The sequence below is a fragment of the Leptonotus elevatus genome, chromosome 16, assembly GCF_054856555.1.
Source record: "Leptonotus elevatus isolate MCC_2025b chromosome 16, RoL_Lele_1.0, whole genome shotgun sequence".
Lineage (NCBI taxonomy): Eukaryota > Metazoa > Chordata > Actinopteri > Syngnathiformes > Syngnathidae > Leptonotus > Leptonotus elevatus.
The window spans coordinates 7,055,683-7,177,578 of NC_141254.1; the positions used below are offsets into that span (position 1 = coordinate 7,055,683).

General features: G+C 39.7%; 11 protein-coding genes, 1 long non-coding RNA gene and 1 other non-coding gene across 23 annotated transcripts; 7 read left to right on the forward strand and 6 right to left on the reverse strand.

The window, feature by feature from the left end:
• Positions 1 to 7,097: 7,097 nt before the first annotated feature.
• On the reverse strand, positions 7,098 to 19,583 carry LOC147160519 (protein sprouty homolog 3). Its single transcript, XM_086097819.1, has 2 exons — positions 19,037 to 19,583; positions 7,098 to 11,763 (listed from the first exon to the last, which is right to left on the reverse strand). The coding sequence occupies exon 2, from the start codon at positions 11,696 to 11,698 to the stop codon at positions 10,790 to 10,792; it is 909 nt and encodes a 302-aa protein (XP_085953945.1). The 5' UTR covers positions 11,699 to 11,763; positions 19,037 to 19,583; the 3' UTR covers positions 7,098 to 10,789.
• Positions 19,584 to 20,191: 608 nt separating this feature from the next.
• LOC147160520 (homeodomain-interacting protein kinase 2-like) lies at positions 20,192 to 25,275 on the reverse strand. 3 transcript variants are annotated; one of them, XM_086098800.1, is made up of 9 exons: positions 24,931 to 25,275; positions 24,631 to 24,822; positions 23,414 to 23,595; positions 23,225 to 23,348; positions 22,896 to 23,009; positions 22,491 to 22,577; positions 22,233 to 22,429; positions 22,017 to 22,156; positions 20,192 to 21,878 (listed from the first exon to the last, which is right to left on the reverse strand). In XM_086098800.1, exons 1-9 carry the CDS (start codon positions 25,135 to 25,137, stop codon positions 21,853 to 21,855), a joined length of 1,269 nt encoding a protein of 422 aa, XP_085954926.1. In that variant the 5' UTR covers positions 25,138 to 25,275; the 3' UTR covers positions 20,192 to 21,852. The 3 variants fall into 3 exon arrangements, with proteins under 3 accessions (XP_085954926.1, XP_085954925.1, XP_085954923.1); XM_086098799.1 differs by having other exon boundaries at positions 21,999 to 22,156; XM_086098797.1 differs by having other exon boundaries at positions 21,950 to 22,156.
• Positions 25,276 to 29,381: 4,106 nt separating this feature from the next.
• pof1b (POF1B actin binding protein) lies at positions 29,382 to 48,599 on the reverse strand. 2 transcript variants are annotated; one of them, XM_086098089.1, is made up of 13 exons: positions 47,986 to 48,599; positions 44,290 to 44,385; positions 35,082 to 35,311; positions 34,163 to 34,187; positions 34,009 to 34,083; positions 33,839 to 33,931; positions 33,662 to 33,775; positions 32,034 to 32,186; positions 31,833 to 31,949; positions 30,952 to 31,089; positions 30,546 to 30,619; positions 30,330 to 30,445; positions 29,382 to 30,027 (listed from the first exon to the last, which is right to left on the reverse strand). In XM_086098089.1, the coding sequence occupies exons 1-12, from the start codon at positions 48,412 to 48,414 to the stop codon at positions 30,334 to 30,336; spliced, it is 1,656 nt and encodes a 551-aa protein (XP_085954215.1). In that variant the 5' UTR covers positions 48,415 to 48,599; the 3' UTR covers positions 29,382 to 30,027; positions 30,330 to 30,333. The 2 variants fall into 2 exon arrangements, with proteins under 2 accessions (XP_085954215.1, XP_085954216.1); XM_086098090.1 differs by lacking the exon at positions 44,290 to 44,385 and having other exon boundaries at positions 47,986 to 48,594.
• Positions 48,600 to 49,358: 759 nt separating this feature from the next.
• Positions 49,359 to 56,361, forward strand: LOC147160522 (putative monooxygenase p33MONOX). Of its 3 annotated transcripts, none has more exons than XM_086098094.1 (9): positions 49,359 to 49,526; positions 49,966 to 50,149; positions 50,258 to 50,319; positions 50,462 to 50,637; positions 51,340 to 51,454; positions 51,943 to 52,070; positions 53,547 to 53,650; positions 53,726 to 53,898; positions 54,670 to 56,361. In XM_086098094.1, exons 3-9 carry the CDS (start codon positions 50,295 to 50,297, stop codon positions 54,888 to 54,890), a joined length of 942 nt encoding a protein of 313 aa, XP_085954220.1. In that variant the 5' UTR covers positions 49,359 to 49,526; positions 49,966 to 50,149; positions 50,258 to 50,294; the 3' UTR covers positions 54,891 to 56,361. The 3 variants fall into 3 exon arrangements, with proteins under 3 accessions (XP_085954220.1, XP_085954221.1, XP_085954222.1); XM_086098095.1 differs by having other exon boundaries at positions 54,673 to 56,361; XM_086098096.1 differs by having other exon boundaries at positions 53,729 to 53,898.
• Positions 56,362 to 56,825: 464 nt separating this feature from the next.
• LOC147160523 (rho GTPase-activating protein 24-like) lies at positions 56,826 to 61,448 on the reverse strand. 2 transcript variants are annotated; one of them, XM_086098098.1, is made up of 10 exons: positions 61,275 to 61,448; positions 60,815 to 60,928; positions 59,994 to 60,201; positions 59,768 to 59,900; positions 59,619 to 59,692; positions 59,278 to 59,399; positions 58,995 to 59,204; positions 58,150 to 58,458; positions 57,336 to 57,930; positions 56,826 to 57,169 (listed from the first exon to the last, which is right to left on the reverse strand). In XM_086098098.1, the coding sequence occupies exons 1-10, from the start codon at positions 61,324 to 61,326 to the stop codon at positions 56,908 to 56,910; spliced, it is 2,079 nt and encodes a 692-aa protein (XP_085954224.1). In that variant the 5' UTR covers positions 61,327 to 61,448; the 3' UTR covers positions 56,826 to 56,907. The 2 variants fall into 2 exon arrangements, with proteins under 2 accessions (XP_085954224.1, XP_085954223.1); XM_086098097.1 differs by having other exon boundaries at positions 58,150 to 58,430; positions 58,988 to 59,204.
• Positions 57,030 to 74,143, forward strand: LOC147160524 (dual specificity protein kinase CLK4-like). 2 transcript variants are annotated; one of them, XM_086098091.1, is made up of 15 exons: positions 57,030 to 57,939; positions 58,162 to 58,445; positions 67,538 to 67,688; positions 70,147 to 70,232; positions 70,316 to 70,407; positions 70,613 to 70,736; positions 70,812 to 70,878; positions 71,014 to 71,127; positions 72,028 to 72,194; positions 72,420 to 72,514; positions 72,587 to 72,716; positions 72,933 to 73,015; positions 73,180 to 73,259; positions 73,371 to 73,461; positions 73,535 to 74,143. In XM_086098091.1, exons 4-15 carry the CDS (start codon positions 70,196 to 70,198, stop codon positions 73,685 to 73,687), a joined length of 1,233 nt encoding a protein of 410 aa, XP_085954217.1. In that variant the 5' UTR covers positions 57,030 to 57,939; positions 58,162 to 58,445; positions 67,538 to 67,688; positions 70,147 to 70,195; the 3' UTR covers positions 73,688 to 74,143. The 2 variants fall into 2 exon arrangements, with proteins under 2 accessions (XP_085954217.1, XP_085954219.1); XM_086098093.1 differs by lacking the exons at positions 57,030 to 57,939; positions 58,162 to 58,445; positions 67,538 to 67,688 and having other exon boundaries at positions 69,934 to 70,232.
• Positions 74,144 to 74,744: 601 nt separating this feature from the next.
• gpr119 (G protein-coupled receptor 119) lies at positions 74,745 to 79,408 on the reverse strand. Its single transcript, XM_086057583.1, has 3 exons — positions 79,198 to 79,408; positions 76,449 to 77,072; positions 74,745 to 75,304 (listed from the first exon to the last, which is right to left on the reverse strand). Exons 2-3 carry the CDS (start codon positions 76,927 to 76,929, stop codon positions 74,745 to 74,747), a joined length of 1,041 nt encoding a protein of 346 aa, XP_085913709.1. The 5' UTR covers positions 76,930 to 77,072; positions 79,198 to 79,408.
• Positions 79,409 to 80,399: 991 nt separating this feature from the next.
• Positions 80,400 to 86,070, forward strand: slc25a14 (solute carrier family 25 member 14). Of its 3 annotated transcripts, XM_086057814.1 has the most exons (9): positions 80,400 to 80,573; positions 81,237 to 81,411; positions 82,241 to 82,379; positions 82,679 to 82,773; positions 82,880 to 82,965; positions 83,064 to 83,159; positions 83,235 to 83,359; positions 83,438 to 83,651; positions 85,001 to 86,070. In XM_086057814.1, the coding sequence occupies exons 2-9, from the start codon at positions 81,348 to 81,350 to the stop codon at positions 85,040 to 85,042; spliced, it is 861 nt and encodes a 286-aa protein (XP_085913940.1). In that variant the 5' UTR covers positions 80,400 to 80,573; positions 81,237 to 81,347; the 3' UTR covers positions 85,043 to 86,070. The 3 variants fall into 3 exon arrangements, with proteins under 3 accessions (XP_085913940.1, XP_085913938.1, XP_085913939.1); XM_086057813.1 differs by lacking the exon at positions 80,400 to 80,573 and having other exon boundaries at positions 80,823 to 81,411; XM_086057812.1 differs by lacking the exon at positions 80,400 to 80,573 and having other exon boundaries at positions 80,794 to 81,411; positions 83,064 to 83,359.
• A 2,100-nt stretch (positions 86,071 to 88,170) lies between these two features.
• Positions 88,171 to 91,301, forward strand: btg4 (B-cell translocation gene 4). Its single transcript, XM_086098864.1, has 4 exons — positions 88,171 to 88,582; positions 89,590 to 89,727; positions 89,871 to 90,120; positions 90,540 to 91,301. The coding sequence occupies exons 1-4, from the start codon at positions 88,410 to 88,412 to the stop codon at positions 90,753 to 90,755; spliced, it is 777 nt and encodes a 258-aa protein (XP_085954990.1). The 5' UTR covers positions 88,171 to 88,409; the 3' UTR covers positions 90,756 to 91,301.
• Positions 91,302 to 92,059: 758 nt separating this feature from the next.
• LOC147160528 (heterogeneous nuclear ribonucleoprotein A/B-like) lies at positions 92,060 to 97,463 on the forward strand. The gene is made up of 9 exons (XM_086099095.1): positions 92,060 to 92,164; positions 93,529 to 93,711; positions 94,870 to 95,038; positions 95,108 to 95,266; positions 95,822 to 95,953; positions 96,032 to 96,164; positions 96,314 to 96,481; positions 96,959 to 97,043; positions 97,119 to 97,463. Exons 2-8 carry the CDS (start codon positions 93,554 to 93,556, stop codon positions 97,024 to 97,026), a joined length of 987 nt encoding a protein of 328 aa, XP_085955221.1. The 5' UTR covers positions 92,060 to 92,164; positions 93,529 to 93,553; the 3' UTR covers positions 97,027 to 97,043; positions 97,119 to 97,463.
• Positions 97,464 to 97,894: 431 nt separating this feature from the next.
• On the forward strand, positions 97,895 to 97,967 carry trnav-cac (transfer RNA valine (anticodon CAC)). The gene has a single exon. It is a non-coding gene; the product is annotated as a tRNA-Val (tRNA).
• Positions 97,968 to 98,970: 1,003 nt separating this feature from the next.
• Positions 98,971 to 99,456, reverse strand: LOC147160530 (uncharacterized). Its single transcript, XR_015097431.1, has 2 exons — positions 99,397 to 99,456; positions 98,971 to 99,317 (listed from the first exon to the last, which is right to left on the reverse strand). It is a non-coding gene; the product is annotated as an uncharacterized LOC147160530 (long non-coding RNA).
• A 1,941-nt stretch (positions 99,457 to 101,397) lies between these two features.
• LOC147160531 (cornifelin homolog B-like) lies at positions 101,398 to 107,932 on the forward strand. 2 transcript variants are annotated; one of them, XM_086098761.1, is made up of 4 exons: positions 101,398 to 101,668; positions 105,501 to 105,614; positions 106,126 to 106,286; positions 106,889 to 107,932. In XM_086098761.1, exons 2-4 carry the CDS (start codon positions 105,509 to 105,511, stop codon positions 107,018 to 107,020), a joined length of 399 nt encoding a protein of 132 aa, XP_085954887.1. In that variant the 5' UTR covers positions 101,398 to 101,668; positions 105,501 to 105,508; the 3' UTR covers positions 107,021 to 107,932. The 2 variants fall into 2 exon arrangements, with proteins under 2 accessions (XP_085954887.1, XP_085954885.1); XM_086098759.1 differs by lacking the exon at positions 101,398 to 101,668 and adding an exon at positions 104,516 to 104,666.
• Positions 107,933 to 121,896: the final 13,964 nt, after the last annotated feature.

Sequence of the window (121,896 nt, forward strand, 5' to 3'; positions counted from 1 at the left end):
TTGGTCTCCTCTTGAATATAATGTGCTCCGTTACTACATGGCATGAAGTAACACACAACGTAAAAATACAAAAGAAAATGTGAGTAAAATGCCTCACATCTGGAAGCTGCCGGATTATACGTCACACTTTCCTGCTAAAAAAGCTTCCTTGGCGGAGGTAACAGCCGCCAAGTAAGTAAGTCAGTGAAGGTATCACAGGCCTTAGAGACTCTCTGCTGACACAGATGAGTGACAGCTAACCTCCCTCAGCGCTCTTTATTGATCGTGTGTGTGTGCGTGTGCGTGTGCGTGTGCGTGTGCGTTTGTGTGTGTGTGTGTGTGTGTGTGTCACTTGTGGTTCAGAGGTTATTAATACAGTATCCAATGACCCTTGTATGAACTTCCTGTTGTGTGCTCTGCAGGTGTTGAGTGCCCTGTGTCAATTTTATATCAGTGCCTTTCCTCAAATAATACCCCCCCCCCCCCACACACACACACACACACACCATAATGGATGCCCTGTCTGCTTCAGACAGTTAAATGCCTCCCTCAAATAGACACCTCCCACCATCAGGAATTATTAGTGTTATCTAAAATGGCTAATTGGACAAATGTGGACATCTTGTCTGAAGGGTGTAGTCGCTTTTGTTGCCTGCGGTTTAAAACAAATTCTCACTTCTTCAGTATTATCCCATAAAAACATACAATAAAATATTTACTTTTATATTTATTTATGAGACTATACATCCTGTGGACGGTGGTGAAAAGTGACAAAGTACAAATACTTTGTGACGGCACTGGATTTTTCAGGTATTTGTACTTGTGTATTTTCGGACTACTTTTTTTATGCCACCCTTGTCTATTTTTGATCATGTCTGCCAGTCACAAACAGTGAGCAGATGCTGACACCGTTTGGCTAACTGTTGTACTGCATGCCAACTACCTTTACAATGAAAATGTTTAGCAATAAATACAACAGAGAAAAACGAAAAAGGTCCAACTTTAATTCTTATTTATATGAATAAATGATAGATAAATAAATAAATAAACGAATGAATTAAATTAATAATAATAATAATTAATATAATCTTAAAGTTTTCAAAAAGTTCAAAATTAAGTATAAACACATTTTTCAAAACTAAATTAAACGTTTTAATAAATTAGATAATAAATGAAAGTCCAAATCACAAATATAATTTTTATAGTAAATACAATTCAAAATGTTACAGTTAAAAGGCAATTTGAAAGCAAATGTGAATACTGTACTGTTTTTTAGATAAACGTCATTTAAACAATGCAATGAGTAAATATTTTTAAATTGTTGTTAAAATGTTAAATAAATCATAAACTCCTTATATAATACAATTATATATTTAAATAAAAAATAAAAATAATGAAATTATATTAAAATATAAATAAAATATATTTTAAATAAATGTTCCAATGTTTTTTTAAATAAAAATGGAAAAACTCTTAAAATGTGATTATAAATACAAATATTAAATAAAATGACTGACATTCTTGCACATACTGAACTGAATTTCAATCTTTTTCTGAGAAGCAGTTGTCTGCTACATGTGGTACACATGTCTTTCTCTACTAGACCAGGAGAGGGAGCCATAACACAAACAGGAACCTTTAAAAAAACAAAACAAAAAACCCCGATAAAGACTGCCTGTGTTATGAACCACGTGTGACAGGATTCCACTAATAATGCAGTTGATAAAATATATAGTTTTGGACTAATGCGTGCAACTATGGCTCCTTGTCCTGTTGTCCACCCCCTACCCCCCTCGGCCCTCAGGCCGTAGTCATGACCCCGACTTGTTGAGGGCCATCCATCTGCTGGTTCATGTCCACTCTGGCCGAGTGTGGGAAAAAGTTGCCTCACTAACCTTTCACAAGCCACTTCCTGTTTCCTGGAGAGAACCGCTAAATTTAAATCCCACTTTGCCCCCCCCCCCCTCCCTGGTCACACACAGCACCAGAATTCCCCAATTTTATATATTAGGTGTTTTTTTACTGTGTTTTCTTTTTATATGAAACATACATAATCTTGAATATAGTTGTTGCTGTATACAAAATGTGGCTTGGGGTGAAACAAAAAAAATCATCTTGTATAACCCTAATTTACAAAAAAAAATATTTTTACTAATTAATACGCACATTTCTGCCCAAGATGGCTAAAACTACTATTACTACTGATGATGATGATGATGATGATGATAATAATAATAATAATAATAATAATAATAATAATAATAATAATAGGCGGCACGGTGGAGGACTGGTTAGCACATCCGCCTCTCAGTGCAGAGGATATCGAATCCGGGCTTCATCCTTCCAAAATGGAGTTTGCATGTTCTCCCCGTGCCTGTGTAGATTTTTTTCCGTGTTCTCCGTTTTTTTTCCGTGTTCAAAAGATATGCATGGCAGGTTAATTGAACACTCTAAATTGTGAGGAATAAGCGAAAATGGATGGATAATAATGATAATAATAATAATAATAATAAAGTTTATGGAGGGACTTTTGCTCACTTGAATGACCCAAAATGGTTCCTTGCAGCCTAAAAACCGAATTTCAGCGTTCATGGCCGGTAATGTAGGTCAAGCTTGCGCGAGAGAGCAAGTCAGGGATTTCCATTGTGCATCCTGTGTGAGAGGATGCAGCGAGAGGAAGCCATTGAATAATTCAACGTATTTCCTGAGCCCGTAATGGCTCGCTGCCGCTGATGGCACTGCCGCGAGGTTAAGTGCTGCGTCTTCGTGCATCCGTCCGTTCGTCTTTAGGGGTTCGACCACAAATGACCCAAGAGTGGCTTGAATTATCAATGCTATTTGATGTATAGTAGCCAACAATGAATGCAGAAATGATGAAAGTGAACTCCCAATTCACGTGAGGGTATGTACCAAGACACACTTGCAGCAAGTGACATTGTAAGACCATCAACAACAACAAATATTTATATATGCTTTAAAAGTTATAACACATTTTTTGTATTCTTTGTGGCAAACCATAGAATTTAGTTTAACAAACGTTTGCTAGCTTAATGCTAACACTAATGCTAGCAAATCTACTTCTACTTCTACTACTACACCCAGTTTAAAACTTTTTTTTTTTTTTTTACCCGACCGTCCGCATCTTCCCAGTTTGTCCAGAAAACTTTTAGCGAGATACGTATTGAATTGTCTTTTACTATAAGGGAGCGTCAATTATTCGCTGATTTTGATACACACAGAGAACCAAGAGCAGCAACTCATACAAACCAATCATATAATATTAGTCCCAGGCTCATATACTGCCTCTTCGCCCAAATGAGCCCCAATCAGGAGGAGGTGGTTGGTACTAAATTGCCACGCTTTTTCGCCTTCTAATGTGTTTGGAGCATTGCTCAACATTTGGTGATCATTTTAAGGATTCACCATGAAAAAAGATTCACAAATGTCCGTTTTTGTTCTCTTTTCAAATCTGTTCTTTTCCACATCACATTCGCATCTGTTTCCCTTGTACAAGAAACGCAAAGCTCAAGAGTCTCGACTGAGCCCTCAAAGAGGGTGGGAACATGCTGCGAGCAGATGCTTTATCGCTGTCCTTGAACGTAGCAGCTGCATGCTTGAACACAAGCCAACAACTCGGACGGACGTTCCATGTTTGACTTAAATTTTCAGTCTGAAAGGATCGTCTTTTGAGAGAAAAAAAAAAGGAGGAACGGTCAGGAGGGGATGTGTTTGAATTCCAGAGGGGAGTTGTTGTTGTTGTCATACCAGCGGCAGGAACAGGAAGCGAGTTGAAACTTCTCGCCTGACCGCGTGACCCCCGCAGATAACATTCCCATCCTACCCCCCAAACACCCCCCACCCCCCATCTCCCACCCTCCATCAATGCATCCTCCTCCCTGTGGAACGTCCTCTTCTTCCTCCTACTGATTTAGAAGTTTTTGATTTTGTGCCTTGCTGTGCCCACATGCAATCTTCAAAAGTTAAAATAAATGCATACAAATTAGCATCACCCATCTTTCTGGAAATGGCCGATATGTCAGCTTCAGACCAAAATAGCAGAATTTCTGTGTATTTTTCAGCATAGCTTCTTGAGACTTTTTGGGGGGCCTACTTTCAAAGGACATGTCTACCAAATGTCATAATATAAGAAATATAAAAATATAATATAAGAAACTTGCTCCAGAATTTTCCCAAAAAGTCCAGGGGTACGACGCCTACCTGGAAAGGAAATGACCCAAAAATGGTCACTCAAAACCAAATAGCAGACTTCCTGTGAAGTTTTGGGTATGGCTTCTTGAGACTTTTTTGTGGGCCTACTTAGGATGGACATGTCTACCAAATGTCATACTTGTATAAGAAACATGTCCTGGCAGGGGTCGACGGCTCCCCTCTTTGGTGGAGATTTTCATGCATGCCAGATCCACCACACCAGCATCTATCGAAACTCAGACACAATCTGCTTCCTCCTCAGGTCATTGAATCGGTGGAGGCTGGTGTCTGTGGATCTCACTCTGCTTCGTCTGTCCTTCCTTCCTTTCCTCAGTCTCCTTCGGTCTCTTGAGGTCTCCCTGATTTTTAATTTTTTGGATTTGTTGGAATTTAGATGTTTCTGGGGTTGGGGAAGAATTCTGGTGGGTGGCCCGGTGGGTGGTGTCTGGTCGTTGCTGGATTTCACTTTCCTTTGTTTTCTTTGGTCCCCTCAGGTCTCCTGACGGCGGTGTTCGGTTTAGGTGAACGGTATGGGATTTTTTTTCTAATAGGTTTTTGGTGAGCTAACAAATACACGCACGCACATACACATACTCACCCACATACAAATATATATATATATATATATTTAAAAAGAAAAAGAAAAAAATGAGCAATGATGATGACATTACCGAATGAACAATACTGAGCTCTTTAAAAAAAAAAAGAAAAAAAAAACTTGCTCCAGAATTTTCCCAAAAAGTCCAGGGGTACGACGCCTACCTGGAAAGGAAATGGCCCGAGAATGGTCACTCAAAACCAAATAGCAGACTTCCTGTGAAGTTATGGCTTCTTGAGACTTTTTTTGTGGGTCTACTCATAATAGACCTGACTTCTAAATTTCACGTTGCTGTGTGAAACTGGCTTCAGGGGTTGACTTTTTCATAAAATTCATGAGTACATGACTGAGCTGAAAATGGCCAATATCTCAGCTTCAAACCAAATTAGCAGAATTGCTGTGTATTTTCCAGCATGGCTTATTGAGACTTTTTTGCAGGCCTGCTTCTGATGGACATTTCTACCAAATGTCATGCTTCTATGTGAAACTGGCTTCAGGGGCTGAATTTTCCAAGAAAGTCCAGGGATATCATACCAACTTTGAAATTGCCAAAATGACCCTCATTGGTCGCTTCAAACCAAATGGCTGACATCTTGAGTCTTTTTTAACACGACATTTGAGACTTTCTTGCGGTTCTACTTGAGTTCTTCAGTCAAACTGTCTGAAAAAACGTCTGAGTAAATTTCCCATTTTCCCGCCTCCCGGGATGCTGACGTGTCGCCCGCCCTGAACTCTGACCCCTAGTTCATTTGGACGACTCTCTGTTGACAGCTGTAAACAACAAAAAATTGGAGTAAACATTCCGGGGTAACTCTGTGATTGATTGACAGCTCAATGCGCATTTGATGGACAGCTGGTTTTGTCTCGGGGAGGGGGACTCCCAAGGGCGACAAGAGGATGGCTGGAGGGGGGAGTCGCTTGCTTTGACAGTGGGGTCAAAGGCTGGTTGTCTGTTCACATGGAGAGCAGGAAGAGTCTCTTCGGGGGCCCTCAACACATTCTTCAATGATCACTCCGTAAACAAGATGAACACTCACAACTTCAAGTGTTGATCCAGTGGAACATGGTTGCTCACCAAAACAGCAGCACCTACTGAGACCTGTCATTGGACAGAAGTGTGGAGTCTCCCTCCTGCGTTTCCTGGTTTTACGTTAAGTTAGCAACGATTCGCGCAGGAAAAATGCGATAGTAGAATTGTTCTCAGCTTTTTCATTACATTCATTCGGCTTGGCTTTCTTTCTTAATGCAGGGGGGGGGGAGTCATACCATAAGTACTTTTTTCACACCTTTTTTTCATATAGTAACAATACAACTTTATCCTCGAAACATTCCAACTTTTTTTCAATATCATTAGGACATTGTTTTCTTAACATTACAACACTTTATCATATTACCATGATCATATTTACCAATACTACTAATAATAATTATCATATTTACTCTTGAAACATCACAACTTCTTAAAATAGGACTGCTTTGACTTTATTCTGTTACCGTTGAAAATGTTTTATCTTAATATTACAACTTTAGTTCCCTAATTAGTTATTACAACTTTGTTCTTACAACATTAACAAATATTTATAATATTACGACTTTACTCTTGTGAGATCGCATTATTGTTTCTTAACTCTTATAACATTTCAACATTTTTCACATACTGTAACTACTTTTTTCATATGGTAACATACAACTTTTTTTTCAGCACAATATTGCTCCTTTTTCCGTAACATTACAACTGGTTTGTGCAACTTTTTTTTAAACTGTAACATTACAATTTTTGAACATTATTGCTTTTTTTAGCATTACAACTTTGCAACTCTTTCCTCGTAACTAAACTACTTTTTTAATCTTTCACTATCATATCGCACAACTTTTTTTGTGACACATAAAGTAACATGGAAGGTTTATCAAATCTGATATAATCATGAAAAGCAATTTAAGAATTTTTTTTTTAGGTAGGAATTCCAATGAGACTACTTTTTTTGTTTGCTTTATCATTATTATTATTATTTTATTGTTACTGCCTATGGATGACTATTCTAGAAATATGAAGCACTTTGTGAGTCCTCTCTTTGAAAAGTACAGTAAAAACCAAATGTACTAACTTACCAACGACCTTTTGGTGAATAGCCCTTCATCATTTATTTTCAACAAACTCAAATGTTTTTGTCGTAAGATATTACCCCTTTCCCCCGTAATATTAAAACACTATTCTCCTCACTTTAGGACTCCATCCTTGTGATTTCACATATATTATATATATATTTTTTTTTTTGTTCACCCATTAAAAGAAACATAGACAGATGCTCAATGATGTTTGGAAAGCTCCTTTTTATTGGATGTTTGTCAGCAGCCACACCAACAAAAATACAAACGACAAGCACACGCATAATCTTATACTGTACTCCATGGTGGCCATTAACCTGTAAATAAATTACGAAATACACCACATCGGCAAAGAAATGTTTACTGTTCATATATCATAATAATAATCTTCATAATAATATTCAACTTTTAGATAGACTTCTGTATATATTTGCTCCATATACTCTCCTTAAATTTCTCTACAACAAACAAACAAGATGCCAATTGTGTACCAAAAGCATGTGTAGTGGTTATACTGTGTGAAGTGGGGGGTGGACAACCTAAGGTGAATGAGCAATATGTATCCCCCCACTGAGAGCGTTTGATTCGACCCACCATGCAAAAAACATCAAAATAAAATAAAATAATCAAATAAACTGTTTCAACACAAAATGTAATAATTCATAATAAAAGACTACTTTATTTATTATTAATTCACTAATTTAGCCCTTAGAGGACTGAAATGGCCCCTGATTGGAAAAAGGTTGCCCACCCCCGCTGTAGCTAACATGTTAGCCCCAAACCAAAAATAAACAAAATTTGAAAAAGCCCCCGTTACGTAATAGTATGAACTCCATACAATGGGAAAGAAATAAATATAAAATAAAACGTAACACGTACCTCTACGCGCACATCCAAGAAGAAATTCAAGTTTTCTGTTTTATTCAAATAAAAGGATCTTCTCCAACATGAGCCCATGACAGTTGAAAATGTTCTCCGTGACAACTTTGCATAATTTTTCACCCCCATGGTCTATTCTCACAAGAATTTAGTAGGATTTGAAAATATATTACGGCCACAGCCAATATATATATATATATATGTATATATATATATATATATATATATATATAATGTGAAGTAATTACTTAAAATTGTATAATTACCAGAAAATTTGTAAAAAGATGACAAGAGAAATTATGTTACCGTTATAAGAATGAAGTCAAAATATTACGAGAATAAATGGTAAGGTTACGATACGTCGGAATATTACAATGATGAACACGAGCAAGGAAGCCTTTTTCTCGTAACATAACATTTGTCAGGTAAATTTATGACATTATTCACAGAATTTTACACATTTAATTCTCATAGAATAAAAATGTTTTGGTAACTTTGTCATTGTTTTTCTTCGTAACATTGCAGCGTTTTAATCGTGATTATACAACTTTATTCTCTGAACAACTTTTATCATTGATTGCAAAATTGCCACTTTATTATGCACATTTTTTAAAATTTGAATATTACAACGTTGTTGTCATAACACTACAACTTTGTATTAACTTTTTTAATTATTCCTCACCGGTTTATTTGTTTGTTTTTAGCCACCAAATGTGACATTTTTGTCTATCTATGCGGAAAGATGTTTTGTACATTATCCTACTAAATCCTTGTGCGTCCTCTTTTGATTGTTTTGTCGATGTCCCTGGCCCCAAAGGTTCCTGAATTGACAACCGTTGTCATGGAAGCGCAATAAAAAAAAAAGAAAAATTCAACGGCGCTAGCTCTCGTATCTGCATATAAAAATATACCGGTAATCGCAAAGGAAGGTTTTAACGCGTCGGGTGTTGTTTTCATGCATCCCGCAAACACACACGCACGTTCACTTGAAAACATGCACACACACGTCAGGAAACCCGAGCCTCGTTCCTTTTTTCCGCTCCATCCCGCCTTCTTCTCCGTCCGCCAAAACACCACAACTCCTTCCTGCGTTCTCGTCTGGCCCATTAAGAGCAATCACAGAGATAATTGCACGTCTGATCAACTCTCAACGGGAGGCTTTTAGCCCAGCGGCCAGCGAAAGAGGAGAGGCAGGCGCGGCCGGAGGGATGGGAGGATAAACTGGTGTAAAAGGGATGGTAGGCGATGTGAGGGGGACTAGGGTTTGGGCGGCGGCCCTACCAGGGAGCTTGGCGACAGACTGAGAAACCTGACCGGACCGGCGCAAAGATGTAGCAGCGCGGCTAAAAATAAGACGATAACAAAAACAACTCCTTCTTCTTCACACATACACACTGAGACACACACACACAGACGCGATGGACAAAATATCCACCCGGCCCACCCTGTTGTTGAATAACACACTGTTGAAAACGTTGTACAGTACTGCGCAAAAGTCTGAGACCACCAGAAGATTGTGATTTCATAAAAGAAATTCCAATTCCGTTTCTATGAGATTTTCTGGAGTGGTGTTGCATACTACCCGTTGCTGTTAAAAGTGTGCAGAATCCACCATCTGATCCTCCAGGAAACAGGAAGTCACCCGTGAGCTAACCCAAATACAATTTACTGTATCTCGGCAGTCCACAAGTTTTGCACAAAAAGTCTGAGGCCACCATCAAAGTTACAAGGCATTTCTATGAGATTTTCTAGAAGGGTGGCGCAAAGAACCCATGGTTTTGGATGGAGATGCACAGTCCCAGAATCCACTGTAAGGTCCTCCAAGAACCAGGAAGTTGCCAGAGACTTTTGAGCAGTTTGCATCCATCTCGTACAAATGTAATGGCATTGAGATTTCATTCAAACAACGAGCGGTCAATGTGACTTCATAAAAAAAAACACATTCCAAGCATAAGTGAGGGTAGAGTCCCAGAATCCAATGTCTGATCCTTCAAGAACCAGGAAGTCAACCTAAATACAATTTCCCTTAGTGGCCCACAATTTTTGCGCAGTACCGTTCTTTTTTCAGTTGTGAAAGTGTGCCACAGTCTAAGGCGACCACCAATGACTTGGGATGAGGACAGATTCAGTTCGAAGGCATTTCTATGAGATTTTCTCAAAGGGTGGCAGATAGAAACCAGGTATCGGTGCCAGAATCCAGCGTCCAGCTCTGTGATTTGCCTTGGCGGCCCTCAAATTCTGCGCAGCACCGTGCGTCTACTTCATACAAATGAGCTTTATAGCACTGAGATTCCATTCAGACAGTGTGTGGTCCCTTTTTTCAGGGGCGTTAAAGTGTTCCAGGTGTGCTGCAAATGCACTGCGCAAAAGTCTGAAGCCACCATAGGTGACTTCTCTTAAGGACAGCTTGGGTTAGAAGCCAAGTCTATGATATTTTTTTGAGGTGTGGCATGTAGAACCCTTTGATTTTGGCGGCGGATCTAGTTAAAAGTTCCCAAAAAGTTGCCTACGAACTAACCCAAATACAATTTGCCTCGGTGGCCTACCACTTTTGCGCAGGTGTGTCCACCTCGTACAAATGAGCTTAATGGCATTGAGATTCCGTTCAGACAGTGTGTGGTCCTTTTTTTCGGGTGTGTCAAAGTGTTGCACATTTGTTGCAATGTCCGCATGTTTACATCATTGCTTCCTTGGCCTTCAAATCTTCATTGGAAGTATCTACATTCTGTTATCCGTTATCTGAATTGTGACTTCCTGATCCAGTCCGTGGTATGGGTGTCGACCACAAAGCGTTGGTAGACAGTCCGTTAATAAATATATGCATGTCAGACATCCCGATTAGGCAGAAGAAGGAAGGCAAGTTCAGTTCAGTTCTTCTTCAGGTTCAGCTTTTAGTTTCCAAGGCGAACAGGCACAGTAAAGCTTTTGGTCCCTCTCGAGCTGGAGAACAGGTGGATGCATACAAGGTAGGTGAGCACATGACATGGTTGCTGTCTTGTTGCCACCAATCCAGGCCTGTCATAGTGACTTCTCCACAGCCTTGCTCATGGAGGAATGACTCGGGTTGGGGTTTGAAGCGGAGATCTTGCGGCACACAGTGTTGGTGTTGCTACACCGGCAGCCGGGTCGCGTGGCCCGGTCGTGGGCGCAACGGCACAGGGCGAGGCACAGCCGGGCAGGGGGGTAGCAGCAGAGGCAGGGCAGGCAGAGAGCCAGGAGGCTCATGGTGCCCCAGCGGGCCAGGGCGTGGGCTGGGCCGCAGGAGCAGGGACGGTCAGCGCAGTTGTCGTCATCGTCCTGCGCTGAGCAGTGGTAGAAGAGGCCCTTGACACAACACAGGCAGGTGCCGTACTCCATCGCACTCTCAGCTGAACACAGGCAGCGCTGCCCGCAGGCCCAGCAGGAGGGCAGGCGTCGCGGAGCACAGCACTCGTGGCACTTGCAGCGAGCGCAGCGCTCGCAGATGAACTGGTGACGGCCCAGGTCGTCTTCGGCTAGGATTTTGCTCAGGGAAGTGTCATGCTTGAGCTCCCCTTTCGGTTGACTGCGCACAACCGAGGCCAGGCCGGAGTGCGAGGGCGTCAAGCCCGCCAGCAGCCTCTGGTCCGAGCCGGCGCTGGTTCGGGACATGGAGGAGCTCACGGTGCTGGAGCGGCTGATGCGGGACATGTGGGTGTGCTGCTGACTTTGGCTACGGGGCAGGGCGGCGTGGCGGGGCGGCTGAGGGTGCTGCGAGTATATTCCATGTGGGTGTCGATCGTCATGGGTGTAGAAAAATCCAGACTGGGACGCCAGTTCCAGCGCCACCGGCCGGTCCACGTAGTCGTTATGGGTCCGGATGGCACGGATCTGGTCGAGCGACAGCACCGGGACCTGCTGGAGATCCAGCCCGTCCAGCTCCATCCTAAAGGAATGAGCGGGATCCATGTCAGAGACCCACGGATACCAGGGTGGGTGGCACCAGGCCGACGCTCACGGGACATCAGATAAACCTGACAACACAGGAATCACACAAGAAATAGTGTTGGTTAGTTGATTAGTTGCTGCTAATGCTACCTAGCCATAGTAAAAAAAAAATGCAGGCAAAAGTTTTTCATAAACCTGCTAACTCACTATCTAGAGCTCTAGCAAACTAACAAACCATGTGAGAAACAGTTTGATGTATTTCAGTATTCTGATCATTATTTAACGAACAAAAAATAAACCAGCAAGCAAGCTAATTAACTATGCAGTCAAATCTTTTTTTTACATAATTCTGTTGACTAATTGTAGAGTCAAATATTTCATTTTCACATGCTTCTATTAACTAATGTTCTAGTTAACAAGCTAACAAACGTCAAACTAACAAATAAGATGGCTAAAAAGCATGCTAGCTATAGCGCCCAGGCCAAATTACAGTACAGTTGGATATTTTTGCTTCCTGTTATCTAAATACCGACAAGCCAACAACCTAACTAACTAAAATATTAACTAACTAGCCAACAAGCTCAATAATATAGTCACGTCATAATTATGCTTAGTAATTATATTACCAACAAACTTAACACTACGAAATGAAGAGAATAAGCTGTTGGAAATAAATTAATACAATTTACTGACAGAAATATTAGAATATAAATTCTACAATAAATCGAGGTCAGTGCTTCTGGTAGTGTTTCGGCTTGCAGAGAGGGCCTTGTGTCCCTGCATAAATTAGCTGTGAAGATGTCAGATAGACGCTCGGGAAAGGAAAATAAAGACAACAAGTGCAGGAAATGCACGGGCAGCAAAGTAGACTCAATTGAATAAAAGCTCCAGATGAATGGATAAGCAGATAAGGGAATAGGCAGAAGTCTCGCATTAAAGACGATGCTCGCCTCAGAGGACCTTTTGGGGGTACGCCCAAAAAATACATAGAGCATACATAAAACAAGACCAAAGATTTGCAGTGTCTGTAGACTTTTGGCTCAGTGCAGGGATACAGAAGAACCTGACATGAATCTGAGGCCTCTCTGAGCTTTATTACATTTGCAAACTCCAGTTAAAGGGTTGGAGCAGGGTAAAAGTCAGGGTTCGGGTTTCAAGGTTTTCGGTTACAGTTAGTGTTTCAAGTTATGGTTATAACTTCAAGTCAGAGGTTCATTGTTAAGATTAGGGCTTCAGGTTAGGGTTCCAATATAGGGTTGATAATAGCCTACTAGTAGGACTAGTAGGACTACATATTACTCGTGAGGCAAAAGTTGTCTTTTTTGTCCTACGAGCAACATAAAATTCTACGAATTAACATCTAGCACACGCTAACTAATTAACAAGCTAACTAGCAAGCAAGCTAAATAAGTGTATAGACAGATGTTTTTTTTCCATAATTGTGCTATATAGCTAACTAGCGAACTAGCTAAATAATTGTACAGTCAGATGTTTGTACATAATTCCGCTAACTATCTAGCTAACAAACTAACTAGCGGGCAGGCTAAATAACTACGTAGATGTTTTGAGATAATTCTGCTAACTAACTATACAGTCAGACAGGTTTAAATATGTTAAAGGTACATTGTGCCGTTTAAAAAGGTCATATTAATGCTTTTTTCTACATCATGCATGCTCCACCAATGCCCAGAGTACAAAGAGCCCTGACTGTTTTACTGCGACTGCACCTATCAGCTTTTATCTTTGGACCCTCACACTGAGTTTCCTTGGGGAGGGGCAGAGTTTTTCTCACCTCATTTGAAGTCATGTCTTCGTTTGTCAACTGTGACTGTCACTTTGAAATTGTGAAATTGTGCACATTAGCGAGCCTGACACAGATGCTGCAGTTATGCTTTGGGCCAGAGGTGGCAGTCGCGAGTCAAAAAGTGACAAACTGCACAAAGATCCTTTAACTACTAGTGGGTAGCCGTAAACTCCTACAGTTTTGCTTCACTAATAGTATGTAGTTATCCTACTAACATGTCAACGTTGTCCTACTAGTTTTCATAAATGCCATACATTAGTGTCATTTTACTAGTGAGGACAAAGAGCGTACTAGTCCATCAACCTGAAGCTGGATATCAAGTATATTGAGCTCAAACAGCTTTCCATATGAGCCTCCCTTCTCATATTACAAGATGAGCCAACAACGTGTCACATGATCGTTAATGTGCACCAGGGAGCATTAATGACGATGATGCAACAGATTCAGAAAAGCAAGATATTCCCCACCCATGGGCCATGGGTTTATTTAAGAGAATTGCTAGATGTTGTTGACACCAACAACGATTCAGTTGCACAACATCAGTTTGATGCTAATACACCCGAAAAAGAGATGGGTCAAAAATAAATAAATAAATAACCCAATTTTTGGTCAAAAGGGACGAACCCAACATTTTGGTTGATCTAAAACAAAAAGTTGGGTCAAATGAATAACCCACAAAACAACTCATTTTTGAGGGACCGACCCAACATTTTAGGTTATTCATTTGAACCAAAATGTTGGGTCAAATGAATAACCCAAACCCCAATACTTTAGTTTTTTTGGGTTTTCAAGCTATTCCTTTTGACAACCCAAAAAAATAATTAAATAAAAATACAACCCAAATTTTAGAGTTGTTTTGAGTGTTATTCATTTCACCCAACTTTTTGGTTTAATAAATAACCCAAAACGTTGGGTCGGTACCCTTTTGACCTTTTTTTTTTTTTATCCAACTGTTTTTAGAGTGTATGAAAAATTTAGTCAAATTCAACTAGTCACTAATGAAAGCTTGTGTCACATGATGATATTTCCGGAAAAAAAAATCCTCTCACTTGGTGTGCATGCCACTGTTAAGAGCCAGGTTAACGCTTGCACAACCAAACAGAAACCTGTCCTCGTTGTGGGCCCACCAAAGCACTGGGTTCTACATGGTGAATATATATATATATATATGTTTTTGAATAATCATCAATCACTTCTGAAAGTGCGGATCGAAAAGTTGTTCAAGATATAGGACAGACTCACTTCATTCTAGTCGATGTCACGCTCTAAATCAGGGGTGTCAAACTCATATTAACTCAGGGGCCACATGGAGGAAAATATATTATCAAGTGGGCCGGATCGGTAAAATCATGGTATATAATTTAAAAACAATTGCCATCAATTATACGCAGATTTTCGGTATTTGCAGGCCAGCCCTAAATTGCAGGGCGCTGTAAATATATTGTCTCAAAAAAATAACATGAATGCAAATGGAACGCGGCAATACTTTGCCCGTATGAGTTCCGGGCATGTTATATCTACCTATTTTCCATATACTGTATCTGTATATTGTCCACAGAATGCATTGTGGTGCCGTTAATGAAGTTATAAGGACGTTAATTCTTGTTAAATGTGTAGTTGAATGTGTGTCGTATTCAGCACGTTTATGTTTGATTCATGTTGGTCTATGTTTTTATTTTATTTTTTCAAACAAACTGTAACTTTAAGTTGCGTGTTAAATAATGACATCCAGAGCAATTCCGTGTACAAGTTGCTCATCTGAGGATTGCTTGTGAAATTACAAATGTATATGTTTTTATTGTGGCCGGCTGGTTAATTAGTCAGACATTACTTTTTATTTTTATTTTTTACTTTACAAAATCGTCTCGCAGGTCTGATTAAACCCCTTTGTTGGCCTGGTCCGGCCCGCAGGCCGTATGTTTGACACCACTGCTCTAAACGTTATTGCCTTAAGACACCTAGTCGACTAGTCTGTAAAACCGCTAGTGCCAGCCTAATAAAAAAAAAGAAAAAGAAAACGTTTGTCATCTCTGCACCAAAGTGATAAAAAGTGAAATGCGGATGCGAAAAACCTTAACGGAAGCCCTTGTGTTAGCAATGCGGTAACCTGAGCAAGGCCCCTATTGCGGTGCTGGGGGAGTATCAGTGTGACGGGACGGGTGGACCACCACACGTACACACACACACACACACACACACATACACACTCGGAAAAAGATGCCCTGTGAGCCTATCCTTTCTACAGGAACAGTTTTTCATGCATGGGTCACTTTATTAGGTACACCATTTATGAGAGATTTGTATTTAAAATTTTGCTTATCTGCCTCCGTGAAAGAACACGCTGGCTCAAGGTCGAAATGTGTTCCTTCCTTTGACTTCCGCTGAGTCTGGACGGTCGATGGGGCTTTTTAATGGACCAAGCAAGCTCTCTCCGCGATGACCTCATGGGCAAACCAAGCTATTTTAAAAAGCCACTGCAAGTGAGAAGTGAGGGGAGGGGGGGGGGGGGTGCACTTCCTCGGAAATACCAGTTAATCTCCAAGAAGAAAATATTAGTTGAATTGTGATACATCCGTCGGACAACACATTTAGCAACTTTAACAACAATGAAAGTGGAAGAAGACTTCCCGACACAACTCGCCACCACTTTGGAAGGTACCTCCACAAAAACCCAATGAGGTTCTCACATGATTTTGCCTATTTTTCAGCAATCAAAGTGAGCCACGAATAACAAAATTCAGGGAATTTCTTTCCAGGTTATGCATGAAAAATTTGAGTGGGTGGTTTTGCTACCCTGGATGGTCACATGACCTGCTCACATATTGACCTTATGTCCTTCATTGGTTATTCTAGCCAAGTGCTGGTGCATCTTAATGCAATCAATCCAACATGCTATGCAATTATCAAACCAAAACACCTGCGAAGAGCCTGCAAATCCCTTGTTCAATTGTTGTATAATCGGTTTTCAAACATGAATGGTCCTCAGTATCCACTAGGCACTAAGACCCTGAGGCTTTCCTTCCTCGGTGCCCTCCCGGGAGCAGCAGCAGCAAGATTGGATGACAATAAACTTGATGAGATACCGGATGTGCTGAATCTGGCCGTGACGGAAAGACTGAAATAGACACTGAAGACCGGGAGGGGAAGCGGGGGGGAGGCGGTCACAGGAAGGGAAGGGTCAGCCAATGACCGAGGGATCACGACGCTATTAATGATTTTTAAATATAAATATGATGAAAGGCCGTCTGAGGGAAAGTTGGGGAGGAAGTTCCCCTAGCATAAGGGTGGGGAACCATTTCAGTTGTTATAAAGTCCTCTGAGGCCCACGATAAACGGATAAAAAGTTAGGAAGTAACAACAAACCATTTTTTTGATACACTATGGACATTTGGGGTTCGGTTTTTCGGGACCTTTGTTGCCGAAACCACATAGGAAAGCTGCCATTTTAGTTGGGAGCCACCATTTTAGGGTTATTTGGGCCATTTAAGTCAAGTCCACTTAGCAACGTGAAATTTGGTAGTCATATCCATCATGAGTTGACCTCCCCAAAAAAAAGTCTCAAGAAGCTATGCCAGAAAAGATACAGGAAGTCTGCCATTTTGATTCGGAGCCGCCATTATGGAGTCATTTGCATTTCCAGTTTCAAACTACACTGGAATTAAAAACATTTTTAAAAAGCCCCTAAAGCCAGTTCACTTACTGTAACAACATGACATTTAGTTGGAATCCCTGTCATGAGTCTCAAGAACCCCGTGCCCACAAAAACATAAAGTGCCATTTTTCTTTGAAGCCGCCATTTTAGTGTTAATCATGCTCGTTTACAGGATTTATTTTAAAGGGGAAGTCAAGTGAAAAATGCTCTTTACACTGTATTCTATGCAACACCACTATTCTAAACGTGCCAGATGTCACACATGCTGGATATTTATAATTTGTTTGATAGCTTTTTAGTATGGTTGTCATAGGCCGATCGCCTGACTGATTAATTGATCAAAAGGTGCATCCTGATACTTTTGTCCAGCAATGTGAGACAAATCTAACTCAGTAAAGTTGTCTTTTAGTGCAAATTGTACATTTCCGCAGCACTGTGGTCATACAGTGCATTAGTCGGAGCATTAGTGCTTCTGCTGTGGCGTTAAAAAGAAAAAAGAAAAAACTCCATTCATCCCCTCCCTCCCTTTCTCCATCATCCATTCATCCATTTCATCATCCGGCCTTCCCCCCTCCCTCCCTTATCCTCTCTTCCGCCCCATGGCTGGTTATTCCTCCTACCACTTCTCCACTCACCCCCCCCCCCCACCCACCCCACGTCACTCCATCCCATCATCCATCGGCCCACCCCGGCGGAGATGACTATCGACATTCTGCATCCGACCTTGAGGACAATCAATGGCAACCCTTGCAAGTGCGGCCCGGTCACGTTTACCCACACACGCGTGCACACCAACGTCCATTATGGGGAGGGCGTGACTTTTGGTCCCCCGTGACGAGACAAAACCAGAATATGTACACAAAGTTCAGTTATCGGGGCTGTGTTTTTGGTGCCCACGCTTCAACAGGTAACCTTGATATTACTGTCATAGACCCAGATGATTGGTCCCCACACAACAAGCCGACACTGCGACGGGATTGCGTAATCAGACATTTGTCCCGTTGAATGACACGTACCAGAACATACAGACACAAACATCCATGACGGGGACCTGATTCGTGGTCCCTGTGCCACACGGAAAACCCAGAACTAGCGACTTTGCAACCAGACCTCCTGACAACAAGACATACACATACAGTACACACAACCTTCAATTATGAGGCTGTGATTTTTTGGTCCCAATGCATTAACATAAAAAGTAACTTATTAACTTTACTGATTAGTTGATTTGAAAAAAAAAGGTATATTACAAGTTACTTTATTAGGTACATTCAACAGTTGCCGACAACTCCGCTTAACAATACTTTAATGAGAGTGCTTTTTTTTTTTACAGTGAAGTTTAAGAATAAAGTTTTATTTTTCTATACAACCTTTTTGACTTCACATCAGTATATATTTTTAAGAAATTCTGTTTTGGCCTGACATATTTTGCTGTTAATATTGTTATAGCAAAAGGCAATTTATAACATACGTTGTTTATAAATAAAATGATTACATTTGGAGGCACAGCCTTGTGGGTCTTTCCCCTTAAGGATGAATGCGTTGCCGTCCATATTTTTTTGTTTTTTGTTTTTATTTGACATACTGGGAATGATTTTGAAGCTAGATAACACTTTGTCAACAGCACAGTATGCAACGTACCTTAATATTTTCTTTAGCTGACACAAACTCAAAATAGTGACTGAATTTCCAGTTTTCCAAAATGCAAATCTTTCGTTTTCCTTCTTCCATATTAAATCTGAACACAGACACTTCCATTGTGTAATTTGTGGTCCACTATGCCTCTAGGGATCTTCATGGTGTAACTATAAGCAAACTTTTGTCCCTACAAAGTGACGAGTACCTGATTTCTGGTCCTCACAACACATGCATAAACTTGTCATTTTCAAAAGGATGCACTTACCTCTGATTCGATTAAGATCCATTTTGCACTCGTGCAACTCGTCCCTTTTTGTAAATGATCCTCACGTCAACTAATGTATGATTACAATATGCATCTGTGGCAACTATAGCAACTCACTTCACAGGACGCTGTACACTGGAAAAGTCCTTGTCATAGTTGACGTGCAAATAAGTCCTAAATGGCCACGCGTGCGTGCATGGAGAGAAAGAAAGGCTTCATGGATGCTCTCTATCAGCAGGATGTGCCCTCTTCTTCCTCCTCCTCCTCCTCCTCTTCCTCCTCCTCTTCCCGGAGCTCGGATCCCTTTGCGTCCTCCTGAGGTCACCTCCTCCCCCACCACCACTGCCGCCTTCTTCTGAAAATCAGACTGCGTGCGATTCTTCCGAGGATGCTGGCGAGCTGGCAAGTCGGAGATGAGGAAGAGGCGTGGCTTTCGTGGTCAGGAGCGGGTTAAAAAGTAAGAAAGTGCATGAAAGTCAAGAAGATGGGAGGCACAAAATTGTTTACAAAGAAGTCGCTTTCCCGCCCGGTTGTAGCATCCGCGTCTCTTCTCCAGAGATGAATGGCTGGGAGGGCTGCATGCTTTCTCGCACTCGCTCGCTCTCTCTCTCTCTCTCTCGTAGAAACACACACACTCCTCCCTCTCGACCCCCACCCTCTCCCATCACTGAATTCAAGCCACTTCGTGCACGTGCGCTCAAGTGGCCATCACACACACCAAAGTACTTGAAACAATGATTAGTCGAGTCCAAATCCGTATGTACAGTGTATAGTGAAACTTTGTTGAGTATTGTTGCAGTATTGCTGCTTCGTGTATGCAAAAAGGGCATTTGTTTGAAGGTTTATATTGACGTAAAATGCTATGGAAACGTGCTGATTTCCATTAGCCAATCTACGGAGTTTTACATTACATGTTAGCTTAAGCTAACTTTTGTTGAATTAATTCAGGGGTCTGCAACCTGCGGCTCTTTAGTCCCTCTCCTTTGACTCCCTATGGATCTCTAATATATATAGTAGAAATTACTAAATTATTTAACATTTTTATTGTTTTGATCAAATATTTTAATGAAATAAAGATTTAGATTAAAATATATATATATATATATTCAATGTCAGAATTCAAATGTGTAAGATGTCAGAAAAAGAGACGAAAGGTGGATGAAAAGGTTTTTAAAAATTCCTAAAAGTGTTCAAAGTGACCAGAAAATGTCCAACAAGATCCAAAAAGAGCACAAAAAAACTTCCATATAATATACAAAAAAAAATGCCAAAAGTCAGAAAAAGTATTTTAAAAAGACAGAAAAGATGTTCAAAAAGTAACCATAAAATGTCTAAAAACAAAACAAGTAATCCTCCAAATTACCATAAAATGTTCACAAAATTGCCAAAAATGTCAGAAATTTGATAGCAAAAAAGCAGCACAAAATGTCAAAAAGTAGCCATAAAATGTCCAAAAATGGAAGGGAGGCAAAAAATTACCATATGTCCATACTGTTTTGTTCATCACAACGTTCAAAGGTTTTGTGGCTCCAGACAGATTTTTTATAATTTATTTGGCCTAAAATGGCACTTTTGACAGTAAAGGTTGCTGGATTAAATGATAAATTCAGGATGTTTGATTCTCCTCTGTTTTATGTGTCAGTTTATAGTAAATAACTGGGAGTGAACAGTTGGAAGCAAGCACGCCTCGTTTTCATTTTCTCAAAGGGATGTCATAGGACGATAGTCTTTTCTTAAGTGAGAACAGGCAAATAAATAGAAAACATTCTCAGCATATTCTCAACATTGTCATCAAAATGTCAGTTCTGAAATGGATTCCAACACGTTTGAGCATCCGCTTCGTAGCAAGGTTTTTTTCCCCCTCCTTTGCCAGCTGCTTCTACGGTCACACCCACGGGCCCTCTAATTGCCGCTGATATGTGGATGCGCAGATGAGTCGAGACACTGATCCATTAAGTGACCAGGCCCGGCTTGATTGGCTCCGGATGAAGCACCCCCTCCCTCCCCCTTGAAATAGCCCCATTGGCTGTTGGCCAAGCGGCCATTTCCTGTGTCTGAGAGGAGCTCCAGCCACCGGGGCTCGAATGCATTTCCTGACTTGAGAATAAAAGTTTTATTAATGAGCGCCAGCGCATCAGTGGCCGGCCTCAGTCTTCTTGCCTTGCTCGTCAGGAAGGATGACGGGTGTGAAAATACAGACAAGGGCGATTGGCCTTTATTTTGAAATCCTTTCACCAGTTTCTGACTTCATTCAAGAAGAAGTGAGGAACACAGTCTATTACAGTCTATGATAGGGTTTTATTTTGGAAATTAAAAAGAGTTAATAAGAATAGGTTGCATGCAAGGGTTAGGGGGTAAGAGTAAGGTTCGGATGTTCTTGTTCCTGTGCCTGAATCCTCCTGGTGTCTTTCCTGACCTCCACCCTGGTTTTCACTACGGAAGGTTTGTGTTTTATGATTGTGGGGTCGTGTTCCAGTTAGGGATTAGGGTTAGGTTTAGGGAGGGTTAAGGTTAATGGGGTTAGAGTTAGGGAAAGGCATGGTTGAGATGCTGCTCTACTCCGGTTCCAGACCATCCTCAAACACACCTTTGATTGCATTCCGGAGGGTCAGGGGTTAAAATTAGGGTAGGTTAGTGTGGAGGTTCGACTTGGGTACCCTTCTGTTCCTGTTCCAGGGCTTCAACCCTCCTCGTGTCCTTCTTTAGCTACGCCCTTGATTTAGTTTCAGATGCCGCATGAACGTCCAGATGCTGCCTTGCATTCTTGGAGACCTTGGAGGGAGGTTGGACTGGTTGTGCAGAGTCCGCCAGACGTCTCACATAGCGGTGGTCAGACACAAAACTGTTTTGGGAAAAAGATCATTACAAAATTAGGGGTTCGATGTTGATAATGGTCCTTCTAGTTGAGACTACCTGGGCTGAGACCCTGCATCTGAAGTATTTCGCTTTTTGGGAAGACTACCTGCTTGTTCCTCCTCACCATCCTTAACTTTCTTCTTCGGTCTCGACTGGTTTTTGCGCCAGCCACGACTGGCCGGATTCTGTGGTGAGACTTTTGTCTTTTTACCAGGAGGATCTTTGCTATCACAGGCAGCCATTATCCCGCAGCAAAACCTAACACTGTGAAACGAATGAGCCCTTTCATTAGCCAGGAGAAACAGATAAACTGATTTTTATAATTATTTAAGGTTCTTACTGTCGGCTGATGGCAAAGTGAGGCCATAGGTGGCTCATGCTGACAAACTGATGCTCCAGCACCTGGCCGGGCGTCATACGCATGGACGCGTCCATGTGGAACATCCCCTTCAGCATGTCCACAAACATCAGCTTATCGGCCGCATACACGACCTGGTCTAAGGGGTGTTTGGTATAACACCATTGGAACTGCTGGAGCTAGACAACAAAACTTATGAGAACCTCTTGAAGAGTCACTTAAGATTCTTTAAGGTCGTACTTGTAGAAGGTGGTCAAGAGAGCTCAACTTCTCTGTCTTGGCCGTCCTGACTGCTATTCCGGTTTCTTGCTGATAAGTTTCCGATGTCTGTAGACAGATGTTATTGAGGTTAGATTTGACTTTGACTTGGTATTCATGAGACTTGACTTGTCTTAGGCCTGAAATATATTTTGCAAGTCTTGCCGGACACTCGACTTGACTTTGACTATCTTGAAAATTTGAAGGCTAAGTCTCGAGACCGACTTTTGGCTTGCACATATGGGACTTACTCACGCCTCTGGGGAGAAGCATAGGGATAGTTTGGAACGGTCGACTCTCTCTCACCATTTGTAAGAAAGCAACACTCCTGAACAGAACTCTAAATCAGTTCAGTTCCACCAGTAGCACATGATAGGGTGTATGTACCTTTAGACTCCACATACTGGTTTCACTTTCCTGGTGGAAAAAGTATTCAGTCTTTTTGCCAGAGACCAGAAGGCTGTCTGGGAAGGCTCCTTGAGTCTCTGTGATGCACCTTATCTGAAGATACAACACAACAAAGTCGCCATGGAAACCTTTTCATTTTAAAGGCAAACATGATGTTATTAAGTCTAAAGGTAAAATAGCACAAAAAGTTCCCATAACCCCTAAAACTACACTTTATGTCACCCCTCCAACTGTAATCCTAGCAATTTGCTCGGCCCTTTCCCAAGCCTTCAAAGATATTTGAGCATTTTACCATACTGGATATTTACCATTTCGTAGTCATTCTTGCCAGGGAAAATCAGCGTGCCCGTGTACAAAAAAGCAGTCACACAGCCCATGGACCAAATGTCAATTGCCTCATTGTACGGCGCCCCCACCAAAATCTCCGGAGACCTGAGAGAGGGTCAGCAATGTCAAGTTGGCTCCCACGGACACCAATGGAAAAATCTCACAAACACCGATAGGGGCGACTCTGAATGTATGAGCCCGGTCTGGCATCTGCAACGTCGTGTGTCAGGCCAAAGTCGATGACTTTGACGCGGTAGGGCTGCTGCCGGTGGTTGATGAACATGATGTTCTCCAACTTGAGGTCGGCGTGGATCATCCGCCCACACTTAAGGTGCTCCAGAGCCCTGGCGAGCTAACAGAAAATATGTTCAAAGACAACCCATTTTCGAAAATTTACTTTTATTTTGTCTTGCTTTTTTTCTGGCAGTCAGTATACAAACAGCCACATGCTCAGAAGTGTATGTCATAGTACAGGACCTCACCCTCAAAACAAGATATTTAACTCATTCACTGCCATTGACGGCTATAGACGTAAAAAATTCATTTGAACTATTTCTATTAGTTTAACATTTTTTCCACTTTTGTTAACAAGACTATGAAAACCTAAAAAAAAAATATTGTACATTTAGAACAGATATAAAATTTGTGATTAATCGTGAGTTAACTAGTGAAGTCATGCGATTAATTACGAAAAAATTTAATCGCCTGATGCCCCTAATTTTTTAATAATCTTTTGTTCTTTTTTTAAAAGTTTTTTTAAATTGTCTTTTCTTTTCTTTTAATTTAAAAAAAGAAAAGAAAAGATTATTAAGAATTAGGGGTGTCAGGCAATTTTTTTAAAATCATAATTAATTGCATGACTTCACTAGTTAACTCACGATTGATCACAAATTTTATATCCGTTCTAAATGTACAATAAAAAAAAATTCTCGGTTTTGATACTCTAGTTAACAAAAGTGGGAAAAAAAATGTTAACTAATAGAAATAGTTCAAATTAACTTTTGACGTTTATAGCCGCCAATGGCAGTGAATGAGTTAAGAAATAAAAGAAAAAAGGGGTGTAACATTCCACACTCTAGGCTCTTGCTTTCAGGAAGAAGCCACTCGCCTAGTCGCAACGCCCTAGCTCCACCCCGAGTTGCCGGTAACAGGGTAGAGTAGCTCACTTGAGACAAGGTCGCTGCCTCAAAACGGGCTAGTTTCAGCAAGAAAGGAAAAAGTTGTATGCTTTAGTTGATCCTTGGGGTAATTACTGACCAAAATGTGTCACATGCATATAGTAGTAAGACACCTGTGAATTGTTTTACATTGGGGAAAAAAAGAAAGCACACTCTATGTCGACTTGAAATCCATGCGATTGTAGCATCACTGACTGAACTCGACGTACCTGGTGGACGATGGGTCGGATCTCCTTGACTTGAAGAGGCTTGAAATGTCGCTCCTTCATGAAGTCGAATAGACTTTTATCCAGGTATTCAAATTCCAAGCAAATGTAGCCCATGTAGCTGAAAGTGCTCATCCATTGGACCAGGTGACTCGTGTAGTTTTCCAGCATTTGGATTTTCTGTAGTGCCTCAATCTGTACACATTAGAGTCATGGTTCTCAAAGTCCATTCTTCGTTGAAGTACAATATTTTCATGATGATCGCCAAGTAATTTATTGGATTTTTATGTGTTGTGTTCTAACCTCAAACCTGGCCTGCACAGCAAAGTTTCCCTGGTCCCTGATCATCTTCACCGCCACTGTCTTGTTGGTGTCCGTCTTGCGACATTTGGCCACCTTGCCAAAGGTACCCTCGCCCATAACGGAGAGCACCTTGTAGCCGGCAAATGGCGATTGAAACCTGGCTCCTGGGCACAGGCAGTAGGCGGTTTCGCTGGGGAAGTTGTCCATCTTTGTCCGTAGCACTTTCTCTCTTCACGTGGAAAGCATTTTGATGAGATCGTTTGTACAAACATTCTAAGAAATGAAGCTGAAACGGCCTGGTTGGACAAACACAGATGATCAAAGGTACACAACACAAAAAGTGGTCATTTTCTAATAAAGTGTGACATCACTGATGTTTGTACCATGCCTTTTGACATCACAGTGCCTTGCCTTTGTGTGTTTATTTGTATACTGACATCACTTTGAGAGATTGTAATAAATAAAATTAAATTAAGTATTAAAAAAAAATCTTTGGGAAAAATCTGGTAAAACTAAAATAAACCAAAAATAATGCTGTAGCTCGACTCTCACCACAAATCAGGTGGTATAGTTTCCAGCCCACTGTGACTATAATGAGGATAAGAGAATAGATGGATGGATGTTAAATTTAAAGACAGTTACACATTAAAATCATATACAGTCTACATAGTCAATATTATCTTTGAAGAGATTTTCTTTGAATTTGATTAAATATAACAAATGCACATCCGTAACCCACATTGGTTGATAAGATCTTAAATAAAATGCTACATTATTTCGTAACAGGTGAAACCAAAACATTAAAATGATGTTACTGTGCGCCTGTAGATTTATTTTGAAGGGCTGAGATAGAAAAAAAAATTATTCTGACAAAGTTCAAATTTAAAAAAATATGCACATACAGTGCTTTACTGTATACACAATCAAATTTTGTAAAACAAAAAAAAGTGTGAGGGTAAAAAAAACAACTCGAAATTGAAGTAGAAACACAAAGATCAGATTTGTCTTTGAAGGACTGCAGGTTTAAAAAAAAAAGAAGGAAATTCTGTTTCTTAATGACACTAGGTCATGAAGTGTAATACGCGTGACAAGTATTTTTTGTTGTTGTTGTAAAGACTAAAACAAAGGTTATTGATATACTGTAAAGCTTGTACAGTATGTTTGATTTTATTTTGAAGGGGCACTGTCAAAAGTGGAAGTGTTGCTTTTGAGCACAGCACACTAGTGGTGGGATTTTTGGGTGGTCCGGTTCATTTGGATCAGCTCAGTGGCTCTTTTTTTAAATGGAGCTTTTCTTTTAAATATTTACAACAAATTTAACAAACATTTTGATTAATTTCTTAAGTATTTCACTCTACTGACTGTAAATAGCAACAATTATCAAGTAAATAATTTTTGTTTTGTTTATTTCATTGAAAGTTAAGGCTACAAACAATAAAAAAGCAACAAATTTAAAACTTCAACCAACAACAATCAAAATTCCAAAAATAGTGATTAGTACTTTAAGTGCAACAGCAGCAATGAACAAAACAAAAATTATAAGCTACTCAACAGGTCCAGGATAAAATACCTTATTATAATACAAATCGGCATTGAGAAAAATTAAATACTTCAACTCTCTTCTTCTCTGTTTGTTTTCTCCTCCTCCTCTCTCTCTCTGACTAGCGGAGACGCGGAGCACGTGCTGCATGCCCCTCCCCTTTCCCTTCCTGTCTCTCCATCTCTGAGCAGCGCAGCCAAACCTCGCTTCAGACACATGAAAAAAAAAAAAAAAGAGAGAGAGAGAGAGAGAGAGAGAGAGGAAAAATGATGGAGCCAGCTCTTGGTGAGCGAGCCGACTCTTATCGGTCACTTCAAAGAGCCGGCTCTTTGTACCGACTCATTCGCGAACGACCCAGTAGAGATAGGGTCAGCAAGCACGAAGTTGGGGAGTTAATAGGCTTTTTAACTTTTGTTTGTTTTAACGTTCTACGGTATGTGATTAAAATCACTTAAAAAACAAGTTTAAACTCCCCTGATTTTAACTTGAGGGGGATCATTTCAAAATTAGAAAATGGCGGCATCAATGTTAGCATCTATAAAGATGTCTGTATTATATCATATTTTCTAGACCTGGTGATGTAACTTAAAATATAACAGGGAGCTCCATGGGGCTGCAGACCCCCTCGGGCATGTGGGGCATGGTTTCTGTGGTAAAAGGGGGTCGACAGGACAGGCCTGGCAGGCTTTGGATGGGGGAGGTTGGGTCAAAATGGTGGCAATACACAAACGTTTCTTTAACTCATTCACTGCTATTGACAGCAAAAGCCTTGAATTTTTTTGGGGTACATTTAGAACAGATATAAAATTTGTGATTAATCGTGAGTTAACTAGTGAAGTCATGCGATTAATTAATTAATCTTTTTTTTCTTTTTTTCTTTTAATTTTTAATAATCTTTTGTTGTTGTTGAAAAGATTACTAAAAATTTGTGGCGTCAGGCGATTACAATTTTTTATCGTAATTAATCGCTTTACTTCACTAGTTAACTCACGATTAATCACAAATTGTATATCTGTTGTAATACAATAAAAAAATACTAGGTGTTCATACTCTTGTTAACAAAAGTGAAAAAAAACTAATAGAAATAGTTCAAATAATTTTTTTACGTCTATAGCCGTCAATGGCAGTGAATGAGTTTAATGGAGGTTTCAACCATTACATACATGCATAAATGGACAGTAATAAGTATCCTCAATTTCATATTTTTTCACCCTGAAATAAGATTTTATTTATTTTTTAACCCAAATACACAATTATTTTGTACAAGTGCACTGAGGCTGTTCTTGGTCAAATTTGACCCATGTCACCTAAAATGGATTTGAGACATACTCGTGTATGTTCTCAAACTTTTTCTCAAAGTTCCACCTCAAAAAATACTTATTTCTTTAAAAAAAATAAAAATGCAATGACTCTCATTAGAATACAGAAGTCGCACTATACACAGTAGAGTTTTCAAAAAAAAATAATAATAATAAAAGACGGAGGCTTTATTCATAAAAAGTATATTTAAAATTGGAACGATTGTGCTCCCCCCCAACACCACCACCATAAACATGTGTTATTCTTTTAATGGCTGGAATCGAAGTTGCCGGTACATTTAGCCAAACCAGGGTAGTCCATATTTATTAACCACTGTATTCATCATTCAAATATTTATTTCACATCCCTTTCCCCTCCAATGTCAATATAGTAACTCTTGATCTATGCCAATAAATCGGTATGGATCTGATTAGAGGAGAGTGTGTATGTAGGTTATAGAGGGGGAAGGGATCATAATAATGCGGGCCGCATTGATTATAGCTAATAACGCTTTTGATGTGGACAATGCAGTTTCTCTTCCTGCCTCCATCGCACTAAAATTCCCCCCGGGCCTCTTAGAGGGAGAGTGGGTTTAAATGGATGCATCCGACACACGCAGAAGAAATTGCATGTGGCTGAGATGAGGAGTGAAACGGTTGAATAGTATGGGAGTTAAAGTAAAGGGTATTAACTCATTAAAAAAAAAAGGGGGGGGTTGATTTATCGTACAGAACTTAGGAAAAAAATCACCATTAGATTTACTTAATGCTAAGGATGGGCATGATCAGCTAATCAGTGCTAATTATGCTAACCAGTGAATTGATTGTTAACATTGTGGATTACATTTGTGCAGGATGACAAACTTAAGTGGGACAATGATGACGCTTTTCCACACTGCTGAGGCAAACTCCAAACCAAAAACAATTAAAGAATGCTAAGAAAACAACTTCTATTGATTTTCCTTTTCAAAAATAAGACCAATTTTATTCAAGAAGAGACTAAGGGCAAAGTGGAGGCTGTGGAACGTCAAAAGGGTAAGGTAAGGTTATGTTGGCATTGTCCATTTATTTTTATTTGTAGCTGCAGGTCCAAATATTACATAGCATCACGTCAACAACACATTAGCACCTAATGAATCCTCAGTGGAACAAAATTCACATTGTGCAGTTTGACCTTTTTTTGTGCCATCTCATAGCTGAAATTTGTTTGTAAGCAGTTGCTTTTTTTTTTTTAACCCCCTTCTTCCACTGTCATGCCTCATAATTAATTCACGAGGCCTACATACCGTCGAACGGCCTGCATAATCGATTGGGTCCAGGAACGTGTGAGCCAAGGGTGGGGAAGGATTACATTAAATGAAGCTCTATACGGAAGAGCTTCACTTTTACGTCGCTTTCTAATGTGCACATTAGAAGCCAGGCTTTTATTTGTAGGAGAACGTAGGGTGAAGTGACAAGCAGTCGATGGATCAGTCGATGGATCATGGGGCAGCCAACAAGCCCTACAGAGCTCCCATGACCTCATTCCACACTCCACTGCCTGACTCAGAGAGGAAATGGCGCCATCTGTTGTCTAAATCACAACAGTGCAAAACAACACACAGACACTGAAAGACAGTTATGTTCTGTTTAATCCCAAACACAACAGCGGACGTACGTATCCATCCAAAACAAATTACAGTGAAAACAGATAGTTCCAGATTCACAAAGTCTACAACCAGTTAATTTAGCCTAGCCTACAGTTAGCATTTAGCATCGTTTCCACCTTTGGAAAGCAGTCAAAAGTTTAGGTCTTTTATTGCTAATGAGTTAGCGTCCATGCTATACAGGCTGTAGATCAGCTTCCAGTGGACAAAAAGGGTTCACTACAAACACACAAAGAAATAAATTGACATCATATTGTGCTTTAAAAACCATCTTAAAACTCCATAACCATAAGCACGTCAATCCATGAACCTCTCCCCTTCATACCACCCTCAGATAAACATGATCACATACACGGACATCAAAGCAAAGCAAAGCTCCCCATTTCTCTAAACCGTCTCACAAATATATATATTTAAATATTTACAGCGACAAATTCACCGTGCTTTGTGGGGAAACATCAATGAGCTCCTGCAAAAGCCAGGCAGTGTTTGCTCATAATTGGTCAATGCAAAAAAATATTTTGGGAATTGTTGTATTAGTATAAAAATAAGACATCAGATGCTTGGAGAGGACAGGATAGGTGATCTCCACGTTGTTCTTGTTCCCTTATTCCTGTTGGGACAGAAGCAGTGTTTTCATTCTTAAGTGTATAGATAGAATTGCCTGCTGTAACAGTTTTTGGCCACCAAGAGGCGCCAGTTTGTTTAATAAACGTGAACTTGTTATCTCAGGTTCATATTTCACAAGTGGGCCTGTAATGTATCCCTAACCTATGACAGGTGGGATACCTTCAAGACACCCCCCCCACTACCCCCCCCCCCCCCGAAAGGTGGAAAACTTCAAAATAGCGAGTCCATATAAACATTTAGCATTTTGCTAATGCTATATTTCTCAAGTCCCATTCTGTTACGTACCCGTCTAATAATCTCCGGATCTTTCAATGACGATGGTCTTGTCTTCACTGACAGTGGGCGATGTCACCTGGTAGTCGTCACTCAGCAGGCCGAGGAGGGGGTACTGGTTCCTGTACCTGCAGTGACGTAAAAGACCAGAAATCACGCGGTTGGGTTTTTGGGACGAATGAATGGTCGAGTGTGATTTTTATTTTTATTTTTAATCATGTCACGCACCTTTTGGTGATGATAGTCTTGGTACTCTTGGAGCTGTCGTTTCTGTTTCTGTCCATCATCAGCTTTCGGATCTCCTAGAGGCAGATCAAGAATGTGACAATTAGTAGCCAGGACACTGAAGACGCGGTCAGTGGAAAACGTTAATCAGGACTTTTTTCTTTTCTTTTTTTTTTAAGGGATCCGTGATCCAACCGTTTACTGTCTGTTTTTCAAAGGCTAATCGTGTATCGCGTGTATCGTTTGTGACATTTAGGTTTGTAAACTACTATGATGACCAAGAGATTCCTACTAATGGTAACATTTTCTGGTGAAAGAAGAGAGTCTACTCTTTCTTTCGGCTGGTTTTGTTGAAAGGTGTGTGTTACTTCCTAAAAACGTTAGTTAGAGTGTATGTGCTGTTAAAGACCTCCTCCTGTCTGGTGATGGTGGTCTGCCGCTGCTCCAGCATGGCGAGCAACTCCGAGATCTTCAACTGGAGGGTCTTCTCCGATGCAGACGACGACCTCTCGGTGGTGATCTCTGTCTGGATCCTCGTAATCTGAGTCTGGAAAGAGAGAGAAGCACAGAAATGGGTGAGCAAAACCAGTATCGATGCAATGTACTGTACAGTGAACCGTTAGCCTGTCCATGGCGTTTTGCTATATGTGTTAGCATTAAGCTAGCAGCCTTTGGCCATATGAAATTATATGGTTTGGTTGAACAGTTTGCATCTTACATATACAATGTAAACAAATCAATATGAACTCATTCACTGCCATTGACGACTATAGATGTCAATTTTTTTTTTTAACTATTTCTATTAGTTTAACATTTTTTCCCACTTTTGTTAACAAGAGTATGAAAACCTAGATTTTTTTTATTGTACATTTAGAACAGATATAAAATTTGTGATTAATTGTGAGTTATAGTGAAGTCATGCGATTAATTATGATTTTAAAAAAAAAAACGCCTGACACCCCTCATTTTTAATAATATTTTCTTTCTTTTTTTTAAGAAAATAAAATAAAATAAAAAAATAAAAATAAATAAAAATAAAATCAACTTTTAAAAAAAAGAACGAAAGATTATTAAAAATTAGGGGCACTAATTAACTCACGATTAATCACAAATTTTATATCTGTTCTAAATGTACAATCATTTTTTCCCACTAGGTTTTCATACTCTTGTTAACAAAAGTGGGAAAAAAAAGCTAAACTAATAGAAAAAGTTCAAAAGAATTTTTGACGTCTATAGCCGTCAACGGCAGCCAATGCGTTAAATAGTGTGTCCCAGTGCTGGTCCATTCACCCGCAGCCGCTGGATCTCTCTGTCCTTCTCCTCTCTCATGGTCCCGAGCTGCTCGTTGAACTGCCGCGACAGCTCCTCGGTCTTGATGTGCAGCGTGCTGTTGGATTGGCCTAATTGCTGTAAAGACCAACATGTTCAAATACTTTGAGGCCAAAAAAAGAAGGTCTTCACTGAATACGGGCCAGGGGGCGGTTGGCTTACTTTCTGTCGGAGGATCTCGTTCTCTTTCTCCAGAGCTCTGATGCGTCCTTCCAGCTCTCGCATTCGGAAGTCGCGGCTAGAGTCGGTGTTGCGGGCGCTCATCAGCTGGCTCTCCAAGGAACGCTGGGAGGCGGCGGTTCCTTTCAGAGACACCTGGACGTACAAGATGGGTAGTTGGGGGATGAGACTTTTGCATAAGGGGTTACTAAAGATCATCGTTGACTATCATAGCGGTTCGGCAAGTCAGAATAGTTTGTAAGTAACTGCTACAGTATCAGCATCCCACCTCTATACCGTGTAGTAGAAACAAGGTAGGTCAGGATATACCGTTCCGCTTCGTGGAAACTAGGGGTGTCAAAATAAGTGCAGCCATTTTTAGTTATCTTAAAGTTCCTTTAACGCCGCAAATTTTTTTAACACGCGATTAATGACCGCCCCTTACTTGGAAAGCCTGTACTGGGGGAATTCTAGTCGCAATGCAGCAGACACGTCCATGTTAATTTTGTCCATTTAGCAGTAATACATTTAATCATAATGCATATATTTGTGGAGACTGGGGTCAAGTTGTATTTCACTTGAAAAATGTGCAGAATTTCACAAGTTCCTTCATGTTAAAGATTAGATAGCTCTTAATATGAAAAGAAGAATGCACTGAGCTGGCACCAATGTCTTACAAATGCAATTATGCTATCTAGTGGCAGAAAAATTATCTCAACACAAATCAATACCACACACGTTTTTTACAGTACTGTACATCTTTTTTACATTTTAACGAAATTCTATGAATTATTATTAGAGATAGACCGATATGGTATTTTCAGGGCCGATACCGATGCCAGTTATTATTAGTCAAGGAGGCCAATAACCGATATTTGAAGCCGATATTCATTTGCAGTAAAAATAAATAAATAAAATAAAACACAAATGCCAATCTTGACTTGTCTTAAAGCATGTTTATTAAACAATTAGAAGTTTATTTATTTGTATCTTAGACAATTGACATCCTTTTAAATTTCTAACAAAACGTTCAGGGAGCTTAAAAAGTTCAATGGAAACTCCAGCAAGTAAATACCAAAGCTCTCTGTAGTTTTCTACAGTAAACCTTTTTTCCCCCAAATTTAAAAATACCTGAAATCTTAAAACTTTCACACTTCTTCGTTTTAACGTCAAACAAAAACAAACGGTGCAAAAGATTCAGAAAATTGAAAATTGTAATAAACAGTTCCTAGAGATGAAATTGGTTTTCCATTTACCTTATATCGGCCGTCAGTTTTGAAAAAAGGCAGATACGATATTTATCAAAATGCCCAATATCGGCGCTGATAATCGGCCAGGCCGATTATTGGTCTATTCCTAATTATTATAAAAATTACTGTATCAATGACTAAAAGATGCAAATTTTTTTCTATTAGTTCCACTTTCTTTCCCACTTTTATGTAAACAAGAGTATGAAACTTAGGAGGACATTTTTTTTGTACAGTTTATTGTACATTTAGAACAGATATAAAACTTGCGATTAATCGTGAGTTAAATATCAATGTAATGTGATTAATTCCGATTAAAAAAATTAATCGCCTGACACCCCTTTTGCGGAAACACATTTTTAGAGGCTCTGGGTTTATTCTTACCTGAAGCTGTCTGTTGTTTTCGCGAACCTCTTCCAAAAGGCTGTCGTACTGGCGAGCCTGATCCACTTTGAAGGCCAGATCTCGCTCAAGCGCCTCCTTCTCGTTCTCCAGACGCTGAAACACCCACAGCATGTTTCAGTCAAACTCGGTGCCTCATATTCATGTTGCTGGTCTTACCCGCAGATCGTCGGACATGTGGAGGAGTTCCTCTCTCAGGCTGCTGAAGGTGGACAGCAGCAGACGCATGCTCTTATCCGCGGTCAGGCGAGTCTACTCGTGAGCAAACATACACAGTTGTTGCCATTTTGCTCGACGCTGACCTCAGCACGTGATTCTCAATAACTGACCTGGAGCAGGTAACGGATTTGCTGTTTGGTCAGTTCAGTGGCTCCTTTAGGGAGCATAGCCTCAACATCATCCACCTAAACACGCAAAATTATTACTGATATTATGTGTTCAGTCTAACAAAATGAAGGTTTTGATAATTTGATGTTAACACACCTGGTCAACACCGAGATCCACTTTCCTGCCGCGCAAAATGGAGAAAGCAAAGAAAAAGAAATTGCCTGATCAGAGATACAGCAACAAAAAACGGCAATCATCTCACACTGAAATAATTTGATGATGTCAGCGCTAACTTCCACTGTGACGTATAAAATTGTTGTTGGACAGCACAAAAAGGGGTGTGCCACAAAAAATCGATTCTCATAAGAATCACAATTCTCGTTTAGTACGATTCAGAATCCATTGTAAATGGCACAAAATCGATTTTATTTAAATTATTTTATACTGTCTTGCCTTTGTGTGTGCCTTTAGTTAGCGCGGTGTTCATGTTGTACCACTGAGGGGCAGTGTTAAGTTGTAGCCACATTAGAGAATAGAAGGAAAAAGTCACGATCAATTTATTCCATTAAAAGTTTTTTTTTTTTGCAGCATGGATCCGTTCTATTGAGGGATAAATGTGCCGCGAGTAGCGCGCTAATTAGCATTAGCGAGTTAGACTGGAGTAGATCATTACAATTCCTTGCACATCTATAGATTGAAGCAAAAATCATTGTCAATCAAATCGTTTTGAATCAAAACATTGTTCCTAATCGAAAATCGATTCTGAATCGAATCGCAGGCCCCAAAATCGGAATCGAATCGTGAGACATTCAAAGATTCCCACCCCTACAGCACAACAGTGCGGAGTAGATGGCATCAGGTGTCTGGATTTTCCATAATTCCTTTACGCTTCGAAACCATTTACGCTATGTGCAGAATTTTAGCCGTGCCATTTTTTGGGTAGGGATAAATATTTTCCTCCCCAATTCCGTGTCAGCGCTGTAACAAAACGGTGACACAGGACAAAGACGTAAACATTACATGCAGTGTGAAAGGGGCACAAGGAAGTCTTGGATGAGTAATGCACTCCACTTACTGTCCTCTGATCTTGGACACATGCTCGGAGATGCAGGAGTGGATGTCGCAGTTCTTCCTGTAGACGTCGGCCAGCAGTGCGGCAAAGTAGCGCGTGTCCATTTTGGTGGCCTCGCTCAGGTTGGTCTTCACCTCCGTCCGGGAGATCTTCTCGATGGCCGGCAGCGGCGTCTGCTGTATGACGTTGATGATCTCCGTCTCCTCCACTTCCACCGCCTCCTCGTCTTCCTCCTGGAAGCACAGCGTCGACTTTAGATGGAGCGCTATGCTCACGTGAAATGTCACAATAGAGGCGTTTGCTATGAAGCTACTCGAGATCACAATTCAGCGGCTTTTTTTTTTCTGGAACGCGCCTACCTGCACAGTAATCATTTCATTGTTTTATATTCGGTTTTTGACAGTTTTCACATTCCATCATGCATTTTTACAGGCGTCTGGTAGTGACGAAGGTCCCAGTCACACTTCACATAACCAGCCATGGAACTCCATAGTAGGGCCCAACCGATTAATTAATTAATCAGCCGATATTAGCTCTTTTCTATTTGGCAAAAATCTACAGATTTTTGGAGATTCCTTCTTTTTTTTATTATTACACATTAACTCATTCACTCCCAGCCATTTTCAGTGAAGCAACCCCCTTCGCTCACGGTTGTTTTACTGGATTTTAACTGATTTTGCAAGGCCCACAGAATATTGTGTTCTATTGCTATAAAAACATGGAACCTACCAAAAGAAAGATTAAAGTTTCTTCTTTCGTCAGGAAAAAAAAGTATATTTGTATCCGTTTCTGTTTTGCAGCAATTAGCATTAGAATATAGCTAAGTTTCATCATTATTCACAAATCTATTTAGAATTGTGAGTAATTGAGGGTTTTTTTTTCAACCTGGTTGATCTCTTTTGCTCTGCTGCCACCTGCTGGTCGTTTGTGTAATAACTACCATTTCTTCAACCGTTCTTTGCAGTTGAGAGGCAGCGTCAAAGCTTTCTGTAGGCTCTAGTATACAAAAAAAATAACATAAAAAAACTATTAATACCTCTTTGGGACACTTAAAACATTTAAAATAGAACGTATTTATACGTTTTGGGGGGGAAATTAATTAACACAATACAACATAAGACAAAAATATTGACGTCCATGCACCCTCCCCCTTCCTTTCTCTTTTGTTAAGTTAAATTACATAAAGCATTGTAGAATGGTCAAATGTTCTTTCTGTAATTCATATCTTTATTTATGTAAGCATTAAGGCACCAAAAAAAGAAATGATTTTATTCCTTACACTTTTTTTTTTATTGATCGGCCAATTAACTCATTCATTGCCATTGACGGTTATAAACGTAAAAAAAATCCTTTTAATTTTTCTATTAGTTTAACGTTTTTTTCTACTTTTGTTAACAAGGGTATGAAAACCTAGATTTTTTTTATTGCACATTTCGAACAGATGTGTGGTTAATCGTGATTTAACTATTGAAGTCATGCGAATAATTACGATTAAAAAAAAAATTTGCGTGACGCTCCTAATTTTTAATAATCATCTCGTCAGGCGATTACAATTTTTAATTGTAATTAATCGCATGACTTCACTAGTTAAATCACGATTAATCACAAATTTTACATCTGTTCTAAATGTACAATAAAGATTTTGTTTCCTAGGTTTTTATACTCTTGTTAACAAAAGTGGGGATTTTTTTTTTAAACTCATAGAAATAGTTCAAATGAATTTTTGACGATTATAGCCGTCAATGGCAGTGAATGAGTTAAGTAGTCATCTGAATTTTATTCTGCCAAATATCAGCAGCATCTGCCACCAAAAATCTATATGGTTGGAACTACTTCATACCTTGGGCATTATCGCCATCTCGAGGAATTCGCAGCACTTTTCAGTGATGTAGTTGCAAAAAAACATTTGTTATACATTTTATGAAATTTTAAGATATTGTGTTGAAATAAGATGTAGTTAAAAGTGTTTTCAATAAGTTTAAGTTTATTGGCAGCGGTAACATTTTTAGAGCCCCCACACACCCACCACCATGTTTTTCTTATCTTTAGCCGCACAGACCTATTCAATGTTGTATAACCTGTTATCTGCAGTCATGCCATGCAAGTGCACGCAACTTAATTCTGTAAACATCCACCTGCCACTCTCTCTTTTATGAGCTGACACATGTGAAAGTTTTGCATATCTGTGTTGTCGTTCAAACCCAAAGACCAGTTTGTCAGATTCACTCCATCTGTAATGTATGAAATCGGTGTTATTTATTCTTTCCGTTTTCCGTTTTGTTATTTGTTTTTTATATCCAACATAAAAATCTTTCTTTAAAAAAAAAAAAAGATTATTAAAAATTAGGGGCATCAGGTGATTAAAATTTGTAATCATAATTAATCGCATGACTTCACTAGTTAACTCACGATTAATCACAAATTTTATATCTGTTCTAAATGTAAAAAAAAAAATCCAGGCTTTCATACTCTTGTTAACAAAAATGTAAAAAATAAAAATAAAAGCTAAACTAATAGAAATAGTTTAAATTAATTTTTGACGTCTATTGCTGTCAATGGCAGTGAATGAGTTAATTTTGACCACAGATGATCATTAGGCTGACAGCGGATGGTTACGTTTAAGGTAGCACAGGTTGTGTTTGAGCAATAAGCATTAAAGTAATGATTTAATCATTGTTTGCGTATGACATTCAGAATATTTGTTAATGTCAAACTATCGAGGTCATTTTTTTCCCCATTTTAAATTATGCAATTAACTGATTAGAAAAAGGGGTGGATGAACGTGTACAGTGGATCAAAAAATGTTGAAGACGTCCTCATAACATTAAACGTCGAAAGAATTAACACATTACAGGTGCTCTTTAAATTTGGCACGGAATAAATGTTGATTAAAAAAAAGTATTTTTAAATAAGCGCTTAATCGTGATTAATTACAAGTCTAAGATGTGATTAATCTGATTAAAAAACTTAATTGTTTGACAGCTCTAGTGATTTTATAAGGTCAAATGTAAAAAAAGAAAAAAGAAAAGAAAAAATGTTTTTAGGTGGTCCCAGTTGATTATTTAACCGACTTTGGGACATGTCGCGATACTTTACCCCATACTGAAATGTACACTTCTCACACGGGGCGACGGGCGTTGATGTCATTGTTTCATAAATACCTGAGACTACCCAGAGTTGCTCCGCCAGATTCCACAAGGAAGACACAGAAAGTGGCATGACAGTGACAAAAAAAACCTTCATAGTGTTACATTCGGCTTGTTAAAAAAATGAATGTGAGAGCAATTTTACAGGCCACTTGTAGAACTCATATGAGTAATAGTAGAACATTATTATTTTTTGCAATAAAATGTGACTACTAGTAGCCTATTTCGCATTTGGCATGCCCTGGCTTTAATGAAAGCATTCCGAGATAAGGCCCCTAACGCTTCTGTCAATTAAAGTGAAAACCTGCGTGAGGGATCACATGGGTGTGTCGCCGCATGCCAGTCATTCCTGCACAGAAAGCGAGCGAAGGCGGCCCAAAAACCGGTCGGCGACTGCCGACTGTTCTCATGTTGACAGTTAGACGAGGACGCTTGAAATCGTTGCTTCAAATTGCAGTGACGCCTTGCTTAAGCTTGAAACTCAATTTACTCGTATGAAATGAAGTGAAATGTCATTAGTCCGCTCCCAAAAAAAATTCTGTTATGTGGTTTTAACTCATTCACTGCCATTGACGGCTATAGACGTCAAAAAATCATTTGAACTATTTCTATTAGTTTAACTTTTTTTCCCCACTTTTGTTAACAAAAGTATGAAAACATAGAAAATAACTTTTTTTGTTTGTATTAGAACAGATATCAAATGTGTGATTAATCGTGAGTAAACTAGTGAAGTCGCTCCTAATTTGTAATAATCTTTCCTTAAAAAAAAAACTATTATTAAAAATTAAAAATAAATAAATGTGTTTTTTTATAAAAAAAAGAAAAAGAAAAAGATTATTAAAACTTAGGGGCATCAGGCGATTAACATTTTAAATTGTAATTAATCGCATGACTTCACTAGTTAACTCATGATTAATCACACATTTTATATCTGCTCTAAATGTACAAAAAAAATCTAGGTTTTCATACTCTTGGAGAAAACATTTTAAACTCATACAAATAGTTCAAATGAATTTTTGACGTCTATAGCTGTCAATGACAGTGAATGAGTTCATAAAGACAAAGAGCACTCTATTAGAAATTCTAAAACATAAATAAAAGACAATGTAAAGTGAGAAATTGGTTGAGATACAACTGTAGTTGCATTATCCTGGATTCAAACCGCAACAAAACAAATTGCAGTACAACTCGATGATGATGCAAATTTCTGACACTAAAAATACTCCACATTGTTTTAATATGTGTAGTTGGAATACATTTAAGCCTCCATCAGGTCACACTCGGAAAATGTTGGTAGTGTTGATTGTCACACAATGCAAAAAAGTGCTCGGTTGGCTCTGCAATATCCATGTAAGCAGCAGATGTCAAATTCCAAAGACAAGCTTGAGCTCATGCTGGACATTAGACGAGGAAAAAACTGGCAAGTGCATTTCTGCTGCCGGGGCTGTTTATTAATGCAACTGCATATGATGAGGGAGTTGTCGATATTGGGGAATGTTTTTAGTCGGACAAACATTACAAGGTATTAAGGCAACTCAAGATTAAAACAGCATAAAATTGACTATCAAGCAGGAATATAAACAGATTAGAAGAGTTGTTATTTTGTCCAACGGAAGCAGTTTTTTTCCCTTCAGTTTTTTTTTTTGTTTCCTCCCCAAAAAAATTGCTTACCTGCAAGAATAGTTCCAAACGAGTAGTAAAAGAGTAATACACTTATAAGTTTTCATTTTTAGGAAAAACTTTTGAACCATGTGAGAATAATTACTAATAGTACTTACTACTACCTCTTTTCTTTATCTGATGTTTTTTTTTTTGCTTCTATTTATCTTTGGACACTATTTGAGGAAATACTGACTAAAATAAAACACAGACTCACAAAAAGAGGCAGTGAGTGTGGTAAACCGACCCTTTCTCAACAACAAGATCTTAGGTTACACTCTGAGAGCCGCTGTGTCACACACTGACCTACATCACCATCGATGCACACACACGAGCGTACAACGTACAGTACTTAATACTCTGCCTTTTAGTTTGATGCTTTCATAGCTGCTTGATCTTTTAATGTTTCATGCTTTAAAAAAAAAAATCTAGCTATTTCCTCGTCTGTGTAGACCAAGTCGGGGATGAGCAGGAGCCAGCAAAACGTTGCTTATCATCTTCCGATAACACCGCTGTCAACGCTGCCGTGGAAAGTTTCCATCCTTGCGGCGTCTGCCAGCAGCCACTTTTAGTTGACTGCCAGCTAACGCCTCTCACTCAAGCTGCTATTTCACTAAATCGCATTAAAGCTAAAGCTAGCAAGCTAACTAGCAGAGGGTTGTTGAAGTAGAAGTCAACCTTAAACATTTCTTGACAATAATATGTTATTTGAGACCTCCCCAGTCTAACCATGACATTCTAATTAATAATACATTTGTGGAATATGAGTTATTACAAAAGCGTATTGCATTCACTTGGGGAAAAAAAGTCCTGTTTTTCTTACTAATTTTTTGGGGGAGCTTTGTTTTTTGTAGTATATTTTTCCCTGTTTTTTTAAGTATTTTTTTTTCTGTTAAAAAAAATCTCTATTTTCTGAATATTTTTTTTCCACTTTTTCTGAGTATTTTTTTTTCCTGTTTTATGAAATAATTATTTTTCTGTTTTTCTGAATATTTTTTTAAAAGGGTTTTCCCTCAAAGATTAGAGAAACAACCACAATACAGTACACACATTCATTCCTTCATTGAGAGCCAGTAAGTAAACATGCTCTGTTTTTCGGGAATATTTTTTTTCAGTTTTTTTGAATAATTGTTTTCAGATTTTTAAAATAATTTCCCCCCGTTTTTCTGAGTATAATTTCCTCCTGTTTTTCTGAAAAAAAAAATTCAGCCTGTTTTTCTGAAAATTTTTTGACAGAAAAAAAAAATTCAGTAAAACTATAAATACTAAAAAAAACAAAGCTCCCCCCAAAAAATTATCTGAAAAACAGGAGTTGTTTTTTTTCCCCAAGTGAATGCAATACGCTTCCGTAAGTTATGAAGCAAAATCCAACCGTTTTTATCCATTTTAGGGGGCGGCCATTTTGCCACTTGCTGTCGACTGAAGATTACATCAATATTGCTCAGGCAACGATCAATCACAGCTCAGCTGTTTTGTGAAGCTCTGTGATTGGGTGGATTTAGCTGCTTAACTCGTATTCCACTCATGCAATATTAACCAGAATACCATATTTAGACTAGTGGGGCTGCATATAACATAATATAGTTTAAAAAAAAGAAAATTGGGTGGACTTCCCCTTTAACTCATTCACTGCCATTGACACCTATTCATTTTAACTATTTCTATTAGTTTAACATTTTTTTCCCACTTTTGTTAACAAGAGTATGAAAACCTAGAATTTTTTTATTGCACATTTAGATCATATATAAAATGTGTTATTGATCATGAGTTAACTAGTGAAGTCATGCGATGAATTACAATAAAAAAATGTAATCACCTGACACCCCAAATTTTTAATAATCTTTTCTTCTTTCTTTTTTTTGCGTAAGTTAAATTAGTAAAGTCATGCAATTAATTACGATTAAAACAATTTAATCACCTGACGCACCTAATTTTTTAATATTTTTTTTCTTAAAAAAAAAATATTTAAAAAAGAAAAGATTATTAAAAAATTAGGGCCGTCGGGTGATTCAAATGTGTCATCGTAATTAATCGCCTGAATTCACTAGTTAACTCAGGATTTTTTTTATCTGTTCTAAATATACAATAAAAAAATTCTAGGTTTTCATACTCTTGTTAACAAAAGTGGAAAAAAAATGAAACTAATAGAATGTTTTTTTTACGTCTATAGCCGTCAATGGCAGTGAATGAGTTAAAAAAGTTTTGGGAAAGTCATTTGAGCATCTAGTCAAGAACCATGACATCCATTTTCAAGTCGTCTTAGTAGGCCAAGTAGTGGGTAAAACATCTGTTGCACCCTAATTGTTCTTGTGTACTTAATTGCCTTATACGCAAATTGATTTCTGCCATAATAGGTAAGAACTAAGTGAGCAAGCGGTGACCATTTGCACATGGACATCAACGAGACGCCAAAATTTCACTCACATGAGACAACAACACGCCTACGATATCAATGTTTTGATTAAGTGTTAGTCATTTTCACGGAAAAGCCTCTCAGGTCTTTCCAAGAAAAAGTCCAAGTCAATAAGTAGTAAGCGCAGCGCCTATACTGTAAATCACATTAGCTGTGGCCACGCCTATCTTATACGTGACGGTGCAAGTAGACATTCCACGGAATGTACCCACCCACAGCAAAAACGTGTGGGAAGTGGCTCCAGACACGCCTTTGTACACACACATTCACACCCTTGAATGCTTCGTCACACACACTTTGATTGATCATGTGCTTTTTCAGTTGATGGGTGTCTGTGCATGCACACAGACTCGCACACTCCCCCTACTTTTTTCCGCCTTCTTTTTCCTGTCAAGGCCAAACGTAAGACACTTTCCATCAAATTTAACACCCCCCTTTATTATGTGACCGTAAAGTTCAGAGAGCAGAAATGTGCAGGTGTATCTAATAAAGTGTCCGTTGAGTCTTCCGTACAAGCTTCAACAAAGTGCGGTTCACAGACAGGCTATTTGAAGACACTATAGTTCACGCCGTATTTCTTCAAATGGTGGCCTCAGCTCTAATAAATGAATTGTCTGCTTGAATAAATAAATCCTCCAAGCAAATAGCCTTTATAGCTTTTTAAAATCGTTTTTAAAATAAAGCTAAACAACACATGGCATGTAAAGCTGAGGTGCCTCAGTCAGAAAATGTTACCAATTTTGTGATATGTTTGATTTACTATATCAGATTTATAGTTTCTAAAGTATTTTTACATCCGTTTTAGATCACAATGCTGTGTAAGCTCTGTCACAAAATTTTGCACAAATATTTTTGATGTACAACAAAAATAGAAATATTTAGTGAAGTATTTTGATTGGGATTTTAGATGAAAAACAACCACTTATGTCAATATTTAATTAAATACCAGTCAAATGTAAGTACTTTAGTTTTATTTTGCTTTGTTTTACTCTGTTGTCTGCAGCTAGGTTCAAATGTAATATTAAAATACAGCCGAATACAGTCCACCCCCGATTCACGGCGTATAGGGACCAGGCCGGTCCGCAAGTAGTGAAAACCTGAAAATAATTGCATTAAACAATATATATAAAAAAATGTATGTTAAATTGAAAAACATGTTTTTTTTAAATATGCAAATAGGTAACTGTGTGCTGAACTGTAAGTATTAATCAGTATCAGCAAAGTATTTAAGCAATTTCAGTCATTTGAAGCACCCTCGGGAACCCTGAACAGACTGTGAGCAAAAAATATTGAACAAATTGTTTAAATATAAGTCAAGAAGCTACAGATTAGCTTCTTTATTTAACTCATTCACTGCCATAAATCCATTTAAAAAAAAAAAAAAGTTTTTTAATTCAGGGCATCAGGTGATTAAAATTTGTAATCGTAATTAATCGCATGACTTCACTAGTTAACTCATGATTATATCACAAACTTTATATCTGTTCTAAATGTGCAATTAAAAAAAAATCTAGGTTTACATACTCTTAACAAAAGTGGAAAAAAATGTTAAACTAATAGAAATAGTTCAAATGAATTTTTGACGTTTATAGCCGTCAATGGCGGTGAATGAGTTAATGGTTAGAACCAGCATCCTCATCTAAATCAATGCAGGTACACTTTACAGTCTGAAATAATGATTTCTGGCACAAAGTAATAACTCGTCAGTTTTGCAGAAGTAATTCCACTTGAAATTCAACTCCTGCTGCAACCTGTTGTGACAAGTTTAACCTCCAATGCTGAGGGAGAATGCAATGTTTCCTTAAATGTGTTTAATTTCTCAGACTACTAAACACAAAGTAAAGCAAACAAAGGCCAAAGGCTTTCATCGGCAAAGGACACATATTTGTGTGCCTGCCAAATGGACGGCTGCTTCCCGGAGATTTTCCACCATTACGAGCGGCTTTCGTGGCGGGTGGGGAAGCTAAAACTGGTGTGTTTGTGTGTGCCTTGCCTCCTCCTCCTCCTCTTCCTCCTCCAAACTGGGCTCGGGGGTCTTGGCGGGACTGGAGACCAGGCTGAACCCTGAGGACGAGTTCCTGCTCACGCTCTGAGACAAGAGGAAGAAAGAGCCGTGTTCATAGAAAGCCGTGGCTGCCGGTGTCCTTTAACCCGGCCCGCCACCCAACCCGAATAATGCTTCTTTGTACTCCTGTTTGAGGAACATGCGGAAAGTCAGTCTGGTGTATTTGGTTGGATCGGCCCGCTTTTGTTCAATTTACCAATTGGAACCGTGTTCACTGGTGGACCATCAGGTACATAATAAACTGCTATCAAAGTTAAGACTTTTGTCTCAACTAAGGCTGACATATGCACAAGCTAGGGAAAAAACGCACGAAAGTCACCAAACGAGATTTTGCAAGTCGGATGGACATCGTTTTTGTTTTTCAATGACGTAATCGACCGTCGTTTAAAAGCGTTTTCAATAAGCAGTCGAAACAACACGATTTTAAGTTCTCAGTTCAAAATGTTCTCGTTTCAAAATCGACAGGTTTTTATTTTGATAGATTTGTGGTTAAAAACGTGATCTCGTGCCACGTGCATTGGTGAAACGCATGTTAGCATGTTACATCACGGCGCAAGTGTACTTTTTTTCTGGCCCGTGTGTGTATAATAAGAAGTCATATTAAAACTTACTTTCATGCAATTTTTTTAAAGCAATAAGGGTTCAAGAAACCATCCTTGTGGTGTGGCATTGCCTTATGGTTGATTTTTTGTTTTAGATATTGTTTTGGTATTTTCATTTTTTTTGTTCTTTTTTTAGACACGGAACCCCTTATCTTGAATTTGGTAAGAAAATAGCTTGCTGCTGACATCCACAAGTTGTTAGATAATGAGTCTTCGAGCACAGAATGGTAGCGCAACAAGAAGCTCAGACTGTTACTGGCCTAAAATGCCTTCAAATATATATATTTTTTTATATACCTTTTACTATGGTTCTACTTGCACAATCGCTTTACAACCCCACCTGGCAGGTTGGAGTCAATAATGTCAGATACAGTATCTGCACTATGCAACTTTCGAGTGTTGTTGTATGAGTGACTTACATTCTGTTTGTGAAGCTCAACACCTTAATAAAAAACACACACACACACACAATAGGAACTTGTCTTTCCAGAAAATTACTATAACGACATTGCTGACAACCGTCTTTAATTTTAAAAAAATAAAATAAAAAGTTCCTGCTGGCCAATGTCTAAATGTTTCCTTTAATGGGGTTAATTTTTTGGGGTATATCCCCCCGCCAAATTTTGTTTTGAATGGAAATCATGTCAAGTAAATTTCTCTGCAATTTAATTTAATTGTTTGTCTTTTTCTTGGCTAACATGCTATTTAGGTTAGCTTTTACAACTGCACAGACGATGGTTAAACTAAACATTTTAACATTCCAAACAGTAAAACGTGAATTTAAATAAATAGCAAGTCAAATGATAATAATATAAAAGTGAAACTAGTCTACTCATGCTGGCAGACTATATATTTTTTGTGGCAATAATAATAATTTAGATATAGAGTATTAATTAAAAATCATTGTTTGCATATCTTAAATTGAATTAATTGTTTTCAGGGTCAAATTGTGGCCATCTTAAAACCTTGAACTCTTGAGGTAATGCTTGGATGACACTTTAGTAACTAAAACAAAAACAGCCCATGGTCATTTCCATTCTACCTTATAGCTATATGCTATTTAGGTTAGCAACTTCTTTCTGTCTGAATATTTTCAAAAAAAAAGTTTTAACTTGTTTGTGCATTTTTTGTTCGGTATTGTTTTAGTATGTACAGTATGTGTATTTAACCAGACCTGTCCGTCAGAGAACTAATGTATTTTACATAAGCTTAGCACGCCACCTCATTTGACCTATGACCACCAAGTGAAAGAAGGCGTTGTTATCTTCTTTAACTCAATTTCAGGGTGTGCCACCTTGGCAGTCGGGTGGGCGGGGTGTGGCGCTCACTCGCTTTCTGACAATTCCGACTGGAGTTACTCAAACAGGAGAACAAATGAGCGGGGTTGGAAGTGAAAGTGGCCCCAGAGGAAATACCCTTGGTGTAAAAAAAAGGGGAAAAAAAGTTAAAGAACGGTAGAGTCCAACCAAAGCAGAGGAAGTGGAAGTATTATTTTTGAAGGAGGTTAGTTAAGTCACTCTGAGAGCATGCGCAGGACCTTTAAAGTACAGTATCATAAGAAGACTGTATCCTGGTGAAGATTCATCCCCAAAACTCACTAAGTAGTACCCTTGGAAACACGTGTACCATAACTAGACATATAACAACAAACGTGTCAAGGACCCATACAGGAAAGTGAACAGGAAGTCCACCATTTTGTTTTAGCAGCCACTTTGGGATGAATTCCAGGGCTCAAAAATTTGAAAAAATTCACTGATCGATGTGAAATGGGGTAGTTGTTTATCTTGATGGGACGTATGAACAAATATCAAGAACCAATGCCACAAATCGAACAGAAAGTTGACCATCTTGGTTTAAAACAGTTATTTTGAGGATAATTCCAGGACTTTGAACAATCAACCGCCAATATCAGTTTAAGCCATCGATGCGATATTGGTAAACACGAAAAAGTCTCAAGCACCCAAATTGAACAGGAAGTCGGCCATTTTGGTTTGGAGCTGTGAGCCGTCATTACCCCGTGCTTGTACTTTGATCCACTCCCACTTGAGAATTTGCCCAAATGAACCCCAATCGGAAGCAGGTATCCTAGACAGATGGCTTTATTTGTTTAATTCCAATACTAATTCCATTCACTGGATGGGGTGAAAAAGATACATCAGCGCGAGTGACAAGTCACTCATATCCATCATGATGACAAATGATTGCTCATGATAGGCCGCGAGAAGTCGGGGCAGCGTGTTAAGATACGGTCAGATGACGCCACATGCACATGCAAACATTGTTGCATCATGCATCCCGCCCAAAAATACACACAAACAAAAGCCTTGAACCGTCTTCTTTTCCAAGCATGCAAAGGAGGAGCTGGAATATGATGATACAGCCAAATACTTCAATGCAAATGACACAGTATGCTTTCAAAATTATGATACATGCAGCTCATCATGCACACACCCACACTCAGCATTGCTAAATTAAGACACTTCATCGCATGTGGTTGATTTATGCAATAGTGGAACTTCCATAATGGGAATTCCAAAAGACAATTTCACACTAACGGCAAATAATGTAGTATCTTATGTGTAATAATGTACTTAACATGGAAAGCCTTTTGGCCATTTATGCCCTACCTTTAGGCTTAAGAACCATGTCCTAGTAATACTAGTAACAAGTTGACAACTGTGTCTCACTATCATTTTTTTTTCAATCCTGTATGACATTACTATTGAGACAAAACTACACTGGATGACATTCGGCGCTACTAGTATAATTTTTAGGTCACTAGTAGTTGTCGTGCACAGTTGTGCCTCACTATTAATATGTAGTCCAACCAGTATGGCAGTTGTAGGACAAAGACTGCACTAGTATGCGGACATTAAACTGACTGTCAGGACATGGACTATCATTGTAAATATGTTCCTTGTTAACAGTCTACAGATCAACAACTTGTTTCAAGAAGTTGGCAGTAGTGAAGTATTTAAGTGTTGGGTTCACGGACCGCGCGAGAGTCAACAGTGGACCTCACCATGTTCTGCTGGTACAGGAGCTCGGAGTCCATGCTGCTGACGCTCATGCGGGGGACGCCCTGCAGGTAGACGGGCGACATCATCTGCTGCATGACGTTCGGCTGCTGCACCAGCACGTAGGACTGCTGCTGCACGGTCGGCTGCATCTGCATGGTCGACTGCATCGGCACCAGGTAGCGCAGCGTGTTGTAGTTGCCGCCGTTGACGGCGTACTGGAGCGGGGAGGCCGAACGGGCCGTCGTCGCAGTCAGCATCGCGCCGCCGCTCACCGGCTCGGGCGAGGCCACGTTCACGGTCCGGTAGGTGGAGATCTGCTCAGGCGAGGCCACGTTCACGGTCCGGTAGGTGGAGATCTGCTCAGGCGAGGCCACGTTCAAGGTCCGGTAGGTAGAGGTGGTCGTAGTGGTATTCTGGTTCTGGATGGACATTGTTGTACAGATGCGGGCAAAAAAAGTTTTGAAGGAAACAGAAGTTGTGAAAATGTTTCAAGCAAGCTGGTTCCTGGTGTTTTTTGGCCCCCTGGAGAGGAGACGTGAGTCCTCTGATGTTACTTCCTCCTCTGCAGGCAGCACTCCAGAGGAAAGTCCGGTTAGTGGAGTCGCTCCCGGGGGTGGGGTGGAGAAGCCAACGACGTGCTGGGGAGGGAGGTGCTTTGTCGCGGCATGCAAATGTCGACTCTGCTTCTGTGGAAGTGGGTGGAACAGAGAGAAAGTTTCACCACGTTGTTGACTTATGGCAAGCTGTACGAGTTTGGTCGATATTCAGGTTGTTACTTTGGAAGTTACTTAGCTACCCTTAACATTATAAAAAAAAACATACTGTACTATAATGGGTGGATCAACTAGTGCGCCGTTTTGTCTCAACGACTATTCGAAAGTTGTTCCACTAATGTGCACAAATGTCATACAAAACGTTACTAGTGAGACAGTCGTTCTAGTGCGCTGAACTTACTAGTAAGGGCAAAGAGTGTACCTATTATTACAAGGAGTTTCAGATGGATATCAAGAATATGATAGTCAAACACTTTTCACGCTGTTTACTAGGCAATAAGTCATAAATCTTGTTCGCTGGTCGGTGGTCGCCATGGAAACGTTCACCGCTCGGCTCATGAATGTAACAATAGGAGATGTATTACGTCATTCTGTGCTACTGCTTAGTCGACCACTAGATGTAGCCAAAGAGCCACTAATGTTCAGACGTACCTTACGCGCACTTAAAAATAGAAAGTTTTTGGACGTGGTTGCGACCTTACGATGTATTGGCGTTAGAGTCTGTAAACAAAGCAAACTAAAACAAAATTAAAGAACGTCAAATTTGGTTTAGCTGCAAGCAGTAAGATTGATCTTTATCCCAAAACAAAAGCCACAAACTCTCGCGAGATCGTGACGTGTCATGACGTCGCCCATCCTTCCCAGAAATCGCTTCATAATAAATCAGCATAATGGCCGTCGAGCATTTCAACTTTTCCGCAAACTGCTTACTCGTCGTTGGAGGTTCACACTGGACACTATAGCCACACGCCCCGAAGGCACCGTTTTCGGTAAGAAAGACAATCCCCCGTAGGAGAGGTTTAGCCGCCGATTATGTCGCATCTGTTTGTCCTTGAGCATCACTTGGTTCCGCAATCTGCGGCGCCTAACTGCGTACAAACATTTCACGGATGAACAACGCCACCATATTTTAATTTCGAGGGTGATTAAAAGGTTCTTGTACGCTTTTAAGTCACGTTTTAGCTGACACTCTTCAGTTCGGCGTCGATGACATGCACCCAAGCCGTCGTTCATCTTAAAAAAACTAGTTTGCTAGTGTCCTTCGAGGAAAACACCCTTAAACGGGAATGTCGTTGAAAATTGCTGACGTCTACCTTTAGCCTTTTGCAAATGTAACTAGGTTTATTATGAGGCATGTTGTACTTTAATTGTTGGTCACGGTCTTTCAAAAAAATGCCGTTGTTGACATTGGATCGCCTTTTTGTGCAGTTCCTATTCAGGCCTGGCTGGCTTCCTTCTTTCATGATGCACCACCAGAGTACTTGTGTCCATCTGACTGACCTGATGTAACATCAGCCTCTCCATCAGCCCGGTCCACAGCACATAAACACAGCCGGGTGTGATGAGCCCAACCACTGCCTGCTTCTGCTCTCTGCTGCCACTCTAATCACAGGTTAAATTGCTGTTTTAGTACTCTTCACTAATCGTGTATTTACCGTAAATTCCCACAATAATGTGGGCTTCAGTGTCAATATCATTCTTACATTTCCTGTTCCCACAGGTGCTGATCAATCTTTGCTCTTAATAGTACAGAAACCATGTCTGGTTCAGGTGACTTACCAGGTGAGTTGGATATCATAATAATAATGGTAATGCATTCTATTTGTAATGCAGTTTACATTTCAAGCGAAATCTCAAAGTGCTAAATCTGGTGTTTAAGTTAATGAACAAAGGGCATGAAATGACAACGCTATTGCCTTGGCAGCTCTCGAAGGTTCCGGGATGGGCGGGATGAAGCTCCCCATCGGCATGACCCGACGGGCGCTAAGCTACGACGACAACCTGGAGGCGCCCATGTCCACGCCCCCGCACGACATCAACATCACCAATTTTTGGAGGCGCCCTGTTGTTCCCGAGAGGAAGTTCAACCACCTGGCTGAGGTGGGACACAAAACCTGAAACACTCCAATCCCTTCTACTTTATAAGATTTTAGAGTTTGAAGGATTGCTAGGATAGGATAAAGTTTCTTAAGATAGAGAATTAACATAAGTGTGCATAGAGCTGGAGTGTGAGGCCCGCAAAACAGTATAATTGCACACAAAAAATAAGTTATATTATAAAATCTTTAAGAAGTGTTACCATTCACTGAAACATCATTTTAAAATGTAAGAATAGTATTGACTTTCCCAGCATTAATTACTACTACACTTTTTGACTTTAACACACTATAAATGTAATGTTGGCAAAGTAGCCTGCACAGCTAGTTGCCGCTGTATCGCGAGAAGGAAAACAATGGTCAGTTTCACTTCACGCATGAGCTGCTGTTGTTCATTTTGTAATTTTATTTAGATAAAATTGCAACTTTATTTACATAATTGCATAATTGTCACACCGTTTTTAGACTTAATGTTACATTACTGCTATTTTTTCATTTTAATGAACTTTATTCACATAAAATTACGACTTTATTTACATAACTAATCACTGCCTTCTCATGCTACTGCTACGTTATTTTGGGACAATTTAACACATTGGAAAGTTGTTGGGGAAACTAAAAACGAATCTTTGATCCCCTTGAAATCTGCTGCATTTAAAGCTGTCTTTATTATTGTAATCATTTGGTGAATGTGTGTTGCCACCAGGAGGACGAAGGTGTTGCAGTGCGTCAGTCTAACGTGGTCGATAGCGCCCCCGCCAGGTCCACAAGTGTGGTGAAGACCAAGGCTTCCTCCCTCATCCTCAACTCTCTCATCACCAGTACGGCAACCACGTCACACTTAAAAATATTTTTGCACTTAAAGTAGCACTAAGGAACTTTTCAACCTTAATAAAATATTTTCATAACTCTTCTGATGAAACATAGGCTTAAATCTAGTTGTATGTTATGTTACTTTTGCCATGGTCTGAGGGGGTTCTGTATAATTTTTACTGGCACTAAGCAACTTTGAAGAGGGTGGCAGGAACACTGCCACAAAAAAAACTACAAATGTGCTGACTGCTTTATGGCATACATCAAAAGCTACCCCGGATGAAAGGACAGTCAAGGATCAACATAGGTCCGGATTTCACTCGCTGGAGTCAGCAAAAAAAAAAACGATGCAATGCGCTTGTCCTCATAGGAAATGCGGTCTTCCTTCAGACATAACAATGCCGCTTTTGTCCTTAATCAACGTGAACTGAAAGTTCCTTAGTGTTGCTTTAAATATGAAGTATTTTACATCCAATTTTTAATCTGTTTCCCACAGAGCAAACTCATGATAGCATGTACAAGTTTGAGCAGAAAGCGGGGCTCACCGACACCAGTTACACTCCACACAAAGGCCTCACAGCAGAGGAGACGAGACACCACCACCGCATGCCTGAATCCTTCCAGGTAACACACACACACACACACACACACACACACACACACACACACACACACACACACACACACACACACACACACACACACACACCTACTCAATAAAATCACCACCATGATTATATATGGAATTTGTTACACAGACTACAAACTCATAAAGTCTTTATTCGCCAGGGCTTAAAGTATTACGGCGTAAGAGCCACTAGCGACTAGCCAATCAGAGGCAGAGTAGGACTAGTATTGAAACAATGCACAATGACAAATCCAGCAAAATAAACAGTTTACATTGTGGGGAATATTTGACACGTCTGGCAAAAACACCGCCAATGCAGAGAGAAGGCCAACTTCAAAATAAACCTTTCCATACCGAGTAATATTTGGAGCGCAATGCCAAGGGACACTTTTATTTTGAAGTTTTTCCCAAGAGCGACGCAACGGATGACTTGACTCGTCTTGTGGAATGCGTATCTGCCGTTCTTATTGCCAGCATAAACTAGCAACCAAATATTGAGTTGAGGGTGCCAACAATTTTGTCCAGCCCATTTTTTGCATTCTGTGTAAAATTTGTATCAATTTTGGCTTTTTTTCTTCAGCTTTTTTGCGTTTTCCCAATACACATCAAAGACAAACACGGTGACACCTAAAACATTTGTAATTGCAAGAATTTCTGGGAGAAATTGTGCATTCTCTGGAAAAATTCCAGGGGTGCCAATAATTTCGTTCATGACTGTAAGTACTTGTATAAGCAGAAGTTAACCAGTCAGATATAAATATACATATCAAATACTCTTTAGCTCTCCTTATTTCATCAAGTTTTTGTGTCATTATTTCTTTCACGTTATTTTACATTTACACTTTTGTATTGTAATATTGACATTTTTTTAGTGTAATATTATGACATTGTTTTTGTTATACTACTTTTTTTTGTAATACTGTATTCCAACTTTTTAATAATAATATTTCCACTTTTGTAGTATTGCATGTTGTAACTATATTCTTGTTATATTACAACTTTTAACTGTGAGGGTACAACTTTATTTTTGTAATATCCTAACATTATCTTTACACAATAATTTGTATTTTTGTTCTCGTAGAATTCAGACATAGTAGGCCTATTATTATTTACAACTTTATTATCTTAAATAACATTACAACTTTATTTTGTTAATAGTGCTGATTATTTTTGTAGCATTTTTGTTGCAATATTAGAGCTGTTTTCTTTTAATATTACATCTTGTTTTTTGTTTTTTTTATACTACAACAATATTCCCATAATATAAAAAAAAATATTGGAATATTACAACCTAATTCTTATGCAGGCTCTCGTAAAATTCCGACTGTGTTTACTTGCAATTTAAATGTCAGAATTTCTTGTCGTAGGAGCACTAATACTTTTGTGTTATATGAATAATTGTATTCTGTAGTAGTAGGACCTTCTTGTGTTTAAAGTAACATTATTTTTATGACATTTTCGTTGTGGTGTAGAAAATGCAGATCCAGAGCATGGAGGCCCGGGAGGAGTGCCAAAACTCGTCTGCCCAGTCGACGCCATCCACCACGCCGCACACCTCCCCAAAACAGCAGCGCAGGTAGGCCAAAAAAAACGACATCCCGGGCTAGTCTATAACCAGCCCTGCTCACATTTGTTGTTTTGTTTTGTTTAGAAGCTGGTTCAGCAGCACCAGTTCGGACGTCAGCGTGAGCTCCTCCAACAGCAGCGTGGATCTGGTAGGTGGCGACGGAGGAGGAGGCGTGCTGGAGCGCTGGAGCGTGTTTGGGCCACGGCCGCCCGTGCACAAGTCCACCTCCGATCTGGGCACCGATCCCTCAACGCCAGGTAAACACGGCTGTGTAAACAAAGTGTCGAGTGTGTCTAAAGTGTGTTTATATAAAGACATCTGCTGTAAATTAGGTGGTATTAGTCCCAATAAAGGTAATTTTAGCCACTTACAGTAGTAGAATATCAATTAAACTCCAGTGTTAATCTCAGTTTTACAGATGTCACATCCACTCCATAATACTGTGTTGTTGTAAAGGCGTCTTTATTGCGTCATAAATAACCACAGAGCTGCTGTTAGACTTGGTGAAGCAGCATGTGGCTCGTTCAGCAAGGTTTCAAGTCGCCGTGTAAACAACCATATCTTTACGAATAACTCGAGTGACGGGGCTCACGTGTTTGAAAAGCAAAATTAAAACGCAAACAAAAGCGGGGGTTTGGGTTAATGAGTGAAAGGACGACCTTCAGACCGGTGGCCATTCTGGATGGCTGCGTATAAAAAGCAAACGGATGCGGATCAATTTCACGCCGAGCTCCAAGCAGTTGGAGGAGTGAGACTCGACGTGCCGGGAAGACGTTGAAGCCTTTTGTCGCTGCATGACTTTGGGTAGGTGACTTAAGAGTACGCCTTTATTTATCTATTGTTTTAAAGCAGGCTGCTCCATGCCATCAGATCTGTCAGTCTTTTTCTTGAGACTAGGTGAAGCAGCATGTGGCTTGTTGCCCACTGTTTCAAGTAACACTTGCATGTTTGTGAATGTGAGGTGCCTCAATGGTTTCACACAAGTGAGTTTACTCTCCTCTTTGCTTTTTTTTCTTTCTATTCCCCAGCAGGCTTTGCTCTGCAGGCGTACCGCGGCGTCCACAAGCCCAGCGCCGCAGAAGTCATGAAGTCACAGGCGGCCGCCCGGTTGGCCGATGGCCCTGACGCCCAAAAGGCGGCTGCCCCGCCCAAGATGGAGATCCCAACGGTGGACCGGCGGCGGCAGGGCACTCGCCCACACAAGCTCAAGCCGCGCGACATGAACATCTTGACGCCCTCCGGCTTCTAGACGTCAGAACCCGTCCTGTTACCCAATTGGCCACGACGAGGTCACACGGTTCCCCCTTAACGTTCGGGCCGCTAACTTCCGTCTCAAAATGGCACCTCTCATGTACGGTGGAATTTATCATTAAGAACGCAATCTGTGATTGTTTTTTGTGGCATTTTAAAGTTGCTCACAAGCACAGAGGAGTTTACCACTGTGTAATAAGACCAAAATACAGTAAAACTGCTCTTCGTGAACAGAGTGGCGTTGGCAGAGTGATACTGTCACCAGTCAGACTATGGGGGCTTCTAGTCCATAGTCATATCTAATCGTATCGTAATTGGCATTAGGAAATGAGCTACCGTCACTTTAATCTGTGTAGCCATATAATCTGAAGGGAACATAACATCCCTAGGCAATTCTAACATATAAAAACATACTTTGATTATATTAGTCACTATAAAGCAGTGATGGGCAAAATAAAAGTCCGGTAATATTTGTTGCATTAATTAATTAAATTCATTGAGTTAACATTTTTATAACCTAAAATTGGTTACATTGTAGTTTTTATTTTTTGTATTTCATTTATCTGAATAAACAATTGGTTTATTGTAAAGAATACAAATAAATGAAGATGAGAATGTATATACATTATGATTTTTAACATTTAAGTGCTAGGCTAATTAATTTAATTCAATGATAAATAATACAATAAAAATAGGCACGATTTCTGTCCATTATCAAAATATTTAGCATTTTTTTAATTTCAACATTTCTTTTTTTAACCTCATCCTGCCCCTGTGCACTGGAGGTTTGCCTAGCTCTGATATAGCGAAGTATATGCAACTGAAACTATTAACCTCTGCAAATTGTCACTTGTGAAAGAGTGACTCTCTGTATTATTGCCATGATCCTTTCAAATTACTGAAGAAGCCCGTCCTTAAATTGCACTTTATACGAACCATAATGTTGTGCTTAATGATTCCATAAGATGTTCATGAAGTATACGGAAGTAACAAAAAGGTGGTCTCAGGAAAGTGGTTGACACGCTCTCGCTGAAATATTCCACTTTTCTACTTTTTTTCTTGCCTCTTTGTTATTTAGTTTATTATTCTAGTGTAGTGAATACATGATTGAAGTCTGTTTACTGTTTTTGAAGTCGTCAAAAATGCCTAAAAGCAACACGGCGTGATCGTAGCTATTGTTAAAATGGTTGTCCTATGCGAAGATTGTATTTTTCCCCACCTTTAGTTGCACTTTTTTGTTGTTTTTTTATTGCACTTTTATTTTTATTAAGTGGACTAAGTGGTGTTGCTGTTACTTTGCTGAGGTGTTCCCTTCTCTTCAAAAGAAAAAAATAACAGCCGCTGTGAATATTAGAGGACTTCTTGTCTGTGTCTAAGAAGGGTGGCCATGTTCTCCAAGGGCCCAACGGAAAATATAAATATAACACTCCTTGGAAATTTAGAAGAAATTAAAACACAGACACATCTAACGCATCCGTTTGATTTGTTTTTAGAAATGCATGGCAGGCCCAAAGAAAATGTCCTTGCAGGCTGTATATATTGTGACCCATGTGGCGTATGTTGATCCAACCCTCTAAATGGACTGATGTATGTCTCAAAATGTGTCTTTTTTTATTTGTTGTGATTTATAGTTTCTGCACATGGTTATTTCTGACTGAATTAGAGAATAAATGTCACATTCTCATTACCCAAAAAACGTGTTTTGCCTTTCCTGTGAAAATATGCTGGCGAGGTAGGATTTGGTCATCGGAAATTAAGTGTACAGGGAAGGATATTGTTCTTTAGGTGTTGGTCCGTTCATGAAGTGCAAGAAATTATGTTGTTAAAGTCAACAAAAAGCTCAGATAAAAGGGACTAAAGCTTGTATTTTTGTCCTTTATTGTAAAAGTTCACTCATGCAAATGAACGCAGACTTGCTGTGTGTTGTTTGGCATATAAAAGCTGTAATTTGGAGAACCGCGATAAAATGTAAATCCATCATCCGAATGATTCATTCTTCATCTTTCCCTCCATCCTCACAGGCTTAATACGCGCTCCCTCTTTTCTCTTCTATCATTATCCTCATCCCGCCGTTCCTGTTTTCTGATCTTTCCGTACGTCCGGAAAAACAGCTCCATGTCCGCCTGCAGTGTGAAGTTCCGGCGGTCGGCAGCAGCCCTGGCGCGCTCCACTTGACGGATCCTGATCTCGGCAGCGCTCTGGCTGCGCCTCTGCCGCTCGAGGCGGTCTCGCAGCGCTGCCACCTGCCGCTCGAGGGTGTCGTTGCAGCGCTCCAACCTGTGGCGAGAGTCCAAGAAGGTTCTGGTGAATATTAACATTTGTTATGTTGATCAGTTTGGATGGGTTTGCTTTTAACACCAAGCGAGTGGTAACATTTGGTTTACTTTGGTTTTTCGGAAGTTGTGGATATCAAACGGAACAAGAGACTTGTATTTCTGTTTACCTGTGTATCCTGGCCTGGTATTCTGTCCTCTGCTGGGCCATCTGCTGTCGAAGTTCGGCCAGGAGCGGCTCAGCATCATCGGGCTGTGACTGAAGCTCGGGGGGTGAATGTTCTGCAGGACCAGACGGCAGGAACACCTCTGAGCTCCCGGTGCTGAGGGGGCTCAGAATCGAGCCGGAAGTCGGGGTGTTCAAATGGTGTCTTCCGTTAAAGTCGCTTTCTGTATCACCATCAAGGTGTTCGTCATCTTCTGCTGCTTGACTTGAGGGAGATCTCATTGGTGTCACGTCAAGGCTAACCCGAACCACAGGATCCTTGTCCAGAGGTAAAACCTCACAGGAGGACCATGATGAAGAGTCGTCCACTGTCTGCCACGCCTCCTCTGTTTCTTCACCGGAGTTTTCCTCATCATTGGGGTTGACATGTTCACCGGCGACGTCCTCCATGGTCTGACCGGAAGGCGCCATGTTGAGGTTGTCATAATCGGATGGGCTGCTGTCTTCCTGCACCTCACTGCTGCCTCCACTGGCCGCTTCGGGACCCTCACCTTCTGCCACTGCAATCTGAGTGGCACTGGAACTCCACAGGTCCCCGCCTGCCAGTGGTGAGTAGTAAAGTACAAATACTTGGTTACTAAATTTAAGTAGATTTTCAATTCACTTGAGTATGATTTCTCTGATGATTTTTTACTTTCACTCCCTACATTTGAAAATGAATCGGTACTTATTGAATCAGTACTTCAGCTTTTCCCAAAGTAATTTTTTTTAATACAAGTATCCATACTTCTACTCAAGAGTGAGATTACTTTTCCCACCTCTGTCGTCAGCTTCTCCAAGACTGGTCCAGACTTCCATCCAGCCCATGTGCCCAGATCTAGGCTCCGCACAGCTGGGGACATTTGCGGAGGGTGATCCAAAACTAGCTAGGCGCTGGTGTTGATCTCTTGTTCTCTCTTCGTGGTGATTCTGGAGGGGCTGACTTGAGGAGGGTAGCGGGAAGAAGCAATTTTCCGGATGGGACGAAGTGTAGCGATGGCCCAGGAATTGCTTGTGGTCTGAGGTTACCTCTGACATTGCTGCAGCTGAGGGGATAGAGCTGCAAAAACAACAGGTATCTGTACTTTCTACTTTTGTCATAATGGATGTGTTACTTCTTTCAACCACTGCGGATGATGACACGACGTAAACAGAGAGGGGTGAAATACTAAACCGCAGTCACTCTCTTGGTTGATTGAGATCTTCGTGACTTGGTGACAGTTTAACTTGTATTTTTTTTACAGTTAGGATCTGGACTGGAACATTTTTTAAATCAGTGCTTTGGCTTTCATAAGAGTCTTTTTCCACGAAGGAATAAATGTACTACCTAACTTCGCCACCTAGTAGTTCACTCAGGTTGGTTCTCAGCATTAAATCAAACATAGCTTAGCTAGTTGCTGATGTTAGTAGCCACGATTGTAAAAAAGTTGAAAAGTCTGCAATGAATAATTAGGTATTAGAACTTTGTCCAGTGCATTCAACAAACAAAGTATTTTGCTTAGTTTCTGAAGTTGCAATGTTCCTCAGGGCTCTGTTCTAAATCCACTGGGTTTTAGTATAAGTACATTTTCCACCTATAGTTGGTAGAGTGGATTCAGTCAGAAATCCAGAAGGTACCTGGTACTCTGTCTCGGCTCTCGGCATCGCTCCGCAATAAGCGGCAGCGACATCTGGCGAAGGCAGGGGGGCTGGTGCAGATGCGGTCGCCTGAGAGCACCAGGCGACGCGTGAAACTCTCTGGCTGCATGTGCAGTAACCGGTACAGAGACTCTAGAAAAAAGGGACTGGTGTTCCCTGATCAGCTCCAACATCAGCACCTGGACTAGTGCTGCACCTGGAACACAATCCTTCAAAGGTCTTTCTGACGTTAAAAGCTAACCACGCGAACCTTGTGAGTCGGTATCTACCTCCCATGATGCTTTCTGGGTCCTCCGCTTTGGCTCTGAGAATGTTTGGTCCAAAGACTGTGGCCAAGTTCTGACAGCTCATCTTGTTCCCATTTGAGTGACTCTGGACCTCGTTGAGAAACCTGTGCAAAGACAAAGCAAGGATTCAGTACAGTGGCACCTTGACTTTGAGTATTACGAGTTATGAGACGTCTTCTAACCATGGGTCTAAGAAAGTGAATGCCAAGAAAATGAAGATGGTTATGTTCATTGAATTAAATCTTGTGCCACCCTGAACCAGAAGGATTCATAGATTGTATCTAGTAGATGCTAGTATTGTGTATTTATTCTGTGGGTCTTACTGGCATATAAACTTGAGAAGGTTGAAATTGGCCACTGGTAGCTCCTGAAGAAGATTCCGCAACTCCCCCAAACCCTGTGAAAAAAATTAAGAGCGTTTGTAGTGTTTTACTTTCCTCACTCTTCTTCATATCTTTTAGTAGTACATCACCTGCGTGCGGTCACTAGAAAGCTTTTGGCCACTGAGCAGGAAGTCCTGATAATGGCTGAAAGGAACCAAAGGCTCTGGCAGCTGTCGTAAGTAGAGCTTTAGCAGTGATGCCACTGTGTGGACATCTGTGTTACTGCAAACGGATCAAGCTTGGTTTAAAATTCCTCATTGAATTGACTTGACGGGATTTCAAACTTCAAAAAAGTTGAAGGCTTACTGTCCGGACCTGTCGAAGGAGGGCCTTTCCCCGGCGTCAAACGCCTCTTGAAGCTCCTTCACCAAGCTGGCCCGTCCTGGTTGGCGAAACAAGCCCACCTCCTGGAGGCCCCGTTCCCGTATGTAGGCCACGCATTGTTCCACCACGAGGGGAACCGAGCGTACGCCGTAACGACGCTCGTACAGCACCGTCTCCTCTAGACGCTGACCGAAAACCCCTAAGCAGGAGTCACAAATAAATTGTGTCTGTGTGGTAGAGATAGTAAGATACATAACAGGAGACACCTGACTTCTGTCATTCAGTGCCATTGACGGCTATGATCGTCAAAGATCATTTTTAAACTGGGCTGGCTGTGAATTAGTTTAGCTGTTTTACTCTTTCACTCTGCAATTTCCCGCATGACTCTTGAAAGAACAACAAAGGCATCGTTCTTTAGAAATCTGTGCAAATGTGGTGGTCACACAGCCAGTTCGTGGGACTGTTTCATGCTTTATCTTAAACACTGTCCCATTAAGAAATACACTTATTTATGGTATGGCAAAATAATCGTTTTTTTTTAAAGGGTTGTAACAAAACAAAAATCGGCCATGTGAAGGCTAATATCTCGGAAAATGCATACACCGGGTCACTCATAATTACCACTGCACAGCTTTCGTGAGTGGGTGGTGTTGTCGCATAGAAAGACTGACCCGGATTTACTGATCTTTGGCAGGACTGGCCGTCCCCATGTTTTGAGGCCAATAAAAGTTGCTTAGCAATGTGACTGTGAAACACATTCAGTACAAGTTATAGAATAAAAACAAGCATCCCAAAAGGCTCATTTTGTTTACCTGTGAAGGGGATCCAGACGCCCTTGTTGAGGCTTTTCAGCCACTCGTCCCCCTGGCCGGCGCTGTTGGACAGGAAGAAATACGAGCCCGGGCTGGCCAACACGTCTCTGTTCCCTGCGCACACCAATCCAGACATTCTTTTTATGGTTTTGGCTGTAAAGGGTCCCATCCCAAGTGTTTAGCAAATCAAGATTATGTGAGATCTTTTTCTCAAGACTAGCCAAGATCAGCGGCAGAGCAGAGGCTACTTAATGAGCTAAAGAGGAAATTAGATTATGTCAATGCAAGATAAAATCACAGGAGGCCGAGGCTCCAACCATCTCAATTATTGTCAAAACAGTATTCATTGACTTACAATAGCTACTTGAGAGAATTTTGAAAGCCCTGAAGTCATCATTTGACCTCAAGGACACACATAATCTGGTGGGATTAATATATATTGTTTGTGTGTGTGAGTCACCTTTGAGGCCTGCTCTGTCATGTTTCCAGGACTTGAAGCAGCTGAGTCCCATGCTGCAGCGCTCCCGCTCTCCCTCGCTTGCCGGTTGCCGCGGTAACAGTGATTATAGATGCTCAAATGCAAAGTTGATCTGATTTTAAAATAAAGTTGTTATAAAGTGTGCCACCTCTGGCTGTATGCACTCCTCATCCTTAGTGGAACTTTCATCCCAGATGAACAAATTCCAATCTGGGCTGTTATCATTTTTTGATCAATTGTGTAGCTCCTTGTGTGTCCTGCTCCATTTGCATTGGTGGTCCGGGAAAAGACGTAGTGTGGTTCACACAGACTTTTCTACACCACCTCAATGCCACATTTGAGTGACTGTTTTGTGACCGTTCATCTGAGCTACAGCTGAACAGGAAAAACCAAGCAGACACTGGAGGATTGTATGGTCTTGGAAACGAGCCCAAGGAGATAACAGGACATTGCAGAAGATACTAAACCTTAAATCTAGGCTCCTTAGAACCAGGTGTTTAACCTTGAACCCCTGTTTCCATGTTCTCCAAGAGATGATCCTGGTGGTTCTAGAACCGCAGGATGTATGACTGTGATGTGAGAGTGTTCGGTTTTGGGATTTTAAGATCTTGCTGCAGAATCTCAGGGTACCCGGCGGTAACTAGCAGAGACAGATATTTGGATGCAGGATGATATTCTGCTGTGGAAATCATCAAGTTTAGCATGGAAAGTAGAACGCCCGAGGGCAGGTTAGGTGGTATAGAAAGACATGGATGAATTTAAGTTTTAGAAGAGATCAAACCTCCAGTTTTGTTTCCTTGTGGATGCTTAAACTTGTCCATGTTCTTCTAGAGATGATCCTGGTAGTTCTAGAATCTTGCAAAATGCTACTGTGGTCTTCTAACCTAAAATACTTTTACAGGGTCTGACAGTAACTGATGACTCAGTCTCCAGTCTTGGTTCCTTGTAGATGTTTCACCTTTTAAGGAGGCGTTTCCACGCTCTTCTGCAGGATGTGTGTTGAGGGATGTTCCTAGAGATGGGAATCCCCAAGTTGAGAATGGAAAATTTTAAGTGCCGGTCTTTTTGGTGGCTGGACCTCACAAGCCAATTTCTCCTTGTCCTAAAAACGGAATCTTTTCAAAGAAACCAGCATCTTCCATCAGTGGTATCCTCCTCAAACTAGCGTTTTCATTCTTGGTTGTGCTGATTCCTCCTTGTGTAACCTTCTCTCCTTCAGTGTCTGGCTGCTCCAGTTAAAGGGTAAATCCCACAGTAGACGAAACTCCTTGGGGGGACTTTGTAAGCCCATTTCTTGTCTGTCTGTCTTTTGGGTACTTCAAGCGGACGAAACCACAAAAGCGGCATTATTCCGTCCGTGTTGGAAGTTGTCACACATTTTTCTTTCTTGTACCCTCGTAAAAAAACTGGTTTCTAAAGGAACCCCCTTTCAACATTCCCTCAGTTTAACTGGATGTCCTGTTCCATCCTAGAACATCTGGCGGTCTTTTTCCCTCTCGCCTCCATCCCGTCCCCCCTTTTTTCCTCCTTCCTTGTCCGGCTTGTCCCTCTCTTTGTCCAGCTTGTCCTTCTACTATCCTCCCTCTCTCGCTCTCTCTCTCCATTTCCCAGCACTACGTGTGGCCCTGTGTCGCCCCCTCCCCATTTACCTCATCAATAACGTGGTGCTGCGTGTATGTGTGCCAGTGCATTAGGAAAATTGGTTCTCTGCGACGCAGCGCTCTTTTACTCCAGTAATCACAGCAGAGAGAGAAGGATGTAGAGAGAGAGATGATCTGGCTCTGATTCTGCTGCTGAGATATGGTCTGCAGCACTACACACACACACACACACACACACACACACAAACACACTGTCATAATGATTCACATTAAAGCGAGAGAGACTGGTTGTCCCTGTCAACTTTTGAACTCACTGTAAAAAGCTCTCTCTTGGCTTCAGCTCGATATATTTTTATTCCTTCTGACTTGTTGCCCTGATGTTCTAACTGCCGGCAGTACCAAAATGTGTGGCTACTCTGATAATTGGCAACCTGATAAAAAAAATCCCCGGAGACCCATTTTAGATCTTTGTATTGGAAATGCTGGCATTGAAGACCCTTTCAACCATTTCTTTTCTATCGGCCTAACCCAGTTGGCTTTGGGTGAGAGGTGTACCCTGGACTGGTTGCCTATCAATTGCATTTAAGAACTCGAACACTGAGGAACACTGCAAGATGCAATCTAATGTACCCCATAGAGGGAATTACTGCACCCCAATGTAGCTGTTACCTTTGTTCTCAAGAATATAGCCCAACATGCTAACAAAAAGCAACAAACAACAAAAGTACCCTGCATTTTATGAGATAAAAAGTAATCATTTTTTATCCTTTGTGTATTTCGACCAAAGAATTAAAAAAATAAATCTAATAGTAACAATTTTAATAAAAATAGTTTGAGGTAAAGTGGGAGTAGAACAAAAGAACAGTGGCTCTTGACAGGATCCCTGAGGAACACAACAAGATGGATTTCCAGGTTTAAAAAAATGCAATATTTGCTTTCAAGTGCTACGGGTACAAAAGCAGAATGTACATGTGACAACACACTGGACGAGGACGTTAAAGGCAGCTCCCGAGGATCGGTGTTTAGCTTCGGAGCAGGCCAATTGATATTAACGGCCGACTATATATCTGCCTGATCGATAGTGTCCCGGACTTCTAATCCCGGCCGAGAGCTTTAACAGCTGTCCGTGGATACGAGCGGCACTGACTACTTCCATGACGACGACATAACTCTGTGTTTGCCTGAGTAACAAGCTTTTCAATGAATGAAATATTGAAGCACCTCCTCTCACTAATTGAATGAATGAATGATGCACGGGAAAACGTGCCGCAAATATTGTTTTTACTACTACTTACTTTACTTGGTTTTTTGTGGTGTTTTTTTTGTTTTTTTTACAGCGACCTTGAGTGTCCTGAAAGGCGCTTCAAATAAAATGTATTATTGTTAATTATTATTTTTACTTAGAGATTCGATGATGGAAGACGGCTCATTTTTATCATTTTTTAAATATATTTTTTAAATATAACTTTATTTTATTTTTTTCTGCGATATAGTTTTGCTTCTGCCTAAAAAAACGCTTTTTAACAGATTGAACCTCTTGCTGATGAGATCTCACTTTAGATGAAAAATATTACTACTACTTCTAACTACTTATTTTGAAAAATACAAGACTAGTGGCAATCTAGTTTATATTGAGAAATTACCACTGTATTTAGATATTATTGATGGTGTTGGCAAATATTGTGAAATATTATTGTCATTTACCGATCCAACTGTTGACAAATTATCGTAAAAGCTATCACCGTGTGGCATTAGTATGATGAAATACAAGGCCGTATCACAATGCTATTGATATCGTTAGTAAGATATTTGTTGTTAAATCATGACAATATTGTGATACAATTGATATAAACATAAATATTGTTGTGAAATATATCACTGTATCATTAAACCATTGATATTGTTGGAAAAATAACGTAAAAGGTAAGACCGTATTGCAATATGATTTCACTACATATTTGAGATACTATAAAAAATACTGCATTTATATATTTTTAACTTACTATACATTTAAGAGAGGAACTTGCATGCTTGCATATGGTCGGTGTGATTTTTATTCACAATTTTATTAACATGATACGTGACTCAATTTACGTCATGAAGGTGGGATTTCATGTGTCAACGTGTTCCCTCGGCTCAGCCTGTTATGCAACCATCATAATTACCCTATCTAATAACAAACGGTTCCCTCCCACCACCGGTGGGTCACCGCAAGAACGTGAGGCAGCTGCTGGAAATTGTTCCGCTGTCTGGCCAGTGTTGGGATTGCGTGCAGCCAATGGTGTTGTTATGTTAATTTTAGCCTGACTTTTAGATGAGGTGCTGTTGCTTTGCTCGCTTGGCGCTAAAACTAAAGATAGGTGTTGACTTGCATCAATTAAGAAAGAGGGACATTGCTAAGTTGTTTGTTTTGGGGCGATGCACTGATAAGTAGCTAGCCACATAGTTGATATTTAACAAATTGTTGCAAACATATCTTTTTTTTTTTTTTTTTGCCCCCCAATTATGATTTAGAACAGAATGTTGCCTATATTGGAATTATTTTTTTAGTAGTATATTATTTGGCCATGTATTTCCTAAAACAAGACAAATGCATTTAATAAAAGCTATTTAATAAAAGGAACACCACCTCACCACAACTTGTCTCCTTTTATTATTTACTAGGGGGTGTGAATTACCTAGTACCTGGCGATTCGATTCGTATCACGATTCATAGGTCACAATTCGATTCGATACCGATTAATCCCGATACAAATCTATAAATTAATTATTGCAATTATTTTTTTAACTGAAATTTAGAAAATACTAATCAATAAACTTGTACATGTACACTGTAAGATTTGTATGAAAATGTATTTAGTTATCTGAAAATTCAGGCTTATAACTGAGCCACTGCATTTAACAAACAGGTTGCAGTCTGTTTCATGTTTGAACAGCACTGAAATAAAATATTAAGACTTAATGTTCCATTAATATAACATTCTTTCATGCTTAATGTGTGAATCCTAACCCTAAGTAAGACGTTTTGTTGAATATTCCCATACAAAATTAATGTTTAAAAATCGATTCAACCGCATATCGAATCGATTCGAGAATTGCGCACTGTAATATCGCGATATATTGCCGAATCGATTTTTTCTAACACCCCGATTATTTACTGTAATTCTGACTTTACTACTGTGTTAGCGTAGGTTAAGAAATGGATTATGCCTCCTTGTGATTTGCATAAACATTCAGGTTACGTCACCACCGTAGGAACTGAGCTCACTCATAAACCAAACCCTGTAATTTGTGCTTGCACTTTAGCTTTAGCATGGTTAGCATAACAGTGAACTTGTGCAGTCTGTGTGTTGGAATTTCAAGCCAACCCTTTACAGCTTTAGCTTGACTGTGTAGCCACTACAACAACAGATAAAAAAAACAATGCCTCTAGAAATGAGCCCTGAGGAACACCACCTGTCATAATAGTCTTTTTTAAGTACTGTGTTCCAACTTTTTTTTTTTGGGTTATGTCATATGAAAAGAGGATTAGGGCCAGTGATAAGAGAGAGAAACGTTTGGCAGGATTCTCACTTTATTCTCAGAATATTAACTTTAGTTTGTTTAAGTGAAAACAGAAAGATTAAAGGCAGAATTCTGACTTTAAAGTGGGAATTCTCACTTTAAAGTCCAAATTCTGTGATTAAAGTGAGAATTCTGAGAATAAAGTCAGAATCCTGCCAAACTTTTTTTCTCTCTCTTCATTGGCCCTAATCCTCTTCTGTAATGTCACCACTTTTGATAGAAACTTCAAAACAATCCATTGCAGCTTTAATTTGATTGTACTGTAACAGTGATTTTTATTTCAAAACCACAACTCTAGAAAGAAACCCTGTGGAACGGCGGCGCTTCAGAAACTAAGTGAAAAACAATATTTACTAAATCCAGTTTCTCCATACAGTCACTCTCTTAAAATAATTGCCTAATTATTTTTTTGTTGTTGCTTAAATCATCTATCTTCTCATGATGCAAAAGGTAAAAAAATGTGTTTCCTGAAAAATCGGAAAAAATTACTTTGTCATTATTAAAAAATAAAAAAAAATAAAAAAATAAAACGTTAAAACTTTTTTTATTCATAAACTACAGTATGTTTGCTTCACATGTTAAGTTGTGAAGCTACCAGAAAGGTAACAAACACAAACATTTTCCACTATGGTGGAAAATGTACAGTATTTACTGATAGCATGACACGATCAATTTGTACGAATGTGATTCTTGATTATTTTTGGTGTTTGTCATTAAATGAATGACACATCTTGACATTTGACATGTCCAACAACACCACGCGAGCCGTAACGCATCGTGAAATGCAGTGTACCTTTACATCACAAAACCATTATCTGCTAGTAAAATTAGAAAGGCCATGTTTGTTTTTTTTGAAAGAGGAGCTCGTGCTGGGTCACCATCAGGGTCGGAGGCAGCGGTGTTTCCGCCCCGTCACCCACCACCCGCCACCTTACGACCCGTGTCTCGTTTCACTGCAGCTGGCTTTGACTTTTAACACCACTGAGATGTTTCGAGGGAATGTCCAACGTGTTGCTTTTTGGAAGAACATCGTGTTTTATTGCACTGGTCACGCCAATTCCGTACCCCCTTTTTTGGTAGGCCGCGTGGCATTCGGCACTCACGTTCCACCTTGTGGGAGGGAGAGGAGTGGAGTCAAAAACAAAGCAGCAGGAGAGCACGAAGAGCAACCAGCCAGCAGAGAACATCACACACAACAGAGCAGCTTTTATTCAACATTTGTTGTATTAAGGTGAGGACATTTTATTTATTTTTTGGGTGTAATGAAAGGCAAAAAACGAATTTTGTAATTTGAATTCTTAGCCTATTCTTTTATTGAACAAAGTAGGAGATAGTAATATATGATAGCTTTTTATTGACAATTTGTTGAATTCGTTTTAATGGGACTAAATCTGGGATTTATCCATAGTTACAATTAGCAAATATTAGATTATAATTCCGAACATATGAAATAGAACTGATTTGTATTTTTTTATGAATGTTCTGGAACATTTGCTAAAATTAATTCTAAAATATTGTTTTACACATTTAAATATGAACTAAAAATAGGTAAAATTTTAAATGCAATAATGTTAGATTTTTTTTTAAAATTTTGGAATAACATCTCAAAGGTCAGCCATCAAAATCATTCACCTGCATTGGTTGAAAACAGAGATGTTATCAATTCTAAGCCAATCCCTCTCTAAGACCAAGACTTGACTCAAACCTTGTTGACCTGACAACACAAAAAAACTTAAATATTTTAATAAAATGACTAAAGAAAAAAAGAGTAAGAATGTAAATGTTTCCATCTCCACAGCTGTGGTTAACATTCTGTATATATATATATATATATCTCAAAATTCTTTGAAGAATTACAGGGTGCCTATAACTGAAGCCTGAGGTACGTGTTACAGTTCAGAATTTACTGAAGAAAAGTGTGATGCTCGCTACACTCTACAGCACCCTGGCAGCAGCCTTTGAGACTTTCAGGCTCTTAAGTGAGTGACAACAATCCTGCATGTTGACAAGCGTTAAGAGTCTTCCTCGTCGCTGATTTACAGTCTGGCACTGCAGCCACTGACACCGTATGTGCGCTATTGATTTCGGAATCACATTATTGGCGTCAAACATAAAAGCCGATAGACTTCTCATCAAAATTACACCTGGAAAATATTTGCTTAAATAGCCTACATTTTAAAAGTAACAATTCATAGAATTTTATATATAGTTTTACCCATTATCTTCTTTACCCGGTCTGAATTTGGACGTGATGTGGACACGAGGCAACGAAAAGATGAGTAAGATGTCACATCGAGGGTGAGAGAGAGGTGCATGAGAGGGCCCCCTGCTTGCCAATGGCATCTCTGCTATTTGTGGAAGTGGGTTTATTGAGGGGGTGGCGGGATGTAACCTTGGCCTTGACCCACATGAGTAAAATCGTATGCTTGCGGAGAGACACCCACCATGTTGTCAAGATGGCATCAACACAGCTTAAAGGTCATTTAGGAATTATTTAACAGTGGCTAAAAGCAACAGGAAACAGATGACAGCCAATCAAAATTAGGAATTATTTTGTGCCAAGCTCAAAGGCACAAGGTCTTTTTTTGATCTCTTTTTAAAAAAAACTCCATTATGGAAAAAAAATGGCTGACCTTATTTGTTTAGTGATTTATCAAATTTTTCAAGAAAGAGCCCATTTGATTTTGGTGCAAAATTGCCAAATTATAAAAACGCAAAATTATTTTGTCTCATTGGTCGAATGATCCTCAACTAGGAAGTAGCCTGTTAGTTAACAGAGAAACACAAAAATGGTGTGTCAAAACATTTTTCATTTTTATTATCGTGATTATTTTCTCAATTTTTTTGCGACCTATAAACTCCACGAAGACAACGTAGCCTACTAGCTAACTAATGGATGGACAAATTGATTTAAAAAAATAAATAATTATCTTTATTTTTTAATATTTTTTTTCAATTGATTCTTCATGGATGTATTCTCCTGTCGCAGCATCAAAAATGGTACAGTCCGTGAATGACTATATGCTAACTAGCTAACTACAAATAATCTGAATTACCGGTGAATCCCTCCATGATTTTTTTTTCAGTTTTATTAAAAGAAAGTACATTTGGCTTTTCCATTAGGTTCCTGATAGAATTAAGAAATATAAGGTATATATTTTTGGTGCTGATTTTGCGCTATTGGTTAGTTTATGATGCTAGCACAGGTATCCAACATGTGTTGTTTTTTATTGCATGTTCTTTGCTACTGTTGCCATGTCCCGTGACCTAATTTCCCCAAAGGGACTATCACAGTTTGGTGTCCGGGAATGTGTGGAAGCCTCATAGTGACACAAGTGAGAGAGAGAGAGAGAGAGAAGAGCGAGAGAAGAGCGAGAGAGAGAGAGAGAGGGGGAAAAAAACCCAGGGCTCCTTCGCTATGTATAGCTTTGAAAACAGAGATGCTGGAATCGGTGTTTGAAGGGGTCGTTGACACCTTTTGGCCAGGCAGCAAGCTCAGAATGCCGGCAGATTCACGGCGTGCGTTACAAGCTGCAACATCCCGCATGTGCTGTTTCCAACATTGGACATGGACAAGAGTACACACGTGTTTTAATGACATGGCGGTGACATGTTCTTGTCAAAATACTGTGAAGTGGTACGGTTCAATATCTTAAAAAGCGTATTCTTTGTTTTTCTCACCCATCCAGGTGTCAAGTCTTGCTGAAGCGGGCGACTCGACTCTGAAGTATCAGCGCCATGGGCAGGAAAGACCAGGATTTTGGTTCTTGGCTGGGTATTTCTACATTAATCTTGTCAAAGTCATGAATTTTGAGTACCGATTTTGCTAATTGCTCCATGATTCGTCTTCTCCGGTAGACCACAACGAGGCCAAAAGAGACTCGGTCCAAGTTGACATGAAGAACAGTGGAAGTGACAACCAACACAGCTCGACAGAGACTCACAACTCTGTATGTAATATTCTTTTATAAGAAACATTCAGTGGTACCTTTGACAACTTTTTCGGCCGTGCTTAAGAAAATCCAGGATGAACCACGATATATCCGGGGTTTCCTGTACAAGCAATTAAAAAGTCACTTTTTTATTAAATGTCCGCTGTAAGTTGTCAATCATGCTGTAGTAACCATAGAGCACTCTGGCTCTTCTTCGCCCCAGCTGGAGTCCACTCGCCTTAGTGATGACTACGAGGTTCAGAGGAGTCAAGATGGCGGGAGTGACAACTACGATGAAGAGGAGGGTCACCTGGTCTACCGCGTCGGCCTCGTGATTAAGGAACGGTGTACGTTTCTGTTCTTTCTGTCTCACATGTCCCTCAAAGTCGGTCAATAAACGAACGTCTACCTGTCTTTTTCAGATGAGGTGCTGTCCACACTGGGAGTGGGAGCCTTTGCAAAGGTGGTGGAGTGTATTGACCGAGACAAGTAAGCTGCATTTTGATCTGAAAATTGAGTTGTGTCTGTGCTAAAAATGTGTCTTAATTCAATATTGGTAAAAAAAAAAGGGGGGGGGGGGTTGTTTGTCATCCATTAGCAGCAATGTGTGCACATTTGTTTCAGAGGCACGCATGTGGCAGTGAAGATTGTACGCAACATCAAAAGCTTCCATCAGGCAGCCAAGTGTGAGATCGCCGTCTTGGAGGAGATCAACACATTGGACGACGACGGTAAATTGTGAGTTGACTGAATTTCCTCTCGTGAAACATGAAAGTACTCCAAATTACAGTTCAGTTGTATTTAACATTTTGTATCTTTAAGAATGGTTTGATTTTAAACATTAATTTAGGTCATGCAATACCTTTTATTTGAATAATTATTTTAGTTTTCTTCTAATTTTCTTAAGCACAGTGTTAATGTTCCAAATATGCATAATGTTACAGTGGCTTACATGAATATCATCATCATCTTAAAATAATAGCCTAAGTCATATTTTGACAACAACAAAAATTGCCTTAAATATCTCATCGGGATGTTGGCCACCTCCACTTAAATCAGCTACATTCTGAGTTAAATAGATCACTCATTTATACAATTTTTCCTTTTCTTATAAAATGATTATTAAGTATCATCAATATTCGGTTGCGTGTTTTTGTTTACTGAAAAATAAATACTTAAGGCCATTATTGTAAGAAAGTGATGATATTTTTTTTAGCTAAAAATCTCAGTCTTGTTTTTGAGAAACACTTGATTGTACCTAAGAAGCATAAAAAAAAACATGGCTCTAGAAATGAGCTCTGAGGAATACCACAACTTCAGAAACAAATTGAAATGCTACACTTAGTGAATCCAGGGATCAGATTGTCAATATGCTAATCACTTAAAATTAGTCCAACAGACAACATGGCCACCACCGTTTAGCTAGCTAGGCTACTGGTACATTTGTTTCAATGGTAAGTTGTGAACCAACCAAAAAAGGACATTTTTAGTAGTGTACAAATAAAATACTCACTTCTGGGAAGTGACTTCCCTATTTTTGATGTTAGTTTTGACGTTACTTGGAGAGCAAAGTATTTTTAGGTGGTGCATGGTGTAAAAACTATATCCAACAGGAAATTTTCTTTGTCTTCTTCCCAGTGCATGTGTACGGATGTTGGACTGGTTTGAGCACCAAGGCCACATGTGTCTGGTCTTCGAGCTCCTGGGACTCAGTACCTACGAGGTCCTCCGGCAAAACCAGTTCCTGCCGTTCAGCGTGGAGCAAATTCGACATATGGCTTTCCAGATCTTCCGAGCCGTCAGCTGTGAGTGATGAACTAGCAAAAAACTAACGTAGCAATGTGTTGAACCTGGTTGCTGGTCTATGCATCCATCAAAACTCAATGCAGAAAAGGCGGGGGGATGTTTGATTTCTCATGAGATGGATAGGCGGGCAATCTAGGGACCCAATTATTTGTAGATAGGTTAGTAAAAAGTCAATTTCACCTAATACATCCCCTTTTAAGGCATTTTCTTTTGTGATTTTCCAGTCCTGCATCGCAATAAGCTGACCCACACCGATCTGAAACCGGAAAACATCCTGTTTGTGTGCTCAGACTATGACACGGAGTACAACCCCCGAAAGGTAAAAGCCTCCCCACAGTTGCCCTTAAAACTCCAAAATATGACCTGAATTGGAAGTGTTTGTTTGTGTTAGAAACTCGACGAGAGGAAGATGAAGAATTTGGATGTAAAGGTGGTGGACTTTGGCGCCGCTATTTTCGACCATGAGCATCACGAATCCCTGGTGTCCACGCGCCACTATCGAGCTCCGGAAATCATACTCGGTAATGAACACAAACAGCTGGTTGGGGCCACCCCCTCCTCCAAAAAACAAATAATAATAATTTATGAATAGCACTCTAAAATATTCATAAACAATGCATTGTAAAAAAAAAAAAAGGTTTTAAAATAAATTGCATTATGATTTCATGCTTTATTTCAATAGATATTGTTCTGCTCCTTTTTCAAATATTGCTCATAATTTAAACACGTGTGGTCAGACCTAGGCTGGAATCAGTCTTGCGACGTTTGGAGTTTGGCCTGCGTTCTCCTGGAGTACTACCTCGGACAGACGCTATTCGCGGTATAAGCACACACACTACAGCGGGTTCCAAATGGTTCACATTGAACTAGTTTTCTGGGCGGAGTGAGAATATGTGGCACTAAACAAGGCACTCGCAGTTAATGCTCTACTAGCTAACTCCACAAAATATCCAAAGAGCTGGTTCTTCATGTATGTTGCTCCAGACTCATGACAGCAAAGAACATCTAGCCATGATGGAGAAAATCCTGGGGCCTATCCCGCCACACATGCTGAAACAAACCAGGTACCGGTCTAAACAAAGCTCCTCAACATGGTTCCTTGGCAGCAAGTTGTCACAAAGTGGCAAAAGTTCTTAACTGGTGAATCCGCGACTGCTGTGCTGTATTGTGTTTAGGAAGCAACACTATGTCCTCAACGGCCGACTGGACTGGGACGAGCACAGCTCTTCGGGCAAATACGTACGGAAACACTGCAAGCCTCTCAAGGTGCGCTGGAAACACAGGAAAGCACGACAGGAAGTCAGACAGGAAGTGATGTCGTCTTGGTGTGTTTTGGCAGAGCTTGCTGAGACGCAGCGAGGACGAGCGGCAGCTGTTGGACCTTCTGGCCTGTATGTTGGAGTACGACGTGGGCCGACGCATCACCCTGGAGGAGGCGCTTTGGCACCCGTTTTTCGAACCGGCCAGAATGGAGAAGCTAAGGCGAAGCTAACATACACACACATGCTGTATACAGTACAGTGAACAACCGCTATTTGGTTGAGGGACCAAGGCCAGCTACAAATAGCAAAAACTTGCTAATGATGGATATATATAGATATAGATATAGATATATATAGAGAGATATAGATATATAGATCGATATATATATATATAGAGAGAGAGAGAGATTTTTTTTTTAATAGGCCAAACAATACAATTTGATGTAAACACTATAGATGTCTGGGCACCATTAAAACAAAAATAAATATGTCGTATGGCACTGATAGGTGTGTTTCTGAGCACATAGTGTTTGTTATGTCCTACAAAAAAAAATTGTCGGTAGTAGGCAAGTTTGCAAGTGCCGATTTGTAAACTCGACAAGGGTTGACTGTATATAGAAATACATTCTACCTCAACCTGCTGCGTTTTGGGTTTCTTGATTGTTGAACTGAATTTTGTCACAATGGCAAGCATTCCTGTTAGCAAATGACAATAGCATGCTTTTCTGTTCATTCTTGTTGGTGAATAAATATGTGCCATTTTGGTCGGTTTTATCACAACTTCGATTTGGGCATTTTTTCCTGCTTACGTGACATCTCTGAAATGGCAAGTAACACTGAATTAGGGTATGTTACCTATCTTGTCTTGCCTGATTAGATTACATAGACAGTGCAGCCGGCAGTCACACTTAAGTCAATATGTATCCAAGCCGAGCCTCGTTCATGTGGTCTGGTGGCAGATTTATTGAGAGTGAAGCAAACCAGGACGTTTCCATGACTGAATAATCAACTAGACATATGAAGAAAACCTTTAGATAAACCTCGAGGCGCTTGGGTTTGTTATCTCCAGTAAAAGAGTCTTACTGTGAATCAGTTAATGTACGAATTGGATGTACTTTTGAAAGACACAACCAATTGTTGGTGGTGACACGTCGTTGGACTATGCAGTTAGTAAATCTGTCTCACAGTCAAATCTGGTTGGTTAAATGACATGGAAGAGTCGTCTCTTGCCAAAAGTAAGACGGTCCGAGCTCCAAAGATATGGAATTGCAGAGTTCAGCCACCAGTTCAAGTCTGCGCATGCGACTGACGATCCCCAACATTCAAAACCGGTCCATGAGCCGACCCACTTCCTGCCAGGCACGCAAAAATGTCTGCTATCTGCGTCCTCACCTCCCTCTGCCAACAGGCGTAGACTAACGGGTTGATGAGCGAGTTGGACATGCCCAGTAGCCACAGGTGGTTCTCCAAAACCGTGATGAGCCGGCAGCTCGTACACAGCAGCTGTACAATGCTCACCACGAAGAAGGGGCACCACAGGGTCAGGAAGCAGCCCACCAGCAGGGCCACGGTCCTCAGGGCCTTGACGTGGCTCCAGTACCGGCTCCTCGCTTGGGGCCACTGGTGGTGGGCGGCGGCGGCGGTCCGAGATCCCGCCTGGCTGATCTGGAAAATCTGCCGATGGTGGCCGCAGGCAATCTTGAGGATGTCCATGTAAATGTAGACAAACACGGAGAGGACGGGGAAGAAGCAGACGCTGAACAGGACGATGATGCCCGTCGGGTAGATGACGGAGAAGAAGGCACACAGGCCACCGTAGCCGTCTGTCTGCAGCTGGCGGACCATCACTGAGGATGTGAAGGGAGGATTAGAGGTTAGGACGTTGAATTATTATACAGGAAGTCAACCCCCCAAAAAATGGACAACAATATGTTCTATGCAGCCCCACTAGTCTTAATACGGCATTCCGGTGTTATTGGAATGAGTTAAGCAGCAAAATCCAGCTGTTTTTATCAACATCAGAAGGCGGACATTTTGCCATTTGCTGTCAAGTGAAAATGACATCCCAGTTGCTCAGGTCTCAAGTAACAACCAATCACAGCTCAGCTTCAGAAAACAGGTGAGCTGTGATTGGTTGTTGCCTGAGCAACTGTGATGTCATCATCAGAGTTCACCTGTTTTCTGAAGCTGACCTGTGATTGGTTGTTACCTGAGACCTGAGCAACTGTGATAACTTCTGTCGACAGCAAGTGGCAAATTGGCCGCCCGCTGAGATGGATAAAAACGACTGCATTTTGTTTCATAACTCATGTTCCACAAATGGAATATTAATCAGAATGTCATGTTTAGACTAGTGAGGTCACATACAATATATTATTGTCAAGAAATGTTTAAAGCAACACTAAGGAACTTTCAGTTTATGTTGATAATTGCGCCGCTGTATGGACAAAAGTTATGCCTGAAGGAAGACCACATTTCCCATGAGGACAAGCTCATTGCGTCATTTTTTTCGTGCGACGATATTCAAATTATTTTCAGTTTTTGTAACGAATAGGGGAAGGGTGAAGTGACGTATGCCATAAAGCAGTCAACACATTTGTAGTTTTATGTGTGGCAGTGTTCCTACCATACTCCTCAAAGTTGCTTAATGCCAGTAAAAATGATACAGGCCCTCAAGGTATCATTCAACTATTGTTAAGTCAATGTTTCACCGGAAGAGTTATGACAATATTTTATTAAGGTTGAAAAGTTCCTTAGTGCTACTTTAAGGTTGACTTACCCTTTAAATAAACACCCACATTGGTAATCTATATAACATAAAAGATGAAATCTGATTGGACAAAAAAAAAAATCTACCATCCAGCAGTGCAGCTAAAATAAATTAGATGAAATTAAGATAATTCAAAATATCAAATAATAGTCTTAGGTACTGCGTAAATCTAAGGTTCTGCAAATCTAAACATACTGACTGATTTAACTCTGTGATTTTACCTGGTAAGAATCCCACAATGACCGAACAAGCCCAAAGAGCCACCAGTGACCCGACTGCTGTCCCCATTCCAGAGAACCTGGAGTACCTCAGGGGCACCTTGATGGCAGCGTAGCGGTCCAGCGAGATCAGAAACATGGACAAAATGGAAGCCGTGCAGGGCGACATCACGAAAGCCATCCGCATCAAACAGCGGTTCTTTCCCGGAGCAGGAGACGTCAAGTTCCCGCCACCTTGACGGTAGTGGTGGTCCGTTGAGGTGACGTTGGTCTCAAAGTCCTCCGTAGCCAGACCGGTGATGGCCAAGCCCACCAGGGTGTCGGCCAGGGCCAGGTTGAGAACGAAGCACCAGCTCTGGCTGCACCTCTTGGCCAGGAGGCGCAGGAGGGCGACGGCCACCAGGAGGTTGGTGCCCACGATGAGGCAGGAGGCCACGCTCAAGATGAAACCCGTCACCCGCGGCCTCAGCTCGGCAGGAGTCATGCTCGCTCTTGTCCTCTCGTAATCTCGACGCTGCCAGCTTTAGCAACGCGTGCACTCCTGCCGCCATCCGCCAGCCAGCACCTTAATTAAATGGAGCTTTTTCCAACATCCTCGCGTCCCTCTGATTCAGTCTGGTTGAGTCGCTTTAAAAAAAAAAAAAAACAGCAGCTTGAGTTAAAGTACAACCTGCCAGACCTACTTTACTCCCGCCCGCCCTCGGGAGAGACATTTGCCATTACGGGACATTTTCCACTCTGCTTCACACACACAAACAGATATGGCTAATGATGTTTTTTTCACCGCCTCGCGTGAAAGACCGAACGTTAAAGGATTTCCATGATAAAATGTGATTTAGCAACAACAAAAAAAGGAATTAAAGTCATGATTTAATATGTTTTTATGCTTCTATGTTAATTTTATCTATCCTTAGAGCACAGTATTTTATTATTTTTTATTAAAAATGACACCCTTATTTTGGCGGGATTGTCTGACTGAAACATTCTGCATGTTTTTTGTTTGTTTGTTGTTTTTTAAAGATTTTACAAATAAGTACTTTTTTTTTTAGATAGGACATTATTTATTTTGCTATCGGCATTTAGGCATACAATATACTGTAGCAATGGGCTCGTTGCACAAATCCACTACTTCCTGAACTCAGCACCACTCCTTCATTTCCTGTCTTTCATGATTGGACAAACTGATTAATCCAGGTGTGTCTGGCCATTGTCGTCGTGGTTACTGAGGTCAGGCATACCTGGATTAATCAGTTTGTCCAATCATGAAAGACAGGAAATGAAGGAGTTGTGCTGAGTTCAGGAAGTAGTGGATTTGTGCAAAGAGCCCATACTCATGAGGCTATAGATTTGTATTCTTCTTTGTGTATATATTACAATGTACAGCGTATATTTTACTGCTCCCTGGTGGCCAAGTCGGGCACAACAGAAGGAGCAGCACAATATCTATTGCGAATTTGCGATAAAGCGTGAAATCACAATACAAAAATGTTCAATTGTTAAACTTATACTTTATTATGTCATTACTGTATGTTATACCCATCCATTTTCTTAACTGCATATTGTTACTTTTTTTAATTGAAAAAATCACAAACAAAATTGTTGGTGGTTTTTGAGTGCACCACTGTATTTTTTTTTACTTTTTGAGCATACATTTGATTTAATATTTGATTGGATAAACTGAAACAAGGCTAATGCTAATCAATTCCAAACAAAAGACTATAACAGAAGCTGTTAACATACAGTATGCTTTTAAAAAAATCATGAATTGACTTTTGACTGCCTCATTGGTGGTGTCATTTCGTTTATCAGCTTTACATGACTTGGACTCAAGGCGTCACATCAACCTGAGAACTTTTTATCAACCTGTCACTCCCCTCCTCCCCGTCCCCAAAACACATAAATAGCCCCTGCCACATTTGACACAATGCATCAATGTTATCCAAGCGCCGCTGGACCTTTCAGGACCTTTTGAAATGTGCCCGCCTCAGCAGTTTATCGTGGGCCGTGGGCACGAGGTTAGGGTTCCACTTTGGGTTCTGTTTACACCCTGGGACAACGCCTACTTGCTGACATCCCTTTTTTTTAAAGCAAGAGGATCTTTTCCTGAGGAGGAACCGGTAAGCAGAGTGTTGTAGTGTGCTGTTTGTTAGGGTGCGACGTTCAATCTGCGATGGTTGTTTTACATTTCTTTATAAATAAAATTGAATTGAGTATAAAATAATATTAAAACACTGTAATAGGCCTATATATAAGAAATATGTATCAATAAAAATGGATAAATATATGAAAACAATTAAAATACATAAATTAATTTGTAAGTTACACTGAAAATATATATATATATTATTAAACTTCAAAGTAAAATTACTCATCCTTTTGACAGTCAAATAATTGAGATGGAACAGGAAGTGATATTGATTACTTACTGATGGATTTAATGAGTATTTCCTTCGTATTAAAAGTTTGCTCTGATAATAAGACCAAAATAAAGTAAAACTACTCATCCTTCGATTTCAACGTATAATGAAGAAGAAGCAGGAAGTTGTTTTTCTACTATTACTGTTGTACTATAGTAATAATACTGCCGAGCCTAATTGGTTTCAGAGATGTTGCTGGAACTGTCTGTTAATTATCAAAATATAAAAAAAGATTCATAAAAAAACATAATTTGAATATTTAAATTAATAATTCAATAGCTAAAAAGAGAAAGAAAAACTAATGAATAAAAGTAAAATAAAGTAAAACTACTCACCTATAGAATATTAGCATATTGGCATCGGCTTAGCATGACGCGTAAATGAGTGCTGGGCATCAGTGCATCAGTTTCCGCTTGTGTTTCAGACTAAAGATGTCAGTGAAAAGCCCACTGCTGGCTGTGCTGGTGTACTGGGTGCAGCGTGCGGCCAAGCTCTTTTGCCGTCAGCACAAACAAAACAGCGGAACCTCGGCTGGACCAAGGTGAGACTTGGTCGCTTTATTAGGTATACCCCCACTCCACCCCCGCTTACTCGCAGTTCGGCACCCACAAACTCACATATTCGCTGACCCCCCCCCCCCCCCAAAAAAAAATGTTTTCTTAATTTACTTATTTTTATTCTTAATGAGTTCAAATTGACATTTTGAAACAGTGCTTGCCTTTAAGATGCTCACATTTTCTTTCCCACCAAATATCTCCCATGTGTACTCTGTCACCATAGCAACCTGATGTCGCTGTTCCAGCAGCTTTCCAAGAGGTTCACACACCTGCTGCGCAACTTTCTGTGAATCCCGACTCGGAATGAGTGACGACAGCAGACAATGTGGAAAGATGATGATCATAGTCCACTATAGGAAAAGTGCTTTTTCCTGCTGCTCTGGGATTCTTTTGCCATGTTGTTTTTAACTCAATAAAACACCCTCGCTGTTTTCTTGTAACTATTGTCATTATTTGAATTACATTAAGCAAAGACGGTCAAATATTTGGTTTGTATGTTTTTCAGCTTTATTTAAACATCTCTTCGTCTAGATTTAAAGGAGAAATAAAGTGAACCCACATAAAGCATGAAACTTACCACAACATAATGTGGAACTTGCCACATTCACGTTAGAATGTGAAACTTCAAACATCAAAACGTTAAAAAAAAATACATTATCACGTTAAACACACTTATCGCAATAAAATGTGAAAAGTATTACGTTATAAGTGAAACTTACTTCTTTAAAAGAAAATTATCACGTTTTAACGTGATATTGACCTTGCGCTTACTGGTGTGGCAGGAATGTCGCTGGAGCTTTTATTTTGAAACTTGTGTGTAACCACCACGTCACACAGCACTCGCACTCCTTTCTATCACCTTGTACAATAGCCTCAATAGTTTTTATTCTGTGAATTAACAACGAATGACACAATTTCACTTAGATATTCTCATGACCTTGCACCGGACGTCGTTTTAGTTTGAAAGTGTAACCCGGAAATCCAGGCCTTGTCGCTTCCGTTCCACTTGACATTAGCTTAATTGTACACTAGCCGAGAGTGTACGGCGAACAAGTTTTTTGTTTTTCGCTCCGTTGGAGTAAACCCTGCGTGTGTCTTGAGTAATGGAAAAGCGAGAGAAGTAGCAGTTTGTGGATTTTATCCACTTCCTCCAGGTGGGTAAAACAAATGTATTTGTATCGGCGAGTGTTTGGAAGAGATCCAACAGGCTAGTAATCCCTAGAAAGTGCTAGCCGACAAAAGCTAACTCACTACGACGGCGTTCCATGTGAATTCTTCTAATTATGCAGTAAAATGCCAACCAAATGAAAGAAATCTTAACGTTAAACATTAATACGTATTCGGCGGGTTTGTTGTCAGATGTGACTTCATAAAGAACTCCCGTGTTCCATTCGACGCTCGTTCGGTTAAGGTTCGCCTCCTCCAATAGAATCGCGGAAACATTTGATTGACATGGTTGATAGCCAATAGTAGCGACGAGCCAGTGTGACGACGTGTCGCGTCTATTGTCGGTCGCATGTGAGTATATTATGGACAGATTTAATATTTACTTGTATTCATTAAACAATTAGAATAAAACAAACTAATTTGTGTTATTTTACACTGTTATTCGATAAGGTTCGTACTCCTCCAATAGAATCGTGTCTTCGTTTGATTGACATTGCTGACAGCCAATAGCAGCAATGCGGCCGCCGTGACAACTCCCGGCGTCAGTTTCCGGCCGCAGTGTACTTTCGGCTGCTGATGCTGACGAGGGAGCCCCTGCCGATCTCGGTAGCATCATGTTTTTTGCCGTGCTTGTTCGCCTGCTGTCACAGCGCTGCTGCGTGGACCTGTGCCTGGGCGGCTTGCTGTTGTTCCTGGCCGGGTTGCATCAGGCAGAAGCAGCTGCAGCCGCAGCCGCAGTTGCTGGAGCCCCCACGGCAGAGATGGCCAACCTGAACTGGAAGCCGTTCATCTACGGCGGGATGGCCTCGATCGTCGCAGAATTCGGTAGGTGACAAGGCAATTGGCTTTTATATGGAATAAAATGAATTTTAGATGTTACACCTGTCCAATGCAAAAGCGGTGTAATTAGTTAAAAAAAATTGTCATGAATTGAATTTAATCTTGTAAGGCAGGTTTTAAATTAACAATAAATATATTAAATTCAATTCATGCTTCTTTTGTGTTGTAGGCCAAATTGGTTCATTTCAAAGTTTAAATACACAAGAACGTTACTTGTAAAATGGACAACATAAAATATATATTGAATTATTCTGGTAAATATGTTCACCCAACAGTGGATCAAAATGTTTCTTTTTAGATCGTATATTGTCATCTATTTTTTTCAAATTGCTAATATTATTATTTTTCTTATGTTTGACATTTGAATTTGCTCGTAAACTGATGCCTCAACATATTCTCAAATCAACTTTCCTCATTAAAATGAGTTGAAATGCTACTATTGTGTTCCAGCCTCACCCACAACCCTCCATAATTTGGGGGGGAATTTGTTTTCAATAAGAAAAATAGCATTCTGTAATATTGTACTCGATTGTAAAGAGTTCAAAAGTTTGTGCTACTTTTTGTTGTTGTTGTTGTTGTTGCTTTGATTCATTGGACATTGTGCTGCTTTAGCTAATGAATGTGCCAAGGGAGTTTTGTTGTTGTTGTTTTAAATATAGTTAAACATGCAGTTGGTCATATTGACTCATTAGCATGTCTAGTGTACCAAAGAAATGTAACGAGGGTTACAAACACATCTGCAGTGCCATCGCACATACCATACACACTGATCGTCACCTCATTACAATTCATCATATTGTATTTCTATTCTTAGGCACGTTCCCCATCGACCTGACAAAGACGCGGCTCCAGGTGCAGGGTCAGTGCCAGTACACGGAAGTGCGCTACAGAGGCATGTTCCACGCCTTGTTCAGGATCGGCAAGGAGGAGGGCATCCGGGCGCTCTACTCGGGGTAAAGAACTTTGATCTCTCTAAGCTAAGCAGAGCTGCAATGTCAAATTGTTCATTGCGCTTTGGGCTAGAAGAAGCAGTTCCTCATAGAAGTATTTGGAATTGGCCCCACAGTAGAGGAGCAAGGAGAGCAGTGTCTTACTTGCATGAGACAAAACCGCCCCTTCAAAACAGGCTAATTCCAGCAAGCTTTGTAGAACAGCCTGGAATGTCAACTGTACGGGCATGTTATAAAAATACCTGGAAGATCTTTGAAATTGTGAAAAAACAAAAAAAAAGTCTGATCTCTCCTTGTTGCAGGATCTCGCCTGCACTCTTGAGACAAGCGTCTTACGGCACCATCAAGATCGGAACGTATAACTCCCTGAAGAGGCTTTTTGTCAGTCACCCAGAAGGTGATTAACACTATACAGTACTTAAAAAAAAAAAAAAAAATATATATATATATATATATATATATATATATATATATATATACACGTTTGTTTGTTTGTTTCACAGACGAGACCATGGTCATCAACGTCTTCTGCGGAGTGGTCTCGGGTGTCCTGTCGTCCTCCCTGGCCAATCCCACGGACGTCCTAAAGGTCAAGATCCCAAGTGGACAAAAATAACACCTGCACCTCGTATGCATATTTTGTATATATATTTAATGGAAAATTGAAAAAAAATGTTTGATTTGTAGATTCGAATGCAGGCGCAGGGCAGTCTGCTGCAAGGCAGCATGATGTCCAACTTCATCAACATCTACCAGACGGAGGGCACCAAAGGCCTGTGGCGAGTGAGTAAGCGAGCACCAATTAGAAAGCCGTTGAAACAATTTTCCAAGTTAAAGTTACGTCTTTGTGTTCCTCAGGGCGTCATTCCCACGGCGCAGCGGGCCGCCATCGTCGTCGGCGTTGAACTTCCCGTCTACGACATCACAAAGAAGCACCTCCTCCGATCCGGCGCCATGGGCGACACCATTTTGACGCACTTCATGTAAGACTGTTTGATAGTCTCAGTACTTCTGCTTGAAGTTTATCTCACTACACTTTTTGTGTGCGTGTGTGTGTGCAGTTCAAGTTTCGCATGCGGCCTGGCGGGGGCGCTGGCCTCCAACCCCGTAGACGTAGTGCGTACGCGCATGATGAACCAGCGGGTGCTGTCGGGGGCTCCCATGTACAAAGGCACGCTGGATGGCGTGATGCAGACGTGGAGAAACGAGGGCTTCTTTGCGCTCTATAAAGGATTCTGGCCCAACTGGCTGCGGCTGGGGCCTTGGAACATTATCGTATCCTTTGCATTGTTTGCATTTGAGGGTGTTGTGTGCATTCACTCAGATAAGTACATGTTATATATTTTTTGCAATTTCGGTGAAAGGTGTCTTTATTACAAGTCAATCCCCCACCGTCTCCATCTATCTTTATTTAGAACTATGCGTTGTGTTGTGGAATTTTCAGCAGTTAGGCAAGATGAATGAAACATAATATACACAAGTCTTAACAGAGCAGTCTACAAGATAGTGGTCTGTGAGAGAGTGCGCAGTAAGAATCATGGGAAGATTCTTTTTGCTGCCTGGTTCGGGTTTTTTGGGGGAGAAACTGAGGGTAAGCTAGAGAGGAAAGCAAGCAGTCTGTTCCGAGCAGGCTTATCAGTCAAGGTCACTTCGATATTGCTTCATGTACAAGAAGTGAAAAGCCCATTGTTAGGGAAAATACAGGTGTCCTCAATACAGTATAAACTTATGTTAAAATATGCTAAATAATTATTTTACATAACAGTTGTCAAGAATGTGCCTTCATAAACACAATGTGTAATATTGGTGGGGTTTCTAGGCATGTACTGTATATTACTATCTTGTGAACCAAAATATAAAGTAAATTTTAGGGCTGGGTTTAAAAAAATCTAATAATTGTTATTGAATCAATTTTCTTTTTGTAAAACCATGAATCGATTATTTAAATATATATATTTTTTCCCATAAATTCGTAAGAAAATAGGATTTTAAAGGTTTTCTTGAAATTTACTGTTCACGTGAATTTAAAAGTATTTTGTCACATTTATGAAAGACCTGACCTATTGCACTTTAAGACAATTCAGAATATTTTTAGTTCATATTTACAATTTTGATTTAGAATTATGAAAATATTTTTATCTCATTCTTGCTGATGTCAATGTTTGTGCAACACTTTATAGCACGTGTTACTTTCATCAATGAACTAAATCATTTGACCAGTTACTGCCTCCGCAAAATTTACTTTATTATAAAATTTTATATTTGTGGAATTTGTATCATGTCCACGACATTTAAGAAAAATTGGTGTTCCATAATTAATCGATATCAGATTGAACTGATGTGAATTGAATCATATCGGGAAAAATCAAATCGAAACAGAACTCGAATTGATTGAGGAAATTAGAATCAATACCCAGCCATAGTTAATAAAAAAAAAAAGATATTACTTAAAAAAAAAAAAAAGTACTACCTCTTTCAACAAATTTTCATAGAGGATGTGCTGAAGGGAGAATTGAGTGCATTTTGGTGCTGGTATGGGAGGTTAGTGTTTTTTTTTGTTTTTTTTTTAAACAACGTATAAAATAGCAGCTTTTCCCGCTTATTTTCCTTCACCTGCCTCTCAGTTCTTCATCACCTTCGAACAGCTGAAGAAGTTCCAGTTGTAAGCGCTGAGTGTGAGTCGGGGCAGCGCTGATCTGTCGGACTGTGTCGGCCATTCAGCCTATTGAGGAGGAGGAGAAGAAGGAGAAGAAGAAAGAGGAGCAGCAGCATTTTGAGGGTTGAGGCACCAGTCCATACTCACACTCCTTTACCAGCAAGTCAACCACAGCATCAGCCAACTTCCCAACACCTCATGTAATTTTTTGCTCTTTATTTATGGGTGACTGATTCTGTTTTCACCACAGTCGTTAGCACTGAGACCAGGCAGCTATTTTTAGCAGGGGTTTAGCAGCAGGGAAGGGGAGGGGGAGAGTGTTAGAACCTGGTTACCACTGCACACCAGGTGAGTTTAAACCTCATCTCTTTTTTTCATTTTTTTTTTTTTTCAAAAATGTTACATGCATCTGCGAGTCTTGAAATGCATTCTAAAGGGACGTCGTCCTTCAGTTACAAGAACTTGACGGTAAGGTGCCATACTTTAATTTATGTTTGTTGGCCAGAGATTCTAGAAGTGGAAAAAAGTCCAACATGAGCGTCAAGCTCAGCCAAAGTTTTGTTGTGACACTGATAGAAACACAGCAAATGCATGAATTGTGTGCTTTAAGGTTTTTGCGGGCCATGATTAGAAAGGAGGGCCAAATGTGCCAAACGTAGTTTTAATCAGTATTGCCTATTCCCAATATGTCTGTGATTCTTCCACTGTTTTTGCATCCCTGTTGCTGACAACGTCTGCATTTTTGCCTGTTTTACTGCCACTTCTCTTCTTTCCCACCTCTCACGTTGTAATTCTCGTAGCTGGTCTTAGAATGTCATCAGCAGGTTGCAACAGAGACTGGAAGAGTCACAGAAAAGTGTAGATGTGAGTGTCCTTGGCTTGCGTAATTAAATTGGCCAACCACGTGACGTCTTAATGAGTGTACCGCGTTTGTTAAAGGATGCGGTTTGTCAGACTTTGTTTCACACAAACAGACCTAATTTAGTTTAATTTTATAAGTTTAGTTTGTGACATTAAATGGGAAGTCAACCCCCCAAATTTTTTTGACAATATTATGTTCTTTGCAGCCCCACTGGTCTAACTATCTGGTTAATATTGCGTTAGTGGAATATGAGTTAAGCAGCAAAATCCAGCCGTTTTTATCCATTTCAGGAGCGGCCATTTTGCCACTTGCTGTCGACTGAAGATGACATCACAGTTGCTCAGGTCTCAGATAACAACCAATCACAGATCGGGTTAAAAAAACAGGTGAGCTGTGATTGGTTGTTGCCTGAGCCCTGAGCAACATTGATGTCATCTTCAGTCGGCAGCAAGTGGCAAAATGGCCGCCCCCTGAGATGGATAAAAACGCCTGGATTTTGCTGCTTAACTTGTATTCCATAAATGTGAGGTCAGGTCACATATAACATATTTTTGTCAAGAAATGTTTAAGGTTGACTTACACTTTAACACATAATAAAACTTCAAAAACTCAGATACATTCAAGACCATTTATGTTGGAGTTTTCCAACGATTGCAATGTTAAACTGAGAAGAAGTCCCAACATGGCATGAGATGAGAGACTACTTGTTTTTTTGTCCAATAAAAAGCATGTAAAACGCTTACTCTTCAACCACAAAAACAGAGTAGAAAAAAATCCCTACTAAAATAAGGCAACATTTTTTATTTTAGTGGAAGCTTGAAGTTTTCCACATGGGAAATAATGAAAATAATCCGAAACAAGTTTAAAACTAGGCAACCTCAGATTGAAGTTAAATAAGAAAACAGTTAGAAAAAGTTCTGGGTTGTGAAATTTAATCTGCTTGACTTGTTAATAAGTGTATTATGAATGTAGTTTCTGACACCCCGGCTCAAATTGACCCAGGGATGTTTTTGCTGTTTTTGAGATATGTAAACTTGAGCACACCACAATCCAGATGTGGATTTTAGGACACTTGTATGGTACCAAAAAAAAAAAAATAATCCTCACTTTTGACTGAATAATTTCAGTTTTTGTTACCCAACCAAGCCTTGTGTAGTTGTGCGTGTTTGTCACAGAGTGCAGTTTCTTATTTAATGATTATTGTTTGTGGCACGAGTGGGTTGACTCTTGCATTTTGTTGTCAAATACACTTAAATTGACGCTGCTTTCATTCCCGCTCGGCTTCATACAGTCGTTCTATACATTGAACGCTCACATGTTAGGGAGCAGTTAGTTTTCTCAATCAGGCACGTCACTTTAGCGCCAGTCATTCATTCCCTTAGTTACATCATGCAAAGAAAAAAATGGATCAATTATTGGCCTCTTCTTTTTTCTTTTTTTTTTACCATTTTTGATTGTTACTATTTAAAGCACCTTTTGCCTTTTGTTGTATTGAATAAAATAACTGAAATATACGATAATAGGTCATTGAAATGTTTTTATGAAGGTCACACTAAATTTAAGAATTTATCTGCTCAGTTATTTGTTGGTGTTGTTGGTTTTATTTTTGTGCTTGTCTAAATGTAGGGGTTTTATGGTGGAGGTTTTGATTGTGGGATTTTTATTTTATTTATTTTGTCAAAGAATAGCTTCAATCCATGTACACTCCAAATAATAAAAAATAATGAATCCAATCTTTTTTTCCTCCCCTTTGTTGATGAATCAGACGATACGGTAATGTGTATTTAAAAATCACACACATAGTTTTGCCTTAGCTTAATGCTTATGAACAATGCAAAACGCCATAGGCAGGCTAACTGCAATGTCCTTAACTTGTGATTGTCACCGTGTGCATCCATATGTCTGTCTCTCTTATACTACAGCAAAAAAGGAGCTTGAGAATTGCTTACAGTTTTTTATTTAAAAAAAAAACTATTAAATTGTTATTGATATATGTTTACAATGTCGGAAATATTAAAACAAGTTTAATCCTGGTTGTTTGTTGTGAAAATAGTAGTCCAATGACTGCAACTGAAACGTAATAATTCCCCCAAAATTCAAAATGATACCTGAACGTTTTTTTAAATAAAAGCGTTTTTATTTATAAAAAAATATATATACATTTTGGGATAAATGGAAATAGTAAAATGGAAGTATGGGCAGAACATTCCTGCTATTGAACCAATCAGATGGTTTGCTCCGCCCATGCCAATTAAGTCAAGTGTCTACAGGTGTTAGCTGCTCCACAACAGACTTGCGACTGCAGTCAAATTAAGTTTAGAACAAGAAGGCTGACTTCTCTGTGGAGCTCCAACAGCAAATATGTTTGCTTGAGCTGTGCAAATTCTCTATCTTCTTAACTTTTACTTTTTTTGTTGTAGGGGCAGCCTACGTATTATTTTTTTTTATCGCGTCACCATGTTTTAGCAGAGAAACAGTCTTCTCCTATCAGGTGTTTTTGATTTCAAGCGACGCTATGAAGGAGGAAATCGCCGCCGCCGTATTCTTCGTGGGCCGCCTGGTCAAGCGTTACGGATGTCTGGACAACTACAGCCGTGAACGCTTCGCCGCCGCGCTCACGTCGGCCTTGTTTGAGAGCTACAAGAACCACTGGCACCCCTATGTGCCCACCAAGGGGCAGGCCTATAGGTATGCTTCCTAGGGATGGCAGAAATGGAACATTGAAACGATCAAATCATTTGGAACAATTGATTTAGGAAAAATAATCGATCTTTTGGAACGTTCGAAACATCTCCCCACAGTGACATCTAGTGGCCAATAGTAAAATATTACATTCAAACAGTAAAGCCGTTGCCAGCTCCCCAGTAAGGAAATAACTATTGGCTGTGTGTCATCACGTATTTTACACAACTGGCAATCGGCATATACTATAATTGTAATGGACGCCATAAGAGACAAATAATATCATAGGAAATAAAAACTGAATAGCCCCCACCCTGTCAAAATAAGTATAGAAGTACAAATAAGGTTTTTTGTTGGAGTTTGTTTTAAGTTTTGCCTTTGAAATAGCTCATTTCTTCAACATGACTTTTATGCTTTGATGAGACCTATGTACTATCACATTTAATCTAACTTGTAAATTTCAAAGGCTTTATTTATTTTGCGACAGGGCGTCTTAAGTTTCAAAATCATAACTCCAGGACCGGGAATTGAACCGGGATCGGCTTAAATTTCAAAATCATAACTCCAGGACCGGGAATTGAACCGAGGTCGGCTACATAATGCATTATTCTCAGTCCATTATTCGGGTGAGTTACAACTACTGTGCTCGAAAGATTATTTTATCACGTGGAGTGATTAGTCAGCAGCCAGGGCAGATTATTGTACATACGAAGTATACTTAGTTTGCGTTTATACAGTAGTGCAATGGTAGGATTTTAATTTTATAAAAAGTTACATTCACTTGCTGAAGCATAATGGCACGCGAAAGGCAACTGTCACGTGACATCGAGATTCTGAGGCAGATTTAGAAACGCGATTGAAAACCAAAACAGTTTCGATTTTGCCATCACTAATGCTTCCATGCTAAGTTTTGGCCTTGTAAATTCTATATACTTAGACTTTGTAAAAGTCGCTGTAAAAAAAATTAAAAAAATTGGAGTTTTTATTTTTATTTTATTTATTTATTTTTGCAGATGCCTGCGAATGAACCGGATGCAACTTAAGGATCCAGTGCTTCAGAAGGCATGTGAGAGAAGTGGCGTGCGCTACGAAGACCTGGGCTTGCCTCAGGAGCTCACGGTGTGGGTCGACCCCGGCGAAGTGGCCTGCAGGTTGGTGGACATTTTGTGTGTATATAACAAGCCGGAAGTTTCTCTCAATATCTAAACAGCTGCTTGAATTTAATCAGTTGAGTGTTTTTTTTTTTTTTTTTTTTTTTTTAACAGTTAATTGTTAACTTTGACATCTGCGGCAGGTACGGCGAACACGGCGCCCCCTTCTCCATCTCTGTGCTGGACGGCAGCCAACGCTCCGACGGCCAGTTCTCTCGTCGAGTCCACGATGCCGTGGAGCGCGCCGGCCTGGACGTGCCCTCTGAGAGTTCTTCAGATGAGGAAGACGACGACAACAACAACGACGCCGGCGTCGCCGGCAGCACCAGCCCGCCTCTCGGTGCCGAGCCCAAAACCATCCCAACTGTTAACAACCCCAATAGCGTCTACCGGGTAAGTCGGCACGGGTAAAGACTGGAAGTAGTTTCCCCCCCATCCTTTTAACTGAGTAGAAGTACAGACTGGGCATACTTTTTTTTTTTTTTTCTCCCTTCCAGTTCCCATATGCTTTAAACACTTGGACTTGACCTTCTGGGCTCTATGCTGACCCTTTGTGCCCACCGTGATTCCTGTTTTAAAGCATTTTAGCCGATTCCAATGTAATGAAACTCAAACTATTTTTATTCCTTATTTTACTGGATTGAATCAATTACCTGAAAAAAATCTGATTTAGAATAGTACGAAGCAATAGTAAAGTATTTGTACTTTATTTTCCACCATTGTAAGTCTGGAAAAAGTCACGAAATATGAATTTTTAATATTTTTTTTCTTCTTTTCCCCTTTCCTCCTTCATGGTCATTCTTTCCCCTCAGTTCAGCGAGTTTGCTCCCGGCGCCCCCCAGACATGGCTCACCCACCCCAAGAAGAAGCCATTCAGCGGGGACGCCTTCCTGCCTTTCGCCCCCATTGCTCCTCTCTCACCACAGCGGCTGCCGGCCTCCAAAGGTTTCAATTCCTACCGGGCCATGTTCACCTTCGCCGGGCCTCGCGTCGATAAGTACCACTGGGTCAGCAAGTCCCGCTCCTAGAATCTCCTGGATCCCTAGAGAAGAAAAGAAATCAGAAAGTCTCAGGGCTGATTGTCTGTCTTTAAAGGATAAGTTTCTCACTATTTGTGCATGATTTAAAATGAGGGTTTTTTGTGTTACTTTTAAATTTTTTGACACACTCAAGTGCTTTTAAATAATTCTAACTGTAAATGTGCTTTTAAAATCCAGTAACTGTGAATAAAGTAAATTGTGTACTGTAGGTGAAAAGAAATAAACACTTTCATTTCAGCTCGTTTCAAAGTGTTAGCTGAACCCACCCCTCACATTTTTAGGTTTTGATTAACATGCCGGCATTGTATTTAATGTCATGTTTGCACTTTATGATCATGGATCACTAAGACACTTATCCTAGAACAATTTTCCTAGGGTGAAATAATTGCAGTGTTTCACGTGATATGTGGTGTAAAAATTGTACTTAAAATGGGAAAGAAAAAAAGGATAACGTTGGGCATTAAGTGGATATTACTGCTTGTTCATAAGGAGAGTCTCTTCCAGAATAAATTGTTAGTGACATGTACTATTAAATGTTTCTCCCCTCTACTCCAATAAAATTTGTGTCATGTACAAATGTTTCCAGTGCAATTTGTGATTAAAAAAAAAAATCCAGTCTCTCATATTATCCAAGCTGTGGTGTGCCTTGGATTTATGGTACACTTTGCATTGCTTTAAAAAAAGAAAAATGGTTTTCCCACTATTTCCGGACTTGTGACACGTCTACATTAGGATTTTGAAGCTACTAGTAGCGTCTAAGAAATTACTAGTGTAACATCACATGCCGAACAGTAGCACAATTTAATAGTAATTAATAGGTTGTTTGATATCCTCGACATCCATCTTTTAATACAATCTTTATCCTCACTAGCAAGGCATCTTTGGTATACTAGCACGGTCCTCGAGTACCCCTTTCCAGCCTGTTTTCCATGTCTCCAACAGCCAACACAGTTGTTTCAAACGATCAGCTAATCAGCAAGCTCTGCATGATGCCCGATAACGATCCTCAGCTGTGTTGGCTGGGGAGACATGGAAAACAGGCTGGATAGGGGTATTCGAGGACCGGAGCTGAGAACCAGTGTGCTAGCAGAACTTACAAGTTACAAGTGAACTGGAACCAAACGCTCAAACTGCTTTCCACAGGTCGAAGCAAGCATACAGGAAGCATTTTCGGTCGACGTGTGGACGTCACAGTCCCACGGCCGCTGTCGGGCCAATGACACGACCGTATTATTGGCGCGCACCACCCGTGCGCCCAATCAGGAAGCTCGTTGTTGGAACGTTGTGCGGCGCTGGGTCACATCCGGTCGTATATAAACCGCCACGAGTTAGCGGCGAATTTGGAGTGTCCATTTTGAGTTGAGATCCGGCGTCTCCCTCTTATCCCCCTTCTTCGAGTAAGACACGTTTGCTTCTTTTTGACTATTTAAGCGCGGGTTTGTATTCTTGGGGTAAATTAGGCGTCCGTATGGGAATATTTACGTTACGGTCTACCAAACCGTTTGAACTTTATTGTGCAACAACAGCATTTTCCGGAGCGCTAAGACGACGCTATCGGTGAGCTAGGTAGCTAACAGTAGCGCTTTACATAGGGACTCCTTTACTTACGGCGAATGAATGGTTATCGCGCAATCCAGATGGAATTTCTACCTAAATGTATGTTTGAAGCGCTTTTGTTGTGCTCTAATTTAATTCCCGTGCGTGCTATTTGTTTACTTTCGCTTTCGGGTGGTCGAATGCCAACCGGGGCCTTGCTCGGTTCGCCGTCCGCGGATCGTTAGCATCCAGCTAGCTGTCTTATTGTTATCAAACATTAGCCGACGTCGCTAGGTGTAAAGCGCCGCCGTCTAAAGTATCTTTATTAATAACTGTGTTCATTCTTAAATATACTGTGATTTTTTTTTTTAGTACTACAACTGCAAATGGGGAAATTGCGTATGTTTTGGTCTGGTTGAAAAGCGTGCGTTTTTTGAATGGGAAGGACACCAACCCCCCACCCACCCCTGTTGCTCATTCAAGTCTTGAATGGCTCAAGCTACTTTGAAGGCATTCTAAATCATGTGAAATGCTAGCAACGCTAGAGAATTATTATGATTATTCTTATTATTTTAATATCTCAAAACTAGTGAGGTGGATCTTTTACAGTTACCGGAAATTCAGTTTTTGCCGCGAGAACTGCAAATACAAATTCTGCGCCGGTAAATGTGCACCGGGTTGTTGCCAGTGGTTAGAGCCGTTGTCCCGAAACTGTTGGGTCACAGGTTCGAATTCCGATATGTATTGGTTTCATTTAACTCCAATTTATTGCAGCCAGTCAATAGTTGCAAACGAGCCATTTTGTTTCAAGTGTTTATTGAAGAATTGAAATGTTGAAGTAGAAGACACGATTACTGCATTTAAAAATGAAAACTTAAACATCACGGCATCACGCTAAAACAACCCATTCCAGGCCAACTTAATGTTATCACGGTAAAATGGCCCTTCATGCCTGGCCAATAATACTGTGTATTGCTCTGTTGAGTAACCAATCAGAGCTGTTTGCAACAAAATAATGCTGGGAGAATTGCCGGTTACGACAAAATAACCACTGTCAATAAATTCTAACTAATTGGAAACCTGAGATGCCACTCAGGTTTCAAAACATCTTTGTTGGAGACTGTGAGAAGCGGAAGATTTTGCTCATGGCACCATAGCTCGAATGTTCATAATCTCCCTAAAGAATTATGGTTCTGCACAGATTAATCATACTATCTCATATCAGGCTTGGTTAACAATCCATCGTCACGATGGCCGACGCTGACATGCTGCTCATGGAGACATCGGAGCAAAACGGCAACGAGGGCGACGAGAACGACGCAGCTGCTGATGCAGAGTTGATGGCTGACGACGACGACCAGGCTGACGGCGGCAAGATCGACGCCAGCAAGAGCGAAGAGGATGCTGGGTGAGTGCCGCTTCATCGGCGTGCCGGGGATGAGCAGGAAGCTAAAGCAGTGGCAGTGTAACAGTCAACCACTTGTTTATCATGGGAGGTGCATTCCAAACTTCAATTTTTGCCACTCGACGCGGAGGGCTGGAGTCCTGCAGGTTTTGCATGTTTCCACATCTGGTTCCAATCAACAGGACTGTTATCAGATTTATGCAGAGTTTGCCGATGAGCTGATCTTATATCAGCTGTGTTAGAGAAGGGAACATCCAAAACCTGCAGGACTTCGGCCCCCGAGGACCGGATGTGCCCTCCACTGGACTAGAAGGTAGTGAAATCAGTAAAATACACCGTGCTGAACACAACTAAAATGACACTTGTATTGCTTTTTTTATTTAATTAACCTTTATTCAAAATGCTTTGTTTCTGTATGTGTAATTTAAAAGTAGTCAATTGAGCTACACAAACAAGATCTGGTATGCGCCTGAAAAAAAAAAATCCTTAAAGATTAGGAGGGAATTCGTTTTTGTTGCATATTATAATTTTGTGTTTTACTGTTGAGTTGCGAAGTTCATAAACGCAACACTTTGCGTGTTTGCGACTCACGACTGGAAAGAGCGAGACCTCTTTGAAGTAGGGGTTTGATGTCAACGCGTTCGGCGGCATACAATAATTTTTTTTGTTGTTGTTGTGGTTATTAAACGCAAGTCCACTGGTTAAAGGCTCCATAATAGACCTTACTGATATATGTTGGTGTAACAGACATCATCGCGGTACACGCTATTACTAGCTTCCGGACATGACTGTGAAGATAATGATCGCTATGACAGAAATGCTATTAGGATGAAAGGGAGGTTCGCCCCGTATTAAGTATTTTGGGTGCAACGCGCCTGAAGTTACAGATTGTTTTGCTCACACGGGTTAGACATACATAATCCTTTTGTTTCCATCATGGATGGCATCCAGGCCCGGGAGAAGTGCAAGACGAGGCCGTTTTCAATGGGGAAAAAACAGCGCAAAATAAATAAATACATAAACAACTCGTCGACTATTAATATTCATTGTCGCCGTTGTCGTGACTTGTCGACTAACCTTGGCAGCCCTACAGTTGAGCGACCGTTGTCAAAATTTGGGCATCAATTCATAATTTTTTTTGCCCTCCCATCTCTTCTCCAGCAAAATGTTCGTGGGCGGCCTGAGCTGGGAGACGAACAAGAAGGACCTCAAGGACTACTTCAGCAAGTTCGGCGAGGTGTCGGACTGCACCATCAAAATCGACACGGCCAGCGGACGCTCCCGGGGCTTCGGCTTCGTGCTCTTCAAAGAAGCCGCCAGCGTGGACAAGGTGGTTCGCCGTAGAACCGCAACGAGTCGTCGTCCCCGCCCGCCTCGACTGACTGTACGCGCTTTGCAGGTGTTGCAGCAGAGCCAGCACAAACTGGACGGACGCCAGATCGACCCCAAGCGGGCCCTCGCCATGAAGAAGGAGCCCGTTAAGAAGATCTTCGTCGGCGGTTTGAACCCGGAAGCCACCGAGGAGAGCATCAGGGCACACTTTGGGACATTTGGCGAGGTGAGGAGACGTGGCTAGAAAGTGAAGCGTGTCGAGTCTGTTGACGAAACGCAACGCTTTGGTCAGCAATATATGCTATTGCCAGTCATTTATTTTATTCCCCAAAATAACTTTACAATTAGTTTTTTTTTTTCATTTATGACTGAAATGCCTTCTAATTAGTAAATTAACACCTTCGCTGTTCACAATGGGTACTGCAAGCCTCTGGCCAATAGTTTTCAGACTGGATTCAGGTTAGAATTTCCCGTGGTGTGTATGTGAAGAACGGTATGTGCGGTTAAATTTTTCGTCAGCGGGTGGCAGTAGCGATTCGAAATTGAATATTCTTTCTTCAGTAGCTTTAAGTATTGTTTTTGTTTGATTTAGTATAGATGAATGTAGTATGTATTCATTCTAAAATCTGTGTTGCTGCTAAAAACATATGTAGCGGTTGTGTATTTAATTAATTTATGTATTTTTTTTTATCTGCCAATGGCTCTCTAGTCAAGTACAACCACAGCTGAAACCCATGTTTCAAAATGAAGACACAAGTTCACGCGTGTTGTTTCCCTTCAGATCGAAACCATCGAGCTTCCTCTGGACCCCAAGTCGAAGAAGAGGAGGGGGTTCATCTTCATCACATACAAAGAGGAAGCCAGCGTCAAGAATTGCTTGGAGAAGAAGTTCCACAACATCGAGGGCGGACGGGTCAGTCGTCTCGTCTAGCTGGCCTGTTTTTGTGGAGGGGGGAAAAAGAGAATGTCAACGTTGTGTGTGGTTTGTCAGTGCGAGCTGAAGATCGCCCAGCCCAAAGAGGTGTACCAGCAGCAGCAGCAACAGCAGCAGTATGGTGGAGGACGCGGCGGTGGCGGAGGAGCCGGTGGCTACGGCGGCCGAGGGGGCAGAGGACGCGGAGGAGGTCGGGGGTCATGCTTAATAAGTTCACACTTAACTTACTCTGTCATTGACAGCTATAAAAGTCAAAGATCCATTTCAAAAGTAGTCAAATGGTAATCAAGGTTAATAGTTGGCTTTGCCATATGTTTAACGGCCAGTCTACATTGGCAGGCCAGAGCCAGGGCTGGAACCAGGGCGGCTACGGCGGTGGCTACGGCAGCCAAGGCTACGCCGGTGGCTACGGCAGCCAAGGCTACGCCGGCTACGGCAGCTACGGTGGCTACAGCGGCTATGACTACCCCTCCGGTGGTTACTATGGATACCCTGGATATGACTACAGTGAGTACACCACAATCCCCTTTAACATTTCTGTGCAATTTAAACTTTATTTTAAACTAGTTTTATTGGTAATATTTAACTTTTTTTTTTTTTATGTTTTTGCTTATTATTTGTAAATGTATTTGGCACTATTGCTAAAAATATATATTTTTTATAATGTTACCTTTTTTGTGTTAATGTCACCCCTTTGTTTACAAGTAAAAAAATACTTGTAAACAAACGGTTTACTTTGTTAAAAAATGTTTTAGCTTTGCGCTAATACTTTCAACTTTGAGTAACTGTCTTATTAATTTTACGTTGCATAATTAACCAAGTCTTTTGCGTTTTCATGTGTATTTTTTGTTATGGAAATACCTTCGCATTTTGGGGGAGAATCTTGTAATGTGTACTTCATTCTACTTGTGCATTGGCAACCTGTAGGTGGGAATGTTTGGTCTGTGCTTGAATTGATTTTGGTGTTTTTGTGTGCGCTGACAGGCCAGGGCAGCGCCAGTTATGGCAAGGCTCCCAGAAGGGGCCACCAGAGCACCTACAAGCCATACTGATGCATGCAACACGTGAGGTGCGACATCCACTGTCTTCATACTTTTGAACGTGTCCAACAGAGTTACAGGGTTGTTGTTTTTTTGCTCCTCAGGATCCAGTAAAATAACACCCAACTGGACGGGCGCAACTCCTTTTATGACAGAAGACCATTTGTACAGAAACCAGAAATGTAACTTTTCCATGTTTTTTTTTTTTTATGTATGCTTTCATTTTTTAGGTTTTATTTCTCCTCCGTATTTTTTTTCTTCCAGTTTTTTTTCCTTCCCTTCCCAACATTTCCCATTGAAAGGAAGTGTAATTTTACTGTACTTTTTGGTACCTGTTTTGATTCTAATGTATTAAGGGTATTTTACATGTCAGCTGGCTTTACAGATTGGATGTGTTGGTGCTGTAAAGGAGCTTTTTTGACAAATAAAAAAGAGAAAAATTCACTAAAGATGGTGTCCTCTTCAATTCTATGAGAAAATAATACTGCTTAATGCATACATTTTATTTGACGGTTATAGATCTGACTTGATTGTGGAGACCTTTAGAGTTTTTTAGCTGTTCACAAATCACAATACATCACAAAAACAATATATAAGAACACGTTGGCAAACTAATGGCAACATTTGTCAAATCTTAGGCAATTAATTTGTGTATATATCATCTATTCAATATATATTGCTTTTATATTCTTAGGTTTATTTAGGTTTTTATAATTTCAGTCCATACATTGTTATTTAAATTACATCTTTAATATTTTCATTACAATGTTTGACGTCAACCGGATAATTTCCAGCCAATCCTGTAGCGTGACGTTTAAGACGACCGATCCGACCTGGTGAGGCTATATTAGTTGAGTGGTGCTCCCTGTTGATTCAATGGGTTTTCGTAGTGTAGTGGTTATCACGTTCGCCTCACACGCGAAAGGTCCCCGGTTCGAAACCGGGCGGAAACAACCTTTTAATTTTTGTAACATTTGTATTTTATAGACAAGTACACAAAAATACTTTTAAGTACGGTGTAACATCATCATTAATGTATGATTATGTAATAACATGGTAATAACATGTTATTCCCGTTAGGTGGTGATGAAACAATTTGGCTTTGACAAACTTGGTTTGTACAAATTATACATATTACAGTAGATTTTAAAGTAAATGTATACTTATTTATATATGGATTACTGAAAATGTATTTTAAAATGTAATTATTTAAATAAATCTATAATTGTTTCAATGTTTTTTTTATATCAAATACATAACTATATCAAATTTATAAAATATTGGTTGACAGTGGTAAGAAATTATAATTTGAAAAATGAATGAATGAAAATTAGTTTCTTCAAAATTATATAAAGTTGATGTTTAAAATTTTTAAATTATTTATAAAACACATTATCATTACTTTAGAAAGTAGTTTAACATTTTTATATCCATTCCATACATAAAGATATACTTTAAAATAAATGATAGATTGTTTTAGTACTTATTATTCTGTAGAATGTCACAATGAAATTTCTTCATAATTTGGCACCAAATCAAATCATTAACCCTCTCTTAAAGGATCTTTGTGCAGTTTGTCCCTTTTTTTTTTTTTAACTCGCAACTGCCACCTGTGGCCCAAAGCGTAACTGCAGCATCTGTGTCACGCTCGTTCATGGTGCGCGTGCGAGTACGTGCACGATCTTAAAGCGACAGCAGCCACAGTTGACAAAAAAAGACATGACTTCAAATGAATAAGAAAAACTCCGCCCCTCCCCTCCCCAAAGAAACCGTGGGGTGTGCGGGTCCGCACACTTAACTATAAAAGGAAGGTAAAAAAAATACTAGAAATAATATTTTATATTTATTGAGGTACTGTGCCAATTTAGTTAATAAACACAAGCACCCTGGTTGTAAATGTTCGGAACCAAGATGATTTTAAACAGCATGGAACGATAGAGAATGGGCAGAAAATCCTTCACGAAGCACAACATCTTTCATTTTAATGAGCAAAGCCTAACATGATGTGTACCAACTACATCTCGGCGATGGCCGCCAGTCTGGGCGTCTTCAACGTTCTGGACTGCCTGCGTGCCGTCCTCGCTGATGCGCCAGCGCCTCTGTGGTGATGCAGTTTGTCCTCTTTGACGTTTCGCTCGCCCCCCCGCAGGTCAACGTGGTGCGTTCCACGCAGAAGCCGGGCCGCCGTCAGGAAAGGGTCGGCCGCCCTCTCGTTCTCCTCCGGGGCTCTGTGGGGGAGTCCGGCCCTGGTGGAGGTTCGGCATCTTTCCGTGTCAGCGATGCCCTCCATTTTGCGCTTTCGCCTGCAAATAAAAGGCAAATTGGAAGCAAGTACATAAAAAAAAAATGATGAGAATATTGAGAGTAACATCAATTTTGAACCTAATGGTCAGTGGGAGGTGCACGTCTCTTGTCCTGTGCTGGAAAGGTTTACTACTTCACTCATCTTTTGACTCCTCCTCCTCTCTCTCTCTCTCTCTCTCTAGATTAACCATTTTGTGGATTTTCAATTAGAGTTCCTTTTGCATTTGTATTCATTTTTAATCATAAGCACCCCTATTCTCTTTTTGTACAACCCCCCAGAAAGTTATAATACTTGACCCCAAATGGGTTATTGGTGACAAAACAATTTTAATTATGTATTTAGCTCATAATCTAATCGGGATCCGATTGGTCATGAATTAGTATTATAATGCAATAATTTGTTATCATTGGTACCCTTCTGGGGAAAATAATCCATGGTTATTAGTTCTTGTGTTTCAGATGGAAAACTGCACAAGTCGGAACCCAGACGTGTTCCAGTGACCTTCGACCCACATGAGGATCCACGCGGTCCAGCGTGAACCGGCCGAAAGCCTGGCGGACGAACCCACTGACCCGCAGTGGCGAGAAAGCAAACGAATGAGCGACATCGACCGAGAGGTCCATGCACTTATGGGATGGACGCACACATGATTTTTTTTAAACAACAAGGCGTTTTTTTTAATACTATCATTCGCCGGCCAAGCAATGTTTTTTTTTTTAAACGACCATGTATAGTAAGGTGTTTTGAAAAAACAACCATGTATAGAAAGGCGTTTTTTATTTTTAAATGACCATGTTTAGTAAGGCACTTTTTTTTCAAGGACCATGTAAGGCGTTTTTTGTTTCGTAAAAGATGACTATGTATAAATGTAAAGCATTTATTTTAAAAAAAAACATGTAGAGTAAGGCGTTTTCTTTCCTCTTTCCTCTTTGTTCTTGAACCAGGTACTGAGACTTGGGGAAGCCCTCTTCCTCCACACAACTCAGCTCAGCTGACTTGCCAAAAGGGACCGATTTGGGGACGTTGCATTTTGGAACAACTGGCTTTACTGTAGTGTAAAAAAAAAGTACACTCTTTTGAAAGCATATAAAAAAAAATCACTGAGTGAGCTGAAATTGCACCCAATGGGCCAAAACATGTTCAAGTTCAAAATGGCACCGTCCAAAACTTCAAAATTATTATTGTCATTATTATATGTGGGAAACAAATTGTTATAGTACACGTGATTAAAAATGTCATCATTTTGGCCCATTGACTTCCATTCTAAATCATAATTTTTCATGTTTTTTGATGCACTGTACACTTGATGTGTTAATAGTGCATTTCCCGCAAATACAGTAATTTCTGGACTACAAGGCGCACCTGACTATAAGGCGCGCTAGCTAAATTTGGGGAATACTACACATATAAGCCGCACCCGACTGTAAGCCACAAGTCTTTTTAATGCTACCGCACCGGGTTCCCGCGACTTTTCCATAATGAGGGTGCAAATTGTCTCGTTCTCGTTCTGTCTCTCCTACTGTATTTGGGCTCACTTGGTTTGTTTTGCTCTGCTTGATGCTCTTGCGCTTCCTTTATAGTGCGCCCCCTTGTGATCTGATGGATAAGCCACACCTCTGTATTAGCCGCAGGGTTGAACACAAGTGAAAAAAGTAGCGGCTTGTAGTCCAGAAATTACAGTACCCAATTTATCCCTTCACTGGGGCATCAACTAAACGTAGACAATTTTTTTTTTTTTACTTTAGAGTCATAAAAGCCACACAAGGTGGCGCTAGAGAGCTAATTATCATTTTTGGTTGAGCTGACTTATGTGCGTCCTATGTCCCACCATACCAAAAAACTACAAAGTACCAGCCCAGGCCTGTGTGCGTGTGTGGACGCAGTAACTAGGGTTGTCACGAGAACCGATACTTCTGTACCAAGTCGATGCCAAGATTCTGAAAATGTGACAATACTGCCTTTTCTTTTCTACAATACCCGAAGTACCATCTTTTGTGTTGTTTTGGGGGTGTAAATGAGCGGTTATCTGGCAACCCACGCGACGTCTAATGACGTCACGTGACTACACTGCCGCTGCGACAATAAGGAACGAGAGCAACAGTCAACAATGCAAACATGGCAGGAGCCCGCACATCTGCAGTGACAGCTGCCCCTCTTATTAGTTGAGAAGAAAAACGCCAAAAGTCACGTATGGTAGTACATTGGATTTGAGGTTGATAAGCAGGGATTTGACAATCGATCCTCAAGTATGCAAAAGTTGCCGAAACCGTTTCCAGACGTAAGGGGGAAACATCCAATTTAGCAAACCATCTAAAAGATCGACATCCAGACTTGTACAAATAACTCAAGGTGAGTGCATTTGAATTCCCGTGTTATCATTGTTGCCCATATCGAATAACGTTAGTATGATGACCTCCACACTAAATGAGCTGCCTGGCGAAATAACGTTAACGTTATGTTCAGCCTCGTCCGTCCCGCATAATAACGTTAGGTAATGTTGCCAGGCAGCTAATTGACTGAATCACCGAAAGTAACATTAAACAACCCTGAAATAATATATCAAACGTTATTTCGTTATTTTGTTTGTGTGCGTGTGTGGGCAAGACTGACCCAAGAAAACATTGATATGTGTTGGTGTTCCTTGCCAGAAACCTGGAATTGGCAAAGAAAAAGTTCAATCAGCCAAGAAAAGTGACGTCATCCTTATAAGAATCAGACATCTCCACAAAATGGTAGCAATAGCACATCATCATTTTGTATTTTGATGCACATTATTTTACTGTTTAAAACTTGAAGAAGGCTACGTGGTGCAACTGGTTGGTAAATAAGCACAGTATTATATATATATATATATATATATATATATTTTTTTTTTAATGCTGCATGCACTGTGATGCACATGATTGTTTTTTTTATTTTAGTGTTTAATACTTAAAGCTAGCCTGCTGTACATGCACAGTGTTGAATTTAATTGTTTATCTTAATGCACAGTATTTTATTTTAATGCTTTAAAGCTACATGACAATTGCTCTGTTTAAGAATGCAGTTGTTTGTTGTTCACTTTTTTTTTTTTTTCTTTTTTTTTAAAGAGCTCAGTATTGTTCATTCGGAAATGTCATCATCATTGCTTTTTTTTTTTTTTTTTTTTAAATAATATATATATATATATATATATCTTTTTTTTTTGTGTGTGTGTGTGTGTGGGTGAGTATGTGTATGTGCGTGCGTGCGTGCGTGCGTGCGTGTATTTGTTAGCTCACCAGAAAACCTATTAGAAAAAATCTCATACCGTTCACCTAAACCGAACACCAGGAGACCCGAGGGGACCGAAGAAAACCAAGGAAGGTGAAATCCAGCACCGACCAGACACCCCCCACCAGAACTCCTCCCCAGCCCAAGAAACATCCAGACCCCAACAAATCCAAAAAACATAAAATCAGGGAGGCCTCAAGAGACCAAAGGAGAGACCGAGAAAAGGAAGGAAGGACAGACGAAGCCGCGTGAGATCCGCAGACACCAGCCTCCACCGATTCAATGACCTGAGGAGGAAACAGATTGTGTCTGAGTTTCGATAGATGCTGGTGTGGTGGATCTGGCATGCATGAAAATCTCCACCAAAGAGGGGAGCCGTCGACCCCCGCCGGAACAGAGCAAGCGCAACACCTCAGGACCCCCCAGGCCGCGGCAGCGCCAAATGTTGTTCACTTCTAATGAAGGAGTGTACGTTGAAGTACATGGGATTTATTGTTTATTTTTTTATTTTACCGTGGTATCAAAATGGCATAGAGAATCGTGGAATTTCAATGGTATCAGCATCGACTACTAAATTTCTGATATTGTGACATCCCTAGCAGTAACAGTGACGTGCACACGCGTATGAGTGTGAGATTAGTGTATGTGCGTGTACGTGAATATTCCAATTTGAATATGTTATATATATATATATATATATATATATAAATATATATATATAATTAATCGCATGACTTCAATAGTTAACTCAAGATTAATCGCAAATTTTATATCTGTTCTAAATGTACAAACGTTTTCATACTCTTAACAAAAAAAGTTTAAACTAATGGAAATATGGCTGCATCTTTTAGTAATTGATACAGTCATTTTATAATAATTTATTAAATTGAATTAAAATAAAAAATATGTACTGTACTGTAAAAAATGAATGTGATATTGATTTGACTTTTTTTTAATGACCATGTTTAGTAAGGCGCTTAAAAAAAACATCAAGTATAGTAAGGTATTTAAAAAAAAACCATGTATAGTAATGCATTTTTTAAAGATGCCCATGTATAGTCAGGCATTTATTTAAAAAAAGAACCATGTATAGAAAGGCTTTTAGTATAAAAAAATACTATGTATAGTAAGGCTTTTTATTATTAAAGAAAATTACTATTAGAGTAAGGAATAAGGAATTTATTTAAAAAAACATGTATAGAAAGGCTTTTAGTATTTAAAAACATACTATTTATAGTAAGGCTTTTTATTATTAAAGGAAATTACCATTAGAGTAAGGAATGGGGAATTTATATGATAAAAAAAACTATAGTAAGGCATTAAAAAAAAGATAACCATGCATATTCAGGCGTTTATTTAAAAAAAATTTTTTTTATAGTAAAGCTTTTATTATTTAAAAAAATGACTATGTAAAGTAAGTTTTTTATAGAAAAGAAAAAAAAAGACATTTATAGAAAATTAGGTGTTGGTTGAGTTTTTGTTAAAACGACTATGTATAGTAAGGCGGGTTGTTTTTCTTCTTAAAAAAAGACCACGTTTATTTTATTTTTTTACTTTAAAAAAACGACCATGCATAATGAGGCTTTATTTTTTAATTAAATTTTTTTAAACGACCATGCGATTAGTCATTTTACTTTCCTGTTTTCTGGCTCACTTAGAAGGTTTCTTGCTAAAGTTAAACAAACTAAAACAAAACAGGTCATTTGAATGAAGCGCAAACAATGGCGATTGTTTCTTGAAGATACAGATGTGCAACTTTAAAATGACGTACTATATGTATACTACGGATGGCCACCAGGGCACCCCATCCCTTCTTGCTTGGGGCCCCTGTGGAATGTTGCTATGCCGCTGGGGGCAATTAATTTCCAGGTGGGACCCCCATGCCCTCACCCAACCCAACCCACCACACCCGCTTCCCCACCCTACCTGCCTTCCCCCGATGGCGATGATATCACATTCTCCTTGAATGTGTTGTCAACTGGACCACAACAGGCCCAGCAGGTCGGTCCGGTCGCTCCTCTCAGGTTTTTATTTCTGGAGCTGCTCGCGTTCTGACAAGACGTACGTTTGCCTTCCCGAACGCCTAACACACACGGTAAAAGTCTTTTATTTTTATTTTTGGGTATATCATGCGCTATTTCATAATGTCACTTTTTCGTATTTAGTCTATAAGACTGGTTTGAATACGTGCATCTGGTTTGTGAGGTGTTTTAGTTTTTTTGTATTATCTTTGAAAAAACAACGATTTTTTTTTTTAATGAACAATGAGAATTTGTTCTCTTGAAAATTAGGACAGTGCTCTTCAAAAATAAATACTTTTTTTTTTTTAATGAGACTTTCCTGTGGTAGTTTATAAATTTGCTTATGACATGGAACATTTTTATTAAAAATTTGCTTTAAAAAATTGTTTTTCCCCCCTTTTCCCCTAACCTTGTCTCATGATATATATATATTTTTTAAACATGACCTTTCCCAGTAAATTTTTAACTTAATGTTAAAATATGACCTTTTCATTGTCAAATGTGTACAATTTAAATTTTAAATTAGATTCAAAAGTAATATGTTTCCTGGAATAACTTTTTTTCTCATTGTAGTGACGTTTTTCTTGAAAAACAATAATTTTTCATCATAAATTTCCAACTTCATGTTAAAATATGATCTTTTGATCTTCAAATTTTTTTCTTAAAAAAACAAAAAATCAAGCTCCAAATCATACATGGATATCTTGTTATCTCCTTCGAAATATGATATCTGTTATATAAATATATATATATATAAATTTAAAAAAAAGGTGTTCCCAAAGGTGCTTTAATTTTGAAGCAGCACACACCCAAAACTGGATGCAATTATCCATTTACAGGGCTGCAAATAACCAAAAGCAAAATGTCAAAATGACAAAAGTGCTTTGTGTTCTGTGTCGTCCGTCCAGGAGCCAAGATGACGTCCAAGATGGTGTTCAAGCAGCCGCAGCCCGTCATGGTTTATCAAGACTCCAACGAGTGGGGCAGCGGCATCTGCGACTGCTGCAATGACGTCCCCATGTGTAAAATACACACTCATTGCCACTCGCACCACTGCCACACCCCAAATCTCTCTTTTTATTTTTTAATTTCTTTAATTAAATTTCGATATGGACCGTATGGTGTTCCACAGGGTTCAATTTCAGGGCCTCTGCTATTTTCATTGTATCTGCTGCCCTTGGGTTCCATCTTAAGAAAACAGCGAGTGCTCTCTAAATATAGATTTGAGTTGAGTGATGGGAGGTTGGTAATCCAGCCCAACTTGCTCTCGTGCCAAATTAAAGCAACACTTCCGTAAACTGTACGGAGATGCCGAATACAAGAACACAACTTTGTGAATTCAAGGTGAAGAGAGTCGGATTCGATGAAAAAGATCCCTCCCTGTTCATGGTGCTGAGCTCACGTTTATTTACATCAAAACACAGCTGCTGTAGCTGACGTCATGACAAAGGAGACGCTTGCTTTGCTTGAGAGCGAGCGTCTCTTTCTGTCAAGTGAAATCGAGCGGTGTGTTTGTGTGTTGCCGGTTAAAAGGCTGCTGCGCGTTTTGGTGCTTACCTTGCTTTACCTGCATCACGGCCAAGAAGTACGGCGAGTGCCTCTGCCTCCCCCTGGTGGACGTCCTGGTCAGCCCCTTCGTCCCTCCCGTCACCATGTCCACAAGGGTGTCCATGCGACAGCTCTACGGCATACGGGTAAGAAAATGTTTGAAGCATTCCTGCAATATGTTATTGTCATTTTTATTCTCCTCACTTTTTTGCCGTGTAACAACTCCCACATAATACTTCCAATTTACACAATATAATGTTAAATATCAACTTTTAGCCATTCATTTTCAATGGGACAGACACTCAATTTACCACCATTACCACCTGTCGCATACTGTTCAGTGGCACAGTTGGTAAAGTGCATTTTCAGTAATCAGGAGGTTGCCAGTTCGAATCCTGTTTGCGCCACATTTGAGTACATTCGATGGTTCGATAACAACTGACTATCATATCAGGAAATGGATTATCATTTCTCTGAAATGATTAAATCCCACTTTAGACAGATTGCAGTTCATGTTTTCATTTTTGTTTATGTGTCATTTAACTACATTAAAACTTTACAATTTTCACATCGTTTATCTTTCAATTTCCTTCATAAGCATTCAGCTTAGCATTTAGCTATTAGCATTCAGCTTCCAGCATTCCCACGCAATTTCTGCAGAAATTGCATTTTGTCTAGTTACGTAAAACATTTTCTTTCTTTCTTTTAAAAAAAAAAGAATATATAAAATGTTACTTGTCATCCGCAGGGCTCCATGTGCAACGACTGCGCGTGCTCCACCTTCTGCATGGCGTGCGTTTGGTGCCAGATGGCGCGCGAGATGAAGGCGCGTGCCATCGAAATCGTGCTTGTGAACAAACACACCAAGACCATGGCCTAACATTTCACACGGCCACTCGCGCGAGACAAAAAACACAAATTTGTGCGCACAGGCAAGTTCGCAATCCATCGCTTGTTCCTGGCTTGTTCATTCCTTTCTGGTGATGTCTTATGAAGAGCGCTACCGAGTTACAAAATGTTTGCTTTTTATCTTTTGGTCAAATTTATTTTTCTTTTTTTTGCTTTGTGTTTACGAGCCAAAATTTGAGTACAAGCCAGGTTCAGATACACCGCCGTATATTTCATTTTTCTTCCTTTGAAATAGATAAAATGGCATTTCAATTCATTTCAATGGGCAATATTGATTTTACAAAAAAAAGAAGAAATATTAGAGATTTAAAATAATAATAATAATAAATTCTGTATGGGTGCAATGCATTATGGGATATATTGCTTTTCTAGTGACCAACACAGCCAAAAGGTTCTCGATTGAGCCATTGCCATTCACTGATTTCTCTTTCAGTTCTCCTTACACTGTCACTCACCGTCACCCCCCTGTGGATCGTAACGATACTACAGGACAAAATCCATAGTTTCGCTTAACAAATTGTGACGTCACACCCTCCCACTAACTTTTTCATGCAAATTATGTCTGATGGCATGCATCATTTTGAAAATAGATTTTCTTTAATTAATTTCTGGAAATGATTATGATTGATTATGTATTTTTTTCATTAAATTATTACCCAAATGATTGATGGGTACTTTTATGTTTATGTTGCTTATCAATATTTATCTTGACTATTGTATAATTGTTATTGCACAAGATAAGTAATATATAAAAAGCCAGCATGTTCACTTTTGCTATTTATTGTTTTGATTCTGATTCCAATTTTTTTTCCCCCATATGTAAAAAAATAAAATAAAAACAAACAATGCTTCATGTTATCACATTAAAGTAAATTTGACTTGTCCACTTGGAGTCTCACTTCACAATCAAGGTGGTCGGGAGGAAAACAAACAAACAAACAAACAAAACATCCAATGACAAAATTATTTAGTTGTGATTATAAGAAGTAGGTTTGAATAGTTTGAATGGTTACATAAGAAGTTAACAGAGACATTCCTTTCCACCCTCATTTTCATTTGGAAAACATTCAAATGTTTGTTTGTTTGTTTGCTTTTGTTGTAAGTAATGGAATCACCAAGAAGGTAAATTTGTAAAAAAAAAAAAAAAAATATTGCCAACTAAAAAAACATCACTAAGCAAATTTAGGATCGCTTTCAATCGTTAATAAGTTAACAATGATATTTCTGTTAAGAAAACACACACACACAACCAAAGAAAAACTTGTAAAAAAAAATATAAAATCGTAAATGACCTGACTTGACAAATGCAAAGATTATTACAAACAAATAACTTTTTGATGAGAACTTCTAGAAGATTTTTAGGGGCACTTTAATGTGATTTTCTCATTAATTAAAAAAAAGAAGTCTTAATATATATATATTATATATATATACTATGTTTTGTAAAAAAACAACAACAACAACAACAACAAATTGCCCAAAAATAAAGCTAAGACTGCAATCCGGACAAAGAACAAGTCAAAAGACTACAGAAAGTTTTTGGGGACACTTTGATTAAAAAATAAGTTACCGTTTAAATTGTTACTACAAACGAATATTTACAATAATGTTCCTGTTTCAAAAAAATTTATTTCAAGTGAAAAAAAGTGCAGTATGAACAAATCATTTGGTCGCTAATTGTTTGTATTCATTGCCACCTTCTCCTGGATACGATTCGTCAAAAGTGAGCGAGTGACAGTCGTTAGCCAAACGCTAACAAGCCCGACATCATTTTAAAGCCGCCTTTAATGAATCGCATTAGCCCACATGTGTGATGCGGGCGGTTTGTTGTTTTAATGGGATTACGACGACAGTTACGGTTTGCGGGACGAATGCGGCCCACGTTAATGGGGTGCGAGTGAAGGGGGCGTGTCCGGGCGAGCTCGTAAAGGCGGCAGGAATGTTCATTGCTGGCTGGCTGGCTGCCCTCTTTGTTGTGTTGGCGGGGGGGGGGGGGGGGGGCACAGGGCTTCTGTTGTGCCTCCTTGAAAGGCCCACAAGAACTGATTTAATATCTGTGACTTCCACACACACACGTACGCACACCTACAACCCCCACTTCATACACTCCCATTCTTGGAGAAAATAGACCCCGTGCTTGTCTCATTTCCTCCATGTTACTTAATCAAGTGGTTGGTGCTCCCCGAACCCGGATACCCCCCATTCCACTCTGGCTATGATCCTGTTTTAAAACGTTACTAAACCGTGGGTACAACTTGGGCTACGCAATTAATCCAATTTTAACCGTGATCACGACTTCAGCAAATACGATTAAATGAACGTGACAGTTGGCGATTTTTACATTCCGAATGTGTAACTGTGCGCTTTCTTAAACTGTAGTCAGCCAACCACCAGGGGGCGACACATGGTTAAGTCTTCATTGAGCTACGCCAGAGATGGAAACAAAATAATAGCATATTTATTCTGTTCGCACCTGGTAAATTAGATTCTATCGTTTATTTTAAAATGGGAATCCATTTGTTTTAAAGTGTCATGTTGCATTTAACTGCATTGTTTCATTGTGACACTGTTTTCCCTAACGAGATGAGGGATTGTAATTAACTCATTCAAACACAAAAACATGTAAATACGTTTTTTAATACTTTGTCCTTCACTCCCCAAAACTTATTTATGCGTTTTTTTGGGGGTGTTTTTTGTAATGCAAGAGCAAACAGAAGGCTTTGATGCAGCTTCTGACAAGAAGAAGTGGCTTAAAGCAATGGCAAAAACGTCCAGCAGGTGGCAGCAGAGTATTAGAGATCATTTAGGGCCATGTTGCAACAAGCATTTTTTGCCAGTGTTTTCAACAGGAATGTGAATAATGATGAAATGTAGATATATTCTAATCCTAATTGCTCCAAAAGGAAACCGATAGAAATATACTTTTTTTTCCTGATGAAAGAAAATACTTTAATTAGGTTCCATGTTTTTATAGAAATAGAACACAACATTTTATAGGACTTGCATAATCAGTCAGAATCCAGTATACAGCCGGGAGCAAAGGGGGTTGCTTCAGTGAAAATGGCTGGGAGTGAATGAGTTAATCAACGTGATTAGAATATTGAGCAAAATAATCTTGATTTTAATTTGAAGTTAATTTTGTCGTACTTATAAAAGTAACAAGTTGTGCTTTTGTGAGATTAATGTAATAACTGTGAACGTAAATTTGATGAAACATTTTTGTAGGAGTAACGTGAAAAAAAACACGTGAACATTTCACAAATAAACTTAAAAAAAAAGTGATTTCATGAGGGGAAATATTTTTACAATACTAAAGCTGTGATAGGAAGAGAAAAAGCAATAATTGTGAGTATAAAGGGCAGTTTTTATTTATTATTATGATTATTATTATTATGATTATGATTATTATTCTTTGAGAGCAAAGTTATATTTTACACAAGCACATTTGAGAATTACTGGTTATAACTCATAATTGAATTTATCAGCCACTTATCTCTGATTGGTCACTTGTCACCAGGCAGAATTGACCTGACAGCAAAACTGTAAAGCAACACAGCGCCATCTCCTGGACTGGTGAACCTAAAAGTTAAATACAACTGAACTGCACTTAGGCAGTGATTATTTCCTGTACCACTAGAGGGAGCTTGTGTAGCACACTTGTGAGAATCAGGGTCATTGGATGGATTTGAACCTGAGGCCTATGAAGCCCACCTGAGTGACACACAACCACCTCCCTCCTGATAATGTGACCCCAGTCTTCCGCCATGACAGATAGAGACGCTGTCTATCTGCGACGGAGTCTCTGCCATTTCCTGGGGGAAGTGTTCCTTTTTAAAAAGACAAGCTCTGAGTTTGGGGGGTGGGAGTTGGCTGATAACGCTCAGATTAAGATGAGGTGATGGTGGTGGGGGGGGGGGGGGGGTACGGTATATGCATGGGGCGCTCAGGCGTAGTCCGACTATCACACCGCGGGCCTCCGGGCAAACAAACAACTCTGACCTCTGAAGACAACGGCAGCAGGGAGCGTCTGATAGCTGTGTGTGTGTGTGTGTGCGTGCGGGGGTGTGTGTGTAGGAGAGTGCGAGGGTCGAGGGCAAAGGGGCACGCGGGCCAAGAATTATCAGACCCCCGCTGATCTCGCCGTCCGTTTCAATCAGAACGAGATTGTCAATCAAAACATTCATTCAGTCCTCATGCTACAAGCTCCGCCCCCTTGACGAATTGCAATGGCAACATTCGCAAATAAATAAAATGTGAGAAAATGCACTTTTGTTCGCAAAAGTGGAAAAAAGAAATTGAATGTGGCAGCTGGATCAAAAGTTGGGACTTTAAGTTGTGATATTGTAAGAAAAAAAGTTTTTATTTCATTTGACAAGAAATGTTTGAATTTGTGAGGTTTGCACGTTAAGGTGATCCTAAAAATGTAACATTTTGAAAGTTTTAATATTACAAGAAAAAAGTCATAATTGCAAAAAATTTGTTTTTACCTTTTTGAGATCCCCCCCCCTGTATTTTACAAGATGAAAGCAAAAAAATTATCTGATATCACGTGTGATATTAGAGACTAAAGTGACGCTATGACACAGCTGAAACGTTGTGTATAAATTGAAAGAATTGAGTTGTAAATTTTACAAGAAAAATGTTATGATACTTAAGTGAAAATGTAAGACAAAAATAAACTTGAAAAAGGTTTTACTTGTACAAGATCAGTTGTAATTTTATGATTATTATTTTTTTTCTATGATAATAAAGAAAAAATTATTATTTTTTTCTTGGAAGGAAATTTTTTTTTTTCTTTGAAAAATATGCCTTAATGTCAAAACAAAGAAACATGACCTTTGTCAATTTTCTCAATTTTTTTTCCATGTGGCAGGATGGCTCAGTGATAGAGCAGTTGTCTCCCTACCCTTGTGACTATGTTCAAGTGCCCTTGAGCAAGGTACTGAACACTTTCTTGAGGCAATATTCTATCTTTTAGGAACACAACTTAATAAATAAATGAATAAATAAATATTCGACTTCTGAGAATCTGCATTTTTTTTTTTAAATATGACTTTTTCTTGAAAACTGTTACTCTTTTTCTTGTTACATCCATACTATTTTTGCATTAAGTTATCCTAAAAAGTGAATGTGCATCATTTTGAAATTCCATTTATTAATTCCATATTGTTTCTTTTTTTTTTTTGTACAATTCAGTAATTTGCGTGAAGCCTTGTAGCGATGCCGTTGTCGACCACTAGGGGTCAGCGTGGGACGAGGGGGGCTGGACATGTTCTCCGTTGGCGTTGTTAACGTGGTGATATACGACCGCCGCAAACAAGCTCTAAGTGCATCTCGAGGTTCATTGGAAGGCTGACGCCGATCTATAACTCTCGTGCGACTTCTTCAGCCAGCGCGCATTGGACTCCTTCGCAATCGCGATACTTTTCACTTTTCATTGGGAGGGGGGGGGGGGGGGGGGGCGCACGCAAATATAACGCAACAATACTGCAAACATCAGATCACTCTTAGCTGCTATTAGTTTTGATCTTCTGACCTTTTGACCTCTGATTGTGTGTGACATGAATACAAAACACGTGATCCCTAATATAAATGTAAAAAAAAGAAGGCACTGGCGTGAAAGTAAGCGTGCATGCAGACAGCTCACGATGGATGCGTGTTTTGCTCAGAATGAAGCCTCAGGAATTACCTTTCACTGTCAGCAACGACTTAAACTGTCCAGACCAACCCAGTGTGTGTGTGTGTGTGTGTGTGTGTGTGTGTGTGTGTGTGTGTGTGTGTGTGCGCGCACATGATGTGTGAGTGTGAGTGCGCTTGTCTTTCTATCCGTGTGCGACACAACCCTTGACATCCCACTTTTATTGCGGGTACATTTGGGCTGCTCCGCGCAACCTTCGCCCCATTACATGCACTTATACATGTGTGCGTGTGTTGGTGCGGCAGCACTGCAATGGTTAGTACTTTTCACGTCTTATGCATCACTGACATTTCTCCCCCCAAAATGAAATAATGAGATGATTTTTAGTATTAAATTTTTTTTAAATGTTTTTTTTTAATGTAATGATCATTTTCATGTTAGCAAATTTGTACTTTATTGTTGTGATTGTTGCTGTAGCATCTGTGCAACATTTTGAAATATTTTACTTTAAAATAAAAAAAAATCACAAAAGTACAAATCACTTCATAACATTTTGACCTTTATTCTCAAAAAATTGTATTTAAGATTTTGAATTACTTCTATAAAAACTACAACTTTCAGGAAAAGAGAAAAAAACAACAAATAAAAAACCCGCAAAAAATTACATATTTCTTTTCTTTTTTGATTATAACTGTTTTTTCCATGAAATATTAAAAGTTGTTTTTGGATTTTTATTTTTTTTAATTCCCCACTTCTATTAGGAAATAACTTCACTTTTTCACTTAAAAATCAATTCAAATAAATTAAAACCCAACATCACCTCTTTAAAAAAAAAAAAAAGTTTATTCGTTGTAGTTTTAAAACGTTTTTTTTTTTTACATCTAAGATACTTTTGCCCCCCAGAAAATTTCTAGTTTTTTTCTTCTCAAAAATAAAATGACTTTCTTGAAAATTAAGATTTTCATTCCAATTTATTTCTTGAGAAAAAAGTAAATTTAAGTATAAAAAAAAATAATAATAATTTTTTTTTTTACTTAACTTTTCACAGTGTTTTGGGACTTTTTTCTCTCTAAAATAATTCAGACTTTTTTCCACAAACCTTCCAAGTGTGCGTGCCTACATTTGGTTTGAAGGATGCCGTTTAATCCTGGCTGACCCGTAGCACCTCTAACCACCCTGACCCACGCCCCCCATTCGCCCCCGAACCCTTAAAGCTAGACTCCTTGTCACCATGGTGATTGCTAGACTAAACAGCCAGCAAAATTCACCAGATCTGCATCCCATTGGATGCCCCCCCCCACCCCCCGCCCCTTTTAGCAGGCCACTTTTGGGGCGCACACATGAAGCAGCAGCGAAGGCTAACGTGTACCCTTAACATTCTTAAGGCCGTAAACAAAAAGCGAGGCGGACAAATGCATCAGCGGGATGGCTGGGAATGTTTACGCCGCCCTGTCGGCCCCCCACCCCCAATTTCGTGGCCCCCAGCCCACCTGACAAACGTCGTCGGCCTTCTCACGTACAGATGAAGATCTAGCTTCCAATAAATCTTTTTGTGGCTTTTTTTTTTTTAGCACTTTTTGGGATTAGCCAAAATTGGGCAAGGCTAGCTGGCTAAATGCTAACAACAGCTAGCATGTCAATAACAATAAGGGTTCGCTGGCAACCCGGCTACGTTTAGGGTTTGACATTGTTTCAATTTGAACTATTTTAGTTCCAAACAATTCTCAATTCAGATTATTTTTTGGGGCGGGATCATAAAAAAGTTTGCATGGTTTAAATCAGCGGTGACCAAAGCAAAGTTATTCGAGATAACAAAATGAACATTTGCCTCCAAATAACAGTGACATCTACTGACTTGTAATACTTTTGTGAATTGTTAAGTTTCTTGGAAATTCCCAAAATTTTGATTTTAAGTGATTGTAATTTCTCATTTTTGTTTAGCATTAGCGCTAATGGCTATATCTTAACTTCCTACTTCAACAATCGTTTTTGGGTTCCTATTTTTTTTTTATGTATTATTTGATGTGAGGGAGAGGAGAGAAAAAAAAACATCGTTATGAGAACGACCGCCAAGAGGCCGGCAGACATGTTGGAGTCCCTCAGGTCCGCCAACGCGAGCGATCGGTTGACCGCATTCTGGCATCATGACTCCACATCAGTCAAGAAGACACACACGCACGCGCACATGCACTGTGTGTGTGTGTGTGTGTGTGTGTGTGTGTGTGTGTGTGTGTGTGTGTGTGTGTGTGTGTGTGTGTGTGTGATCAGTCAGAAGAAGACGAAGAAGTTTCCTGGCCTGGGAGCTTGATAACGAGCCTCTTAAGCTCGCAGGCTAATCAAGCTCAAAGAGACCAGAAAAAAAGAGAGAAGAAGATAGATAGCGGAGGAGAAGACGAGGTCTGCCTTTTTCTCTTCTTTCCGCCACTTTTTCAATTCCCTCCTTATCTCACTCGCTCAGCGGGGGGACCCTAATGGCCGTTAAGGGGGGGCGGAGGGGGCTCGGCCCCCTCAACCACATACCAGCACTGCAATACAAAATGGACGTCGAGTCACAAAATGACATGCTGGCAATACATTTGGATTATGTTCAAAACACACATATGCTCATTATTAGGTCACTATTAATATTAGATCTATTATTTTGTTAAAATAAATACGTCTTGAAAAGGAGCACTTACTCAGAAGACTTAAAAAAAAAAGACTGTTTTTACCACTTAAAGGAGAATTGAGGAATTCTATTGGAAGATTTTAAAGGGTTTTTTTTAGATTTTTTTTTTAGATTTATCAGAAGATTCCTGTTTTCTTTCCAGATTATTATTATTATTTTTTTTAACATTTGGTCCTTTTCTTGTAAGATTGTGGATTTAAATTTTCTTTGGTGTTTTGTTTTCTTGAAAACTAAGATGACGTTTACATGTACAGTAAAATTACAACGTCTTTCTTGTAAGATTAACATTTTTTTTCTCGGAAGGTATCTGTTTCGTTTCTTATAAAGTATGATGTTATCTCAAATAAAATATTCTTTTTTTTATGTAAACTGAATTTTTACTTTTATCTCAAATGTTTTCCCATGAAGATTCAGTACTTTTTAAAATTGTTTGCCTTGGATATTCAGTACTTTTTTATTGCAACATTTTGTTTCTAAAATCATACTATTTGATGTGAAAGCTCAACTTTTTCTTTAAACTGAATGATAAAAAATAAATTAAATAATTAAATTAAATGATTTATCTTTCTATTAAATAATAAAAACAAATATTAAATTATAATTTTGTGCTTTTATTTTTTAAAAACATTTAAAAAGTGTCCTAAATGAATTTAGTGTGTGTCTTGGCGCGATAACATGAGTGCCGGAGGAGGAAAAAAAAAGAAAGAAAAGAAGTGGAGAATCATTCATCTGGGAGACGTGAAGAGAAAATGAAATAAACAGCAAGAAGTGGCTTCTACATTTCCATTTTTCCTCTTTGGTACATGTTTAACGTTGTTGTCATCTTTCATAAAGTTGCCTTCTACTTTTTAGAAGTTCAATCCAAACGTTTTATTTTTATACAACCAATGTTGATGAAATGAACTATTTACTTCAAAACATATTGTATCATGTTGTTGAAAATGCAAATAAAAATCTCTTTCTACAAGGTTTTATCTTTTAAAAAAAACGTACAGGAAGAAAAGAAAATAGAATTGCGTTGTGTGACTCCTTCTGTACCTTGACCAGCAGGGGGCAGTATCATATGCGCGGACATACAATACGTAGATTTGATGTTGAAACAGAAGAAGACTATCATCGCAACAAAGCTGCAGTAACACAAGTCGTTTTTCGCAGAGGATAAAGAATATACGCCTGTAAATATTAATGTGATGTTTTATGTCTTCTGATTTAGATTGTTTTTTCTTGATTTTTTATTAAGATATAATTTTTTCCCATGTCAGACTATTTATAAGTTTATTGTCTTTATATAAACGTTCTTGTCAGATTTTGGAGGGGTTTTTTTTTCCTTGGAAAAAAATAGCTGAAATTTTCCTCAGAAAATTCACAATTTTCCAAAATGACAATTTTTATTAGAAATAAATGTTTTTTTTCTTTTTAAGTCAAAAACATTTTCCTAGATTTTATTTTTCGCACATTTTGACCAACCACCCCCTTTTTGTATGAAAAAAATATCTTGTAGCATCCTGACTTTTAAGTTCGATTCACTTGTTTTTTAAATTGTTTCGACTAAGATTCAGTTATTTTCTTAAAAAGAAATCCATCCTTTTCCTTGTAAGATTCCAACTTGAATGTGAAAATGTCATCCCAGTGTTTGTGACGTTAATAATGTTGGAGTTTCGCGTGTGTTCACGCTCACCTCATCACTCTCGTCGCCGCTCATCTTTTTTTCCCACGACTTTTCTTTTTTGGACTTTTCTCGTCTGGTCTGCTCGTCTTGTCATGTGCAAATCGCGAGTCACCTCAAAGTCTTCCTCTCCTTTTCCCACATCCACTCGGACTCACGTTGTCGGCCTGAAGTGGGAAAAGGGATCACTTTTAACCTCCTTTGGGGAAATTAAATGTTTGTATTTCAAGGTTAACTTTTGTCATTATAATTCAACATTATTTTCATTCTTTAATTAGATTAAAGTTTATGCACGCAGATACACAATTTAGACACGGTTTTTATTTTGAGTTTTATATTTTGACTTTTTTTTATGTTCGATACACAAAGTATGTTTATTTGTATTAATAAACGTTAACTGTAAAGGGTCAAAGAGAGGATTTATACAAGGACAAATGCAAGTGAGACGCACACGCGAGCGCACACACACACACACCCTTCTTGATTGCTAACGTCACCCCTGCAATGAGATAAGCCTGAGCCAGGCTGCCATGTCTGTCACTCTTCAAGCACGCATACACACACGCACGCGCGTTTTTGGAGGGTAATCGCATCACAAATGACTCAACTGGCGCTTGGACAAAGGTTGAAATCAGATTGGCTCACTCATGTCACATGACTACATTTGGTGCAAGTCAAAGACGACAAGTTTACAGGAAGTGACGTGATGACATCATCTCAACAAATTGTTTCGTTCCTCCTCGTTTGCCAATAACGATGAATAACGAAGTGGATGGTGGTTGCAAAAAAAAAGAAGGATGGTTTATAGTGCTTTCGTTAAGGATGGCGTCCCGCAGGACGCCACTCTAGGTCCGCCACTCTTCCCCATTTACATGCTCTCATTACAGACATTTCAACATTCAGAATTAAGATAAGACAATTTGTTGTTAAGCAAATGACACACAACTACATCAATCAAAAAGTTTACGATGCTGACATATTAATGTCTTCTTGCCAGAATTTTACACGGTACTTTTTAGTTGTTTTTTTTTAACATCGATTCATCTATTATCATACTACTTCGCCTCACTTTTGCAGAAAAAGTTATATTTTTAGAGAAAAGGTCAAATTTTAAAATACTCTTCATTTTGAAGTCATTTTTTTTCCAGAAAAAAATACTTTCTCTAAAAAAATATTTTTAGATAGAGATAAAGTCAGCTCACTAAACTATCAAATTATTATTTTTTAAACAGAAAATCCTTTTTTGTCAGAATGTTTTTATTGGAAAGCATTTTTTTTGTTTTCTTAGAGAGAAATTTCAAACTTTTGCAAAAAACATTTTTTCGAGAAAATAACGTTAAATTTTGAAAAGTATATTTTTCTAAGAGAAAACCTTTTTTTTTTTTTAATGATGGTTCCACCCACATTTTTTTTTTGGTTGAGAAAACAGACATTTATGAGACAATAAATAGCTCCTTTAGCTTTTTTTTACTAAAAAAGCAGATTTTTTTTTAGAAAAGTGTGATACTTTAAGAGAAAAAAAGTAAAATTATTTTTATTGTTATTTTTTTCGGGGGGTGGGGGGGGGGGTTCTGACAAAAAGTCATCTTCATAAAAAGGTAATTTCCAGAGAAAAAAAGTATATATATATTTTTCATTAGAAATAAAAGTGTAATGTGTAAAACCTTGTCTTTTTGTAAAGCTTGAACCCAAAATAAATACTGAAAGTACACATTAAGTAGAGTGAAGGCAGAAATGTCCGAGCTGTTGCGTTTTTGCGCGCAGGCGTGGTGGTCACGTGCCGACGGTTTCTCGTAAACGTGGTGAAGCCGTCCAGAGGTTGGCGCGTTTTTCACCTTGGGCGCGCAAACGTAAATGTTTAAGCCGCCCGCCGTAAACACGCCTCAATCATCACGCCGACACGCAATTTCTGGCAAATGAAAGCCCACAGACACACGCGCCTTTCAAAACACATCTCCCTATTGGACATTTCATGAAGTACACCTGCATCACCTAAGCACATATAAAAAGTCTACACACCCCTGTTTGAATGCTAGGTTTTTGAGATGTACAAAAATGATCATAAGATAAAACAATGTGATAACGAACCTCAGCAACTTAGTTGAAAATCTTTTTTGGGATGGGTTATGTTCAGCTGTTCTAGTAGGCTTTACAAGAGGGTCAGTTGTGTATACGTTTTGAGTGTGAATTACGCTAACAGCAACAAAGAGGCGTAAAAGATTTTATGCAATCCAAATTTTTTATAGAAGAAAAGCGAACATGAGAAAAAACGGGTTAATTCTTTTTTTTTGTTATTCTGCTAACCAATAAAAAGTGCAGGAAACAAACTGTATAACAAAACAACGCCTGATTATCTTATCAAAATTCTCATTAGTCGGTTGACCATCTTGAATCCCAAAATAGCAAAAGAGGGTGCATGGGAAATGCTATCTTGTCCCTTTCATAATCAAAACAAAATGTCCAAACTTTAGAAAATTACTCATCAAAAATGTTCCTCCACAGAACGCAAACAAATCATTAACGGACTTGCGTGACCGCGAGGTTGCATGCCGACATCGCGGTCGCTGAAAGTTGACGCTAACCAGTGGCCGATGAGACAAAATAAAAATCAAGACAGGAAGTCGAATGAGGAGGCACCAGATAAGCCATCATCAAAGTGTACTACCAGGGCGCCCTCTAGTGGTTCAAGAAAGAATCCCTCAATAATTTTGAATGCTCAACTTCTTCAAACCTAGTACAGCACATTTGTCAAGTGCATTCCTAATATATATATATATATACACACACACACACACACACACACACTGTATGTTAAAAAATTATATTGTTCGTTCGTTCATGAAAAAGATTTTCAGTAGATTTTTTTGTTCTCAATCATACGCTTTTCGCACACTTGTATTTAATTTGGCAGCTATACATTACAACTTCCCCCTTCCCACCACCACCAAATAAATAGCGACCCCCACCCCACCCCCCTTCAGTATCTCTCAGCTGCGAGGAAGCTGCCGGGCTTCTTGGCTGGAGCCACAGTTCTGCCCCATCCATCATCCTTATCATTGGGGGGGGGGGGGGGGCACAGGCAGGGAGGGAGGGGGCACTCTGGATGAATGGACGGACGGACGGATGGATGGATGGAGGAGAGGATGTGGGGGAAAGTTTGGGGTAAAATTGCCAAATAAAGAGCAAGCCAACCCAGTCATAGCTTAATGACGCAGGGATGAGATTGAGGTGCATTTAAGGGGGGAGTCTGGGTTGGGGTGGGGTGGTCGGAGGAGTGATAAGCACTGATACAAACAATAACAAGAGACACATCAAAGCCCCCCATTTAGATTTGCGCTTGCGAGGGGTTAGGACGCCAGATCAGGTTGGAGCTTTTTCTTTTACAACACTTTCAAATAAACAAGCCAGAGAGTTGGAATGTTTCAGATAAAAAACACAAGAAGTTTATGGTCCGTTGTTTGGAAGCTGCCTCACACGCTCCGGCGAGCGTTAAACACATGACACACTTTCACTCCGTCAGGCGTAGCGCTGTTACTTATACGGCATTTCAAACGAGGGCATTAAAAACAAAAACAAGATTAGTTTGAAAAGCACAATAAAATAAATGTATATATTTTAAAATATATTGCAATTGTCATAAAATTATGCGTAAAACAGTAAAAATGTCATGTGAATCCCTCTATTAAACAAAAAATGTAACTTTCCTATTTCTATAATACAAAATATATAGAAATGACTTCAATACAAATATTGCGACTGCCCAAAAACGTCATAACAAATAAAAATACAAATTAAATACAAAAAAGATTAACCAAACCAAATTTCATCAAAACCAAGTAAAATTCAATTAAAAAAAATATATTAGTAAAAACTCACTTTTCTTATAACTTCCCATCTTCAAATAAACATTGACGATTCTGGCGCGGAGGCGACAGTTTTACAAGCAGCTGAAGTGATGCTAATGCTAACTCAACGTTAGCAGTAGTAAAACGCGTTTGTTTTATAACATGATGTCAAGGAATAAATAATTTATCATCTTCGTGTGCGACAATGTTTTTACAAGCACCGCGCACTCGCTATTGCCACTGTTCACATTTGTGTGGACATTTTAAACAAAAAATAAACAAACTGTCATATATTTCATTGTTTCCATGGTAACACCTAATCATCCATTTTAGAAGTCTATATTCATGTTGGATCAGCGGACATTCCTATTATTTGGGGCGTCACACTAACATTGTTAGCATTGGTGCTAACATTAACACGCCTCACAGTCTAAAATGGCTGATTTAGAGTTACCATAGCAACAATAGATTGACTATTCTCCTTATGATGCCCCCCCTCCCTTAGGTAGGCCGTACAATAAACGCGCATTTAGCCGAGGCTAACGTCGCTAACAAGCCTCCGACTGCCTGCCCGGGGCAAAACAGATGCAGCCGTGTCATTGTCGCCAGACTCCACGTTGACCACCATAAAATAAAATAAAATAAGAACCCAGAGCGATCCGTCAAGATGAGGATGGACAGCCCCCGAAACGTAATAAAAGCGTCCCTGTGATGCGGCCGAGTCGCATTATCTTCATTAGCCGCCAGCGCCGTGATAACATTAAAGCAAAAGCTTCCTTTGTGAAGCGCGCGTCTGCTCTACGCCACGCTAACTGCTCCTGGCGGGAGACACAGCTGCACGCAAAAAAATCACATTTCAGAAAAACAGCAAATAAAAGACCTCCACCAAGGCTTTCAATATTTGAAGCTAGCGACTTGAAAGCTACAAAAAAAGATAAAATGTAAAATCTAAATTTATATTAGTTTGAAAACCACTAATATCCAACACAGATATGATTTGGGATGTCAGGGCATTGTTTAATTGTTCATT

What these genes read in the sequence shown, in the direction of transcription:
- LOC147160519 (XM_086097819.1), bottom strand. Translation starts at nt 11,698, where the DNA reads ATGGATCCCGCTCATTCCTTTAGGATGGAGCTGGACGGGCTGGATCTC.
- LOC147160520 (XM_086098797.1), bottom strand. Translation starts at nt 25,137, where the DNA reads ATGGACAACTTCCCCAGCGAAACCGCCTACTGCCTGTGCCCAGGAGCC. An exon ending in CTGTGCAGGCCAGGTTTGAG is followed by an intron (nt 24,823 to 24,930) that starts GTTAGAACACAA and finishes TAATGTGTACAG; the next exon opens with ATTGAGGCACTACAGAAAAT. An exon ending in CACTTTGCCATCAGCCGACA is followed by an intron (nt 22,157 to 22,232) that starts GTAAGAACCTTA and finishes TTCGTTTCACAG; the next exon opens with TGTTAGGTTTTGCTGCGGGA.
- pof1b (XM_086098089.1), bottom strand. Translation starts at nt 48,414, where the DNA reads ATGTCCATCCAGAACCAGAATACCACTACGACCACCTCTACCTACCGG. An exon ending in AGGAAGAGGAGGAGGAGGAG is followed by an intron (nt 35,312 to 44,289) that starts GCAAGGCACACA and finishes CTGTGCTTCCAG; the next exon opens with GAGGAAGACGAGGAGGCGGT. An exon ending in TGGATCTCGGTGTTGACCAG is followed by an intron (nt 34,084 to 34,162) that starts GTGTGTTAACAT and finishes TTGCGTGTTTAG; the next exon opens with GTGGATGATGTTGAGGCTAT.
- LOC147160522 (XM_086098094.1), top strand. Translation starts at nt 50,295, where the DNA reads ATGTCTGGTTCAGGTGACTTACCAG. An exon ending in TCCCCAAAACAGCAGCGCAG is followed by an intron (nt 53,651 to 53,725) that starts GTAGGCCAAAAA and finishes TGTTTTGTTTAG; the next exon opens with AAGCTGGTTCAGCAGCACCA. An exon ending in CACCGATCCCTCAACGCCAG is followed by an intron (nt 53,899 to 54,669) that starts GTAAACACGGCT and finishes TCTATTCCCCAG; the next exon opens with CAGGCTTTGCTCTGCAGGCG.
- LOC147160523 (XM_086098098.1), bottom strand. Translation starts at nt 61,326, where the DNA reads ATGGGACTCAGCTGCTTCAAGTCCTGGAAACATGACAGAGCAGGCCTC. An exon ending in GAAAGGCCCTCCTTCGACAG is followed by an intron (nt 59,901 to 59,993) that starts GTCCGGACAGTA and finishes ATCCGTTTGCAG; the next exon opens with TAACACAGATGTCCACACAG. An exon ending in ATGCCGAGAGCCGAGACAGA is followed by an intron (nt 58,459 to 58,994) that starts GTACCAGGTACC and finishes TGACAAAAGTAG; the next exon opens with AAAGTACAGATACCTGTTGT.
- LOC147160524 (XM_086098091.1), top strand. Translation starts at nt 70,196, where the DNA reads ATGGGCAGGAAAGACCAGGATTTTGGTTCTTGGCTGG. An exon ending in GATCTTCCGAGCCGTCAGCT is followed by an intron (nt 72,195 to 72,419) that starts GTGAGTGATGAA and finishes GTGATTTTCCAG; the next exon opens with TCCTGCATCGCAATAAGCTG. An exon ending in CGGAGTACAACCCCCGAAAG is followed by an intron (nt 72,515 to 72,586) that starts GTAAAAGCCTCC and finishes TGTTTGTGTTAG; the next exon opens with AAACTCGACGAGAGGAAGAT.
- gpr119 (XM_086057583.1), bottom strand. Translation starts at nt 76,929, where the DNA reads ATGACTCCTGCCGAGCTGAGGCCGCGGGTGACGGGTTTCATCTTGAGC. An exon ending in CATTGTGGGATTCTTACCAG is followed by an intron (nt 75,305 to 76,448) that starts GTAAAATCACAG and finishes TCACATCCTCAG; the next exon opens with TGATGGTCCGCCAGCTGCAG.
- slc25a14 (XM_086057812.1), top strand. Translation starts at nt 81,201, where the DNA reads ATGTTTTTTGCCGTGCTTGTTCGCCTGCTGTCACAGCGCTGCTGCGTG. An exon ending in CTCGATCGTCGCAGAATTCG is followed by an intron (nt 81,412 to 82,240) that starts GTAGGTGACAAG and finishes TTCTATTCTTAG; the next exon opens with GCACGTTCCCCATCGACCTG. An exon ending in ATCCGGGCGCTCTACTCGGG is followed by an intron (nt 82,380 to 82,678) that starts GTAAAGAACTTT and finishes TCCTTGTTGCAG; the next exon opens with GATCTCGCCTGCACTCTTGA.
- btg4 (XM_086098864.1), top strand. Translation starts at nt 88,410, where the DNA reads ATGAAGGAGGAAATCGCCGCCGCCGTATTCTTCGTGGGCCGCCTGGTC. An exon ending in ACCAAGGGGCAGGCCTATAG is followed by an intron (nt 88,583 to 89,589) that starts GTATGCTTCCTA and finishes TTATTTTTGCAG; the next exon opens with ATGCCTGCGAATGAACCGGA. An exon ending in ACCCCAATAGCGTCTACCGG is followed by an intron (nt 90,121 to 90,539) that starts GTAAGTCGGCAC and finishes CTTTCCCCTCAG; the next exon opens with TTCAGCGAGTTTGCTCCCGG.
- LOC147160528 (XM_086099095.1), top strand. Translation starts at nt 93,554, where the DNA reads ATGGCCGACGCTGACATGCTGCTCATGGAGACATCGGAGCAAAACGGC. An exon ending in AAGCCGCCAGCGTGGACAAG is followed by an intron (nt 95,039 to 95,107) that starts GTGGTTCGCCGT and finishes CGCGCTTTGCAG; the next exon opens with GTGTTGCAGCAGAGCCAGCA. An exon ending in GGGCAGAGGACGCGGAGGAG is followed by an intron (nt 96,165 to 96,313) that starts GTCGGGGGTCAT and finishes CTACATTGGCAG; the next exon opens with GCCAGAGCCAGGGCTGGAAC.
- LOC147160531 (XM_086098761.1), top strand. Translation starts at nt 105,509, where the DNA reads ATGACGTCCAAGATGGTGTTCAAGCAGCCGCAGCCCGTCATGGTTTAT. An exon ending in CTGCAATGACGTCCCCATGT is followed by an intron (nt 105,615 to 106,125) that starts GTAAAATACACA and finishes GCCGGTTAAAAG; the next exon opens with GCTGCTGCGCGTTTTGGTGC. An exon ending in GACAGCTCTACGGCATACGG is followed by an intron (nt 106,287 to 106,888) that starts GTAAGAAAATGT and finishes TGTCATCCGCAG; the next exon opens with GGCTCCATGTGCAACGACTG.